This window comes from Leuciscus leuciscus (assembly GCF_965113295.1).
Source record: "Leuciscus leuciscus genome assembly, chromosome: 20".
NCBI lineage: Eukaryota > Metazoa > Chordata > Actinopteri > Cypriniformes > Leuciscidae > Leuciscus > Leuciscus leuciscus.
The window spans coordinates 16,652,052-16,796,230 of NC_138744.1; the positions used below are offsets into that span (position 1 = coordinate 16,652,052).

At 37.0% G+C, this 144,179-nt stretch overlaps 7 protein-coding genes across 7 annotated transcripts in view; 2 read left to right on the forward strand and 5 right to left on the reverse strand.

Moving 5' to 3' along the window:
• Nucleotides 1-1,761: 1,761 nt before the first annotated feature.
• On the reverse strand, nucleotides 1,762-3,389 carry s100a10b (S100 calcium binding protein A10b). Its single transcript, XM_082151007.1, has 3 exons — nucleotides 3,231-3,389; nucleotides 2,537-2,686; nucleotides 1,762-2,186 (listed from the first exon to the last, which is right to left on the reverse strand). The coding sequence occupies exons 2-3, from the start codon at nucleotides 2,675-2,677 to the stop codon at nucleotides 2,019-2,021; spliced, it is 309 nt and encodes a 102-aa protein (XP_082007133.1). The 5' UTR covers nucleotides 2,678-2,686; nucleotides 3,231-3,389; the 3' UTR covers nucleotides 1,762-2,018.
• Nucleotides 3,390-8,883: 5,494 nt separating this feature from the next.
• On the reverse strand, nucleotides 8,884-13,929 carry krtcap2 (keratinocyte associated protein 2). Its single transcript, XM_082151006.1, has 5 exons — nucleotides 13,794-13,929; nucleotides 12,638-12,792; nucleotides 12,452-12,515; nucleotides 11,691-11,757; nucleotides 8,884-9,209 (listed from the first exon to the last, which is right to left on the reverse strand). The coding sequence occupies exons 1-5, from the start codon at nucleotides 13,795-13,797 to the stop codon at nucleotides 9,092-9,094; spliced, it is 408 nt and encodes a 135-aa protein (XP_082007132.1). The 5' UTR covers nucleotides 13,798-13,929; the 3' UTR covers nucleotides 8,884-9,091.
• A 132-nt stretch (nucleotides 13,930-14,061) lies between these two features.
• trim46a (tripartite motif containing 46a) lies at nucleotides 14,062-29,639 on the forward strand. Its single transcript, XM_082151005.1, has 12 exons — nucleotides 14,062-14,541; nucleotides 17,204-17,459; nucleotides 18,862-19,012; nucleotides 21,049-21,247; nucleotides 22,425-22,571; nucleotides 22,824-22,919; nucleotides 24,176-24,429; nucleotides 24,626-24,747; nucleotides 24,851-25,198; nucleotides 26,136-26,365; nucleotides 27,824-27,891; nucleotides 28,002-29,639. Exons 1-12 carry the CDS (start codon nucleotides 14,482-14,484, stop codon nucleotides 28,384-28,386), a joined length of 2,316 nt encoding a protein of 771 aa, XP_082007131.1. The 5' UTR covers nucleotides 14,062-14,481; the 3' UTR covers nucleotides 28,387-29,639.
• A 3,008-nt stretch (nucleotides 29,640-32,647) lies between these two features.
• Nucleotides 32,648-33,570, forward strand: LOC309483156 (uncharacterized protein). Its single transcript, XM_082148816.1, has 3 exons — nucleotides 32,648-32,768; nucleotides 32,940-33,070; nucleotides 33,186-33,570. Exons 1-3 carry the CDS (start codon nucleotides 32,699-32,701, stop codon nucleotides 33,318-33,320), a joined length of 336 nt encoding a protein of 111 aa, XP_082004942.1. The 5' UTR covers nucleotides 32,648-32,698; the 3' UTR covers nucleotides 33,321-33,570.
• Nucleotides 33,571-40,680: 7,110 nt separating this feature from the next.
• slc50a1 (solute carrier family 50 member 1) lies at nucleotides 40,681-46,482 on the reverse strand. The gene is made up of 6 exons (XM_082148815.1): nucleotides 46,278-46,482; nucleotides 45,568-45,645; nucleotides 45,310-45,433; nucleotides 44,849-45,010; nucleotides 42,942-43,061; nucleotides 40,681-42,861 (listed from the first exon to the last, which is right to left on the reverse strand). The coding sequence occupies exons 1-6, from the start codon at nucleotides 46,343-46,345 to the stop codon at nucleotides 42,754-42,756; spliced, it is 660 nt and encodes a 219-aa protein (XP_082004941.1). The 5' UTR covers nucleotides 46,346-46,482; the 3' UTR covers nucleotides 40,681-42,753.
• A 1,427-nt stretch (nucleotides 46,483-47,909) lies between these two features.
• On the reverse strand, nucleotides 47,910-58,819 carry efna1b (ephrin-A1b). The gene is made up of 5 exons (XM_082148992.1): nucleotides 58,542-58,819; nucleotides 49,929-50,224; nucleotides 49,392-49,457; nucleotides 49,190-49,279; nucleotides 47,910-49,035 (listed from the first exon to the last, which is right to left on the reverse strand). The coding sequence occupies exons 1-5, from the start codon at nucleotides 58,637-58,639 to the stop codon at nucleotides 48,914-48,916; spliced, it is 672 nt and encodes a 223-aa protein (XP_082005118.1). The 5' UTR covers nucleotides 58,640-58,819; the 3' UTR covers nucleotides 47,910-48,913.
• A 49,803-nt stretch (nucleotides 58,820-108,622) lies between these two features.
• Nucleotides 108,623-144,179, reverse strand: part of efna3b (ephrin-A3b) — a 55,354-nt gene continuing 19,797 nt past the window's right edge. The window contains exons 2-5 of the mRNA XM_082149596.1: nucleotides 118,334-118,620; nucleotides 117,697-117,762; nucleotides 114,644-114,721; nucleotides 108,623-111,478 (exon numbers count right to left, since the gene is read on the reverse strand). Of these exons, the coding sequence (XP_082005722.1) occupies nucleotides 111,357-111,478; nucleotides 114,644-114,721; nucleotides 117,697-117,762; nucleotides 118,334-118,620 (553 nt within the window). The 3' untranslated portion in view covers nucleotides 108,623-111,356. The remainder of the gene's footprint in view (nucleotides 111,479-114,643; nucleotides 114,722-117,696; nucleotides 117,763-118,333; nucleotides 118,621-144,179) is intronic.

The window sequence follows — 144,179 nt, forward strand, 5'->3', positions numbered from 1 at the left end:
CAGCTTAGCCCAGTTCATTCAATATGGGCCAAGCAGAGAAGCTACCAAACACCTCCACGTTTTCCCTATTTAAATACAGTTACTCGCGTAGTGTAACTCGACCTAGGACGGTGACACAAAACAAAACGTTGCGCTTTTCTAAGCGTGTAAAATGGATAACTATATTGTATGGCGGAATACCATAGCAAGTGCTTGTGAGCACTTCGACTTGGCGCAGTAATATCTTCACTCGTGAAAAATCCTCTCACCGGCCCCCGCTCCCTCTAGTGAAGATATTACTGCGCCAAGTCGAAGTGCTCACAAGCACTTGCTATGGTATTCCGCCATACAATATAGTTATCCATTTTACACGCTTAGAAAAGCGCAACGTTTTGTAATTTCCCTGAATTACCTGAATACTTACACAATACTTCCCTGAAGTAAGGTGACGTTTTGGGGTGAGACTGTGTTACAGCCAAGAAGCTACAATCACTACCTCAATCACACATGAGCACACAGGTCTTTAGCATCTATACACTCTCACCGTCCTTCTCATGTGTACGCTGGTCCGACACAGGATCATTAATACTAACTCAGAGTATTACAGCCTCACCCCGAGGGCGGCTCTGTAGTCTTCCAACACTATCACTGTCTCTGCGGTGGTCTTTTGACCGTAGAATCTTTAGTACTTCTATTATTTCCTCAATCACACATAGATTTTCTATTGTTGTCTTTTGAGCGTAGAATCTGTTTCTCAGCTGCACAGCTTATACCTGACACGACTCCCAAGATGCTCTTTGTAGAAATTAAGTTATATTCTCGTCCGGGAGATCACTGGCCACAACAACCAAGTGAGTCTCCTGAATAGAAAGATACATGTATATTTAAATCATACAGTTGAGTAAAAATCAATGTCACTCAAGTCTTCTTCACTGTGATTTGTTCTGGTGATTGGTTTGTAATGATCTAAGCTAATCATATGACTGTGTTAAGCACTTTTTGGTATATATGGCCTTTGACATGAGCATCCTTAGTCTGCATTTCTCTGTACATTTAATGTTGAAAATAACCATTACATAACATATTTCTATCACATGTTGTTGTTGTTGCTGTTGCTGTTATCATGCCATTTGTGTGTCTATTAGAGTTTCAGTCATTTCTGGGAAAGGCAAAGGTTGTTTTGTAGCTCTTCCATGTTAAGCCATCAGAAAACAGAATGCAAAACAGAAACGTACGTAAAACTATAACATTTAAAAATGCTTTCAGGTAGCCTATATAATGTGTTAATAAATTGCATTAGCATCTCAAGTTGAATAAATATGCTGTATGTTGGGACATAATGCCTACAGAAAGTATAACAGAGCTGATGAGTAATTTAATATTACAAGCCTTGTGCTTGTAAAGAGAATTTAATTCTGATATATCTAATCAAATGTTTAAAATCATGGGAAAATGTGCATATGAAGGACAAAATGGAACCCGTTTTGTAGAATTATCCTTATTATATAAATATTCATTCAAGCAAAAGTTCTCAGAGGCTTATGTCTGGAACATATTCTGTTAAGATTGTATTTGATACTCTCAAACTCAATCTAAGATGTTTTTAAGTTCCAATGTGTCTGCACCCTTAAGACAATCATAAAGAGCAGTTTGCATTTTCTTTTGAAATTGTCTCCAAAAGTCTCATCAGAATAACGTCTGATATGATATTTTAATAATTTTGCAGAGTATTTTGGAGTCAAGCCCTGAACAGTATGGAGGCAAAAAACAAACAAACAAAAAAACTGGAAAATCATTGAGTGTTTATTTCCATGGTGGAACTTACAGGACTTTTGAGAATACATTTTGTGCCCAGTGCTGACACTTATAAAAACCTAAAGTAAATTTGAACATCACTGGACAAAAATGACAAAACATCATCTTTTGCAAAACATACACTGTAACTGTAGTAACAACTTCATGTGGCTGAAAGTGAAAAACATTAACAAAATGACGAAAAAGAAAAACAGACATTCTTTTTTGCCCTCATGTTTGGCTATTTAATTCTTTTTGACACCAGGTGCCAGCTTTTGCATCTGGTAGATCTGTTCGCAGGCAATGGAGAGGCCCACCACAAGAGACACAAACTCTTCAAAAGTCACCTCTCCGTCTCCATTAGAGTCCAGATCCGTCATAATCTTGTCAATGGCAGCAGGGTCCTTCTGAGTCTGGGAGAAACAAAAGACACATGTTTGCAATATAACAGAATTGGAAGTAGGTTTCCACAGATTATGGAAAAAGAGTTAAATATGAAGAAGATCTGAATGATTCGGTATGGATATCAGAGGCCCCTTGCTCAGGGCCCTCCTTAGGGCGGTGCAACCACACCAAACCCCGCACTTGAGGGCAACGGTCCAACGGACCAGAGGGGCGCTTCCACTACCTTGCACTGGGTCCCGCCCCATGCTTGGTACGGCCCTGCCCGTGCTTTACCATTAGAGGGCCCTGATCATTACAGGGCCCAAGCCTATGTTTTAAGTTGTCCCGCCTTGGGTGTATGATAGATGGAAATTTGTACCTTCAGAAAGCTAGACAGCTCTTTCTCCATCAGCAGTTTGAGCTCTTTGCGACTCAGGGATGCTTTGCTACCCTCTGTGTCAGCATAACGGTGAAACACCATGATCAGAGTCTCCATTGCTCTCTCCAGATCCGACGGCATTTTGACTGTCTACAGTGAGAGAAAATGTATTAGTTTTTGTGTCTCATCCCTTAATCAAACTGCATATTATGCAAACAGCCATTGTTCTCCTCCCATTGGGCAGACTGGAAAACAGAAGTGGATTTTTCCATTTGGAAATAAACCAAAGTGTGAGTAATGCCCACCAAATGTCATGCCAAATAGATGCATAAAAAAAGAGGCATTTATTATTAGAAGGCCTATATCCTGATGCAATTGTTTAAAGTATTTCAGAATTAATAAGTTATTTTTTACTTTTAATCTACTTATAAAAACGTTTAGATTACGTAGCCTTAAGTGACACCGACGGCCATAAAATCTGTGCATACACGCATACACACCATTTAAAATGTGCAGTTCGTATTTCAAAGTTATGAATTACTATCACTTAACAAGTAGAGAAATCTTACAACACTAAGGTAAAAACTTTTAAAAACCGCTATCAGTCGGTAACTAAGTAAAACAATGTTGTAGGCTACTATGCCTTTATTTAAATGTCAACTTGTTCCAGAATAGTAAAAGTTTGCGTACTTACGGTGATAAAAGGCAGAGCGTCACCTGAAGATAAAAGAATGTACTGAATGTCCTGTGCAAGAGTTGGTCAAGCAGAGCAGGAATTTATACCGGGGCTCCGCCCGAATGATGAGTGTGAGGTTGGGTGGGAACTATAGCATAAATGTTAACTGTTTAGGGCTTAACGTTACAGAAAACGCTGACGGGTTTACAGTACAAACGCGAATGAATCTAAGCATGTGTATGTAAATGAATTTAACAGTGGTCCTGTTACAGATTTATGAACGAGGAATTCCACTCCAATCAACTCTGCTGGAACAAAACTATGGAAGCAGATTAGTCTCAAATATAATTCACGCAAAAAACATAATTCACAAATGCGTAGACAATTTCACATGCATGAAACCTAATTCACGTGCACACAAAAAAAAATCCACGTGCGTGAAAAAAATATATATTCACAAAAAGCAATTCACATGCGCAAAATAAAATTATATACTCATAAAATACATTTCACAAATGCAAAACACAATTCGTAGATATACAACTGTGCACAAAAACCTTTGAATGTTTAAAATGTACGAGTGTATCCTTGCATTTGAATGTGCAAATCGTCATTCACGTACGAATCGCCTTAGATATGTGTGTGTGTGTTTTTGAGACTTTGCTGGCAGCATAACACTCGTAACACAGAGCAGTCGTACTCTTTAGCCAATCAGATTTAAGCTTATCAATCGACCAATCAGTATCACGTGAGGGCGGGCCTACCTACATGTTACGTCATCAGCTTTCGACCAGTTCATGGCTGAGCAGAGGTAAGTGCAGTTAATCGTTCATTTCTGTGTTTAGAAGTTAGAGATCATTTGAAGCAATAGTTTATTAACTGCTGTTTAGTCCACATGTGAATATAAACATTTATTTTTAGTATTGATGGATTTTCATGTCCTGTCCACCACACATTCAGTCTATGATAATGTATGTAATGACGTGCATATATAGGAGACATGTTTTGATCTGCATATATTATGTAGTTTTATTGTTTCAGATTTCCAAGACAGATGATGTATGAAGTTGCAGACAACCAGTACTGTGATCTTACCATTTCTACTGTAATTCTTTGAAAACAGTCATGTTGCAAGCCATCCATTTTGACAGTTGTTTCAACAAGTGGTTGAAAGTGATGCATTGTTACTGTATTAATTTGTCTCCTGCGGACTATATGTACACGCTTAAGGAATAAAGCCTTGCTATGCATGCATTATTAAATGTTCTTGTAAGAATTAAAAGATTCAGACATAGTTCAATTTGAAGTTTCTGAATCCTTTGGGAATAAAATATATAAAATGACTTGATCATGATTAATGTTCCTGTTACATATGAAGATCATGAACTGACAGTCTAAACTGTGAAGCACAATATTCAGTACAGAGAAATATACGTCTCTTCAGGAGTTGTGAGATCCAGTCAGAGTGTACTTTGCTTTTAGAGTATATAAATATAAGTGCAATACATCAAGTGAAAAGTTAAAAAATGAATTGTGTTCAGTCCGGTCATCAGTAGACCTCTCTGTTAGGACATATAAGATTTTGTCCTGATATTTAAAGTACTAAAACCCTATAGTACAAGAGGTGCAGACAGAGGACGTGGGGAATTAAGTGATGGTATTTGAATAGAGTTTACTGAGTAATCTTAGTCGCATAATCTTAATTGCCTCTCTATGATAAGTACCTTTGTCTCATCAGCATAAAATCAGATTTGCCTATTTTACTAGGCAAAGTAAAATTAATGCTTCACAATATTGTCCTGAGACCTTAAGATGACAATAAAAAACCTTATTTAAAAACCTTGCAATGACAATACAGCACAAAACATAAGGAAATGCATGTTGAATATATTGCTAACACTCTACAATAAGGTACAATTTAACATTAGTTCATGTATTAACCATGAGCAATACATTTGTTGCTGTGTTTGTTAATCTTTATTAACATTAGTTAAAAATACAGCTGTTCATTGTTAGTTTACAGTGCATTTACTAATGTTAACAAGATTTTAATGAAGTATTAGTAAATGTTAACATTAACAAAAAATAATAAAGGCTGTTCACGTGCAGTTCATTATTAGTTCATGTTAACTAATGAAACGTTTTAATAAAGTGTTACCAATTAAGACATAAATACAAAATAAATAAAAAAGTATAAAAGAGAATTAAGAAACAACATGAATTAAGATGTTCGTGACTGCTATCCAGATGTCACACCAAAGGTGAGTAATCCTGATAAAATGCAGGGAAACAAGTGTTAATAATAATTTAACATCATACACAAATGGCAAAAAACACTGGGTGCTCATTAAAATAGGTCTATTCACTATTTAAAGAACAATCTCGATGGGTATTGACCACAGATGATTGTTTTGCAATCATTAGCGTGATTGTAGCTGTGAGAGCTGTCTGTACCTTCAGCTAAAATACAACAGAACAAGCATCATTCTTCTTCATTTTTGACACGATATGGGACATCTGATTACAACAACACTTGCTTACATCAGTTAATAGTTCATAAACTATTGCTTCAACTGATCTCAAACTTCTTTAACTTCAGTTAACACAGAAATAAACGATTAACTGCACTTACCTCTGCTCAGCCATGAACTGGTCGAAAGCTGATGACGTAACATGTAGGTAGGCCCGCCCTCACGTGATACTGATTGGTCGATTGATAAGCTTAAATCTGATTGGCTAAAGAGTACGACTGCTCTGTGTTACGAGTGTTATGCTGCCAGCAAAGTCTCAAAAACTCACACACACATATCTAAGGCGATTCGTAAGTGAATGACGATTTGCACATTCAAATGCAAGAATACACTCGTACATTTTAAACATTCAAAGGTTTTTGTGCACAGTTGTATATCTACGAATTGTGTTTTGCATTTGTGAAATGTATTTTATGAGTATATAATTTTATTTTGCGCATGTGAATTGCTTTTTGTGAATATATTTTTTTTTTTCACGCACATGGATTTTTTTTTTGTGCACGTGAATTAGGTTTCATGCATGTGAAATTGTCTACGCATTTGTGAATCATGTTTTTTGCGTGAATTATATTTGAGACTAATCTGCTTCCATACAAAACACACCTTAAATCTGTCACGCGTGAAACCAGTTAGACCATCGTAAACCAGCTAAAACAAGTGTGCTTACTTGTAGTGTAGCCTACTTCAAATCTTATATTTTAAAATGTACCTGCAGATAATATTATATTATTAAAATAAAAGGCCACTTAAATGTACTTAAAGAGAGCATACTTTCATGACTGTGTACACTGCACTTTGAAATAATTGAAAATCAAACGTTTATTTTTATTTAAGGTAGCCTACATTTTAATTTATTGTTGCAACAAAAAAAATGTGTTGATCTTTTGTAGTGCTTTAAAGAAGTATTCTTAGTTTGATGTGCTGACTAACATATTACAGCATATGTAAACTTGATTATGATTTTAACTGTAGTGTGTTTTCTTTTTAATTGTTTCATCATTACAAATGTGTGATTAAAAATGCATGTCAATTCCACAATGCTATGTGTACATCATATTTAAATGACAATAGAATTATGATGTTACATATAGAGATGTATGCAAGTCCTAAGTGCCTCAAAAAAGCACTCTTAAGTGAAACTAATTTAATTTAATATAAATGTAATAATACATTTTCACTTAATTTCACATAACAAGCAATTAAGTGTTCAAAAACATTACATTCAGTTTACACTTCAGTATATTCCTTTATTTCCATACTCTTTTTAAAAGTATGCTAAGGTGTACTCCTTTTTCATGTGTGTGTGTGTATATGTGTATATATGTGCTACTTTATGGTCAGTGCATTCCTATGCATGTTGAATGAATGTTCAGTATGGGTCAGTATGTTTTCACAAGGAGGACCAGCCCTTAAATTCCTATCCACCATTTCCTAAGTGTGTGACTCAAACTTTCACAATACTTCTCATCTGACACAACACAACATGTCTGACTCTCCACTTTGAACAAATGTTAGAAGAGGATACTTGGCAGGGCATTATTTTTAAGGGAAGGGCCAGCGCTTTTGGCAAAGATATGGACTGTTTCAATCTGCACAGTAGGCATGAAGGGATGTCTCTACCCAGCACACAGGAAGTGCCTTTAAAGGTGTAGTTCTTTAGTAGAAATGTTGGTCATCATGTACTCACCCTTAAGTTGTTCCAAGCCTGTATGAATTTATTTCTTCTGCTGAACACAAAAGATATTTTGAAGAATGTCTGCAACCAAGCAGTTGATGAGCCCCATTGACTTCCATAATATTCTGTGTTCGGAGTCCATCAACTGTGTGGTTACCCATATTCTTCTAAATATCTTCTTTTGTGTTCAGCAGAAGAAAGAAATTCATACAGGTTTGGAACAACTTGAGGGTGAGTAAATGATGACAGAATTGTCATCTTTGGGTGAACTATCAGAAACTAAATTGAATCTTTATTAGTATAGGACACGAGAAAAGGGGAAGAGAGAGAACGGTCATGGGTGGATGACACATGGTGTTTTGAGTAAGCACGATTGTTTTTGTCATAGTAACCATGTTGAATCCTTTGCACATCTCTGGAGGTTTTTTGCCACTACAATTTTCTCGTTACATTTCTTTCAAGCTAGGACATGATGTTTTTTTAAGTGGTCTAACTGGCAGTTTTTTCCACAAAGGGCTAAAACAGATAAACATCTATGCATAGGCTATAAAGAAGCAACATGAGGGGGAAAAACATTAACTTTCACAACTACAGCATTGGTCCATCCAGAAAAGACATGAATCGATATGGAAAATAACTAAACTAGTTACTGAACAAATGGGCTTCTAGTTTTTTGTCCTTCTGAATATTCAGTGCTTATGTTCATATAGCCTGGGAGAACCATTTCGGCAGAGCACAGCAGTATCACAACTATCTGGTTTTAATTTGAAACGCATTACAAATATTTGGATGAGCTTCAACTGTGGTAGAGTCACATACTTTCAATTCCATGCTAATTTGAAGCTTATCTGCGGTTTGAGCTTTAAGGACTGAGTAGGTTTAATAAAGTCGAAAGATGACAATGACTGAGTTTTTTGTGCGGGGTCAGTAGCAGGACTGACTGAGTCAGCTGAGAGTCCCAGGATGCAATGTGAGGCCTTAGGCAGGAAACCAGCACTGTTTAGCATACATAAAGGGTGGAGGACACTGAAATCACTTGGCAGGTTAGTCATCTGGAGTCTAACAACTCACTGCAATAATAATTATTCCTAAATCAATTGCAGGTTTCATATTGTCTGTTTCCGAAAATTCACATTAAAAATTTTCTTTCAAATTGTGATGTACAGTGAAATTTATGCTGGGGACTTGGTTTGATCCATCAGTTGTTGATTGAATGAACTGAATGTGAGCTTGACAACAAATTTAAGAAAACGGCGGGTTTAAGTGGACTAGATGACTGGAAAAGTCCAGCATACGTTATTAGGGCGAAGTCTGCCGTTTCACCGGAAAAAAATACAAGGTACATATGCATTAATGAATTGTTCAAAATAAGATCAATAAGATGCATTTAAAAATAATTTGCAACATTTTTCATTTTGTGCCGACTATAACAGGAAAACAAGAGTAGCTCTCTGAAGGGCCATGATTCTTTCATCAACTTTTAATTACAAACCCCTTAAACAAAAACAATTTTGTAAACAGAACCAAAAACCACACATCTATGACTGGTATGACAATGTGTTTAGGTATTTTTCAGTGTGGATGGAATGGATAAAAAAAGTCTGCTGTTGGCAAACGCATCAGATTTTGTAGCTTTAGCATACAACGGTGTGGTGGCTGAAGTCATAAGTGCTTCAGTTCTTCCTTTTGCCCTTGCTGGTGAGTTTGGCAGGAGCTGGAGCAGGTGCTGCCTGGTAAAGAGCTGCTGACACTTTGTTGATATAGTACAGTGCGATGACAGAGAAGATCAGGCTATATTGGAGAGAACAGAGAAAGAAAGAACAAATTAACAGTGTTGAATGAGGTATATTTGACCAATTTGACAGGTAGCCTATAAAAGTCAAGTGGGTTGTCAACAATTTTTTTTTTTACTGTGGGATGAGTCAAGTTTTTTATGTGGTAATCGATTACCACAACAAGAGGAGCTCGCACACATAATAGTCGAAGATTTCTTACAAAAAATACTTTAGAGGCAAAATGCAAAGTCCAAACGTTTTAGATCACAACATCATTAGTGCCGTAATGGACAATAGTGCATCTGATTTTATATATATATATAAAATGTTTGTTTGTGTGTCTTGTGAAAGTATTCAATCCCCTTCATTTTTTATATTTTGTTATGTTGCTGACTTGTTAAACTACTTTAAATGATTTTTTTTTTCACACATGAATCTACACTCCATACACCATAATGAAAAGGCAAAAAACTGATTTGTGACAATTTAAACCTTAACTGCAAATTTAGTAAACTGAAATAATTACATTGCTTAAGTATTCATACCCTTTTCTGGGACACTTGAAATTTAGCTGAGGAGCATTCCAATTGCGCTTGCAGATGTTAACCTATGGCAAATTCAATTGAATGGGTATGATTTGTACCCTGGTAATCCAGAGTTCTCACGAGAGCACAAGTTGAATTTGCTCAGCGAGTTACTCTGGTGTCGAGTAATGATGCTCATTAAATATGCCCCTCGATCTGAGGTGCACCAATCACATCGGGTTATCTGATATAGGCGGACCAGAGGCGAGCTAAACAGATGATGACAGCGCTGTGACGTCGAAGTCATTAGTAAACATTGCAAGATGGCTATGGATGAACACCAGTTGTTTGAAACGGCTTTGGCCGCTACAATGAACGAGTTAGACTTGGCTTTTTATCTAAAACAGGAACAAAAGACGCCGCTCGAATCGTTCCTTTGCAAGAAGGACGTTTTTGCTGTTTTGCCGACCGGATACGTTAAGAGTCTACTCTACCAGTTAGCTCCACTGGTAGCTAAGTGTATGGGGTTTATTGTTGTGATTGGTTGTAGTGTTATCCTATTGCATGCAGTGAGATTTTCAAATGCATGCTTGGTGCCGCCCCTGAAGCTTGGCGATTTTCATTAGTCGACGCCAGACCATTAATCTTTTAGATTTAGGTCTGGATTTCCAGGCTATATGATTTGGAAAGGCACACACCTTTCAATAAAAGGTCTAACAGCTGAAAATGCATATCGGAGCAAAAACCAAGCCATGAGGTCAAAAGAACTGCCTGTAGAGCTCAGAGACAGGATTGTGTCAAGACATAGATCTGGGGGAAAAATCTGCTCCATTGAAGGTTCACAAAAGCATGTAACCTCCATAATCCTTAATAGAAGAAGTTTGAAACAACCAGGAGTCAGGAGTTCTAGAGCTGGCCTCTTTGCCAAACTGAGCAATTAATGAAGAAGGGCCTTTGTAAGAGTGGTGACCATAGCTTCATGATCATATATGGAGATGGGAGAAATTTACAGAAGGACAAACATCACTGCAACACTCCACCGATCTGGGCTTTATGGCAGATATGAGTGGCCTGACTCAATCCTCTCCTCAGTGAAGACGCACGAGAAAACACTTTTTTCTCAGACTGTGAGAAACAATATTCTCTGGTCTAATGAACCTCAGTTCCAAGCCTCATGTATGGAGGAAAACAGGCACCGCTCATCACCTGCACAATACCAACCCAACCATAAAGTGTGGTGGTAGCAGCATCATGATGTGGGGGTGTTTTCTTCAGTGGCAAGGACTGAGGGACTCGTCAGGTTAGAAGGAAAGATCAACACCGCAAAATATAGAGTTAGCCTCAATGAAAACCTGGTCCAGAGCATTCAGAACTTCGGACTGGGCAGAAGGTTCACGTTCCAAAAGAACAATAACCCAAAGCACACAGCAAAGACAATGCAAGAGTGGCTTATGGACAACTCTGTGAATGTCCTTGAGTGGCCCAGCCAGAGCTTGGGCTTGAACCTAATCGAACATCTCTAGAGAAACCTGAAAATGTCTGTCCCCCGACAGCCCCCATCCTACCTGACAGAGCTTGAGAGGATCTGAGGAGAAGAATGGCAGAAAATTGCCAAATGCAAAGCTTGTCACATCTTACCCCAAAAGACTTGAGGCTGTAAAGGTGCTTTAACTAAATACTGAGTTAAGGGTTTAAATACTTGTGCAATGTACTTATTATATACAAAGACAATTATGTAATTACATCAATATATAATAAATAAATATATAAACAAAGAAATGATTCAATTAATTTCATATTTTATAATTACACAAAATAATAATACAAGTTTTCATGATCATCAAGAATATAGTGCAACATTATCCAAAACAACATATCAAACATCATAATATGATTATCATATTTATGAGGAATAAACCCATCAAAAAAGAAAAAGAAAACCGAAACTTTTTAAAGTTTTAAAAGTAACTCACCACGTTGTCACGCACACACGATGGACCAAACCAGACGCAAACAGAGAGAGGCACAGGCACACTAGAACTGAGACAAAGATTTTTCAGGTAAGTACATATATTAATTCTTCATTAAAATCATTCAGATTTTAATTCAATCTGATTACATTTGTCTATCAAAATGTGTATTTGTACATTGTTAAAATGTCATTATTAAAATCTTCTGGTTAAATATACACTGCTGTAAGTTTGTGATTTAGACTTTTTTTCTTTCATTTATTTGATTGTAAAAGCAGTAATATTGTGAAACATTATTACAGTTTCAAAATAACTGTTTTGTTAATTTATTATATATATATATATATATATATATATATATATATATATATATATATATATATATATATATATAATTTATTCCTGTGATTGCAAAGCAGGAATCATTACACCAGTCTTCATTGTCACATGATCCGACAAATCATTATAATATGCTGATTTGCAGCTCAATACACATTTCTTATTATTATCAATGTAGATAACAGTTGTGCTTTTGTGGTAACCGTGACATTTCATGAATAGAAAGTTCAAAAGGACAGTATTTGAAATAAATTTCATTACGGTCTTTACTGTAAAGAAGTCTTTACTGTCACTTTTAAATAATTTAATGCATCCTTGCTGAAAAAAAGCTTTTTTACTTTTTAATGGTAGTGTAAGTGTTTCTTCATTCATTTGAACTTTATGCAAGTGAGGAGGAGGATACACCAGACAATAGCAGCACTTACTCTCTGGGAAGATTTTGGCTTGGAAGCCTTTCCCGAAGACAAGGTTCTCCAGGTTATTGAAAGCCTGTAATTGCAGGTTAAGAACTAACACCGAAAACAGATAAGCCAACTGAGCAAAAACGTAACATTAAGCCTTAAGGTTAGACAAACTACTACTGTATGCATGACAAAGCAGCAGAAGGATACTGTAAGAGAGCAGACAAACAGCACAGACCCCAGGAAGCCCCCCAGGATTGTCAGCCACTCTGAAGAGCCCAGCTGCCGACTGAACATCTGCATCCCTGCAAACACCAGCACGGACAGCAGACTGGACAACACCAGGGATGTACTTGTGTTCACCGCTATAACAACAGAGAAAGATAGAGAGAGAGAGAGACCAAAGGCAAGCAAAAGACAAAGTGTGAGTGTGTGGAAATATCAGTATAAAAATCAAAGAATAATATGCCCAGTAATAGCACTAATACTATTACTTTATTATTTATTAGTCAGTATTCTGTATTATACTGATAAATAATATTTAAATAATATTATTTAAAACTTGTCAAATTCACGCAAGCGAAAAAAGAAAAGAAAAATTCTCTGAAATGAATTTTAATTGAATATATTAAGAACATGTAAGCGTACAGTTCTTGAAAAGATTAGTCTATTTGGTTCCGCGACGGGCTAGTGTTCATTACGGAAGAATTAATTTGGGAACGAGGGACGACTCAGATTAATAAACATTTTGTCATCTATTGATTTACAGACGTGAAACGTTAAATTACGAAGAGAAAGGCAAAAAATCATAAACGTAAAGGGAAAAGCGTACTATGGATCTATTGTGAAGCAGGTAGATGTGCAAGAATTTGGACACGTCAGTGTACGCTCTTTAAAACGTTCCGTGTGGAAACAATCAGAGAGGCTACAATTTTCATTTACTGTTTTGCTTTTCTTTTCTTTCTTTTTTTAATAGTAAAGCGCACACTGAATTAAGTTATTGTTATTATTATTCTTTCGTCTTTTCTAAGAATACTATATGCCGATGACAATTGAAAACGTATGAAATGTTAGCAATGGTTAGCGGTGAGCTAAACACCATTCATACTGTACATTTTTGCTTTTGCTTTTTTCGAAACACAAAAAACCCAATTCAACATAGCTACTGTTAATGTTCACAAAGCGATTTAAATGAGGAGCTGCAGTAGGCTCCTCTTTTGCGTTTCAATGCAACAAACTTTTAACGAGACCACCCGTGTACTAACGTTAACTTATATGTCCCTTTTTATGATCACGCGTGCAAAATAACAGACAGAACAGCTCAAATTTGAACGTTTGAAATAATTAATGTAAAAGCTAAGCTCACCCATATTGGACACCAATAAGGTAAAGACAGGTTTAACTCCTCTCTGTTCAGTCTCGGGGCCAGCAGAGCAAAGATGACGCGCTGCTACCGTCTAAAAACTGTGCCAAGTGCAAATTCCCCTGCACTAACCCTACAGCCCCATCTAGCGGACAGAAGCGTGCAGCACATTCATCGACACATTATATTATATTATATTATATTATATTATATTATATTATATTATATTATATTATATTATATTATATTACATTACATTACATTACATTACATTACATTATATCCATCTTTTCTATTTATACCGTAGACTGTAAGCGGCTCTCATGCATGCTCAGCTCAGCATCCATGCGCATGCTCTTTACTGATCTCCCCCTGAACACCTCATAACATCCATCGGATGGCTCAACATCCGTCAGAATAGACCTCAGCAAGCACTGTTGGAACCCCCCTAAATCAACATGGATTGCGTTAAATTGGACCTCTCTTAGACACAAATAATATTATTAGGCCTATAACGTAAAGGTTTAACAGCCGTCAATTTCAGTTGCATGTTCAACCATTTTGTTTTATTTCGCGGAGTTCTGATCTTATAAACCGTTAGTTGTTTAAATGATTCTATATGTAGAAAAAAACGCTCGATAATAGCGTTTATTTCATTTGCTATTAATTTAACAATCGGCCTAGTTCAGCAATGGCAGATGCGGAGTTGCAAACCTTTACATCCATTATGGACGCCCTCGTGCGTATAAGCGTAAGTATATTTGCATGATTAAAACCACATATTTACACGTTATCTGTCATTTGCACGCGGCTGTTATTTAACACACGAATGCAGTGTTTACGGTCAGCTTTAGGCTAAATGGGACATTTGAATGTTTTCCTTGCCCAAATCTAACATTAAAAAGAAAATAATAATAATAAAAAAACAGTTCAATTAGATAAACCACATTATTTACTGAGAGCATATTTGCTCGATATGAATAACACCTGTAAGCAGAAACCTAGTATATTTTTCATCTTTTTCTGCTAAAGCGCGTGTAGGCCACGGCTGCTTTTCCTCTGTTATGAATGATTTATTTGCTCTTAAGCGTGTAGGCCTAATATAATATCAGAATATTTCCCCCCCGTTAATACAAGATTGAACAGACTGACGCATTTAGTCTAACTTTGATGCAGATCAGACGCTGATGCAACATATTAATTGATTACATTCTTAGAGAAGATGTAAAGGAAAAATAAAGGAGCCTTTAAAAATCTATAAGAAGCGTAAAAGGCCTTATTATCAGTGAGCTGCTCTCGCGCGACAGGATGTGTGTTGCCATAGAGACGGGGATGCAAGAGGGCTGAGGTCGCGAGCTGTGGGAAACGTCTGGAAAAAAAACTAAAGTCAGTGTAAAAAAGAGGAACAGAAGACAGCTTGGAGAATTTAATTATTTCAATGGCTTATTGACTGAATGAAATGTAAATGCTGTCAGCTCTGGGGAAAATAATTGCCAGATACTGAACATAAAACAGCTTTAAATAGCTTGAATTGATTTTGTCAGGCTTCTAGATCATCCTGCTAACCAGCCAAACCAGCTGAGCACATGCCTGACTGGGACAGCTGTACATGTCAGCATTTTCTTTTTCAGTAGGGAAACCCCCTTTTTTATTAAATGATGGAGACTAATGAAGTGCAAAAATGAAATTTTTTAGCAGCCTGGTTCTAGAAATATATTTCCCCATTTATTTTTACCATTGAGATTTTTTAAAAGTTTTTGTTTAAGAGTTATAAGCCATGGATCATACTGATCACAACTGAATAACAACCTTACAAAGTTTAATGTAAAGCAAATCTTTTTGAAAATCGGACAGAAAGCCGGCGTTAAAGATGAATTTCTGTCCAGGAAATCTGAACAGATAATAAAGTAAAAAAAACTAACACAACAAACAAGATGTTGATTATGTATAGAAACAATATAGTTTAAGTTAGTTTGAGAGTGTAAGACTGAAGTCATTCGCAGTGCTTCATGGGAGTGGGGAGTAGCTAGCTGAAGTGTTCATTTGGCCTGATTTAGTTGCAATAGTGTAGATTTTTCTGCGGAATCAAGAGTAATGTAGTTTTCCAGCAGGAATTCCACTGTTAAACATGATTATTTAAAGAATAAGTTGAAATAATATTGACTAACCGGTTTGTCAAAAGCATATACCATCGATTAACAACCTCAGAGCTCACAGCAGGTCTGTCTTTAAAGATTTATAAGTTGTCCTTTAAAATCAATTTCCCTGTGGAGAAAATGAATGGGATTTTTTACTTCCGGAAACCAACTTAAATTTAGATTCCAGTGGTGTAGAATGAATGGTTGTTTATGAGTATGATCAAATACAAAAAAATTTATTAAAATGTTAACTTCCTTATGCCAGATATGAAACTTGGGTGGTAGGAATGTAAATAAACAAGATGTGTGTGAACTTAGTCTGTTTTACAGAAGCCAACATCAAGGTTTTCGAGTTTGAGGAATGATTTTATTGTACTTCCAGCCAAGTTAAACGTTCGAGTTGCACTCCTTTTGGGAAGACCAAAGATGACTAACACATTTGAACAGATTTGTAACACAGAAACAAGTTCAACTCGTAAATCTCAATTGTCAATAAAATGTAGCTACTACCAATATCATACATAGCAGAATTCATGATTTGAATGTTGCATAAAAGTTGGCTATTTCCATTACTGGGGACATTTGTAAGCGGAACTAGAAAGAAGGAAGTATTGACTACACTTTTAATAAACAACAAGACTTGTTTATTGTTTAATATGTGTGTTGTTTTTGGCATTTACATAATGTTCCTGATATGCAAATATTCAGACTTTTATGACACGTTCATACTGACCAACCTATGCTCATAATGTTTACCTTAGAAAAAACTCAGTCCATAGAACAATCCATAATCAATTTCAGTCATTGAAATGAAAAAATGAAAAACACTCCAAATACACTGTGTAAAAATTTCAGGTAAATTTCACAAATACTTACAAAGACACTGCAAGTAACACATTGAAATAAATGTAAAATTATAAAGTAGAAAAACTGAAATTGTATTTTCCTGTGAAATGCACTCTAATAATCTTTGTGTGTTTTTTGCAATAAAAAAAAAATAAAAAAATATATATATATTTTTTACAGTGTATAGGCTAAAATAAAAATAAAGCCTACAGTGTTGCTTCAAAAACATGAAACTGCACATGTAACATCAGGAATGATGTATATTATATTATATTATATTATATTATATTATATATTAAAGCCTTTACCTCTGAAACAGGATATATGGTTATGCTCTGTCTATAAATATCAACAACGTCTGTGCTTGCATGTTTGATTGCGTGTTTTCCTCTGGTAAATTATGTTAAAACTGTTCCTTTCTCTGTCTAGTCTAATATGAAGAGTATAGAGAGAGAGCTGCACTGTCCCGTGTGTGAGGAGATGGTGAAGCAGCCGATAGTGTTGCCATGTATGCACAGCGTATGTGTGCTGTGTGCGGCAGAAGTCTTGGTTCAGAGAGGATACCCGCCCCCCGAGCTCCCCCCAGAGCCCAACACACCCACCTCAAGCCCCAACACACGCTCTCCCCGACAGACACGTCGACCTCCACCCAAAACAGACCGCCTAGACCGGGTGATCAGAACAGGTTTGTGTGTTCCTTAATAGACACTGAGATCAAAATCAGGTGTGCTGTCATCTTATGACACGGCTCTCTGAGATGCTCAGTTCTGATTTGTCAATCATTCGGTCAGTTCTGCAGTCAAGTATTTTTTTTTTACACTGACCACTAAACTGTACGCTACCATTTAAAAGTTTGGGGATGGTATTATTATTTATTGTATTGCTCACCAAGGTTGCATTTATTTGATTCAAAATACAGTAAAAACTGCAATATTGTGAAATAGTATAGCAATTTTAAATAACTGTTTTCTATTTTAATATATTTAAAATGTAATTTGTTCCTGTGATGGTAAAGCTGAATTTTCAGCATCATTACTCCGGTCTTCAGGGTCACATGATCTGTCAGAAATTATTATAATATTCTGAGTGATTTGTTGTTCAAGAAAAATGTCTTATTATTATCAATGTTGAAAACAGTTGTTGTGCTTAAGATATTTATGAAAACAGATACATTGTTTCAGGATTCTTTGATGAACACAACTATTTATTTCTTTTAAAAAATCTAACTAACCCAAACTTTAACCCAAACTCCCATAATCACGTAATTTCAGCTCAATTCAATTAATCATGTCCATTTGATTATTTATTTGATCATCATTTAATAATTATAATTAATTAATTATTTTAGGCATTAAAATGAATCATATCAATTATTTATTTTAAATAATTTGATTATTTAATTATATTTAATAATGCTTAAAATAAGGCATGCCAGTTTAATAATTTATTTGGTTGTATTTTCATAATATTTATTTCAAAATAATGTATATATTTATTTAATTAAATGACTTATTAAAAAATTATCCCCAGTTTCACAGACGAGGCTTAAGTCTAGTCCCAGACTAAAATGCATGTTTGAGCTGTTTTAACTGAAAGCAACTTTAGCACTGACATATCTGAAAATATGTTTGGTTTTGTCTCAAGATACACATCAGTAATGTTTTTTTTAAAGGCACATTTATAAAAGCTACTTAAATGTCTTACTTGAACTAAAGACTAATACTGGCTTAATATAAGCCCTGTCTGTGAAACCAGGCCCAGATTAAATAACATTTAAAAACTATGACATCGTGATGTAACTTTAGCATAGTTTGACTAGCTTTTCTCTGTGCAAAAGTTTATAGATGCTACTGTATCATTCAGATGTATTGCGTCTTTGCAGCACTTTGCAGGTGCGTGTGTGTTTAAATGTAGCAGCCGTCGTGATGGGCTGATTCTGAATGTGTCAGCACACACGGGGCCTCTGGATTCGGTTCTCTTTCGGCATTGATTAGCTTTTCCTTTCTTCTTCCTGCCTTAGATTTATAGTGGCTTAAAGAAGCTTTAATGTGCTTTTTCTATCTGCATCTCTCCTTCTTTTTGTGCAGTGTGTGGAACACATCCAGGACGGAGGCGTAAAGACACCCCTCCCGTGATCATGCTGTTCCCCTGTCCCACCTGCGGAAAAGATGTGGAGCTGGGAGAGAGAGGGCTTGCAGATTGTCTGAGAAACCTCACGCTGGAGCGCATAGTGGAGAGGTCTCACACACACACACACACACACACACACACACACACACACACACACACACACACACACACACACACACACACACACACACACACACACACACACACACACACACACACACTTCCTCAGAGAATTCCTGCTTTTATTAACTTGAGCTACATTGAAATGTAATTCCAGTAAGTGTACTGTAATGTTGTTCTACTGGTTTTGAACAATACATCAGATGTTCTGAACTTGCGTCTATTCATAGACACATCACCATAGGGGTTGATAGTTGTTTGAATATTCTCACGCAGTCTCACTACGTGGACCAATCAAATCACCTTACTGGCATAGCAAAATGAGGTCAAGAGAAGGCGGAGAAAATATTTAGTTTCTTCCTTCCAGTAAACAGCTTGCATGGCTCCATTCCATATAGTAAAAATGTGCACAAGCAAATCTGGCCCTAAAACACCATAAGACTCAATTATAACTTAAGAGAAGAAAGAGAATAAATATTTGACTCAAAATTAAAAAATGTTATTCAAAACCTAAATTAATTTCTCACAAAAGGAGAAGAATGTTCTAGCCACTCTTATCCATATAATGAAAGTGATTTAAGGATGTTGAGCATGCACATTACTAGGATATTTGCTGTTTATTAGTACTTATAAAGCACATATTAATGCATTACTCTGCATGACCTTATTCTACATCCCTTATCATACCCAATACCTAAACTTAAAGGAGAACTTGGTAACTTTTTTCACTTAATAAAACTGTCTAGAAATCATTTGGATGGTTAAACAACCTGTTCTGGTGATATTGGTGACTTTCCCCGCTCCCCCCAGCGTTCCCAGGCGGAAAACCAACCTTGCAACTTGCAACACTACCGTCCCGGCAAGTTAGAAATTGGAAGTCTCGTGATAACGAGAACTAGAACGAGAACGAGCGCGAAACACGAATTGCTTTACGGCAATTCGACATAAACACACACGCATGTATGATGTATTACCAGATTACCCACCTCGGTAGACATAGCTCCACACGATACAGTTGGCTTGCTCCGATCAAAACAAACGCACATGAGCAGCGGTAGCGAGGGGGAGGAGGCCGCCGCAAGTGAGTTTTTTACGACTGTGTTGTGAAATATACGCCCCCCCACAGCTGTAGGGGGAGCTCGTGGGGAAAACACGCGACAACAAAAGGGAAAATCAGCGAAGAAGTGACTAGAGTTCGCTAGAGTTACCGAGTTCTCCTTTAACTACCTTACTAACTATTAATAAGCAGAAATTAGAAGTTTATTGAGGCAAAAGTCATAGTTAAAACATTAAAAAGACATTTAATATATATATAGATATAGATATATAGATATATATACAGTATAACATTAAGATAAAAAATTAAATATCAACATATTAAATTAGTACAATATTTAAATTAATAGAGACATGATGTTCCTTTTAACATCTATAATAAATCAAATAAATTAATTAATTCTAAAGTTTGGTAATACAACATTCTCTCCTCTTAGATGTGTAGTAAAAAACACAGTGAGGGTGAACATTTGTTGGTTGAACTTCTCCTTTAAAAGATAAGTTGTGAGAGGGAGCTGAATGTAAGTGAAGTGCTGATGCTTTGTTTTTATGCTGTCTTTGGACAGCTGAGCTACATTTACACCACACAAACAAACACACACTATAATTGATGTACATGTGGCGAGCAGGACGAGGCAGAGGGCCGTGGGAGAACGGCGCGAGGCCGGTGACGTGATTGATAATGAGCAACACCTGTGCGACGCACCGGTCTCGTATCTCTCACGGAGGAGCGGAGGCATAAAAGGAGGAGCGACGACAGTGGAGATCGAGAGAGGACCAGGCCTGGACTGTTTTATTTGATGTTATTTGATGATCACGTCTCGTCCTGCTGGCCACAGTACACATACAAATATATAATGCAATTAAACAGTCATGCGTACATGTAACCCAAGCCATACGTGTTTACTTTTCAAATTAGCCTCAATGCACAATAGATGACCGATGTCTCTCTTTCTCCATGTGTGTAGGTACAGGCGGACAGTAAGTCTTGGCAGCATGGCAGTCATGTGCCAGTTCTGTAAACCTCCTCAGGCTTTGGACGCCACCAAAGGCTGCGCTGACTGCAGGTCCAACTTCTGTAATGAGTGCTTCAAACTGTACCACCCCTGGGGCACACCACGAGCCCAACACGAACACATCATGCCCACACACAGCTTCAGACCCAAGGTAAGAGCACACGGGACCCTTCAGAGAGAGGATCACCACAAACACAAAGAAAGGATAGTCATTGAGTCAAACATTTAACCCCAGGTCGGATCGTGTTTACATCCAGGGTCCAATATATATATATATATATATATTTCAGTGTTTTGAAGAAATGTACCAGCCATATATCTCAGAATCAACTCTGAGTCAACAAGCACCACTGCCAAATTTTCGATATATTGTAATCATTATGTCTACAACTTGTAATAATTACTCTTAAGGAGTTTATAGTTTCTGCCTAAAATTAATACATGATGTTAGCTAACTGCGTGATTTGTATTATCTTAGAACTGTACATTTCTGAAATATGGACATTAATTGGACACAAGTCACCTCTGATAACAGATGTAATGTAATGCAGATGCATGTTTTTTTCTGTAAAGCTGCTTTGAAACGATACATATTGTGAAAAGCGTTATACAACTAAATGTGAATTGAATTGAACAGAATATATACCATTCAAAATCAATATATACCATTTTGCTGTTGTAAGACATTAATACTTTAATTTAGCAAGGATGCTTTAAATTGATCAAAAGTGACAGTAAAGATATTTTTAATGTTACAAAAGATTAATATTTCAAATAAATGCTGTTCTTATGAACTTTCTATTCATCAAAGAATCCTGGAAAATTAAAATATTAAGCATGATTATTAGAATGATTTCTGAAGGATCATGTGACTCTGTAGACTGGAGTAATGATGCTAAAAATTTCAGCTTTGCCATCACATGAATAAATTACATTTTAAAATATATTAAAATAAAACAATATTACAATAAATAAAACACTATTTTGCATTATGAATATTTATGTAGAACATTTTTGTCCATTATATAGGCCTAGTCTGTCACAAAAACATGAAGACATACAAGTTTGTTTTGACATTACAGCACAAAACACTGACTAAAGTATTGAGTATATTATAGTGAGTACTGACTAAAGTATTAATTACATTTTGTAGAAAAGCGATCAACCACATGCAAATAATATTCAAATATTGTCCTTTTCCACAGCAGTCGATACAGAGGATTTTTGATAAACATATTAGTCTCAAAAGTTCTCCCTAATCTCATTTCCCCCCTCTCGGGCTTTTCCCCTGTCCATTTATCTTCTCTCTCTCTCTCACTCACTTGCAGGTATTAGTTTGTGTGGAACATGAGCAGGAGAGGTTACAGTTTTACTGCAGGTCATGTCAGCATCTGTTGTGTCCGCTTTGTAAACTCCGTCGGGCCCACAGTGGACACAAGATCATTCCTATTGCGTTGGCTTACCAAACTCTAAAGGTATTCGTTCCTTGTATGCTCTATAGAGCTGAATCTTTAGACTATAAACAACGTAATAATGCCCAACATGCCCTTCTTTCCTGTATAAAATGGTTATTTGGGCTAATCTTTCTAAGCTCTAGCCCTGCACATCTCTAAGTGATCAAGGGTAGAAGGGAAAGGATTTCCTCAATGACTAGGCAGCTAGCAGAAGCTCTACAGTGTTGTCGGTGTTTAACGTAACTCATCTTTCTCCATGTTGTGAAATCACAGGAGAAGATCACCAAGGAAATGAACTACATCTTGGGCAATCAGGATTCTATACAGGCACAGATCACCCAAGTAGAAAGCGGCATTGCTCAGACTGAGGTACACAGCATTGGTGTTTTAATTATACTTTGAGTGTTTATGAGACAAACACTTCACCCTAGAGTATACGAATGGTGTGAAAATAGAGCGAGAATGAAGTTGCAGGATTTCAACCGGATCCAGCAGTTGTTTTGTAAATGTCCTGTGTTTTGTTTTTTTTGGTGTTATAGACTTTTAACAGTCAGAATGAAAAAAGATGGAAATTGCAAAATATTGAATATCATAATAACTGAAATATGTATTTGTGAAATATATTTATGGCCAAATGTGATGGGGGGGTTGACCAAGATTCATTCCGGAAAGTAATTATTATCAAATTATTAGTACTATTTATAGTAATACTTTATTTTATTTTTTATTATTATTTCTTTTGATTTAATATACATTTTATGTAAATATTTTATATATAAATTAAAATAAATTAAATATTTAGATATTAAATTATTAAAATATTTATTACATTTGAAAAGACATAGGCTGCATCCGAAATCGCATACTCTCTTGAGTAGGTACTTATTTTGAATAAGTGATTACTTCACAGCCGCTAAAAAGGTGTGTTCTATATAGTATGAATGTGTATAGTATGAATGTAATCTGGATATACTACATTCGCTATGTTGTCATTATCATGTGACCTACCAGCGTCAGGTATGTCGCTTCACTGCGATGTAATCCTTTCCCGTGGCCTCATGGGATAGTAAAGTGCCCACCGTATGCACACTTAAGAATCCCGCCGGAAGTAGTTGGTCATCCGGGTGCTTTTTGCCGACTCTTTTATGAGTACTGTGAATTCAGACATACTTATTTTGTCACATACAGTTTTTCGTCTACTATATAGTAGGGAAGTATGCGATTTCTGGTGCAGCCATGTTTCTTTTATATATGGAAATGAAATCTAAAGATGGATAATAGTTCACTATCTCTCCAGGAGTATCCTGTGTTTTTTCAGTGGTGTTATAGTGTAAATTTATTTGTGAAAAATAATGATGACCAAATGTGATGGTGGGGGACGATCAAGATTCACTGTGAAAAATAAGAAAAGGTTTAAAATATTTCAATTAAATTGATAATAATTTATTTTAAAATATGATTTAATGTAATATTTATATTATTTTATGTAAACATTTTAATATATAATATATTAATTATAAAATAAATATATATTTTTTATATATATTTATGATGTTTAAAAAGATATGTCAAGCTTCGCTCTTCCCTTTTTCTGTCCTGCTCAATCTCTTTCCCTCTGTGCTCAGGTGAACAGCGTAGTGGCTAAGGAGCAGTTGAATCAGTGTGTGAGTGAGTTGCGTGGTGTGCTGGCGGAGCGTCAGGGGGCTTTGGCCATGTTGATGGAGGGGGCTCGTGCGCAGCGGGCAGGGGCTCTGAATGCACAACTCTCAGAAAAACAGAGTCTTTTGGAAAATGCAGGGCTGCTCACATACACTCAGGAGCTTCTTAAGGAAACCGACCAGCCGTGCTTTGTGCAGGCCGCCAGAGTCACGCACAACAGGTTAGACTGTGTTTGAGGGCGTTTGTTGCTGGGATTGCGCGAATCGGTTCATTTATGAAATACGAAACCCACAAAAGCCTATTGTGTGTTTCCATTGAAGGCACACAAACGTTGGAAGATTATGTTACACATAGTCAATTGGTTTACAGAGAGCTTCTTTACTTGATTTAATTTACTTAATCTTTCTTCTTCTCAGACTGGTAAAATCAATAGAACATCTTCAGCATTTCTCTCTATCTGCTGATCCCTCGTTTCGACACTTTCAAATAGACGTCTCCAGAGAACTCACAGCACTTAGCAGCATGGACTTTATACAAGGTTTTCATAAAAACTCCATTTTCAAAATCCGTAAATACCTTGAGTTGGTTTTCTAGGTTAATAAGGTAACAATTTGACTCGACCGATCTTTTTCCTTCTGCAGCCCCATTGGCTCCTGTGATTGACACTCAAAAGACCCTGGCCTATAACGAGCTCTATTTGTGCTGGCGCCTCCCACAGGACTCCGCCCCCGCCTGGCACTACTCAGTGGAGTATCAGAGGAAAGTGGGCGGAGCTGGAGCATTATGGGGCAGAGTCTGGTCTGACGGAAGCTCAGGAAGTAATGGCACACACTGTCCTTGGCAGCGTCTTGATGATGTGGGAGGGACCAGTGCAGTGATTGACAAGCTAGAGATGGACAGTGTGTATGTCCTGAGAGTTCGAGGCTGTAATAAGGCAGGGTTTGGCGAGTACAGCGAGGAGGTGTATCTACACACACCTCCTGCACCAGGTAAGACACATCCACTCACAAATATACAAACACACTTGCATTTGAACCACTTCAAAATATCAGTTATTCAGAGACATTTGTTTTTCCTCAAGCTCCCCAGTTTCTCACATATTGGATGCTTCGTTTTTGTTTAGCATCTTTTCCAGTCATTCTACTTTGTTGACTTGGAATTGACATCCTCTATTCCTCTATTTATCCATCCATTCATGAATTATTCAATAATTGACTGATTGATTCATTTATATAAATTCATCCATCCTCCATTTATCTATCCATCCATCCATTCATTCACTGATTCATTTGTTCATGTCTGTTTGTTCATGTTTATTCACTTGTCCATCCGTCTGTATCAATTATTAATCTATCTATCTATCATTAATTGATCCATTCATATCACAGTTCTATTACATCAAACTGAACCTGTTCTTGTTTTCTGGTATTTTATGCATATCATATTCTCTTTTTTGTTTTCTCTCATAGTTAATTCTGTTGCTTATCACTAGTATATTTCTCAGTGTTTATCCACAACTCTTTGACACATCTCTTTTTTTGCTCTTCTCTCTGTATTATTTCTCCTTGTACTTCCTGTTATTCTCCACCTGTCTTTGTTCCTATTATCTCCGCCGTTTCTTTGACTTGTATTCCTATTTAACTGGAATATCAGCTGCTCGATCTCCTCTGAATCCTAGAGTCCTGGAATATGTACAATGTTCCTGCTGTCCTCTTTGTTTTCCCTCTTTTCTCCAAATTTCCTATCCCATTTCTTCCCTTTTATGCTTATCCATACATATCCCCCCTCTCTGTTTCTTTCTATCTTCTATTTATATGTTGTTTCACTCCCTCATCCTCTTTTCGCTTTGTGTTCTGCCCTAACCCTATGACCTGACCTTTCCAACCCTATCCTCCACTCCTCTCCTCCTGAATACCTCAATCTCAGTGTTGTCGTTCTGCCTGGATTCGCGCTGGGGCCTGCATGCGGAGCGGGTGGCGCTGGGGAAAGGGCAGACGTATGCCCGGAGTGTCCCTGGGATGACCCTGTTGCAGGCAGCTGATCGGGTCCTTACCTCATGTCACCTCACCTCTGACCTCCTTGTGGCCGACGTTTCTATCACACAGGGACGACACTACTGGGCATGCTCAGTGGAGCCTGGATCCTACCTGGTTAAGGTGAACATACACTACCATTCAGCAGTTTGCAGTCAGTAAGATTTTAATTTTTTACGAAATTAATACTTTTAATTCAGCAAGGATGCATTAAAATGATCAAAAGTGACATTAAATACATTTATAATGTTACAAAAACATTCTATTTCAAATAAATTCTTTCTATTTATCAAAGAATCCCAAAATGTATCACATCACAAAAATATTAAGCAGCACAAGTGTTTTCAACATTGATAATAAGAACCATTTTTCTTGAGAGGCAAATCAGCATATTAGAATGATCTCTGAAGCATCATGTGACACTGAAGACTGGAGTAATGATGCCAAAAAAAATTAAGCTTTGCCATCACAGGAATGAATTACTGTTTATAACAGTAATTAACTGTCTATGACTGTTTTTACTGTATTTATTTTTAGCAAATAAATGCAGCTTTGGTATTTGTTATATTAAATAATACGATTGACTCACTTTTTTTTCAAGAATTAAACTTTTTCACCTTTAATCCTTTAAATATATTTATATATCCTTTATTTATATATCCTTTAATCATTTATATATATATATATATATATATATGAATATATTTTAATAAAATAAAATATCGTCACTGTTGGGTGGAAACCTCGAATCTCCATATTTTGTCTTTTTTTTATTATAATTTTTTTATAAATCATTACTGTTGGTCACCCTTTACACCTCTCTGTGGTTTCTGCAAATATTTAACCAATGAAAAGAATTTAAAAAATAACTCGTGACCAAACCTCGTATGTCCAGAGGTGTAAAGTCCAGGGGTAAGAAAGTAAAAGTCCTGCCATATGTTTATTCCACCCATGAACTCAGCCAGCTGATTTCACTAATTAGTTCTATCTCCTGGCTGAAAACCTGTGCTAATTAGCAAATCCAGGTGATTGGGACAAAACACTGAGGAGGACTTTTACATTCTGAACCTGGACTTTACACCTCTGCGTTTGTCTGACCATACATGAGTCCACAGTATCAATTTTCAATCAAAAAGACTTGGAGATACAAGGTATCCGCCTGACAGCGACAATATATATATTGTCGCTGTCAGGCGGATACCTTGTATCTCCAAAAACTTTTCAGGAAATGGAAAAAAAACCCATATATATACTGTATATATATATAAAAAATAATATTCATACAAAAAACAAAACAAAAAAACTTTAAAATGTCTATGCCTTAAAGGGTTATTTCACCCAAAAATGAAAATTATCCCATAATTTACTCACCTTCAAGCCATCCTAGGTGTATATGAAAAATATCCATATTTATAACTTTATAAACTATAATCACTGGCTTCCGTTAATGGCCGTACACGAGTCAAAATCTGGCGGAAGAGTGAAGAAAGTAATGTACACCTAGGATGGCTTTAGGGTGAGGAAATTGTGGGACAATTTTTATTTTTGGGTGAACTTAACCCTCTAAAGCATTGTGTGTAGGTGGGAGTGGGTGTTGAAGCAAAACTGCAGGAGTGGTTCCATCTTCCACAAGACATGGCAAGTCCACGGTGAGGAGAAACAGCGAATTTTTAAACGCTTTAGAGCTGACTGAGGAAGGCAATGTTATTGATGATTTTTATTTCAACCCCCCACCCCACCCCACCCCATTTCACTTTAGGTACGATCCAGACAGTGGTCATGACAGCGGCGCAGAGGACGCCCAGGACTCCCCTCCTCCATTCTGTTTCCTCACAATGGGCATGGGCAAGATTTTACTACCCAAGTCATCTAACACTTCGACTGGCCCTCTCACTGCCCCCCTGCCACCTCGCCTCGGACTGTGTCTGGACTTTGAGAAGGGGCGGCTCACTTTTTACGACGCACACTCTCTGCGAGTGCTGTGGGAGGGGACTGTCGATTGCTCCGCCCCTGTTTGCCCAGCCTTCTGTTTCATTGGCGGAGGGGCTCTGCAGCTACAGGAGCTAATAGCCATTCGCAGTACAGAGCAGAACCCGCCAAGAAGAGTGACCATCCAAACACGTGCCACCGATGCCAGTCACTGAAACATCTGATCGCTTTAAAACTAGTCAAATTAGCACCTTTAGGCAAATATTCTTTTATCGTTTTCTATCGACTTTGTTTACGAGCTTATTTCATAGCTAATGATGCATTGACTGATGATATTTTATATTAAGATTACATTTAATTTCAAAGTATACACATAAAAAAAAGGTTATGGATGCTAACAACATGTAGCATGCTAACAACATGTGGGTCAGCATTAAATAATGAGGAATTGTTCATTTTCATGGCTACAAAATCAAAAACAATGGAAATATAGTCCATGTATGATTCAGGTTCACTCATGACAGACATATAACGTTCTTATAAAAAACAAATGATTCCTCGCTATTTACAAACTCCTTTTCCAGCATTGTTAGCATGCAAACCGCCCAAAATGGGTGTGCTAATAGTTAGTAATACACCTTGATTTATTCATTAACTATGTATGTGCTCTTTACAGGAATGTTAAAATGTCTTGACATGTGATCCTGTTGCAGTTCTTATCCATTTGAGACCGTGTCATGTTTCTAAGTAGTTCCCGATGTCTTTGAATTGTGTTGCTACTTTGAGACTCAACCAAGATGTCAAACCTTGGTTGGACATGTTGTATTGGTATCAGTCCATGTTCTGTGCATAGAGACCTTGTCTGTTTGGTTTGTTTGGGCCAAAACAGGGTTGACAGTTGAAGTGAAAAGAACCTGCTTTTGTGAGATCCCTACAGGTGCCTGCTCAAATGTTATACAACCGACTCCCATTTGAATGTCCTAAATAATAATCTTCAAAACACAACAGTCTTGACACATCTCATACTTTTTTAGGCTTTTTTCATAATCAATTTATTTATTTTTTGCAGAATGGGTATGGCAACAACGATTTAGCGGGTAAAGTTACTTTTCAGAAATGTATGCTGCTTATGACAGTGCAACTGTCAGTTGTGAGTCGGTGTGTGTCGATGTGAGAGGGCATTTTTGAATTATATGCTGAGCGTCAAATGTATTTATTGTGCGCGTGTGTGTGAGTGCGTGATATGTTATTGCAATAAAGAAAGACAGTTGCTGAAAGCTCTGGTTTTGGCCATGTTTTCCGCTACTTGAGTGCAGTGTTGCAGATTCAGGTCTCGTTGTGTGAATTTATATTGATGTTGATGATATTATGTAGCATTTCTTAAAATGGCCCTTTGAAAACAGGCAAAATGTTTGTAAAATACACTAATGGCAGAAGTGAAATAAAGCATCAATGTTTCTCACTTGCATTATTTTCATGCCCCGTGATTTTTATTCTGAATAAGGGGCCGTTCACACAGAACACATTTCTGCATTCAACTGTGCTGCATTTCCATTGTCTTTCTATGGACGTGTTTGACTGTTGCGCTTGCATACGACACAGAGTTAAGCAATCAAACACGTCTTGAGATCTTGCCTTTTCCCCATTCCACTGCCCTGCATCTCATGTTTTTAACTGCAAAAACACATTCTGTGTGAATCTGTCCTAAGGAAGTTTACAGCATTATATATAGTTGAAAGTTAAAAATTGCTTATCCTTTTTTTTTTTTATGAGTTAAAGCAATGTCAAAACATATGTTGTCATATCTTATTGATAAACTAATCGTTTTTTCCTCACCTAAAACTGTGATCTTTACAACCTATTGCATACAAAACTGACAAAGATGTCAAATTATGCTCAGATATTCAGTCATATATCAGGTCAGGCCCAGTCAATTGTGTGCTACATATCTGGGCAATTGCAAATAAAACAAATTAAATAGTAAAATCACTTGTTGTGATATAACCACATTTCAGTAGTTTCTCATTTATTAGCAGGTTCTTTCGTATGATGTGAATGTTTGGCACTCAGAAAGTCCCACATAGATAGTGGCTGTAGTCAGTTATTAAAGTGAAAGTAAAAGAATGCTTCTTATATTAAAAAAGCTGCTTGTTAGTCCAGTTTTTTTGTTTAATCCACAGGTGATCTAAGGTTACATGTACAACTCACTCATTTCAATGTTTATTTTCATGCACTACAGTAGTGGAAACTTATATGTGAGAGTGTGTCTGCCAGTGTGAGAACATAAAACATACAGCATACAACAACAATATGTTTATTTATGTATGAATGTTGCAGTCCTCAAAAATTACCTTCACACTGGCATCAAAAGTGAATAAAAAACCATGGCATATATTATACTTGTTTATATATATATATATATATATATATATATATATATATATATATATATATATAGATAGATAGATAGATAGATAGATAGATAGATAGATAGATAGATAGATATAGATCATTATGTTCCATGACATTCATCAGGAACAAAGAAGAACCTATCAACAAACCAGTAAGTCACGCCACACCTACATAACTTGTTTTTTTTCTTCCCTCCCACTCAGGCTTTTTTTCCCTATGAAATGTGAAAATAGGTGGTCATATGTAAATCACACATGCCTAGTTTTTATAATTTCCTTGTTCAGAGAGCTGGCAGAATCTCTCCAGACTTGATACAGGTAAGAAGCACTCCTGCACTCGTCTACTTTTCTCAACACAAACTGTTGGTTTACTTTCTCTCTTTCCATTTTCACCGTTCGTTTCCTTCTGGTGTCTTTTCAAACTCCAGTGTTGTCTGCAAGCCATACATTTGAACATTCTCCTGAAAGAATTTAAATCAAAAATTTAATTAACCAAGTTTTTTTTATTTAAGCTTTTTATCTCATGCTTGTCGTTTCTGAAAATTATTTGTGACGTTATTGCTTATTAGATTTTTTTTTCTTTTTGATCCACTCTATAATATCTATAACAACATAATATTTCTCTAACATACTCTCTAACATTTGCATGCTGGTTTAAGATATTAATAACATATCACTGCATGATATCATGATTTTATTAACCTATTAGATCAGTTTGCAGATATAGAATCACAACATATCAAGTATTGTGTTAAACTGTAACACTTTAAGAATTTGTCATCGGTGTTGTTTTAAAAATAGAATTTGGCTACAGCATCATCACTGACTAGCTCAGGATTTCTGTTTTTTAATAAGTAAATTGATGAATATCTACATATTTATAGGTGATGAACTTTTAAAAAATATACATTCAATCCCAAAATGTTAGGCTATAATTTATTCGCCTTCATGAGGTTTCAGACATTCTTCTGTAGAACACAAAGGATGTTAGGAAGAATGACAGAATATTTTTCCATACAGAAAGAGAATGGTGACTGAGACTGTCATTCTGCCAAACTTCTCCTTTCATGTTCCACTGTAGAAAGAAATTAACATGGGTTAGAAACAATAAGTGATGACAGAATAAAGGTGAACTATCTTCCACTTCCACTTGTTCCACTTCCCCACTATTTACATACAAACACAAGCCCCGTCAATGCGGTCGGCATTTTTAGTTTAACTAAAGCTTGCACAACCGGATCGACATCTTGAATAACTCACTTCAGTGAGCGTTTAAAAGAAATCACATGTTTGCATTCTTTTCAAAATGATTGCATTACAATGATGGACAGATTATTGGAATGAGTCACTTATAACCAATGAGAAAGCAAGGATGTTTTCCTGATGTTTATCTTTTTAATTAAATTGTCAAATTAAATGCTGCCAATATCCAGGGCTATTTAACTTTCTTAACTTAAAATTTGGTTTTATTTACTAAAATATAAAGGCAACTGTAGCCTATATTTTCATGTTTATTAAGACCCATTTATACTATGTGAAATAAATATAAAGCCGAATACTTAAACTCTTAAGCACTAAACTGTCAAATTTTGACCATTAGGCTTAAAGTGTTACAATTGGTGAATTTCTGTAAAGCTGCTTTGAAACAAAGTGTATTGTGAAAAGCACTATGATAAAAAAATTGACAAGAATTAAAGACCCCAAATTAGTACAATATTGTCTGGAGAACATTTAATTTTATGTAGGCCTATCTTTTTTCTACACACTTTTAAAGTTGTATATAAACATGATGCAAAAAAAATCAGTTATATTTATTTATTTACAAATTATATATTTTTTTAGAAAGCGGAATTACACAGCATTATCAAATTAATAAATAAAACGAGTGTTTATTTAATTAAAACCGTAAGTTAACAGAGATTTGACAGCCATAAGCTACAATAAATGTTTAAAAACATTCTCTCAAATTTTTCATGGACCAATGTACTAGCAAAAGAAATGTACTAACATTTCCACATATAAATGAATATGCTCTCAATAATTCCTCATTTTCTTCTCTTCTCTTTTACAGCCTCTCTTCATCTGACAGACCTGTTCTTGTAAAACATCTGCAGCAATGGCAAATTATGTCCAGCTGGTGGCAGTGTTGAGCCTGTGTGTGCTGGCTGTTGCGGTCCACGCTCAGGGTGAGTCTCTAATCACAGTTTTCCTCTCATTGGAGATCATACTGAACAATTACTTTCTAGACTTAATCACAATTTATTTTATTTCAGTGCTTTGCCTTGTCATTTAGTCATGATCACTTTTTCCTATGGATCTAAAACATTTTAATTTGCTTTCTCTTTCTGATATAATAGACCCAACTCCTGCACCTCCTCCTAGCATTGGAAATGAGATCTGCACATTCTACACTCAGGGTGGGACCCTCCTTCTGGACGGGCCGAAGGTCTTTGAAATGATGCTGATCGAGTTTGGAAGGGCAATCCAGGTCTGTATACGTTTTCTCAAATCATAGATAAATCAGCAAACATGATTATATGATATTTATGTAAATAGGGAGTGCTATGGGGCTCATGGAAAATTCTCTCTCACTCTCTTGGTAGACCTTGACCCCAATGGTGACTCAGCAATGGATGGACGATGTAGATGAGGATCATGACAAACGTCTCAACATGGCAGAGTGTGCCAAACTCGTCCAGAGAGTCTCTGACTCCATTCAGAGGCCTCCTCCTCAGTAAACAAGGCCTAGCAGCTGATTGAAGTTGCTTATACATGTACGGAAGTATATGTAATAAAAAAAAATAAAAAAAGATCTCGCTTATTTAGTATGTAGGCCAATTGCTTCATCTCATGTAAGGCTAATCTTTAATAAACACTGTGACGTAACACTCAGCATTTAAATAAAGCAATTTATTGTTTGAGGAATAACTTTAAAACCAGGAATAAATGTATCTTTGGGAAATTAAGAAATAAAATCTGTCAGAAACACTGTTGTGATCTATGACGTTCAACTGGTGCAGACATTTTGTAGTACTTTTGTACACAGGTTTGGCAGTTGATGGCAATGAAAACAGGCAAAATAATAAATGATCTTCTCCTTACTACCACCCACACCATAGGGGTAAAGTACAGGGGTGAAGTCAGGGTGATTATCCACCAGCCCAATGAAAAAAGAAGCAACTTGGGCATCACTTCAGCACTTTTCTTGCTCGATTTTTTTGTCAGTCTTTCTGACTTCTACCTTCAGACCTATTCTGCTTCTTCAAATGTACAGGTACTCCGCTGCTAAAGCAATTCATGTAAATTTTTGCTCTTTGCATCTCCAATCAACACTACGCTACTAGTGTATCTACAGAGACGGGAGCCAATGAGTGCGAGGATTCTCTCTCGAATGCTTAGTGAAACATCATGGGCCAAATTCCACATACAACGACTCGCCACTTGGTGGCAGTGTATAGGAGGATGGATGCACTAGTGTGCCCATTGTAGTGGTTGATGTGCAACTATGTAAATAACACCCATGCATGCATACAAGAAAATGGCTTTTTGAATAACTGTACACTGTAGTGACCTCTATGCGTGAAAGGGTTAAAACACTAAAACAAACAAACAAACAAACAACATTATGACTAGGGCCTACTGTCTTCAGTGGGGAAATGTTCCTTCGCATGAGATTGCAGGGATTCATATTGAAATGACTGCATTTCAACTGCCGAATTTCATTGTAAAGAGGTGTAAAACCCTTAATGTGTCAAACTTTTTAAATTAGAACCAAACTACTGAATTCACAGTTAAAGACTCCAATGAAGGCCGAAGTGTGGAGTTTTGACTGTAACGTGACCTAAATCAGGCCCTGGATGTCGTAACTACACCATCTGGCTGCAAAATGCATCCATTCTCCATTCAAATGTAGGCCCATCTGTAAAGACAGAACTTTTTTTTTCTGCAAGCAACATATAAATCATATTATAGTAGATATGTTACTGGTGCCCAATTATTTTTGGAGAGCGCCTAACTCTTTCCCCACCAGCATTTTTCTAAAAAGTTGCCAGCCACCACCAGCGCCAGCATTTTTGATAATTTTCACAGTTTTCATGGCCCCAAAAATGTTTTGCTGTATGAATTTCCGTTCTTTAAAAAAAATTATTCTAGCTTAATGCATTTTTTTTTTTTTCAACACTTGAATATGGATAAGTTTCATTAAAAAAGCAACATTTTGAGCAAAAAGCTGAAATGGACTAGGCCTACATCCAAATCGGATTCAGTAATGAGGTGAGAAGTGCCACTCAATAAAATTCCGGTTGCAGTTCCACTCTTGTTCCATAAGAGGGCGCTCACATGACGAGTGCAGAATGAATGGAGGTCTATGGCGCTATACCCCTCAAAATCCACTTTTCTCAGGATAGAATTTTTTGTCTAGTAAGTTGAATGTTGTTTTCGAAAGGAGATGCAAAGAAATTACACATTGCTGGGTGTTAGATTTTTTAGAGTCACTTATTTGCTTTAAAAAGTCTTTCAAAATTTCAATGACGTCATACACATCGTACCACCAGAGATACTGCTTCACGGCAATCCTTCAGTCACTTTGGTGCTTTCGCGCTCTGCACTTTCTTTTCTCTCGAGGCATCGACAACACAGCTGACACAGGTAAATGCACATGCTAGACGAGTTTTTGTTTTGTTTGTTTCTGGTCCTGCTTCGGATGCCACGATGCCATCAAGCGGTATCTCTGGTCGTAATCAGTCCTTCACTGACCAATCAGCGTTCATTAGCAGAATGCTAGCGTGTTATGGGCAACAACAACTCAACCTGTAAGAAATCGAAAGGACATAAGTACTCGTTCATTCAACTTTCGATCTATAACCCATGTTGAACTTGCAAAACCTACAATCAAATTTGAGATTTCTCAACGGCAATCGGGTGAAAGAGACAAATTTAGCCGTCTAGCCCCATTGACTCCCATTCATTTTGCACTCATGGCGAGCGCCCCCAGTGGAACTCTGATTGGAACTACAACCAATAGGACTTAATAGCGCGTGAGGGTGAACAGGCTTTCCGTAGACGGGCTTTGGTACGGTGATCAAAACATACCGTATATGGAGTAGATCGAGTACATCAACACTCCCAAAGGTTGCACCGTCCTATAGCTCGTCCTGGGTCCACATTTCATTCGGTAACATTATCAGTTTTGATTTATATGCTGTTCAATGTTGATGCTTGCATTATGCATCTGCTTACTTAATGGGATCGCTCGTTTCTGCTTCTTCTTTGCCTGAGTTTTCATGATTTGATCTGGAGTTACTGTACTCTTTCAGAAGGTGTGTAATAGCGCCCCCTAACGTATAACGGTGTTGAGCAACTGCTGTTGAAATGAATGGGAACGCTATCAGATATTAAGTAGGCTATAGACATTCTTGGTCTCAGAAACCAAATGAAGTATTGGGAGAAACACCTCAAATGCTCTAAAGTGAGGTTGGATGAGAGAGTTGAGTCGGTTTGAGAGCGAAATTCAGGAGATGGAGTGCTAAAGCTTGAAATAGCAGCTTGAATGCCTTGAGTCTGCGTACTGTTGATCATAAATGCCAGCCTAAAGCAACTGCACATGAAACAGAGAGACAGAGAAGATGGTGAGACAGTTGGACAAGAGAAAAACAAGCACACCATTACAGTCTGTGACCTTTGACCTAACCTGTTTTACTAGCAGACTTTCAGTTTAAGCTGAAATCTGTGACAGAGGTCAGCAGGTGCCAGAGGAGTGTTGCCTGTCTGTGCCTGTCTTCTGCTCTCTGTTTCATGTTTATTAAGATTTGATGAATGGAGTCTATCTATTAAAAACATGTTGATACTACTTGTGGTGCTTTTGGCGTCTTTGTTAACTCATCTATAGTGCTGCCGTAAAGACAGAAGCAGACAAATGCAAACAAGTACGAGGAGACAGATAATTAAGGCTGTTAGGAAAAAAAGAGATGTGAATGAGATGAAAGTAAACAACAAACGCGATACAGGAGAAGGGCTGAAGGAAAAAGGGGTGAGCAGCACATTCCTCTTCCTCTGTCTCTGCTTCCCTTGTTCAGGCTCTTCAAAACAACAGCTGGAGCTCTCACAGGTGTGTTTTACTTGCTGAAAGCTGAAACATATGAGCTGACTTTGCACGCACAAACACACACACACACGGCAGCATGCTGATGCAGCAAACACACACTACTGTTTTTCAAGAGTTCAGCAAACAAAAGTTGAAAGTGCTCCTTCTGCACATTTATAACATTTATTTGTATCATCACTGAGATGACACACAGACGACAAGACGTATCTTAAGTCACACTTCAAAATGTATGTTTTACAAAATGTCGGACAAAATTCTGCAAACACATGATGCTGGAACTATCTTCACTTCTCTGAGGTTTCTTCTTCTTTTGCAGATTTCATATAATGCAATGTAATGTGTTGTGATATAATATAATTAAAAATAATGTCATAAAAATATCCCTCAATAAAATGTAATGAAATGCAACTCTTTCAAAAGGTTTCATCTGTTTTTGGTTTACACCATCATTTATTTTTGAAAACATTGGTTAATTTAAACAGGCAGTATCAAATAAAAAAAAATGTTTTTTAATAATAATTGTAATTATATTGTCTGTATTACTGCCATGATTCCTCAACTCCATCATCCAAATTGTAAAAAAAAAAAAAACTGTTTTGGGGATTTTAATATGACTAAACCTGACTAGTTTAAACCTACAAAAGTCCCTTTTAAGGTTAGATCAAGTAGAAACATGCTTAAGGTAACAACTGCTTTTCCAGTGTAGAAACACCAGAAACATAAAATAGTTAGCATCTTTTTTTTAGTTCTAGAGTCTCTGTTGTCTCCGTACTCAAGAATCAGACAGTCTCATTCATGAGCAGAATTTAGGATGCATTCTGACATGCATAAAAACAAAAACAAAACTAATCATTGATCATGTGTTCATCTGAATGACTGAAAAATCACTGAGAAAATACATAGTTAGCAACCTAGACAGGTTTAAGGTGGTGTGTATGTTTGTGTGTGTATCCCAGAGACAGTCTCTGCTGCAGGAAACAGGGGTATCCTGTTTTGCAGTAGACTCCCATTGTTGCGCTGATTAAACATACACTAATACACACTCCCACACGTACACACCACACCACAGCTACTGCGCTGTTAGTGATGAGAACGGAGCGAAGTGTCCGAGATCAATCAGATGTGATTCATAATAAACACATTTGCCTGGATGCCGTCACACAAGTGTCCCATCAAGAAACACTGGACACCATACAGCAACACACACACACACACACATCTGACCATTGTGAGTGTTGTCTAGTCTTTCTGTCTCCACATGGCCATCCATTACTCCTGACCGTCCATCCCCCGTCTGTTTATTTATCTGTCTATTGTGTAACAGAGACGGTTTACACTGTAATTACACTAAATCGTTTCAGCCTGAGGAGCTTGTCATGGTGTGGGCGTCATTTTTCATATTGGGAAATGACGATGGTCTCTGACCAAATCATTGTCAATTCAATATTTATTTTCTTACAAATTATGGACTTCTCCTTTATCTCCTTGATATAAGGAAATTGATTATTTCAACAGGTTCATGCATGAAAGTTGCTTTCTTTTTTCAACTCAAATATGATTGTATTTTTATTTTAAAGTTTGTTTCAATTATTGGTATAATTTAAAAAATATGCTGAAGGCATAATTATTAACAATTAATAATGGATTTGTATATAACACTCACTCACACTCACACACACACACACACACACACACACACACACACACACACACACACACACACACACACACACACACACACACACACACACACACACACACACACACACACACACACACACACACACACACGGTTTTGCTTCAGGACCCAGATATTTCATTAAGTGGTGTAAGAGTATCAAAAGCGTAGAGAAGAAAATAAAAAAGACCTTTAAATCAATAGTTTAATCTGTATAGGCCACATAATATGCAACAATTTTAACGTCATCGGTTGAATAGAAAAAATTATCATACCATTCAAAAGGTCAGTAAGATCTTTTTTTAAACAGATAGTTCACCCAAAAATGAAAATTAATTTCACCCTCAAGCTGTTCCAAACCTATATAAGTTTCTTTGTTCTGCGGAAATCAAAAGAAGAAGATATTATGAAGAATGTTTGTAACCTAACAGTTGTCAGTCCCCAATGAATTTTTTTTTTTTTTTTATACTATGAAAGTCAATACAGGTTTTGAAGAGGGTGTGTAAAAATGAAGACAGAATTATTCATTTTTGGGGTAACTATCCCTTTAATGTTTTTGAAAGAAGTCTATTATCATCACCCGTTTTTTTTTTTTTTTTACAAATAAATACAGTAAAAACAGTAATCATGTGAAATATTATTATATAAAACTCAGTTTTATTGAAGTTTTATTTTATTTAAAAAAAATGCAACTTCTCCATTCCTTAAATATATAGATTATATACTAAATTATTTACAGTAGCCTACCAGTCAAAAGTTGGGACACATTAAGGTTTTTTTAAAGTAGTCTCTTAATCTCACCAAGCCTGTTTATGTACAAAAATACAGTAAAAACAGTACTGTATTACCCCTAACTTTTAAATGGCAATGTATCATGATTTTTATTTATTTTTTTTATAAAAAAAATCAGTTAAAACGGTTTTCAACACTGATAAGAAGAAATTATCTTAAAATGATTTCTGGAGGATCATGTGACACTGAAGACTGGAGTAATGATGCTGAAAATACATGCTTTGATCACAGGAATAAATTGCATTTTGCATATATTACAACAAAAACCAGTTCAATTAAATTGTAATATTTCACAGTATTACTGTTCTTAATGTATTTTTGATCAAATAAATGCAGCCTTGGTGAAATTAAGAGACTGCTTTCAAAAACATGAAACACCTTTTGACCGGTACTGTAAAGTTTGACAAGCTTAGTCAAGTCAAGTCAAGTCATCTTCATTTATATAGCGCTTTTAACAATGTAGATTGTTTCAAAGCAGCTTTACAGAGATAAACGTATAATTTATGGTAACAGAGATTGTTTTGGCTTTATAGCGGTTCTTTAGTAAAGTTATTTTCCAGCTAAGGTTAGTTATGATTGATTCGCTTCCGTCGCAACAATCATTTGTTATTAAATTAGGGGCCGCTAAGACGACACCATTCTCTCTACACAGACTTTAAACGCGAACCTGTGAGAAACGCTGATGGCGTTCACATGCGCATTAAGAATTGGTTCTATAGTTATGTGCGTTTGAATATATGTACGCAGGTTTGTAATTCCCTACAAACCAAGCCTAAACAAAGTACTGGTGTTTCCTTATAATTTTTGATACCGAATTTTATTTTATTTGATCAATTCGGGGTAGATACGCTTATTTATATTTACAGTCAAAACTATACAGGATTAAATAGTTTGTTGCATTTTCCCTGCTGTCTGTGACCCTCTCACTATCACAGCAGAATGGACATGTGACCCATTTTGGTTTGAGAGCCACTAATCTTCTTACATGTTAACATTTACACAAACATGGCTGAAGACTAAAAAGTGCTTGTCTTCATGCGTGAGACTGCCTTAGTCATCATTGTTTCTCTCACAAAAGAGGTTTTGCCAATCACTAATTCTTTCAAAAACACACTCTCCTGATGAACAATCACCAATCCCTTTCCCCTTTCATGTCTTTCTCTGAGAGGCAGGCAGGAAAAGCATGTAAAGACTCCATAGGCACTGAGAAACAGCGAACACACGGTTCCCACTCGCTCATGTTAACCAAGGCAAACTACAAACAAGCAAACAACACACACACACTCAAAAACACAGAGAGCTCTGCAAAACCAAACACCTAATAGCGGGAGATAAAAGTGCTGTTATTTCCCACAGAAATTAAAATGTCTGTCAGTACGCGTTACACCTCGGCTTTTCTGCGTATTTTAGTTTTCATTGCTCACAATCAGTGCTGATCCTCTTTGAGACCAGAACAAAATCCTCTCACATTCCCCTGCTAAGCTCTCATAACTTCTTCTCTCAGTCTCAGCCAAACATTGAAGGCTATGTTATATAAAGATTTATTTGAGCAAATTTTTTTCCCAGAAACTCCAGAAAGAACATCCCCCTAAATCCCATCTGATATAATATACAATGTTGCATATAAAATAGTACAAAGAAACATAAAGACATTTAAGCTTAATGTAAAACACAAAACATAATCATACAACACAGAGGCCATAAACAATACAACAATAAAACAAAGTTTAAATGTTTTAAATCAACATATTGACCATTTTTATTCACAAAGCCAAGTCTTGGAGACTTGAAAAGACTTCTGTGAATAAAGTACCGAACGATGTACAGTAAGACCCAGAGAATATGCAAAACAACATTAACAGCCAACGACTGCTTAAGATTTTCATCTCACCAGCTTATGAGTTATGAATATGTAATTTAGTGAATTTGACAATTATTCTTCTCCATATCCTGCCTGTCACCGCAACTCACATGATTAAAACCATCATATTTTGTGTGACTTTGGTGTTCTCTGAGGGAGGGGAATGTGTTAAAGTTATTGTTTATTTAAATACTTATTTTCATCGGCTTATCGTAAAGTATATGGTGTTCTGACAGTGAGAATGATTAGAGAAAAAGAGCTTTCAACTACAAAACAAGAACTGTAAACAGATGTGTGCAAGATTTCTTATAATCTCAGAGACAGATACTCTTAATCCAACGTCATTCAGTCAAACTCATTTTCTGTTTCTACACATAAAGTTTCGTTTGGAATAGGACGCAATTAAATAGCTGCCAAACTGCCATTTGGACACAATTAAGAATGATATTATAATAAGTATCATAGTCTATGAGTAATGAGCGATTCTGTAAACACTACATGTATTACTTAAGTAACAGAATGCGACACTTTCCACTCGGAACTGTATGTTTCCTACCCCAAAAAAAACACACAAAAAAAACACCTGCTTAATATTAACACATCGTTTCAAAAGAAAGGGCTGAAACAGGAAATGTTTGAGCTCTTGGTTTGAGGTGTGTCATGTTTGCAGATTTCAACACTTATTAACTAAGAAATACCTGCCAAACTAACTTAGAGAATCCTCATCCCAATAAGGATCAACCAAGAGAAAAAAATGAAAATTGTCATTCACACAGAATTTAAAAACGTACCAGAAATTAATGTACTGTCTGTCATTATTTACTCATCCTCATGTTGTTCCAAACCTGTATGATTTTCAAACTCTGAGGACTCTTCCAGGTAGGACAAAGAAATTCTGAGGAAATTCTTTTCCATCCAACTACAAAGAATAGGTACAGGAACTTTCAAGCTATAAAAGTATCATAAAATAGATCTAAAATACATAAGGTAGTCTGATAATCTTCCACACCAGTGAGCTCAAGAACCGGATCCATCATATTTGAGAATGACTCATTCAGACAAATCATTAGATTCATTAAAAGATCACTCATTCTGTTCAAGAAGCAGGTCCCAAAAAGAGCTAAGATCAATATTTTTAGGTAACAATGTCTTAAAATGTAACACAAAACTTATGGCTTCAGAAAACCTGGAACATAGTGTGTGATATGATGAATAACATAGTATGATCCTTAGATGGTGCTTTTTAAAAACTAAAAGCTCCAGTCCCAATTCTTTGAAATTGCAGGGGAAAACACTGTCCTCTTTTGTGAGCAGAAATAAAGTCATACGGGATTGGAATAATACGTACATTCCGATTTTTGCTTTGGGGCGGGGAGTAACATTCCTTTAATTAAAGAGATATTTCCCTTTAATTTTTTTTTGAAAAAAAATTAAGTTCTCATCATTCAAGTCATCATTTACTTACCCTCATGTTGTTCCAAGCCTGTATTACTTTATTTTGTCTGTGGAACACAAAAGACTATATTCTGAAGAATGTTGGTAGCCAGACAGTTTTGGTTACCATCGACTGCCAGTGTCTATTTCTTCTTTTATGTTCCACTGATGAAAGAAAGATTTGGAACAACATGAGAGTAAATGGTAAAAGCAGTATCATTTTTGGCCAAACTATCCCTTTAACTAAAGACAAAGAATTCACTGAATTTACGGTGGCAGTTTCACTAGATGTTTGAGTTCCTCTCAGATTTGGATGAGTTTATAGGAGGGCTTGTTTGGAATGACAGCTCCGAACCACCAGAAAAGGAAGAAGCGGATGAGGCTAGTAAAGATGCCAGGGGTGTTGGGTACCTGAAAAACAAACAAAAAAATATGACACTTTTTCCTTTACCTCAAACCACTGTCTCAGGACAGTCTCTTCATCGTCTTACCATGATATAATAGTCTTGGAGCTGAAGGCCATACAGTGTCCATGATGTCGATGTGAAGAACGTAGCGACAGTCAGGGAAAAAGACAAGCGCTCCACAGACCTCGTTCGCACAATATGCAACTAGTGGAAATGAAGAACACAAATGGGGGTTTTTTTTGAGAGAGAGAGAGAGAGAGAGAGGAGAAAGATGCTTTTGCTACTTTTTACTGATAGAAAGCACAGAGAATTGAAACATGATGCAGGCAGGACTCAAACTGGTGTCTTCCACTTCAGCAGCAAGGATCAGTAAATCTGGAGCAAATGTGCTCACCACTGCGTCACAGCTCCAACCAGACCTCACGCATTGTCTCTCCTATAACAAGCTGCTATTGACACTCGCAGACAGGAGGGAATGATGGAGGGAAAAACAGGAAGCAACAAAAGGAGGTACGAGAATGACAGGAAATACACCACAGGGCACAGGACAGACAGACAGAGCTGGACTGATAAATATGGAAGAGGGAAAGATCCAAAACAGGAAGATGGAGACTGCGAGAGGGCACAGAAAAGAAGGATGGATGGAGTGATAAACAAAAGATGGAATGCTGGAATGTTACTACAAGACTTCACACCATTTTACTGGAAACAAAAAACAAACAAAAAACAAGATAAGGACAAATGTACAATTATTTTAGAGTTGATGTATGCTTTATGAACTATGTCATGGTGTCACAGATGACACAAATGTATGCAATAACGTTTACCTTTTAATATGTAATATTTGTTGATGCATGCAATTACATAAGTTTAAATGTTTTATTATTCGCCATAATCACAATGCTGGAGGGACTGTGGGATGGTGGGATGGTGTGGGACTATGTGCATATATTCTGGGAATATTCTGGGTGTATTGGAAGTGGATTAAAAAGGAAATTAGTAATGTTTTAGGAAGAGATATATCAATGCACCAAATATCTTTATTTTTGCTTGATGCTTTCCCCTTGGATCAGTTTAGTAAATCCCACTTATTTGTATTACATATTATTAATGGCATCCAGGAAGAAGATAATCACTGTGAACTGGATGAAGGTGCATGAACCCACTGTGACAGAATGGACACAAAGACTGAAACAGATACAGTATATATACACACACATACACACACATATATATATATATATATATATATATATATATATATACACATACACACATATATATATATATATATGTGTGTGTGTGTGTGTATATATATGTGTATATATATATACTGTATCTATATACACATATACATATATATATGTATATGTATATGTATATATATATATATATATATATAAAGGTTTTTTTTTTTTTTAGAAAATGACAGCAGATTTGCACTGTCTTCGACAGAAGAGGGCACTTATTGAAACATATTTGCTTGAAGTAAGATAATGTACTGGTATGTGGTGTATTTATTTACTGAAGTGCTGTCAGGGACTTTTGTCCCTGTTTGCATTGTTTTGCCCTGAATGTCTCTTTGGCTCTGACTTCTGTACCACTGCACTACGTACCATTTCATGTGTAAATCCAAGATCATGTCTAAAGTTTTATGTAAAGTATAAAGTATAGTCAGTACATACATTGTAAATACAGTAAATACATACATTGACAGACAGGTATGACATCCTATTATTGCATTCAGACGGAATGCAATGATTGGACGAACATGTTTTGGTCCTGAGACTTCCTCAGAAGATATATGTACATTTCCTAATATTTAGACCACTTCTATTATTGATTGCTATCAGGATGTGAAGAAGGTTTCAACCTGTTTAATAAAAAGTGTATATAAAAAACATTGCCTACCCTATCTTTTAAATACATGCTGACTGTGGTTTAAACATGATTAATGCTGGTTATAGGCACAGGTGTGTGTATGTACTCACAAGATCAGTGAGCGGAGAGAGGTACATGCTGATAGTGAACACACTGCAAGCGAGACCCAGCTGAGAGAGTTGAGCTTCTCCATGAGGAATCACCATAGTAAAATACACCCAGCCCACACACAGCACAATCACCATCACCAGCGTCTGTGGGAACACTCGCCTCTGAAACACACACAGGTACAGCATACCTTTGAAAAATATTCATCATATTTGTTGTATATACAGTTGATATCGTGCAATTGAAAATATTAAATAAAGTCAAACCGTTATTCTGCTAATGTAATAGACGATAAAAATATTGTATTTATTTTTTCATTTCACCTTTTTAATCAAACTGTTATGCTGGTCATTTAATTTGTAATTAAAATATTGTATTAAATTAGAAAAAAGTTAAAAAGAAGCTAGAGGTCTTAAATTCCGGACCCCACTGTGTAATCCATGACAATGACTAAATGACAAACCTTCTCTTTGGTATAATGACAGTAGGTGATGATGTATAAGGTCTGTAAAGATGCCCCAATGACGTTTACAAGGATCACCGTTCCATCTCCCTTCAGTAATCCATAGTAAAGCCAACCTAGATTACTAAACACACACACAAAATGATCATTCTGACTGAATGGACTTGCATATGGATTTCAATGCATGATGACCATTGCATACATGAAGTTGTATGCAATAAGTACAAGAACGGCTGATGTCAAATAGCAAATACATACTTTAAGCATGTGGTAAGGAAGGGCAGAAACTGAACGTTATCTGAAGACTGTGTGGCCTTCATTTTCTTCAAGTCTGTCCTGCAAACACAGAAACGGTGTGTGAGAAATATTTTCTTGGAAGACAGCATAACTTACTGGCATAGCAGATACAACGGGTTATGCAAATTCTATTTAAATGCTTCATATTTTGCACTGTCAATTTATCTAGAAAGTGAAATTCATTTGCCCCGCACAGCCTCAACATGTGTATATGCTCAACTTACAAACATACATAATAAAGATGTTAAAAATGCACTATAGATTCAGGCAAAATACTATATTTACTAGTTATTGTTAATATTGTAAAATCTTAATATTGTGAGCTCTTCTTGCTAACAGTGTTGGCTAATATCAAGTTACTAAAGGTTTACTGTTGTACCAAAAATTATAGTATGTTAGCAGAACGTTTATTGAATTTGAGTGAAGGCAGCCACTCTTTAGGCGCAACAACATTATAGTTGCAACCACTACAGTTGATAAATAAAAGTTTAATATAGACATTTGTTAAATCTAAGTTTTTACAGGAAACCCGAGGAAGGCATGAAATTCCACGAGAAGAGAACATTATTAAATCTGTATGCGTGCACATTTTTGCTCAGCTACATGGTAACTGTCAAATATGATTGATTTGTCATATCAAGTCCTGAAGTATAGAAATTAAAGTAACTTACAATCCCGTCGTGAACATCCCGACGGTGAATATGATGCACGCACATGATAGCAGCTGCAGAAAATCCATAGACTGAAAAATCGAAAACTGAGCTGTGCTTCTGTACCGCTGTGCAATCAAGCAAAAAAATTATATTTACAAAACCTATGAATCCAGCACTCATGCAACGCTGACGTCCACTTCTCTGTTTCCGTGTTTGTAATCAGTGTTGAACAGCTTCCTTCACTCTGATTGGTTATTCACAGAATGATGCTCCTGATCGTCATTTTGTAGTCAGGTTGTGTAGTTTATTTAATTTGTATTATTTATTTTTAATTTTTATTTTTATTAAACAGAATTCAAGTACAAACATTTATGGCATACTTCAACGATGATATATTTTTCGTGTTGATACAAAATTCTGAAGAAAAAACAAAACAGAACAACACACACAAACACAAGGTAAGGATGATGGTCCAGCACAAAGCAGAAAGTTTCATGGCATTTTTGTCTGTCATCCATTGAATTAATCTAATTTTGCAAATAGCTTCAAATCATTCTTCCAGAGTCCGGTTGTGTAGTGAAATAAGATACGTAGGTGATTCCACCTATATTGTTTATAATATATTGAGAAAACGCTGTAGTGTTTAAAAGTACACGCTCTGTCCAAAGCACAACCGCTTTCTGAAAAAATGTGTGTCCTGCGGTTGTTTTGTATTAAAAACGGATTTCAAAAGTTTCATCTTTGTTGTATGCTAAATGTATCAATACAGTCTTGGAAACCATGCACCCTTTCATCATTTATTTTTGCATTTAATGATCTTAATCTGTGATTCATTAGAAAATATTATAGGAACTATAGAATTATTGCATCTTTATGAAAACCCATACAAAGTGATCTAAACATAAACAAATTTAATATAAGTTTTCAATAATTAAATTTTGATTTATATCACAATTTCATCCCTTATGAAAATGTTTTGTCAGCAAAGAACATGCCTGAGATTAAATGAGACATACTGTATATAAAATCAAATAAATTAAATATCTATTTTTATATTTGTATGTATTATGTCATTTAGTCAAAATGTGCAAAAAGTGTGAAAACATTTATTGTATTTAGGATACATAAAATGCAAACTATGAAAAAGACCAAAGAGTAATACAAAACAAGACCAAGGAGATTGTTATTTTATTTCAAAGACAACATTCTCCTCTCAGAATTATAAAAAAATGTTTTCTAAAAGTCCAGGGGTGCAAAAATGGCCAAAGCTGAGAAAGACCTATACATAGCGAGTCCAATCAATGTATCTTGTGTTGAATGTTTTCAAATGTAAAAAAAAAAAAATACAAAAAATTGAGTGGCAAGAAAAATGTGCAAGTTACGTCCTGCCACCCAAGTGCCACTTTTCTTTCATTCATCTCAACCCCATCTGAATGTTTGGTTAAAAGCTGTGAAGTCCTGACCATGAAAAAGAGATGAAAAGGGAACGAAAGAGGACAGGAAGAAAGATTGATGGTGGTGTTTTGACAGTGTTAAACTTTACTCTGAGGCCTCAACAAATTGCACAGAGAATCTGTCTGTGCTGCTCCAAAACTTTGTTTTCTTTGAATCAATTGAACAATATTTATTAAAAATAAACATTCCACACAATTTCATAATTAACAAATGTCTTTATTTTATATAACTCTTAATATGTACATTTTTACACAACTATTTACAAGTTTATAAACCAATACAGTACAAAATAACTTTTTACAAAAAGAAATTGTTCTTTTAACTTATTTGAAAGAATTCATTGAACCGTTTTAAATTGTTTGTGCATGTCGTGCTCTCTGTCAGAAGGCCAGCTTCTCTCTCTCTCTCTCTCTCTCACACTCACTCACTCACAAACAGCACAACCGATCATTCCTGTTCAAAACCAAATGTTGTGTTATGAAAGAAAACAAATCTGATCTCATCTATAACATAATTCCAGTACATTTTGTAGGGTGTGTTCACATTACATCACAGAAACCAACTGAAACTACAGCAACACGAGATCCAAAACACAGGAAACTGTTCGATAGCTGTTCTAGATTTACAAACACTGTTATATGCACGAACATCAATTCTTTATAAGGTGCAAGGTCAGGGTCAGCTTTAAGAGAAATCCTGTGATCTTTGGCTAAAATCAGTACAGTAGAGAGCAAAGGTCTCTATCAAACACAATATCTAGCCTATTGTTCTCCCTTGTGATCACAATTCCAGTTCTACAGCTGATAGTTACAAAACAAGCTCTCCCGACTTTAAGGTTTGTTCTGAATCACATTGGTAAATAGATTTGTGAAGAATTTTCAGGAAAAATGAGCACATACGGTCTACAAAAGTAAAATAAAAAGAGCTGATGGGGGAACAGAATTATAGAACGGTAAATACTCTTAAAAAAAAAAAAGAGAGAAAGTTCTTCAAAACCACCTTTCTCTGGTCACATCACATCACTCTCACAAACACAAATGCAAACACGTCACTCAGCAACTTGCACACCAGCACCAAAACTTCAGTTTGTATAAAAATTCTTCATAGAAAATCCATTTTCAGAGCCGGTAACCAGCACCGGCATTAAAGTCTGTTGTGTCCTAACGGACCAGCGTCCATAAAGTCTTCTTATATCAGGCTCAGTGGAGGAGCAGAAAGATGAGTATAGAGATCAACGTGACGAAACTTGAGACGGGAGACACACGAACACCCGAACTGCCCACGCTCCTCTGAACAACTGGGATCATGGCAATAGGGTCATCTGAAAGTAGAGGAGAAGCATGATGAGTACATTTCGAGACCGTGTAACTTGCGCAAAGTCACTCTAACACCTCGGCTTGAAAAGTCCAAAAATTCCACATCTTTTTCTAAAGCAAATGGACACGCTGCCAAAAGCGGGGAAAAGAAGTTCTCACCTGCTGGAAGCCTGTTTGATGGGTTGTGTACTCCTCCAGCAGCCTTTATTTCCAGTTCATCATCCTTCTCAACTATCTTTTTCTTCGAGCCTAGAACATTAAATGATATAGTTGGACTGTAAGTAAGGCTTTGGTTGTCCTTGTAATTCAGTAAAGATTGCAGAAATGTCTAGTTGGCAATGCAAGAACTGATTTGACTTACCATGAGGTCCAACAACATCCACCTTCAGTCTCAAACACTCCTGTCCATGATGGTGAAGAGGTTTGGCTGTGGAAAACAGAGTGAAAATTTAGAATCGGAATCTGTAGTACTAAAATTGAAATAATAATAAATAATCTAATGTGTTATTAAATGCTAAAACAAGCATTTTGTATTTACGTTGGTTTTATAAGGTTTTGAAATTCAAGGAAAAGGAAAATGTAATGACATTATGGTATAAAAAGTAATAGCTTAGTGCACATATCATAAATATTGGAAAACATTTTTTAAATTGAATAAATATGTTTTTAAAAGGTTACAAATATTGTTTCACAAATATCCTGAATTATTAATGCATAAATATCTTTTAGTTTTTGGGGAGTCGCACCACATGACATGATGATGCACATTATGTTTTTTTTTTTCGACTTGTTCCGACTTGTTGGTCACAAAACATGCACTTTGTGTGTTTAATTTTAACACACAAACTTCACATTTTTAGTTTTGCGTACTCTCACAAATACAGACGTGGATACTTACAAATATAGTAGTAACTCTCTCCCTGGCGGAACTCCTTGCCCAGAGTGAAGGGAGTGAAGCGCTGGAATTTCTCCGAGAACTTCTCTGGAGCGTGAGGAGCGAAAGGTCTGGAACACTCCCAGCGCAGCTGGTCGAAGGACTGCGGCTTGCAGTTCTCATAGTCCTCCAGCTCCACCATATAGAGCACGTACCGCTCGGCCTCCTGGGATGGGATCTCGCCCCGTGCGTAGTGAGGGCAGATGATGTCTAGGTAGTCATTAATGCGGACATCCACGGTGTAATCATCCCATAGGAAGCTGGAAGAAATGAGAAAAAAAAAATCCATGAATGGCTGTCAACCTTCAAAACAGACACACCTCATGGCTCCAAAAAGAAACTTTATGTTCACAAACAAACAGAAACAGTGACACGAAACGGCCCCAGGCAAGCGTCAGCAGTGCAAAGCAAAAGCGAGAGCTACACCCTGATGCATGTGTGTGAGTGACGTGTGTCACCCTTCACCTGCTGCTTTTATTTGGGTGAAACACCCTGTACAATCCCTTTTTCCTTTCCTTTTCTTTCTACTCTGCATTTTTGTGTCACGTTGGGTGAAGGAGTGTTTAGGGAAATTGTTCAACTGTGTTTTTCTTAAAGTCCTCAATGAAAAGATTTCCATAAGCATTCTGCTTTGTTTTGAAAAATTCTATAAATTATTCTGCTCACGTATTTCACTTTACATTTTAGAATGAACTTGAATCTCCCTTTTTTATTTTGTCACACAAATATGATTAAGGGGAACCCCATATAGGGGGGTTATATATATATATTATGTTAACATGTTTACTTTGACAGTTTTGTTCAAACTTTTCTTCTGTGAAAATCTTGAAATCCCTTGACTTTGTGTGATCCATCACGACCTCTTCCTTGTTCTCTTGGTAACAGAGATGGAGCCGCTTAGACTGACTGGCTCTCTGAATTGGCTCTACATGTTTTCACAGCCTCCTCTCTGTCTGTCTTTCGTTTTATTGTCGTCTCATTTGCTTTTCTCATTTTCGTCTGATCTGAGCTTCCCTGCTGCTGTTACCAGATGTACAAATGACAAATCCACAGGCCTTTCAGTATGTTGTGCTTTCATGTTGTCATTGATTTATTATTGTGAATTTTGTCTCACATTTCTGAATAACACAACATATCTGAATAAATCACAAAGTTTTTTCCTCACCCCCGCTTTGACCATACAATGCCCCTGTTCAAACCATATAAAGTAACTGATTGGCTGATTAGCTTTGTGACTGTTATAAATTATACATTTCCATATACCCAATATCATCAAACCCAATCACTTTACCATAACATTTACTCACACGGCCCTCACGTGAACTGCCATCAAAACACAAGGCGGCCTCTTTCCCCCCATCTTGCCCTTTGCTCTATTACTTTCTCCCTTTTGGCACATGTATTTGTTGTTGTTGCCATCAGGAGCCGTGGTTAAATGACGGACAGACACACAGGCTCCTGACGGGCCCCCTGTTGTCCACTTCAACCCCCTTCATCTCTGTCTCTTTCCCACTGTGCCTCTGCAGTAAGCATTGGCCGACCTGTCTAAACAGCCTGGCGGTCTATTCAGACGGGGGGTAAACATACACATCACTGCGCTCATTAGCCCCGTTTAATGCAGAGATTAGAGTCAGTCTCGCACGGCTTCTAATCAGCAGTGTGTTCAAAAGACAGGGTGTACGCCTTGCTAAGCCAGCTGACTTTTCTGTGTGTGGGAAAGCGGTGTTTTTTTTATGTGTATTCAATATGCCATTCAACTCATCAGAACTGATGAGAGATGCTAAATGGTCAAAGTGATTCTAAAACAGAAATCAGTGTGAACGGTTTCGGCGGTTTTAGTTTCGCTCTGTTTTTCTTGGGAACTAGACTGTGGTTGATTGCTCTCACTTCCTCTGAAGTCCCTTTGAAGCAGCTGATCTTGAGCTGTTTGAAAGCTGGTGGCAAGATCAGGACAACACCACAAATTGGGTGTCATTAACTCATCCCACGTACATCAGCCTAAGGCACAGGTCTGATCTCTTTTTTAGGGGTCACCAAGGTGTTTGCTTTGAGATGCACAATATATTGGTACCGTATCGGTTACTGGCTAATATAAAACATATTCCTGATGAATGTCATGAAACATCATTATATTTATGTATGGGGAAAATAATTGTATTACAAAACATTAGGTCTATTATATTGTTACATTTTATTATGATAATTATAGAAAGGTTAAATGTAATATTTAACCAATTCAGCTAATTTTATATCATGTTGTGATGCCATATATTTTATTTAAATATAATAATAATCATCAATCAATCAAATAAAAATTTTTTATTCTGTACATTATAATGCTGTAATGCCAAAATACTCTTATAGCACTTAAAATTACTTTAGTTTGTAGTGTTTTATTTGTAATTTATTTTGACAAAATAGTATAGAACATTAATTGGCCATTTATCAGAATATAATTGGATTATCTGTGCATCTCCAAGTTTAATTTCATACTGAAAGGGTCTGGTGGGCCCTCACACTAACAGACTAATTAGGTTGGTCGAATGAGCCGGCCTCTTCTATGTGGAGCATTTTTAGGCTACTAATATGTTTGGAGTCTTCATCTTATGCAAGTGTCAGTGTTTAAAAAAAAAAAAAAAAACTGTAAAGACTTTTACACTATGACACAAAAAAATGTGTTTCAAATAAATTCTGTTCTTTTGACCTTCATATTAAAAGAATCCTGTGAAAATGCACGAGTTCCACAAAAATATTAAGCTGCACAACTGTTTCCAATATTGATAATAATAAGAACATGTTCTTGTTCACCAAATCCGCATATTAGAATGATTTCTGAAGGATCATGTGACACTGAAGACTGGAGTAATGATGCTGAAAATATATTAAAATAGAAAACAGTTATTTTAAATTGTAATAGCTCACAACATTGCTGTTTTACTGTATTTGTGGTCAAATAAATGCAGCCATGGTGAGCATAATAGACTTTCAAATTATGTTGAAAATTACTTTTGTCCCCTTTCCCTTCAATAGATTGTCTGCGCTCGCCCTCTTTCACTTTTGGCTGAATGTTTCAAGCTGTCAGGCGGGTCAGTAATGTCAAAGTTCAGGGTCATATTTTTCAGACACACCCTTACACAGTCAGCAAGGGACACACATACACACACACACACTGAGAGACGGTCAGAGCTGTGTGCTTCAGAGCAGATGTACTCACTGCCAACTGCACTATGCTCGCTGTCAGCAGTTGACACACACACACACACACACACACACACACACACACACACACACACACACACACACACACACACACACACACACACACACACACACACACACACACACACACACACACACACACACACACACACACACACAGAGAGTTGAGGGCTCGGTAACTGAAAACCTTTAAGACCTGCTGCTTGTCATGACAAGTATTATGATCCTATTTTAGTGGCTTGTTCTCACACTATCAAGTAATAAAACCTGTCTGTTCAAGCGCATGCACGAAGCTTTCACGCTATGTTTGTCTGTCTGGCTTTCTTTCTCCACTACAAGTATAATATACAGAGACGTCTCAGTCTTGCGCCTTCGTCCCGTTAAAGTCTGACAGGTTCAAGGTGCTAAGTCACCACTAAGTCCTTTTAACCTCACCGCTCTCTCACTTTCTTTCCGAGCAGTATGTTCTCGTATTGTCCTTCCCGTCGATTACATGCTGGTAATTACCCCAGACGTAGCGGAACGGGTCGGAATGCCAGCCAGCTAATCCGCTCTTCCAAACCAGGGATTATCACACTGAGCACACGGATCACACCGCTGCTATTCACCAGCACCGGACTTATCCAATACGGCCCGTTTGCAGGGGTTAAAGTGGGGGTGGGGGTTTACAGATACATGTTTCAAGTCAAGATGGAATGGGGGTAGGGCTGCACAATATATTTATTGAAATATCGCAGATGTGCAAATCATGATATGCATATGACAAAGTCTTGAGCTTACAATGATTTAATGCTTAGAGTTATGAAAAAGTTTGAGGTCAACAGAGAACAATGATGGTCTCACATACACTCTAGTCTTTAGGGTCCATTTTATTGTGTTAATATGAAGGAATTGTCCATACTATTTTATCACAGCTGTTTTACCTATATTTTGAATTATACTCTGCTTTATGTTGTGTTTTTGGGTTAAAGGAAATGTCTGTAAACTTAACAGATATCGTCAAAATGACCAGTAGGCCTACCTTTTCCATTTTGTACCCATATTGCATCGTTTTAACAAGTTATTGCATTTCACATTTTATCTTCAGTATCATGCAGAAGTGGAGGTTGTGTGATTACACGGATATTAGGCTATTTCAGTGAAATTTTGTGTGAGTTTAGAGCAGACAACCAAAATTTCACCCTATCCATCACTGTCCTTTTGCTCCACCCCTATCTATTTATATTTTATATATATCTTTCTATCTTCCACCCCCCCTTCCTCCATCTTCTCCACCCTCTTTCTTTTCCCATTCTGTTTAAAATCACATTATAAACCTGGGCCTCTTCATTCAGGCTAATTTTTTGGAGAAACATTCCTTTCTTTCTATCTGACCTCTAACCCGTCACCCATCCCCCGTCCTATCTTTCTCAGTCCGTTCCTTACAAATGCCTGATTTCCCCCTCCTCCCTTTGTCTTTCACTCTTAAATGGATGCTAATTGCCTGTTGATACACTAGCTTGTTGTTTGGTAGCATACTGTGAGTTTTATTCAAAGTCAGCACCTTTATCACAAAAAAGTACCTGTGAAATAATAAACTGAAAGCAATATAGTCACTGAGAGACATAAAAATGATCATTAAGTGATGTGAGCATTCTGTAGGTGGCGACAGTGAGCTGCTGAAGACGCTGAAGGCAAAAGCTTGACTTGAGGTAAATAAGTAACACCAGGAAACAAGTTTCTGGTTCTTTTGTTTACATTTGTGAGGTCACACACTTTACTACACCGACAATTACACAATCTAGCAGACTACAGACAGAAAAACAGGAAAACTCCAACTCAACAGGGCAGTGAGAATCAAAATAGTAATCAAGGACTGAACAAGATAGACAAAGGGGGCTGTGTGGGAAAAAAAAAGTGGACGGAAAGATGGAGCAGGGAGGGTATAAGGACATATAAAGAGAAATAGTAAGGAAGTCTGGGCTGGAGATAAGGAGAAGAGAGGAAGAGCTCAGAATAAGGGGATTTAAGGGTTAAAATGAGTGGAAAACACAGCAAGAAATGTAAAAACAGGCCCAGGGTCATTTATATACATAAAAACTTTAACTGGAACATCAGATTATTTCTGCCGATTTTTAATCATCATTACTTAACCAGTTGAAACCCTAAAATGGAACTCTAATCTGGGGCAAAACACACCAGATATGATCCGGAAAGAGCTACGGTTTTGTAATCAATCAACTATACGTATATGGTAAAACATTCTATAATGCTTTGTGGAATTATGGATTATATTTTCCATACACATCCATTTCTGTGTAAATCGGGATTATACAGCACTGGATTACACTGGAGTCTATAAATATATACAGGGATTTCTGTGTGAATGGGTCATTCAGCCAGATTACACACATCTGCGTATAATCTGAGGCTGAACCGTCCGTTTTACAGATTACAGCCCTGCCTACGTAGCCGGCTGTTTTTGCGTGCATCTATGAGCCAGAAACAAAGAACAGGGGTGTGTGTGTGTGTGTGTGTAAAGAAGATAGATTTATAGCCTGTCTGTGCAATCTGTCTGGATACAAATGCGGATCTGTCTGCTCCCCTCCTCCTCCTCAAGACAACACAGCCCTAAATGCTCAGATACATGTAAAAGATCAAACAAAGTGAATCTGGCAAGGAAGGGATGGACAAAGAGGAAATGGAGTGGACAATGAGTGGACAGCTGAAAGGTCAAGTATAGCAACATGTTTGTTGGAAGGAATCCCAGTCTACTAAATATACCCTAATCGCACATTCCCCCCTGCATGCGAGCCAGCAAAACTTTGACGAGGGAACACAAATGCATATGACAATATGCGAAAATAAACACATGATTCAGGTCGAGAGTAATGATTTGATGATGCTAACATGACGAGACTGTGCACTTCCCCTTCAGCGCGCTCAGCGTGCAAGCGTAGGCATGAGTCGAGCACAAAAACAGATCGGCGAAAACAACGTCCATATGTCAATCCGGACCTGAAAATCCAGTCTCCTCGGGGCGCAGACTCACGCACATACCCGTCAAACCAGAGCATCAGCTCGCCAAAGGCCACGTGCAGAAGATTAAATCATTACTGTTCACTCACACCCATTCAGGTACAAAAACAGTCTAGTGTGTGTTTGTGTTTGTTTGCGTGCAAACGCTTTTACGCAACAGGCAGAACTAGATGATCACGCCAATTAATATTTAACACCTATCTGGCATTGTTTAGTCGAGCCTGACTAGTGCACTTACACACTAACTGATTGAGTTTCACAGACTGATTGAACAATCATTGGCTTTGATGGAAGTCGTTAAAAGGAAAGAAAAGCCAGAAAACCTGATTAATGGCAATTGTTTCTTTTTTCTTAGAATGTAAGATTAATGAGAAAGATTTAACTTGGATAAATACATAGTGAAAACACAGTTCCCACCACACCTGCCAGATTATGACTTGCTCAAGAAGGGCTTATATTTACAATTCTAGTTTTGATGTGTGGGTGTTTGTTTCTAACCTTTTCAGTGCTAATAGAGCAACATTGCCATTGTCTCTGTGTATGTGTGCAAGAATGAGAGCTTTAAAAGTAGAGATCTGCACAGATTTTTAATGTAGAGATTTTCTGAGGGCTTAGCGTTTCGTTATTACAAATTTTCTTGTTGTGCTTACGCAACCCTTTCCGTGGATGTGGTCCATGTCGGGATTAGGGACCGGACAACGCACCAGACTGCTGCCACATAATCCCCTCCACCTCTTTTTCTCCATCTCCATAGAAGTCTCTAACTCAAATTACCAATCCTTCTTTTTCATACCCAGATCCAAGCATCTCCTATTACTCCATCCCTGTCTCCTCCACCTCATTCTTTTCACAGCAGGTCCTAAAAAGAGTTTGGTCTCTATTACATGATTTCTTGAAGCTATCCCTCCTTCTGTCTGTCTTCAGGAACAGCTGCTGCTTCTCTCTCGATCTCTCTCTGCTGGCTGATATTGAGCCAGGCTCTTCTGAGACCGTGTCTGGTTAAGGCTGGTACACTCATGTTGCGCAACTACGACATTGATAAATTACTCACTGAAAGCCGACTGAATCACAACAGACGGTGTGAATCACCTGTGACATCATGAAAACTTCCAATCGGGTCATGACCACGAGCACGGATTCAGTTCAGTTATCACCAGTTAACTTTTATGACAACAGGTTTATCATGGTGTACGTGAAAAATCCAGTCAAGTCAATAACAATGAGAAGCGGGGAGAAAGATGCCAGCACATGGCCAAAGGTTCTGTTTTACGGTCAACAAGCTTCTGATATCCACAAAAGCCCATTTTCTTGTTCTTGAGTTTCCTGCTTAAAGCCTAATAAATCACTCTGATTGCTGTCATTCATATTGATCTCTGGAAAGTGCCTGATGACCCGTCCTTCTTCACTACGAGGAGAGATTACAAATGCAATAATTTGATGAAACACACATCAAAGTGCTGTAACGGTGTAATCTGTATCAGAAACAACTTAATATCATACTAAGAGTAACAAGATACCTCCAATAAAAAGCGCAAGCTACTACTAGATATTTTAGTCCAGTGTGCTCATGTCTGTTTATTTATTGCTTTGTAAAAATGTGGCTAGATAAAAAAAAAAAAAAAAAAAAACTTTTCATGTACATAGGTTTGTGTTAAGGATAAAGTATGGTAAATATCATGTAGTAAGACACCCTGTCAATAAAATGCCCACACAAATAGTAAAACTAACATGTGTGCATGTATATTTAGGCTGATCTGTCTGTCCATCTGTCTGGTTTCTTCCCAGCTGCTGTCTCTTATACAGTGATTATCATGTCATTCACTAATACTGTACATATTAAAGGTTAGACGAGAGGCAGAGATAATAATCAAATCAATGAAGTGTGTGATAACTAACCTGAAAGCGTAAACCACTTGAACTAACATAACTTGCAAGCCAGGGTAATGATTTGCCAAGTTAAAAGTCAGAGTTATGCGTTTCATTAATCTAAACACAGAATGAAAACAGAAGGAGCAAATAACGAGAAACTGCAACTAAACATTGCATAGGCTACACCAGATCAAATAAGATATAGCCGCTAACGGCTTATTTTGAAACTATTTAGACTGTTAATGCAGTGCATATAACTACGTTATTCATTTAATAATACTGCGTACTTTATGGCTCTAGTTTACATAGGCTCCAAGCTTTTACAACTTGTGATAGCTATACAGAGATTTCAGATATCACAGAAGAATACTAACAAGAGCTACATCATATAAAGGGGAAATTATTTACATAAAGGTGGAAAACAGAGGAGAGGTTTCACACAAATAAAGGAGAATGCAGTAAAATACTTACTTTGCGTTCGAGCTGTTCCAGTAAACACTGTGTCGCTCCGCAGACGCGTACCAGGCGCTGACGCTCACTGCAACACACACCAGACACAGAAAATCCATTGAGTCCGGGATTTAATGCTCTTCAAAGGAATATATACGAGTGCAAAGGATTGTTTTGCACGTTGAAGATGAAAATATAAATGTGCACAACTGCAGTGCAAGAATCGTCGAAACACTATTGATTCGGTTTACTTGAATAACAGGTTTGTATACGAGTCTCTAGCAGAAACAGTCGCGGTAAAGTCTGAAGAAATGTGCGCTCAGTCCTCTTTATCAATAAGCTTCATAAGCCACGCCTTCAAGTGCAAGCAGCCAATGAAAACAAGGACGCTTTTTATGTCGACACACCTCTACGCACAGGATGTCAATTGAAGTGAACAGATTATGACAATTACTGTAAATCAGTGCTATTTTAGTATCATTTATACACTATAGTTTTTATTGAAAGCCTATTCTGATGTTATTTTTAGTCATTTTGTGCTTTGTCTTTTTCGTTATTTTTGTATTACCAGTTTTTTGTTCAGCTTTAGTTTATTTATTTCCAGTTAGTAATTTAGAGCTTTAACTGATTGCCAAGGCGACATATATATGTATATGCGTGTGTGTGCGTGCGTGTGTGTGTGTGTGTGTGTGTGTGTATTATTTCAGCTTTATTTCAGTTGACCAAAATATTTCTAATAATAATAATAACAATAAAAACCCTGAAATAAATCAGCATTTTTAAATATAAAAATGTAGTTGTCTGACTATAACTGACATCCTTTATATGCATATACCTAAACTTTTTATATTATAAGTAAATATACAAATATTTGTTTTTATTATAAAGTAACCCAATTTCTTATTTTGTTCATTGTTTAATTGGTCATTTTACTTTTATTTATTTTTAATAATAATATTTTTAATCTATATGCCTTTTTTCAGGTTTTCCTGAATGCAAGCCTGAAATGGCTATATTTCTAGTGTAGTCTACCTGTTTACTGGATATAACCCTGTTTCGCATTAATCATTATGACAGCAAGTTGAGTAATTTAGCGTGGGCAGTGTTTTTCAGTTATGAAATATTACATTTGGAAACATTACGATGCATTGTGTAGAATAACAAACAAAGCAGGCTTTTCCTGGGTATCAATAAAAAAAACTGTAATCCCCAAAATCCCCTTTTACACCTGATAACCTTATTATGACATCAGCACTACAGTCATCAGGGCTTTCCCCCCCTCATCCCACCTCCTCAGGAGGGTCCCTCTAATCCAGACCTTAAAAACTCATCTTAGGGTCACAGAGGAAAGCAATTATCCTCTCTTTTGCCCAGTTCTTTTTGACTTGAGGGTATAAGGTGAGCCGAGTGGAAAGCGTGTCTACCTGCGGACTATTTTGGGCTGGGCTAGGCAGGGCTGGGCAGGCTCATACATGCTCCATGTTGTTGAAGGCTTCAGTTTGGGACGATTAGTCAAAGCTGAGTGTATATGAGTGAGGGTGTATTTCCGTCTGCTTTGAGAGCAATGCGTCACCTTCGCCCAGGTGAACAGGGACATTATGGATATCCAGTTTTTATTCTGTCTGAGAGTTGCAGAATAAAGTATGCTTATGAGCTCCATCGGCGTAGGAGGTAGAGCTCGGAGCAAATGTTCAGGAACAGATCGACCCACAGCAGGCTTTCCTTTACAGTCGGGCTTGGCATCGAGCACTGAGCCCTATCACAGTCTAGGACAGAAGCTGAAATTCCTCTCAGTCTTATTCTCTCTTTTCTTTGCTCTAGTACACACTGTCTTTTTTGTTCTCTCACTTCCCTCCTACACAGTAGCCGATGTTGTCTATAAAGTGTGGATAGATCTGTGTAAGACTGTTTAGCATTTGTCGGGCCATACTGTCCACTTGTATGTATGTGTGTGTGTGTGTGTATGCGTATGAATGGCCAGTTATCCAGCGTTCAGAGCGCTGGCTGAACAAAGGCCGCATTTGAATAACGGACTGCAGCTTTACAAAGAGATCAAGGTGTAAACGACTTCCCCATTCAGCTTGGAAACCCTGCATCCAGTACAACACAAATTCTCTAATGTCCTGTTAATGTTATAGTATGTAAAAGTGCTCCTTCATTGTTATTGCAGCATTCAGCATTTCAATGGCCCTCGGGGTGATTTAGCGAGGGGAACTTTGAGGTAACTGCTTGCAGGACATCCCAGAAAAGCATTCATGATGAAAAATGAGAAGAAGGATAATTTAATAACAACACCTTATGAAGTGCTGTTTAGAGTTAATTTAGCGTTTAAGCCGTCAAGTCGCTAATGCGTATCCTCATGGGCTCAGGAGATCTCGTCTGTGCAACAAAGACATTTATTCCCAGCTTTGATTAGCTTCTAACTTCAAATTGGAATGATGAAATATCTCATGAAAAATTTATTTATTCCTCATTGTGAAACAAGCCCATAGCTGTTATCCTGAGCTGTATGAGTCTCCATGGAACACTTACTTTGTTTGTTAGTTGCCTGACATGCAAAATTACCTCCATAATTATGCAACAAAAGAACTGGCAACAGTAATAATATTGACAAACTTTGGTCAACCTTTACATGCTTCAAGCTGTGTCTGCCCTTTGGGCACCAGCAGAAACAATTGATATGTTTTGGTTTCTGCCTCACCTGATTCAATAATTACTAAGATATAATTACTTTTTTGTTAATAGCATGTAACACCTGCTCCTAAAATGGAGAAATGGTTGGAGTGGGTGGGTTAATAATGATCAGATATGGAAAATATGGTTATGTGGTTAATGATAAAAGGTGAAGATGGGTGTAAACGCCGTTGGGGGTTTGGTTGGAAATGGGAGTGTATCTCTGTTTCGTTGCGTTAAGATACACCCAGAGGCATACAGAGAACCTGCTATTGCGAAACACTGAGAGGGAGAGATGAAAAGTTGGAAAGAGAAAAACGGAGAGAAATGGAGAGCAAAATAGATTTACTTTGGAAGTTGCATAATATAAATGAACAAAAGTGATGGATGACCTGGAGAACGGAGTAGGTGTTCATGTAGGAGAAAATCAACAGAGAACTAAATAATCAGTGCAAAAATAGAGAAAGGAAAAAGCCTGGCACTCCCCATATAGGGTCATCAAGCAGTTCTATTATATATTACTAACAGTACTATATTAAATATTATTACAATTGAAAATATTTTCATTTATTGTAAAGTGTGACTTATTCCTGTAATTGCAAAGTTGAATTTTCAGCATCATTACTCCAGTCTTCAGTGTCACAAGATCCTTCAGAAATCATTCTAATATGATGATTTGGTGCTCAACAAAGTTTCCTTATCATTATTAATCATTGTTGAAAACAGTTGTGCTGCTAAATATTTTTGGATAATTTTCTATGGATTTTTTATGAATATAAAGTTCATTAGAACAGAATTTATTTAAAATATTTTGTAACAATATCAATTTATTTTCTGTCACTTTTGATCAATTTAATGCAGCCCTACTGAATCTTTAAGGAAACTTTTGAATATATTCCTTTTGTGAATAAAAAACATTGTGAACACAACATTTGCAAATATATTCTCTCTGTTTCTGTCTATTTAAATTTTGCATTTTTATTAATTCTGCAATTAAATATTTTTGCACTTTATTTTCTAGAATACAAATCATGTTAATAACATGACAGTAGGTGTAAAATCCTTAATAAAAAAAAAAAAATTGAATGAAAGAGATTTAAAAAAAAAAAATCCAACAAATTCCAGTTTTACAGATTTTCAACGTTATCTCAGACTTTTGGTCTTCACTGAACGTATGAGAATATTTCTTCATTGTTCCATGCATGTGGACACATGTACTGAGAAGCTATTTTAAAATAAATCTGGCAAGCTGTATTGAAATCAAAGCCTGTTTTCTTTGACCTCCATCTGAGGTCATCAATTAGAAACGCAGCAGTCTGACCTCATGGCACACATACACACTTCTGTCGCCCTATTTAACTCCCTGCTTGGTCTCATTGCGGCACACTCCAACAAGCTGTTCTCTTTTTGCGGAGACAATGGGATGATCCCTCATTAGCATACAGGTGGTCTGCATTGTGGACCCGGCTCTGGTTGAAGGCACACTCCTACACAATGGAGCTCCTGTTACTCCACAGGGGGCAAATGAAGGTCCACGAATGCGTTCAAAAGCTGATGTTCACACATACTCGCACACTTCTGTTTCAACTCTTAAACACAGGCCAATTGTTAACTGAACTATTCTCTGCACAGACGTTCAGTCATTTTCTCTGCCTCTTCCTAATCATTTATCTCCGTCTTTACTCCATGTGTCCTTTCTTTGGTTCTTGAAGCACTCTTAATGTTTTCCACCTCATTCCTTTCATTACTGTCCTCAAGCTTGTTTAAGACATTGCTCATTTTACATGTTCTTTTCAACCATATATCATTTACTCTCTTATGCTCGAACTTTTCTTCTCTTCTAATGAAAAGAAAGATTCGTTTTTTTAATCTAATTTTACCCTTCTCATTTTACTGTATATACTTATTTATTTATATAAAGTTGCACAATTATTGTAGGTAAAAGTGTTTTGCATTCACAAACTAACTCACATCCTTTATGTCATTTGCAACTCATGTGAAGAAATGCATGGAGATTACACAAATTATCTAGTCATCACATTTTACATTTATATCATGAACTTAAGTTTTCTTTTCTTGTCATATTTGATCTTATTTAGAAAAAAAGTGTCATGTGTCATTTTTTAAGGGGGCAACAATGGCAGTCCAGCCTCACATTAAAAAAGGCACGACACATTTAGCTTATTAATTCAAAGTCTGCTATGGTGTTTTAACACCTGATCTCTATTTTTCTGGCACATTCTTGTCTAGTTAAGCATGTTTCTCTTGCTCACTCTCAGTTTGCACAAAGCCTCTCTACATTTAGAGGTGGTCAGAAGGCTTAATGTTATGATTATGAATTTTTCTTGTTTTGGTTATGCAAGCTCAAGCTTTATCATGAATGTGGACCATGTCAGGATTAAAAGCAGCAGATAAAAGACTGGTCTATATATGCAAGTCGGCTGCCACAGTTTCTCTTTATTTCTCTCTCTTTCTTCTTCAGCACCTCCTCCAACACACACATACACACATGCGTGCACGTACACACACACACACACCACCAATTATCATCCATATCTAATCTCTGTTGTTTTTTTCCCCCTTGCTTCATCAGGTGTCGTCTGTCTTTCCTCATTCTGTTCTTACTGAGCAGTTATTTTGCTTCTGTTTCCTGTATTTCTTCAATTACACTCACACTTAGACTTCAGGGGAAGGTTCTTAAACCATTTTATATATATATAAAAAAAAGCTGACCAGTTGATTTGTAAATGTTAGACTGTAAAATTGTAAAAAAACAAAAACAAAAAAACACCCCAACTGTTTAAACAAGAATATTCCATGTCCAGTCTTTAACATTTCTTCCCAGCAAAAGTCTGAACAATCACAACTTACACAGTTTTAGGGGCCAATATGATAAGAATAAAAAAGAAATGTTCAAAAAAGGAATATTCATTGTAAATTTTCTATAACACTTTATAAGGAATAACAACTCCTAAAAAGACAAAATACTCCTTGACTGCTGCTTTGTTCAGTATAGCAGCACATAATAAAAATCTTTCACATTAACAATTCTCTGACTGACTGATTTGTGAAACTGGGTGACTAGAGAAACACAGATCACTGGCTGTTGTCATGACATTCTTGTTTCTGTCGGCTGCGCATGAGAATAAACAAGCGGCAGATACGCTGAGTATTGTTCATGTGGTTGTGATTCCTGTCTAAACAGATGGTATATATATATATATATATATATATATATATATATATATATATATATATATATATATATATATATATATATATATATATATATATATATATATATATATATATATATATATATATATGAAGAGTTCAGATGCAAAAGCCTCTAAGTGCCATCTGGAAATTTCTTCTAGAATGGTCATTTTTATCAAGCTCGTATATTTAAGTTCAGTAATTTCATTTAAATGACAATTAATAGGTAATTTTCATTGCCATTTAAGTGAAATTACTGAACTTAAATATACGAGCTTGATAAAAATGATCATTCTAGAAGAAAATTTCAGATGGCACTTAGAGGCTTTTGCATCTGAACTCTTCATATATATATGAGATGCTGAATGTGAAGAAAACCTGTATGTTTATAATTTATAATAACATGTCTCATTTACACTACAGTTCAAAAGTTTGGCGTTGTAAGATTTTTTAAAGTCCATGTGACTACAGTGGTTCAACCTTAATGTTATGAAGCGACGAGAATACTTTTTGTGCGAAAAGAAACAAACATTATTTAACAATTTCTCTTCTGTATCAGTCTCTGGCGCTGTTCACGTCAGCTTCTGTCCTCAGGTCTCTTTGTCTCAGCAACTCAACAGGTGTTTGCACTCGATTCATCAGCAGTGAAAGACACATATTCAAGGATCCCAGATGGGCTGATTTTATTGTGGAGGCGAGACACGACGGGTGACAATTTACACACACTCATGATCACACATCACTGTATGTGTATATTTGGCTTTCTAAGATGTTCAAACATGAGAACAGAGGATATAACAGGAACAAAAAGGCAGACAGAGGGATGCTGGATCATCCTCTGAGCTGAACTGTAGTCATTGTTTAGAGAATCATCACCATGACACAACTGTATACACACTGACACACTTTTTTTTAAAAACCATAAATGCTTTTTATTGTGTATCTGCATTAAAATAGAAGTAGCACTGTCATACGGTCAGCATTACTGGAAAGCAAGTGAATCAGAAATGATCATGTACTAGGTTTGTTTTTCATGGCACAACAGATGCTTCATAGCTTTGTGTATTCAGGCATCACAAATCTTCCTTAAAACTTGAATTAATAATAATTAAATAATAATTATTAACATTACATTTATGCATTTAGCAGACGCCTTTAAGCGACATTAAGGATACATTGGTATTTGAATGGAGCTAGCGTCACCAATGCCAAAAGTTTGATTCTCACAACACAATTACTATTAAATACACTAAGCATCTGCCAAATGCAAACATCTCGATGTACTTCCTGCTTTAAGTGCAGTTGCAGATGCTGAGCTGAACTGTAAGTGAGGTGTTAAATGACGAAGGCTGATTTAAATTCATGAGGTCGTGACCTGGTGGAGCTTTACACTTCAAACATGCTGTAGTGGCTTACATGTCTGTGTGACTGGTGTGTTCATGAACATGTGGATCATAAAAATACACACATTCCATAACAGTTGTAACATGAGAGTATATTCTGTAAATACATGCTCCAGAATGTTTGTGCATATGCTGCACAAATCATTCCACTTTAATCCGTTGAATTTAAAAGACCTATAGGCCTATTTAGGACTGACAAAATGTTTAATCATGATTAATCATTTTAAAAGGATAACATTCAGTTCCTTTTAAATGAAAGAAAACAAAACAATGGGCCTTTGTGTAATTATTAGGTTCGGGAATTTGTGTGGGTGACAAATAGCGTAAATTTATGCAGTGCTGTTTTTACTCATCTCACAACATTCTCTGCATTTGTCAAAGCCCAATTGAAATGCAAACAAATTCTTTTATAGTTCCAGTTCAATAATAAAACGACTTCCAACAAAATGTATGCACTTAAACGTGCATGTGTTGAGAAGTATATGCTAATGGCCTTCAGCTGATGTTCAAACTTTATTAATGATATTTAGGTGATAATTTACAAGTAGAACTATGATTATTAATTTTCATTATTCAAGAATGCAGACTTTTTGAATGGTGCCATTCACATGGAGCACAGTGAAGTGGAATAAAAAAAATAAAAAAAAACAGCAAAATCAAGAAACACGTTTTTTTCAAAGCAGAACTTATTTCTAAAATAAGTGCAGCATGACCGAAAAAGACGCTGTTCAAACACCGACTAGGGCTCTCGAGATCCAATTTCCTGAGAGCTTAGTTCCAACCCTGATCAAACTCACCTGCCTGAAGCTTTCTAGTAATCCTGAAGACCTTGATTAGCTTGTTCAGGTGTGTTTGATTAGAGTTGGAGCTAAACTTTGCAAGAAAATGGATCTCAAGGGTTGCCCACCCCTTGGGCAAAAGCAGTGCAGTGTGTTCTATGTGAACAGCCAAAGGTTTTGATCAATTCTGAATAGGCCTATCACACAGGACAGAATAAAAGTTATGTGATTAAGCAGTTAACCCTCTGGTACTTTTTGCATGTCGGTCAAAAATTCAATGAAATTATTGTACTATATTTTAGTTCGATAATAATTTTTATTTACTGTTTTGTATTTTTAGGGGATTTTATGGTACTAAATTATATTTATGCAGTAGTTATAATCCATGTATTCACTTTTTGAGCATGATCCTTTAAATTAAATTTGCAACTTAAACTGTCATAGATCTTGAATGCTTTGGAGCACAGACTTAAGTTTGTTCTCCTTTTGGCAGATTAATGCTGAAGTGAAAAAAAGTTTAAAAAAGTGAACTTGAAAAAAGTTATAGAATTGTACATTTATTGTTATAACAAATAAACAAAAATACCATTTTAAACTTTTATATGAAATATATATTTTCCAAAACACGTTTTACTCTAAAACTGTAAGCCAAAAATCTAAACAAGCTGCATTCCAAATTCGAGGTTGAAATAAGAATTTGTTTGTGTGCGGTACCAAACGTTTACCAATAGATGAAATTCCTCTCCCATTCATTTCCAATGCGAACAGTACAAGTGTGACTATTTCTTTCAGGACCATTAGACCCTTCGAATCATGACCTTTAATTTTTTTGTGTTCACACAGCAACTGCCAAAACCTTTACCAACCATTCCGATAATGTAAAACATTCTTTAAAAAAAAAATTGGTTTTACATTTATGCAATAATTCAATAAACAAGAAGTTAATATTGAGTAACTTACAGTTTAGGAACATTATTTCCAGTTGCTTTCATGATTCAAAGACTAATTTATTAAAGATAGCCATTTGTTTTGTACCTGAATGAATCAGTTAACTCACTCATAAAGTTATCACTTGCCACCAACTAGACCAACTGGCAAAACGATTTAAACTCCATAAAGAGTCACAAATTCCCACTCCAAAGCACAGACTGAGAGTCTGTCTAGAAAGCACAAAAACCTGAAAAGAATGATACAAACAGTCTCAGTGCAAAAGAACTTGGCAAATTTCTAATACCATTTTTTTTGCACTGTTAGGAATTGGATGTCATATGTCGTTCCAAACACAAGAGATATTAATCCCTTCAGCTCATGCAACAAAGTGACTATTTGCCGGTAAAACACGGTGAGTAATGTCTTGTCCTGTTATTATCATGCGTCACGTCTGAATGCGTTGTTGTTTTTGGAGCTCTATCGATTTGATTTATAATTCTTGATTTTTCTCTTTAAACTCGCTTACAACGAACATTTTCTACTCTTCCTCACTGAGAAGCACTACTGCTCAAACCTCATAGTTACAACGCGGACTGTTGAGCAGACGCGTCTCAAGCCTATTAGTGATCCAACGCTGCATACTCTTAAAGGTTACGTCCGTGGATCACGGCTGAACGCATCTTCTCCACACTCACTTACAAACAAAAAAAATTTTTTTTCGCCTATCGTGCGTCCCTACCACTAAAAAACCTCATAGTTACAACGCGGACTGTTGAGCAGACGCGTCTCAAGCCTATTAGTGATCCAACGCTGCATACTCTTAAAGGTTACGTCCGTGGATCACGGCTGAACACGTCTTCTCCACACTCACTTACAAAAAATTTTTTTCGCCTATCGTGCGCCTACTCTACACCCCTACCAAAAAAAAAAAAAAAAAACGGATTATATCCAAGACTTCAGTCATAAATTAGTATTAATATTGATAGCATCACTGGTAGCTTCGTTGCTAACTCACTGTCCATCTGTTAAAATGGCGAATATATCAGATGTAAGTAGTCTACCTTTTGGTGCAGGTGAGGACACATTTGAGCTGCACGCACTGCAGTCTGAGCTGGAAGCTGTTGAGAAACAGATCCACGACCTTTTATTGAGACAGGCCGAGCTGAGAGACCGGTGTTTGGCTCTTGAAACATCACGCGCCGATGCACACAAATCAGTGTTTAACGTTACTAACCCGCTGACTCCGACCGCGTCTACTCCGTGCGTTCCTCAGCATCGGTCGCAATCTGCCATGGTCTCGTTCACTCCGGCTCCAACACGCCACCACGAAGCCTGGGTGGTTCCGCAGCGGAAGACGCGAGTCAGGTTTAGACCAAGACTTTCTCCGACCCTCCCGGTTTTCGAGTTATCCACACAAAACCGCTTCTCCCCTCTACGTGAAACAGAACGCGATGCTGTGATCATCGGCGATTCCATCGTTCGGCACGTACACACTACGTTAGGTAAAAGTAAGGTGCACAGTCACTGCTTTCCTGGTGCTCGTGTTTCTGAAATCGCTGCTCGCGTTCTCGAGATCCTGAACGGTGACGAGCGCGTCGGAACTCTGGTCCTGCACGCGGGAGTGAACGACATCAGGCTGCGCCAGACGGAGATTCTGAAGAAAGACTTCAGGAATCTGATCGATACGGTACGCAGCACATCTTCTGAAACAATGATCATTGTGTCAGGACCGCTTCCCACGTACCGATTAGGGCATGAAAAGTTCAGCAGACTATTTGCGCTAAATGAATGGTTAATGTCATGGTGCAATGAGCAGAAACTGCTCTTTGTAAATAATTGGAATCTGTTTTGGGAGCGTCCTAGGCTTTTCCGTGCTGATGGCTTACACCCAAGCAGATTCGGAGCGGATCTTCTGTCAGATAACATCTCCAAAATGTTAAATACCCTTTGACTAGGAACCAAAAGTCCAAATCATAGTCTCTGCTGCACCAATTTAACTGATATAAATACTAGTGTAGAACATTGCATAGAAACCGTGTCTATTCCTCGTTTAGTGAGATCAAATAATAAATCTAATGCAGGATCTAGGAAAAATCTAATTGTTATTAAAACAGAAAATGTTGCTATTAGTAAACAAAAACTATTTCTAAAGCTAGGTCTTCTAAACATTAGATCACTCACACCTAAGGCAGTTATTGTAAATGAAATAGTCACAGATAATAGCTTCGATGTACTTTGCCTTACTGAAACCTGGCTTAAACCAAATGATTATTTCGGTATTAATGAGTCTACTCCTCCTGAGTCCTGGATACTGTTATAAGCATGAGCCCCGTCTGATTGGTCGTGGCGGAGGTGTTGCAACCATTTATAGAGATATTCTAAATGTTACTCAGAAAACGGGTTATAAGTTTATTTCATTTGAAGTACTTGTACTAAATGTTACGCTCTTAGATGTTAAAAAAACATCCCTATTATCTCTAGCCTTGGCTACCGTATATAGACCGCCAGGGCCTTACGCTGATTTCCTAAAAGAGTTTGCAGATTTTCTCTCAGACCTATTAGTCAATGTCGATAAAGCATTAATTGTTGGAGATTTTAACATACACGTAGATAATCCAAATGATGCGTTAGGAGCTGCGTTTACAGATTTATTAAATGACCATTTGGGGTCAAGCAAAATGTCACCGGACCAACACATCGTCTTAATCATACACTCGATTTAATTATATCACATGGAACCGATCCAACCGATATAGATATCATTCCACAAAGTGATGAAGTCACTGATCACTACATGGTAACTTGCATATTACGTACTGCTGTAATATGTCATGCGGCGTCGCGTTATCAACCAGGCAGAACAATCCTCCCATCCACCATAGATAATTTCTCAAATTGCTTATCTAATTTGTCTCAGCTGCCGCCTGAACCCAAACAAACAGATTAACTAGAAGAACTAACTAGCACTATGAGCACCATTCTCTCTAGAACATTGGATGTGGTTGCACCTATTAAATTAAAAAAGGTCAGAGAGAAAAATAGGTATAACAATGGTATAACAATACTACGCATGTTTTAAAGAGAGAAACCCGTATTTTAGAGCGTAAATGGAAACAAACTAATTTAGAGGTCTTTAGAATCGCGTGGAAAGACAGTATGTCACGTTATAAAAAGGCCCTAAAAGCGGCCAGGCTGAGCACCTCCGCAAACTAATAGAAAACAACCAAAACAATTCAAGGTTTTTATTTAACACCGTGGCTAGACTAACAAATAAACAGACGTCACCCGAACAAAATATCCCGTTACAGTTCAGTAGTAATGATTTCATTAACTTCTTCACTGAGAAAATAGAAAGCATCAGAACCACAATTGTAAACGTTCAATCTTCAATCGCGCCTTATTTACATTTACATTTAGTCATTTAGCAGACGCCCTTATCCAAAGCGACTTACAAATTAGGACTAAGTTCAGCGAGTCATCATAAAGAGGCAAAAGCAACAACAACGCAGGAAGTGCTCAAAATACGAAGTTCTGGTATTATTCAGAGTAGCATAAGCCTGATAAGTGATGTTTCAAAGGGAAAGGATTTTTTTTTATTTTATTTTTTTTTTTTTATAAGGTTAAGTGCTCACGGAAGAGATTGGTTTTCAGCTGTTTTTTGAATGTTGTCAGGGATTCTGCATTCCGGATGAGGGTGGGGAGAGCGTTCCACCAGCATGGAACTGTAAATGAGAATGTTCTGGAAAGTGATTTTGTGGCTTTCTGTGATGGAACCACGAGACGTCGCTCGTTGACCGATCGTAGGTGTCTGGTAGGGATGTAGACTCGTAGGAGTGAGTGAAAGTAGGAGGGAGCTGAGCCTGTGATAGTTCTGTAAGCAAGCGTCAGTGCCTTGAACTTGATGCGAGCAGCTAGAGGTAGCCAGTGCAGAGAGATGAACAGAGGAGTGACGTGGGCCCTCTTGGGCTCGTTGAAGACAAGACGAGCTGCAGCATTCTGGATCATCTGTAGGGGTTTGGTCGCACATGCTGGGAGTCCAGCCAGAAGGGCATTGCAGTAGTCAAGCCTAGAGATGACCAGGGCCTGGACGATAAGTTGTGTTGCATGCTCAGTTAGGAAAGGCCTGATCTTCCTGATGTTGTGCAGTGCAAACCTGCATGATCGAGCTGTCTTTGAAATGTGATCTGTGAAGGTCAGCTGGTCATCAAACGTTACTCCAAGATTTCTGACCGATCTTGATGGGGTGATTAATGATGACTCTAGCTGGATGGTGAAGTCGTGCTGTAGAGACGGATTGGCAGGGAGGACGAGAAGCTCAGTCTTTGCCAGGTTGAGCTGCAGGTGGTGTTCCTTCATCCATGTGGAGATGTCCGCCAGACAGCTTGAGACCCGTGCAGCTACTGTGGGATCATCTGGTTGAAAGGAGAGGAAGAGCTGTGTGTCATCAGCATAGCAGTGGTAGGAAAAACCGTGTGCCTGTATGATGTGTCCCAGTGATGTGGTGTAGATGGAGAAGAGGAGGGGACCAAGAACTGAACCCTGGGGAACCCCTGTGGTCAGCTGATGTGCTCTGGATACCTCGCCTCTCCATGCGACCTTGAAGGACCTACCTGTGAGATAGGACTCAAACCAGTGGAGTGAAGTTCCTGTGATGCCCAGTGATGAGAGGGTGGACAGAAGGATCTGATGATTCACCGTGTCGAAGGCAGCAGACAGATCCAGGAGAATGAGGACTGAAGATTTGGAAGCAGCTTTTGCGATCCGTAGGGCTTCTGTGACTGACAGTAATGCAGTCTCAGTTGAATGTCCTTTCTTGAAGCCAGATTGGTTGACATCCAGCTGGTTGTTTAGAGACAAGAAGGATGTTAGTTGGTTGAAGACAGCTCTTTCAAGTGTCTTCGCAATGAATGGTAGGAGAGAGATAGGTCTGTAATTCTCTACCAATGATGTGTTTAGCGTTGGTTTTTTGAGCAGTGGAGTAACCCGAGCCTGCTTGAATGCTGTAGGGAAGGTGCCAGTGTGGAGGGATGAGTTGATGATGTGTGTGAGTGATGGTAGAAGTGTGGGAGAGATGGCTTGTAGAAGGTGTGAGGGGATGGGGTCAAGCGTGCAGGTGGTAGGGTGACTGGAGAGGAGAAGTGTAGATACTTCACTTCTTTAACACACTTCACTGCCTTATAATTCAGCTTCAATTATCACCCCGCAAGAACAATTACAGTGCTTTACAACTATAGAAAAAAAAGAGTTAAATAAACTTATCACTTCATCTAAAACAACAACATGTTTATTAGATCCTATACCAACTAAACTACTGAAAGAAGTGTTACCTGTAGTGGAAGAGCCCCTCCTCAATATTATTAACTCGTCTTTATCTTTAGGTCATGTTCCAAGAACATTTAAACTGGGAGTTATAAAACCTCTCATTAAGAAATCACAATTAGATCATAATAATCTAGCAAATTATAGACCCATTTCAAACCTTCCATTTATGTCTAAAATATTAGAAAAAGTGGTGTCCGCTCAACTGGGCTCTTTCTTGCAACAAAATGATATCTATGAAAAGTTTCAGTCTGGATTCAGACCGCATCATAGCACTGAAACTGCGCTCGTTAAAATCACAAATGATTTACTTTTAGCTTCTGACCAAGGCTGTATCTCAATACTAGTTTTACTTGATCTTAGTGCTGCATTCGATACTATAGATCATACATTACTCTTAGATCGACTACAAAATTATACTGGTGTTCAAGGACAAGCACTAAGCTGGTTCAAATCAAACCTATCTGACCGCTACCATTTTGTCTATTTAAATGGAGAAACTCCAGTAAACTCCAGTAAACTATGGAGTGCCGCAGGGATCTGTATTAGGCCCTCTGTTATTTTCAATATATATGATGCCACTTGGAAATATTATAAGGAAACATGGAATTAGTTTCCATTGTTATGCTGATGACACTCAAATATATATTTCATCACGGCCGGATGAAAACGCTAAATTTTCCAAATTGACAGAGTGTGTTAAAGATATAAAAGATTGGATGACGCGTAATTTTCTTTTATTAAATCCAGACAAGACGGAGGTAATACTTATCGGTTCAAAAAACCGCCCACAAAACCTCGCACAATACAACTTTAACATCATAGGATGTCCTGTTACTTTATCCTCTACAGTAAAAGACCTGGGCGTTATACTCGATTGCAACCTGTCTTTTGAAAATCATATTTCATATGTTACAAAAACAGCCTTTTTCCACCTTAGAAACATTGCTAAGCTACGTAATATGCTATCAGTTTCTGATGCAGAAAAGTTAGTTCATGCATTCATGACCTCGAGACTGGATTACTGTAATGCTTTATTAGCTGGTTGTCCTGCATCCTCAATAAACAAGCTACAGTTAGTCCAAAATGCCGCCGCTAGAGTTCTTACGAGATCAAGAAAATATGATCATATAACACCGATTTTATCATCACTGCATTGGTTACCTATAAAGCTCCGTATTAATTACAAGGTATTGCTACTAACTTATAAAGCCCTAAACGGCTTAGCTCCAGTCTATTTAACGGATCTTCTATCGCCCTATAATCCATCGCGCTCTTTAAGATCACTAAATTCAAGGCTTTTGGTCATACCTAGGATATCCAGAACCACCAAAGGAGGGAGAGCATTTTCACATTTGGCTCCAAAACTCTGGAATAGTCTTCCTGATACTGTTCGTTACTCAGACTCGCTCTCCCAGTTTAAAACTAGATTAAAGTCGCATCTCTTCAGCCAGGCATTCATATAATCCTACAGTTCAAACTACAATCCGGCCTCTAGCTCATAAATGCCAGATGATAACTGGCCCCCGACTGAGCCTGGGTTCTCCCAAGGTTTTTTTTCTCCATTAGGTCACCTGATGGAGTTTTAGGACACCATTAGGTGACTTGATGGAGTTTTTTTTTTTTCGGTTCCTTGCCACTGTTGCCTTTGGCTTGCTCAGTTGGGGATATTTTGGGGATATTTAATTTAATTTTATCAATCAATAAATTCCTCTTGAAACAAACTTTGTTGTATTATTTTAATTTAATACTGTGAAGCTGCTTTGATACAATCTGTATTGTGAAAAGCGCTATACAAATAAACTTGACTTGACTTGACTATTTGCTGCATAGGCCTATATGAGTATGGGAGAGTTGAATGCAGAATGAATCAGATTTTTTAAAATATATATATATATATATTACATATATACACACACTTTTTCATTTTTATGTATGAAAATATGTAGGCTATACATTTAGGGCGAATTCCAAACGGCGGTTTTGCACGTCGGGAAGGGGACACCATTTGTAGGGGCGTTCCAAACGAAAGGGCCTAGTCACTTAATGCGTTTTCTCTGATCCAATAGCTATCCAATCGTGAAAAGACCAGGTGTAAATGCCCTCTGAAACGGATTCAAAACTGATCAATCAATCCACTTAAAGAGGTGGTCTGAGACGTATTACAGGCGAAACTGGACAAGTTTAAATGCATGTGGTTGTTGAAGCCACATATGTAAATTTTATTCCTCCCAAAATGGTAAACAAATAAACACGTGAGAGCATTATATAGGCTTCCGGTAGTCAAATATGACAGTGCTACTGCAACACACATCGCCACAAATGAGTAGCTGAGCATCTCTTCAGCAAACTGCTGCAAATGAAGCTGAAAGTTCGGCGTCGCATCCTGAAGCTCAGCGATATTATAATTTTATAATATCAAATTGAATAAATTCATTAAAATCTTAAAAAATGACATCTGTAAACATATGACTGTAATTGTCAATGTATACGGTTAAATAAATATTTCCTTTACATGCACTTTCACACTCACTTTGTCCTTCATGTTCAAAAAAGTACACAAAATATATATTTTAATCCATGGTGTTCAAGTAACTGTCAGAGTAAGTGATCCACTCTGTGTGTGTGTAATGTATGTGTAGAAGAGAGGTAAAGAATAAGTGTGTATTGCACACCAGGCTCTGACCACACTAGCCTCTGTGGTCTAGTCATGGTTTCTCATGTCCTCGTCTCCCTCCTTCTCTTTCACCTTTTCACCCGTGTCTCTCTCTCCTCTGGCCTTTTCTTCATTTCAGAGTATTTCAGTGTCTCATTGTGTACAGTAATTGTTAGATACCGTTGTTGCAACACAGCATTTTCGCTTTTTTTGTTCTTTGGTGTGATTTATCTTGCAGTTGCCTTGAATGTGAATCAGTCCGTGATTCTACATTGAAAAAAAGCAGTAGCACTTTACAATAAGATTGAATCTGGAACATTAGTTAATGCATTAAAGGCGGCATGAAACGGAAGTTGCGATAGTGTTTTCTTGCCAATTGTGACATATATCTGAGTGAAACGGCTTCTCGAACAAAATATGAAATTTGAAATTCCAAACGGTGGTTTTGCACTTTGGGAAGAGGACGTTAGAGGAGTTCCAAACGAAAGAGCCTGTTTACACCTGGTCACTTAATGCTTTTTCTCTGATCCGATAGCTTTCCAATTGTGAAACGAAAAGACCAGGTGTAAAATGTGAAAATGTAGGGCGGGACTTGATTTTGTCCATCAGGAATTGATTGGATTGTTGGATCGTTGTCATTTGCTCTTACTGTAATCTCAGTTAACACATCATCAGTGAAGAGATGTCGCTGCAAGAGTAAGGGGAGGGGAAGTTACTTTGATTAAAGATTACGAGGGCACATTAATTAAAATAATAATATGCACAGATAAATCATTTATAATAAACACCACATAATACCATTCAAAAAACACATTGTCAATTTTGATTTCAAGGTGACTTTAACTATCATGATGAACTAAGATTTTTGATGTATGGTTGAGTAGTTATTGTTCTAGGATCTGCTATGTGATTGTGTCGTGCTGTTTGTTTGGCGGGGTGTTTGGAACAGCCTGTGTTATTGGCAGCAGGAAGTGTGTGAAACTTGTTGCATAAGTGACACATAATTAACAAGAACTCAGCGTCTAACACTTACTCTGCCCGTGAAGGGCTCTCCCTCTGGCCATACACACACACACACACATGCACCTGGTGCTGGATATTTGGGACGGTCTGTTCTGTATTATGGATCTTCCCATAGGACATAAACCAGAAACACAGACGATTGATATTATGAGCTCATGCAAGTGTGCGTGTTGCTGCAAATATGAGTACAAATAGATGTGTGGTTTTGTGAGAGCAAATAGTTGCAAGGGTGTAATTAAACTAAGAGCAGGCTTGTTCACTTGTCAATATTTTGTCATCTCAAGGGTATTTTTTTCTGATCATAATATTTTTTTTTATTATGGCTATTAAATAATGTGTAGGGCTATTAAATAACCCAAAAGGAGGACTATTCTGAACTGCCTGAAATGAGTCACCAGTCATTTCAGTCTTACTTCCTGCACAAACGTATACGTTGTAAAAAGGTTGTATAATGCCAGTCTATGGTCTTCATTGGCTGCCCGCAAACAACATCTACTGTGACCTGCTCTCAAACACAGTAGTTGTAGCTGAGGCCTAGAAGAGATTGGTTCACGCTGTAAAAGCAAATCCACTTTGCATGCACTTCCAAAGAATAAGGACTTGATAATATAAAACCAACGCCATAGTTACCGTTCACATCACTGTGTATACAAGTGCTGAGGAAGCCTCCGGAGCCGAAATTCAGATATGGTAATGAGCGTTTCATTTCCGACACGCCCTGTAAGTGGGCGACCAATCACAACAGACTAGGCTGTCTGACCAATCAGAGCAGAGTAGGCTCAAGGAAAGGAGGGGTTTAGAGAGACTGAATCCTTTATCTAACCGTTTCAGACACTGTGAGAAATGAGGTGATGCTGCAGTGTACATTATGAGAAAATAAAGTGTTCTTTTACCTTACACTTACCAAAAGGGGGTAAAAGAACCATTTTTAATAAGTGTAAAGGGCATTTTTATAATCCAAGGAACCATTTTCCACTATAATAACCTTTTGTGGAATGGAAAGGTTCCACGGATGTTAAAGGTTCTTCATGGAACCATCGGTACCAACCATTATTTGTAAGTGTAGATGCATGTAAAACTATTGTAGGAGACTTCCAAAACAAAATTAGGAACCTTTCATTTAATTTAGTTTTTTAATTGATTTTCCAAACATTGAAGCATTTCAAGTCTGAAGTTCCACTTTGTTTTTATGGCAGCAGTTAACGCAGTGCACAACGCAATGGATCAGAATGCACATTTTCATTAAAGATGTGAATTTAACATTGGATCTGGAGTCTCATACACTATTCAAAGTGGAACGTTTTTGAAATTGATGAATTGGTGCAGTGATGATTGGTGCAACTTGATGCATGAACATATTGAATGAAATTGACATATTTAATGACCTTGATTATATCCCTAGGTAATGGCCACTAATTTAAAGGACAAACAACTGCAACCACATACAGTACACTCCACAGTTTGATTTTGGGCAGGACTATTTTAAGCAGTATGCCAGCATGTAGTGTTCAGAACACAAAGTGCATGTGAAGAATTGTGCTGTTTGAAGGGGATTATTGTTCTAATCTGATGCTTACTGATGATTATTTTGTTTTATACAAGGAGTCACAGAACACTATGTACCAGCAAACGTGTGTTACGTGGAAATAAACATGACAAAACATGAATCACAAAAACGGTAATAAAATCTCTTCCAAATCTGTTTTCCTTGTCTGATACTGTCAAATTAGGTGGGTGGTTCTTTTTTGAGGGTCAAAGTTCAAGCCAGCACTGCAAAAACTAACTTTATTAAAAAAAAATTATCTGGTGAAAATATATAAACATCCTTAAAAAGTTTTATTGCAATTTTTAACATCTTTCTTGATTCATGATGTCTTGTAGGCTACATCATTTTGAATTGTATTATTTTATTGATGCTATTTGCGAGATGCTATTTTATTTTGATTGTATGCTGTATTTATATAATAATTTGAAGGAGAATGAGTGTGTATGCTTACCGCAAATACAAATTTTATTTTGGGGACAATAATTTATATTTCATTTGAGAAATTTCAAATGAGAAATGTCCTTGCTAAATCAAGATTCATAAGTAATGAAATAAGCTAACAAAAGAATTTAAGATTTATTTTTAGAAAATATATCTCAAATTTAAATATTGTTCTTGCCCAAATAGCAATTTTTTTAAGCCAAATCTAAAAAAAATTGTGAGGTTTATGGTTAAAAACAATAAACTTCTGTCATCATTGAGAGAGATTTTGGAATCTCAAGGTGGAATTGTCATTGGAGAAAGTGATTCATCTTAAAATCATATACAATTTTGCCTATCAGTTAAAAGTCATTTTACTTATCAGTTATTTTTATCGGACATCAGCAAAAGTACTGATTTCGTATTTTCTAAGGCAATGGCTGAATTGGCCAGTGTTATGGAAGCATATGTGTGCGTGTGTTTGTGGGTCGATGTGATTGAGTAGATTAGGATCTCCATTACAGAACACACGGTGTGACGTTTGCCAGGGGGGATTGCTGTTTATTTAACCCAATTAAAGGATTAGCTTGTCTACGCACTAGCCATCGATAACACTCAGACCGGAAACCAGGGAGTAATTATGGGTTTAGAACAAAGAGCACGTCCAGTGACCACAGCAGAGCCTCTCTGACTGGCCACATCGCTGGCTACATATGTGTGAGCCAGTGTGATCTGGATTTAGATTTTCAAACTTGTTTATTTTTCACGATACATTTAGTTTAGTTTGTTTACAAATTTACTTTATTATCAAAATATGAAAGAATGTTTAGCTAACGTTCCCATTAAGTTATAAAAACGTTATTTATTAAAGGTCTCTGAATTTCAGAGATGTTTTTCCTTGGTTATGCAAAGGTTAAAGGCACAATATGTAAGATTTTTGGATCAAAATATCCAAAAACCACTAGAACAATGTTATGTATTTTGTTGATTTGTGTAATATCATTATCCCAAATGTTTCCAAGAATGTTTAAATCCAGAGAAATAAGCAATTTTAACCAGGACACGGACCGCGACCGTGCATCACCTATCAATGACACCACTGATACCCGCATTACCCTTGATTTCCGGTTATATTATGTGGAAATCATGGAAACACCAAAGACGCTTTAATATATTATGTGTTTTATTAGACAGGTGAGCAACTGTTTGGATACATTCATCGACAGAAAACGAATCATTGATATATAGCTCAACACAGTTAGTCGTATTGTTTAAATAAAATGTTCTTGATTTCCCGCGAGTACCATGTTTTACCATACATAATATCGATCTATCACTGTAGCCGCATAGTAGCGAACGCACAGAGTAGCATTATAACATAACTTTGGTTGACATAACTTTCAACACACTCAAATGTATCTAAGTACCCCACATATATGACCGGAAGAAGCGGAAGAGGTCGTCTGCGGCATAATAAAAGCTCCACTGCTCTCGAGCCGAAATCACGGAGTCAACAAGCTACGCCTTTGTTTTGAATAAGTAACCTCTAGAGGCGAAAAATCACATAGTGTGCCTTTAAGGTAACATTCTGTTTTACAATTTTGTAAATATAATGGGAATGTTACTTTTGCATGTTCTGTGAACATTCTGAAACGAGTAGTAACCTTTAAATGAATGTCCAGCTAAAATATTCTAGGAAAAAAACATTCCATGAATGATATATAAATAATGTTTTTGTGCTAACGTTGTGAGAACATTATTAAAGACCAGATCATTTTTTAGCCCATATTCTATTAACATTACTGGAAAATAGTTTGTTTCTTACTTTGAGAGAACCTTGCCAGAATGTTAGCTATTAGCTATAAGTGTTTCCTGTTAGCTGGGGATACATCTATGTAACCGGTCCTACTCGCTCCCGGTTCAGGTGGATTCAAACCAGCGCCACCGGCATGGGAGGCGGACACGCTAACAAGGACGCTAAAGACCGTAGCCTGTAACGCTGCGGTTTCTAGTGTACCTCTTGAGGCCAGGGGATTGAGGTTTACTTGCACAGCTCTTTACTAGATGGCTTCCGTTACACTCAGCACACTAAACCTCACTCTCATTGGGGTCACGGCACCAATGTAACTGGTCCTACTCACATTGGGCAAAGTGGGATTTGAACCAGCATCACTGGCATGGGAGGCGGGCCCGCTAACAAGGATGCTAAGACCACAACCTCAAGCATCAGTCAATAGTGTACCCCTTGAGGCCAGGGGATTGAGGTTTACTTGCACAGCTCTTTACTAGATGGCTTCTGTTACACTCAGCACACTAAACCTCACTCCCATTGGGGTCACGGCACCAATGTAACTGATCCTACTCACATCGGTCAAAGTGGGATTCGAACCAGACTCTAAAGACCACAAACCATAACGTCAGTAACTAGTACGCCTTTTCATGCCAGGGGAGTGAGGTTTACCTGCATAGCTCTTTACTAGCTGGCCTCCGTTACACATATGGAATGTTTTTAACTTTTCAGGTTTTCAGGTTTTTCTTTGCAGTGATGCTCTGCAGTCCTAAAGTAAGCCAGATTGCAGTTTTCTGCTGTATCCTCCACAACCGAGCACTCAGAACTGACTTACAAGATAGAATTGTGCTTATCTGATTTGCATAATTTTTTTCTGTAAAACAGATGCCAAATTAATGCAGACAGCATGTGCAAATAAACATGACTTTCAGTGGGCACAGTTTGTTCTTAGTGAATTCCCCCCTTAGTCTTTAAATTCGGAACATGTACTGAGCAAATGTAACAAACATCTGGATGCATTTACTTGACAAACAAAGTTTCACTCTTCATTTTTTGCTTGTGAGAGAACAACACGCAAAAGTAAACATAATTCGATATAATTTTCTGATACAAAACTGAAGTGTTGTCATAAACTAATGATCCAGTTTGCCTCCATTGTGTTCTTATGTCATCCGGATTTTACTTGGGTAGTTTTCTATTATTCTAATATTCAACATCAAGATTTGAAATAATCTATATATCGTTGGTCTTTTAAATGACCACCAATTATTTGCCTTCACTGTTTTTAAAATTGATTTGTGTTGATTTAAAAAAATATTTCATAAAGCAAAATGCTGTTTAAAATTACTTTAGATGGAGCACAGCGTGTTACATTGCAGGACATGTATTGTCAACTATCTCAAAAATGATTTTAACTACCCATTTGTATGAGGAATATGATTAGTATATGGCACACAATGCGAATACATTTTTCAAAAGTTTATTGCTTGTTTTCCAGGTTGTAGTTTCGTGTGCTGCTGGAGATGTACTGTGACATGTTTTTGCTTTCATTTGCCTCCCTTTTCTTCATTTCCAGTGTTTCCTCTATTCTGGGATGGTCCTAATTACAGTCCTCTTATGTGTGGCTGGACTTTGTGGCAGTACCAAGAGGCCTCTCACTCGCTCTCACTGACTCATACACTCCTTCAACCTTTCATTATGTCACTCCTTTGCATTTCTGATTTAAATCCATTCACATCCTATAACTCTTCCACTAACAAGGCTGATCTCTCTCCTTTCTCTCTTTCTATTGAGTTTGTTCAGCTTGACCACCCCTTCCACCCACATAAACCTGACATTAACAGACATTAACTGCTCCTGTATCTCCTGTTTATTCTGTATTACGGTGGTTAATCTGTTAATGAGAACCAGCGATCCCTGCATAACTGACCACCGGATCTGAAAAGAGTTTAAATTGAGCATTTTGTTACATTAATCGGTAACACTTTAGTTTAGGGTCCAATTCTCACTATTAACTAGTTGTTTATTAGCATGCATATTACTAGGATATTGGCTGTTTATTAGTACTTATAAAGCACATATTAATGCATTATTCTGCATGACCATATTCTACATCCCTTAATCATACCCAATACCTAAACTTAACAACTACCCTACAAACTATTAATAAGCAGTAATTCATAGTTTATTCATTCAATAAAAAAGTCATAGTTAATAGTTAGTTCATAGTGAGAATTGGATCCTAATCTAAAGTGTGACCCATTAATCATATAGCAATACATTAAAAACAACTCTGAACACCTTAACAATCACTTAGCTATGCCCTGGCAACCATCAAAAAAAACCTAGCAACTTATTATTATTTGTTAATTCTCTTTAACCTTTATTTAACTGACAAAAGTACAAAGAAAAGATTTCCAATGTTTTCACTGACTTAAGTGTATTATGTAAATATAAACAAATTTTGATAGTTGCAACACACTCCAAGAAAGTTGGGACAGAGGCATGTTGAACACTGCCACATCACCTTTCCTTTTAATTACACTTTTTAATCATTTGGGAATTGAGGATACTAATAGTTGCAGGCAGGCAGGCACATCCCTTCTACGGTGTAGAGTGTCTAAGAAACCACTCTGTTGTAGCACATGCAGAATGAGGCCTGGCATTGTCTTGCTTCCCATGAAAGATGTCATCTAAATGGCAGTTTATGTCTGTACAATCTCAATATACGCCTCCACATCAATGGTAACCTTCACCCATATGCAACTCCCCCATGCCATTTGCACTGATGCATCCCCATACCATGACAGATGTTTACTTTTGCACTTGAAAATCTTGATGGGACTGAAAACTGAAACACGCTGAAACATGAACTCGTCTGCAGCATCTCTGCATTGAACTGATGTATAGCTTTCTCCTAACGTAACAGAAATTCATATTGCATTTCTTGATGCAGTGGCAGACAGTGCTAAGTGACAATGGTTTTCCAAAGTACTCCCAAGCCAATGTGGCTATTTTTTAACACAGTAGCATGATGGTTTCTCATGCAATGCCATCTGAGGGCTCGAAGGTCACGCACGATAGAGGTTTCCTGCCATGCCCTACACAGACTGAGAATTATCTGGATTCCCTTATGTATAGTAGATGGTGAAAGACCTATACTTAATGTGAATTTTGAATTGTTTGACAATTCGTTTTCACTTTACTTTGATGGTCCCTTTAACTCATTCTGTTGACTATAAGTAACGTTGCAGCTACATGTCAACCAACTCTCATTAGAGTGTTAGTAGAGTATTAGTAGACTGGTAGGGTTAGGGTTAGAATAAGTTGATGACATGTAAAGTTACTTATAGTCAATAGAATGTCTGTTGGAGGACCATCACAATAAAGAGTTATTAAGCAGATATAAAGTTACTTAGTCAACCGAATGTTAAAAAGGAACATCAAAATAAAGTGTTACCGACAATTCTCTCATGAAATGTGGCATAAAGGGGTGAGCCATGACCCATCTTTGCTTGCAAAGACTGAACCTTAGCTGGATACTCCTTTTATACCCAAAGACGATACACTTACCTATTACCAAATCCAACTTCTAATTGTGGACTGTTTCAAAAGAGTTTAACTTGGATATTCTTTAATCTTTTCACTTTTATTTAGCCTCTGTCCCAACTGTTTTGGAGTGTGTTGCAGCCACCAAAATAAAAATGTGTTTATATTTACAAAATTCAATTAATTTGGCCAGTAATTTTTGTTTTCGTTCAAGAGAATGAACAAATAACAGATTCTTGATTATATTGCGTTATTGGGTTTTACAAAATGTCCAAACATTTCTGGAATTGGGGTTGTAGATGACGGCATCACATTCATTTGTGGGTTCAGTTCAGGTCTTTGGGCTCAGTCAGACATGCATACACATTGAAGCCAAACTAAAGATATGAGAGAATAATATGATAAGAACAGAATAAAATATGTTCCATGGACAGAGACCAGGGATGTTTACTCCGGTATATCTGCAGATTACAGTGTGTGAATGAGCACGGAATAAGTCATCAGAGATCACTGCTGAGTGTGACCTAGTTGAGTTGCTCCAGGCATGTTAAGCTGCAATGATTGAACCAACCACACAACTGTGAATAACACACACGGGTGACACTTCTGTAGAAACTTAATCAAGATCACATGACCCAACACACATATTGATTTCAGCTCATGGCAAATCTGTGACCACACACACAGACCCAAACATACCCTCTCCAGACAGCACAGACGGACTTTATCTGTGACCACACACACACCCAAACATACCCTCTCCTGACCTGCCTGACCCTGCAGCGAACACTTCTAGCCGTGCCACGTTTTATCCCAAACACGTGCCGCTTCTGACCCCAACATGAGATTATCATTCAGAAATGCTTCGATTCTCTGTGCGTAATACTCTATCTGGCCTGCCAAATGTCCAGCACACCCTTTTCTGGCCTGAATATACAAATCAGATCACCAACACTGGCCCTGATTTCATAGTCCTGCCCAGTAATGAATCAGTGTCTCCTCCTGCCAGTCCAACCCAGATCTCCACCCAATCCCTACAGAACTATAAGTTCAGTGATGTGAATTCTTCAACGGATGGAATGTCATACTAAGGCCCCGTCCACACTACTGCGTTTTAGTTTAGAAACGGAGAATTAAAACGAATACGATCTCCGTCCACACCAGCGTTTTAGCTGCGTATTAGAATTGATCTCCGTCCACATTAAAACGACTGAAAACGCGGATCACGTGACCATTCACCAACACTGGGCATGCGCGTGCCGGTGTAAACACAACTTCATTGATAAAAATGATCCCACCATGCGCTGGTTCTTCCCGGGTTAACCCAAAACCGACTCTCCATGTACGGTCGGTACCGCCGCTGCACACGGGAATTGTCACAGATCTCTCGAATAATAGCTTGCCTCCGGCGCATGTAGGCAGTTATAGCATTGTAAAATGCAGAATTTACTTGCACAACAGCTGCTAGCAAAGCTATACGCCATGACTGATGATACCCAATCATAGAGCCGAGCGTGAGCCTCTACTACGTCATCGTTTCTAAAGTCCTCCGTTTTGACCCGTCCACACCAAAACGCCCTCCGGAGATTCAAAACGAAAAACGGGTCAGCAGCGTTTCTAAACTTCTCCGTTTTGGGTCTCCGTTTTTGCCGTTTTAGTGTGGACGGGAGGTGCAAACGTAGCAAAAGGTCTCCGTTTTTAAACGAAAACGCAGTAGTGTGGACGGGGCCTAAGATACTCTTGACTATCCTGAAATACTAAATTCTAAATGAGAGGTCACACTACACTTTTTCCTTTCATTCATTTCCATGCATACGCATGTGAATGCTGGAGACCGAAACGCAAGCTTGTGCAAAGAAGTTTCGAATTTCGCTGAGTTCAAGTTTGGTGAACTCTGACCTGCGAATTTGCATCACGTGAAGACGTGTTACCAATAGAATACCGGTGTAACAATCAAAAGAACACAAATGTTCAAGCTGCAGGTTTGCAATGTAGCAGGAAAGTGGAGTAGTATTTTTACATATCGGATAATTATTCTTTCTATTATTCTATTCTTTCTGATGTCACATCACAACCGTTACAGTGTGCGAAGAAAATTTGTCCGCTCAGAGTCTAATGTGACCTTCCCTTAAAACTACAGCGCTAAGCACACAGTGCAACCAATGTGGTCTGATTACAAAACAAATGCTTCTTTAATGAGTCAGTTCTTTTTAGTGAATCAAACACAAAACACAACCAGTGTAGTCTGACTCCTAAACGAATGATTCTTTTGAGCCAGATGTTTTTAGTGAAATCAAACACATAGGCCTACAGTGCAGCTAATGTAGCTTACAACTAACTGGGAGATTTAAATCAGTGTTACTAACATTAATACATTATGCATTAGTCGGTATAGCATCAGTAGTATTTTTTTTTAAATACATGAATGAATGTGTTGTCAAAATTGTCTTTAGTCAGTAGGCTCTTGTTTAGTCGGTGACTCTGTGTTAACATCTTCTGAGAGAATTAGTTTAAAATTTTATATTAAAATGATCCCATTTTTCCAAATATTTATTCCTTAAAAGTACCTTTCCAGCTGTTTGAACATTTAATCCTTAAAACCTACTAGTCTCTATTTTCATGCTACTAGTACTTATCTATTCCATTAAGTACTAGTGCTTATTCTTTAGCTTCTAGTGCTTATTCTTTAGGTACTAGTGCCTATTCTTTTATTACTAGTATCTTTTTAAAAGATACTAGTAGTTATTCATTAGATACTAGTGCCTATTAAACTGGTACTAGTACTTATTCATTAGATTCCAGTGCCTATTAAATTTGTATTTATTATATACTAGTACTTATTCATTAGTTACTAGTAGCCTACTTATAATTAGATACTAGTACTTATTCATTAGATACTAGTACTTATTCATTAAATACTAGTACTTATTTCAATAGCGAGTAACTATTCTTTTGTTACTAGTAACACATTTTTTTTTATTTTTTTTTATTGACTTATGGGGATCTGTCATTCAGATATCAACTATTCAGTTCTGACTAGTATGTATTCCAATTGTGACTAGTACATATATATTATGATACTGGAATAAATTAGATACTATATATAGTACTACCTATTAAATAGATACTAGTACTTATTCATTAGCTATTAGTACTTATTCAATAGATACTAGTACTTATTCATTAGATACTAGTACATATTAATTAGATACTAGTACTTATTAATTAGCTACTAGTACTTATTCAATAAGATTCTTTATTTTACTAGTAAGATTTTTTTATTGAACTCTACAGTGGCCGTTCTGACTAGTCATAACATAAGACAAGTAAAAAAGCAGTTGTGACTAGTAAAATAAGAATAGTTACTAGTTACAATTACAAAATACTAGTGTCTAATAAATAAGTACTAGTATCTATTGAATAAGTATAGTAGCTAATTAATGAGTACTGGTATCTATTTAATAGTAACTATCTATTTAACAGGTAGTAGTAACTAATGAATAAGTACTAGTAACTAATGAATAAGTACAAGTATCTATTGAATAAGTACTAGTAGCTAATAAATAAGTACTAGTAACTAATGAATAAGTACTAGTATATTGAATAAGTACTAATAGCTAATGACTAAGTACTAGTATCTATTTAATAGGTACTAGTATCTAATGACTAAGTACTAGCATCTATTGAACAAGTACTAGTACCTAATGAATAACTACTAATATCTAATAAATATGTACTAGTCACAACTGGAATACATACTAGTCAGAACTGAATAGTTGATATCTGAATGGCAGATCCCCATAGAAGTCAATGGCAAAAATGTAAATGTGTTACTAGCAACAAAAGAATAGTTACTAGTCACTATCGAAATAAGTACTAGTATCAAATGAATAAGAACTAGTATCTATTTAATAGGTACTAGTATCTAATGAATAAGTACAAATATCTAATAATAAGGACTAGTAACTAATGAATAAGTACTAGTATCTAATAAATAAGTACTAGTACCAATTTAATAGGCACTAGAATCTAATTAATAAGTACTAGTGTCTATTTAATAGGTACTATATCTAATGAATGAGTACCAGTCTCTAAAAAATAAGAACTAGTATCTAATGAATAACTACTAATATCTTTTAAAAAGGTACTAGTATCTAAAGAATAGGCACTAGACCTAAAGAATAAGCACTAGTACTTAATGAAATAGTATCTAAAAATTAGGAACTAGTAGCATGAAAATAGATACTAGTAGTGTTTTAAGGATTAAATGTTAACACGGCTTGCCATATTCCTTCTTATTTTGTAATAATGTTTGTTTTGTTTTGTTTGTTTAATTATTTTAAAACTTTCAGTATTTCCCAGTTTAAATTATATTTCGAGTTTTTGATCCCCAAATTGACTTGTAGACTTTTGGCTTCCACTGTGTTTAGCAGCAGGATTTGCGAAGATGATTTGCAGCAGGGTTTCCAAAGATCATTTGTGCGCAGAGTTCCTCATTTAAAGATTCACATTAAAAGCTCTATCGTTCTCATTTTCGCATTCATTATTTCACTACATGTGGAGACTGCTCAGCAGGAGAGAGAATGAAAGAGGGAACGTTTAGGTCGAGGTTCAGGCCACGGGGGTGTTGGGTATTAATTAAGTCCAGCTCGTTACCGGCTCCTGGCAGTCTGGTTTGCTGCGACAAATCTAGAACAGCTGGGTCACATTATGGAAAACCAAACTCCCTTTTATTACAAGTCAACAGGAGCACAAATTCAAATATGTAAAGGTATTCATTCATGTGTATGTGTGCACCACTGCATGTCTACTGACCACTTTCTTATTCACCCAATCAAGAAAGAAAATTCAAAGGTCATGATCAATGTCCTGTGCAAATCCAAATGCCTACGTGCATCTAGGTGAACCTAATGTATGTGTTTGTGAGCACGCTCTCAACTGTGATAAGGGTGGTTGACTGAGAAGAAAATTCCAGTGTGATTCCTTATCTCAATCGAATGATGTATTCCATGTGTTTATGGCCTGAGGTGCACTTCAGTATTTACACAGGATGGACTTTTACCCCACTGTAAAACACTTGAGAGCACCTGCAGAGAGCCGAGAGGCAAAACGTAACCATAAACGGTCATGTTGCATCAGATTGAGCTGAACTCGAACTTGAATTGAGATCACGTATCAAACATAGTTTCTTACACATGTTGGATGATGTGGCCGTGAGGACAATGAGACAAAACTTCATGCTTCGGGTCCCCCTTTTAATCTGAAACCATAGTTTAGTCATGGCCCCTGTTCAAAGACCTGAGGCGACATTCCTGCCCTGTTGGTGCCCCTGATGTATTCAGTCTTTCATTTATTAATCCAGGGATCGGGAAAGAGAACTTCAGGCATTAATGTGAAGTCGTTTCAGAAATGTTTCAGCATGTTGCCCTTTAATGATTCAGTTATACAAGAGCACAGAGTGTTACACTTCGAAAACTATAAACTCCAGGATGGGTGTTACGATATCTCATAAATCCATGCTCATTCTTGCATAGTTCCTCTTTTCCTCAGCGGGCTACTGTTTATTGTTCTTTTTTTTTTTTGGTAAACAGTTTGCTAGCATAAATTTTACCACAGGATAAAAGTCATTAGCGTTTGTGTGACTGTTAATGTTCACAATGTTCTCATTTATCACACATAACTTTTGTTTAGCAGCAGCGTTTGGGTAAGATTGATGATTTCTAGAGAAATTATTTTTATTTGATTCAGCGTGACATTCGAAGACAAATTAGTTTCTGGAAATGTATGCAAATAGCTGCATGTGGGATTGTAAGTTACTTCACTGCGTGCAAGGAAATGACTTCTGTGAAAGATTTGCCAGCCGGTGGGACTTCAGAGGGTTATGAATATATTTTGATGGAGAATTAGAGAGAAAGTCTTAAATGATATACACGAGGAGGTCGGTGATGTGACAGTTGAACTGCTTCACAGCATCTCATTCATGGCAATTCATTATAGAAATTCAAAAAGGCATACACTCAAAGTTCGCTGTTCTCTACAACAAAGATTCTGTGCAAATGTATGTTTATAGTATAAATACAGTGTTTGGTTTCGCATGTCTCTGTTTGCGTGTGTGTTTACATGGCCGGTGATGTCACTGAATTTGTATTGTGGGTTTTGGTCGTGGTCTTGAGTGATATAAAACAATAGAACTCTCAAATTAAAACCAGACAAAAAAAATATTAACTTCAACATATGTCATTGAGGATCAGTTAAAAACAAGTGGAAAAACTGAGAGGACGTACAGAGAGATGACAAGGGCTAAAGAAACTTAGGAAAAGCAGTATTTTTTAATGCACATTCCTATATTCAAAAATGTATTTATTCAAGTGGGCTAACTAAAATTGAAATGTAATTTTTGAACATTTTCGTCACAATTTAATTTTATTGAGTGCCATTTAATTTGGTAAAATGGAACTTGATTCATTTGAATTGGGACAAATAATAGTTGACCTTATTCTGGACATTTAGCAGTCCATATCCTGATTTTTTTGTTCGTTTTTTGTTGTTTTGGTTTAAAAAACACACACGACATAATCTGTTTTGTACTGTTTTTATTTTATTTTATTTGTTATATGCAAAGAAAAAAAAATGCAATATTTGGTAAAAAGTTAAAACTTATTATTTATTTATTTTTTTACTTTATTTAATTTTCAAAAATGTTTGACATGTTTGCAAACAGAAATATAAGTGTGAAAAGAAAAATAAACCAAGATAATTTTGTCTACATAAATAATTTTAATTAAATAATAAAATATTGAAATGATGATACAATGATTAAATTAATCAAGACATAATGCAATGTTTATTTATTTTTTATGCATGGAAAATAATCAAAATCTTCCTGCCAAGACCTCAGTAATGCCTACATCTTATCAAGTTTGCACACTGTAAATAATCTCTCCAAGGTAATCTTAGGAAAACACTGATGTAAGAATATCAGCTAGAGTAATGACATCACCTGTAACATTCAACCATACAAGCAAGTCGCATATTTTCTATCCATAACTGCATAAAAGTTGTCACAACCTCTGTTTACCTAGTGACTAAACTCTCTGGAATACCCTCCATAAATAGACCATAGCAACTAAAATGCTGTCAAAGGGGAAAGCCCTGCATACAATGCAATGTTAGCAACGTGACAACATTTTGAGCGCGGGGAGCGTCATATCTCAGTCTCTGCTTAAGCAACAAGTGCACTGATTTCTACACGTCTTTTGTTTACGGGCTATTCATCAGTCACATGATGGACCTTTTAAAATCCTCTTCATCTATGTGTTTGAATTGTTTTATAGGGTTGCATCTCTCACATTTCCCATCAGGCTTTCACGCAAACGTATGAAAAGAGGTAAACACATACAGTAAGCCTTCATGGTTTGTAGGCTGTTTTGTCAAATTCCACTAGTGACTCATAACTGATGATGATTGCAAAGCTTCACAGATTTATATTAGGTAGACAATATTTTATTCTCAGACCTGAGTCAATGTTGCTTGATAATTTTATCTCCTTGCGAGAGGTCAAGTGTGTTTGCGCTTCTCAGAAATCTTGCAAAAAGTAAATAACTTTTATTCATGTTACACATCTCTCCGTCCACAGTAGTTCCTCTGTTTCCCAGAGTCTTTTAAAGGGTGGTGTGATGTTTGTGAACTCTTCGCGATCTGACATCACTGACATTGCAAAGGAGTGTGTGTGTGCGTGTGTGTGTGTGCGTGTGTGATTAACAATCAGACAATCAGCCCCTGTGACTGTGAGAACTCAAGGGCAAAAACACAGAGATGTATGGATGAATGAAAGGGGGCTGGCTGGGAGGAAAAACAACTGTCAGAGTGAACAAGTGTGTCTGTCCCTTTGAGGAAACGTGAATGATCTGAAACTGATTAAAAAGGAAATAACTCAGCCCTATTTTGAATATGCTGAATGAGGGGGGTCTGATGGTTGAGATTATGATTCATGTTTTTAAGCGGTTATCTGCTCTTCTTTATTTTGTATGTGATCCTGTTCTGTCATTTTAATATCTGTGCCATATATAAAACCGACTAAGAAATAAACAAACATACAAAATACTAAGAACCCTGTGATCCGAACCTTGACCTTAACTCCCTCCCCCGCTGTTTTTCTGTTCATCTGTCCATCTCTGTAACGCGCTCTCTCTCCTCACTGAATGGATTGAAAATGCTCTTTTAAAGCAAGGTTATATAAGTGCGGTGTTTGTTAGTCGGTTCGGCTGGTTGGGTCACGGTGAAGTGCAGAGGATTGAACTCTTCAAACTCTTTGACGCATGTAACTCTGATAAGTTCTAATTAAATTATGAAAGGTTTACAATTATATGGTGGTAAATCGCGGGCACATTTAAGGTCTTGGTTTGGAATATTTTTGTTTGTCATTGTGTGTGTGTGTGTTTGTGAGAGAGAGAGAGAGTGAGACTGCAACTGTGTGTGTGTGAGTTTTTGCTTTTCATTACCTCCAGTTTCGTCAGTCTTTAAAGGGCAGAGGGGTTTTATGAGACCCCATTATGAATCCTCTGATACATGTTTTTATCATAGTAAATCCCTAATTGGCAAATCTAATGTCTCCTTTCCCCTTATTCGTGGTGGAATGAGAACTGTTTCAGACTGAAGATAATTAGGTGTTTCTTCAACTATGGGAACTTCTGGCCTTGTGGACTAGAAAATAAACTAATAAAATGCACTTTTCACTCTCTAAATGGTCCACTATTATGTCTATATGCTATACATGAAACCACATCTCAAATGATGGAAATGACGATGATGGAAATACATTTTTTGGATAAAATGGCCAAATCCTTTGTCTTGCTTCTTAATTTCATTAGCATATTATGTATCCCAAATACACACAATTACATTTTCACACTTTTTGTATAATTTAGCATAATAAACTACAGCACGATTAAAAATTACACGCACAAAATATTCTTCTCACATGTAGCATTTATTCCAATTTTTACTTCCCTTCACACATCACATGCCTCATGTTCTCGACACTGCTGTCTAATAACTTTATTAGTGTCAAAATTGTTGTTTGTGATGGAAATGAGAACTGTCAGTCATAATTTGTGTAAAATGTATATAAATGATTTTGTGCCCACACAATAAAAAAAAAATGGTCCATGATGATTCAGCTTTTTGATCAGCATAATTTAAAAAAGTAATAATTTACAATAAAAAGTATTCCATATTTTGGGATTGAAAACTGGGACAAAGCTATAATTTGTAACTATAATTTTAATGTAATTTTTAATATATATATATATATATATATATATATATATATATATATATATTAAAAAAAATATATAATTCTAGCATTTTGAACGATGGAGTGTGTATTCCCCCCCTCCCCTCCAAAAAATAAATAAATAAAAAATTAAGCTGATTTGATTTCTTACTGTTAAAATCTAGTGTTATTAATAGAAGAAAGCACAAATAATCAACATCAATCTCTGCTTTTCTTGGCTTATTTCACAGAAGCCATGTTTGGTGATTTAATTGTTATTCTAATCTTGCGTTGGTAGGTGTGAGACAGCGTATTTGTTGTTCTTGTGCTGTCCTGCATGACTCAATGCTTCAGATGGAGAGTAAACAGACTCTTAATTCACACCCACTATAGGCTGGATTTGAGAACTGAAGGCTATGTTTACTAATGTGAAGGAACGGTTTCAATCAATCTTTAATTCCACATTCTGTCCACAAAATGCCCAAATCTTAAAATCTCTCCACCAAACCCTTCAGAGGGTCATTTCAGTTTGTGGCGGCTCATCCAGACCTTATTTAACCCCACATGCAAACCTGCATCTGCATCACTCATCATTGGTCATTCAGTGTTACATAAGGACAGACTGACCACTACAGTGAGCTGATTTACTGACCTTCAGGAGATTATGGGCAAATCAGATAGTACAAGAGTTTACTAAATGAATTAGCAGGGAACAGTGATGGACTGAACGTGTATAAATACACACACACACACTCTCACATTCATCTGCTAGAAAGAGACACAAGAGATGTGCCAGCTTTAAATCTGTACCAAGTTGTTTTTGGTTTGGGGCTTTAATGGTTGTGCAATGGAATGATCTTTTATTTTCAGCAAAGCTATAGGCCATCACATTCGCCCCGAACTGACCCAAATATATATTGTGACCGAAAATAAACTTTAGCCCTTGAAAACCTTAACAATCAAAATCATTCTTTACTGTTCCTTACAAAAGCTGGGCAGATCAAACAGTCATTAATTTTTTCACGCAATGGTCTTTAAAAAAACAAAAAAACTAAAGTGCAATTTTGAACATGTGCATCCTTCTGAAGAAAGGGAAAATCAGGAGAAGAGAGGGCGCAGTCGGATATGTATTGTGGTCTTTTGTTGGAATCCACTGCAATCTCACAGATCTGAATAATAGAGTGTGTAATTATTTCCAGATGGCCACAATGCGTCGCCTAAAGTGAAGAGAAACCTGTTGAAAAACTGTCAGGGAGGAGAAGAAATATGTTCACCATCTTGAACACTAATCAGAAGACATGTTTCACTGCTAAAAGAACCAGAAATCTGTTCCTGTAACTTGAAGCAATACAACTGATATTAAGTGTTTTTAGTCCTACTTGTTAAAAACTTTTGAAACGTGCCATAAATCCCATGTTGACAGTAGCACCAAGACTCTGAATCAGTGTTCAGATGGAGATGCAGGATTCCAAGACTCTGACGCACGCTATTGTTTTCTCGCTCGAAGAGTTACAATACATGTTGATTGGATTACTTTTAACAGAGAAGAAACACACCTAGAAAACTATTGTTTAAGATGCTTTTGTCAACACAAGAATGAGTGGCTATGAGGACTACAAATGATCTTTGGTAAATAACAAGAAAAGAGCTGCACTGTTTTTTTTTTTTTTTGTCCACATAAATGTAAGTCATGTTGATAATTGAGATTCAGTGACAACTGTATTACATTCCATTGAAAATGGTTATATTACAGAACATCTGAATGTGCTTTACTGGAATCTTAACACAAACTGACCAGCCATCAATTTAAACATATATAATTCTGAAAGACACACTACCGTAATGTTTTTGAAACCAGTCTAATGCTCACCAAGTTTCCATTACTTTGATCCAAAATACAGTAAAAACAGTAATATTGTGAAATATTATTACAATTAACCCGTTTAACAATTTACAAAATACATTTTCTATTTTAATATCTATTTTAAAATGGAATTTATTCCTGTGATGCATAGCAAAGCTAAATTGTCAGCATTCACTACTCTAGTCTTCAGTGTCAGACATTTTTTTGAATTTTTTTTTCCAGGAATTTCTGATGAACAAAAAATTCAAAAGAACAAGAATTATTTGGAATAGAAATCTTTTGTAACATTATGTGACCTTTGTCACTTGATATATATATATATATTATTGTTGGTCAATTTTATCCATAGCGTATTCAAGGGAATGCAAGAAGGCATTCTCATGGGCACCACGGCTCAACACATCAGAACAAGCATGCTAACCGCTAGCCAGGCCACAAATAAGATCATTTTCTTACTTTGTGTACTGTGATTCTGTTTATTCTGTTTGTCCTGAGGCAGTTTTTGCTTTCAAGAATTTTGACTTGTAGATCAGTATCACATAATTTGAGGTCACATTTGTCTCTGCCAAATTAAAATGACCTCATTGTAATGAAATAAGCCATGTCATTCATGCGCTTGAGATTTGGCTGTCTGGCGTATCAAACATGTGCTGCCAACCTGTAATGCCACTGTAATGCTATTATGATTCAAGAGGACATATTGATCAAAGCAGATATATATCTCTGGCTGTATTAGCTATAGTGGTTATAAGCTCTGTTCCTAAGCTGAAGTTTAGTCAGTCCTGATCTTGAGAGGATCCTACTATAAATCAAATATATCCAATTGGATAACATGACTGGAGAAAATTTAATGCACCTTGTAGGGATTTCAAAATGCAGTGCTCAATTGGAAAGACCATTAGAAAATCCACTGCTTATGCCAAGCTTAACATTTGAGGTTGTGCATGTGCTCACATGCTCCGTGTAAAGTAGCAATACTCCTGAAAGTAACATTTGACAAACATACTTGGTTTGCAGTCATGCATGTGTGACGCAAACAGGGGTTTGTATGAAAAATGTTTTTTTTCCGATCCGATCAGTTGAACTTTAAACTTGAACTTTGCAGTAAGTACCTTCTTTGATATGGACACATTGGGTCATCAGCCTTCTTCATGAAGTGTAAAGTAAAAACAAACATTTGATATCGCATGTATGTTCCAATTCTGTAAGATGATTTTAAATGCTCTTTATTAGATTCATATCAGTGAGGTCATATTTAGAACATACAAATTTAGTTTAGTTCAACTGGCTAACAATTTATCGTTAAATATGTGAACAGCTTAAAACGTTAGGAAAATGTACAGTATTGTTCAAACATTTGTGGTCAGTATGATTTTTTTTTAAAGAAACATTTTTTATTCAGCAAGGATGTAATAAATTGATCAAGCGTGACAGTAATGCCATTTATAATCTCACTAAAGATTTCTATTTCAAATAAATGCTATTCTTTTGATCTTTCTATTAAAAAGAATCATGAAAAAAAAATGCGTCACGGTTTCCACACAATAAACAGCACAACCGTTTTCAACTGTGATAATAAGAAATGTTTCTTGAGCCCCAAATCAGATTGATAAATCATGTGAGGATTATGTAACACTGAAGATGAAGTAATGGCTGCCGAAAATTCAGCTTTGCCATCAAAGAATTAAATTACATTTTAAAATAGAAAAGTGTTATTTTAAATTGCATTAATCTCAATATTACTGTTTACAGTATTTTTTATCAAATAAATTAAGCCTTGATGAGCATGAGCAAGATAAATCTTTTAAAAACGAAAAAATTGTACCGAGCCCAATCTTTTGAAAGGTAATAGTTTGGCAGTACATATGATTATATAGATACTAAAAACATAACATACAATAAAAGATAATAAAAAGGAAGAATGTATAATGTGCTTGCAAAATTTGATCATACTGCAACTGCATGGCATTTTTTTTCTCTATAGTAACAAAACAGACGTCATGACTGAGTAAAAGTCTAATTAAGTTTCGTAGTTGTTCTGTGGGAGGGGTGACGTTAATGGACGGGGTGCTGTTATCATCCAGTCAAAGGTGTAATGCAATTAGTTTTAAAAGTCTTAAGAGCTCAGGTAGACCTCAACTTTTATCCCGCCCCAGCTGCTCATCTACACATGCATGTAAACATAGCTAAATATGTGTACATTTGTGCACCTCAATTCCCACATACAATCACCTGACAGGAAAAAAATAGGATATCTAACTAAATCTGTAAAAACTATTTGTCATATATTTCGTACCTTTAATGGACTGAAGATTAAGTAATTGAGTTAATAGTTTAATAGTATGCATCCTTGTGTGTAGTGTGCCCTGGGTGGTGTAAGGACAAGGTCTGGCCTTAGTTACAAATAATCCATGTCCCTGGGTTCATTTAATTATTCAATTAGGTCAAGACAGCCAATATCTATAGCAACCAAAACCCAGTGACCCAAGCTGAAGGACTCAAATAAAACCAAAGCAACTTCCAAACGAAAACAGAACTTCATGAGAATTGTTAAAAATTACAGTGCTTTACAGCGCTAAGGATTTTTTTTTCAACTGGCCGGGTCAGTAATTAAAATTTTTACCTGCCCTGCCAAAGGGTTTACTGGGCCCACTAGAAAAAAGGCCCCACCAGTTTGACAATTGTGTGTGAATTTGTCCGTTCAAGCACAAGAAGACGGGAAAGAGACCTCAATTCAGTATCTTTAGCATTCAGGCGCAGCTTTCTGGCATGTGCGCACACACAAAACTTCTCACACAGTGCGCAAGTACCGAGTTTTCTTTCACTTCTTTTTTGGCTTAAATGTTTAAATGGCCAAATGTCAAAATGTATAAAGCTTAGGCTACAGTTGAGGATTTTGCTCAGATTCCCCCCTTTTTTTTTCACTGTCACTTTTTCCACTTTAATTTCCTTTTAGTAACTGGACTATAAGTAACAGGAAATGGAAAGTGATGAGTGTTGATCTTTTTTATGTATATCCCATATTAATCAATGTTTTCCTATGTTTTTTTATACTTAATACACACACACACACACACAGAGAGAGAGAGAACAGACTGAGATTTCCATTTCAAAATATGTTTATATATTATTGTATAATGCTTTTCAGTTATAACAGTAAAAGAACATGATTGGAAATTACATTAACGTATTTCTCAGAGGACTGATTTTGGACCATTAATGGTTTTGGTATTAGTCTGGGGAGCATATTTGTGCTTGCATAATGTGCTAATGCTTAAGCTTCATATACTGCACTGCTGTACTTTATTTCCTACATGACAAACAAATACAAACTGAGTGATGGGCAGAAATTCAGTGTCTATATATAACATTCATCTGTTGAGAGCTGTATGGATGCAGCCTTAAAAAGGATTATGCATAGAGAGAGAGGGGATGGTGAAGAGAGAGTGGGAGATGAGATGCCTAGAGGGTTAAAAGTGGAAAAGGATGCAAATCAGAGGGTGATGATAATTCTCAGCAGTTGGAGAGCGAAACATTTCAGTCATGTTTGCCTCGATACACACTAACTGACTAATGAAACACCCTTTGCCATATATAGACCGGCCATATGACTGACAGCTCACATGCTTGCCACATTTAGCCTGCAATAGAGGGGTAGAGAATGGTGATGATGTCGCTCAGAAATATGAAGTGGCCATTGGCGATACGATTGGACAGTTATTAATATCATTAGTGCTGGATTAGCTCTTTGGTTTTTCCCCACTTCAGTCCTTCCGCTGCCAGCGCTAAGCATTACACTGCTAATCTCATCTCCCTCCAGTAATGACACTTTCACTGTCTAGTGTTTACGGTCATTTTGGAAAATTACAGAGAAAAACAAAATCATCTGGAGCAGGGTGCGAAGGCAAGGTTAATTCTCTGTGTGAAAAATGGCACGATTTGGGCTTCCAAGGAAGCGCTTACACAGAGTAATGAGGCTGCTGAAGGCGCTAATGAGTATTTGGGAATCATTCTGCGTTGAGGAGAATCAAGTAATCGTTTTTCGGAGAAGTATTTTAAGTCGCGCGCAGCATGTCGCCTACATGACTAATCATTATGGGTATGCTAATGGATGCTAATTTATGCTAACATAGTTACACTGGAAAATTATTTCTGATTGGGCCATATGGGGTGAGTGGGTGGGCCTTATTCACACATTAAATTCTCATAACAGATTCCCCTCATTTCACTGAGTCAAGACGGAAACCAAGGCAAACCTGGTACCACGGAAACCAACAGTTATAGCACTGAGCAATAGGAAGTGGGTGGAAAGGCTTCCTCTGAAAGTTCAGCAAAGATCAGGAAGTATCTTGTGGAATAAAAAAAGACAGACGTGCATCAGATTATGTCTAGATTTAGACAGACACAAACCTCTTAAACTGGAGATATACAGAAAAAAAACCCTGTAAAAACACAAAAAGGGATAGTTTGACTATAAATATAAATATTCTGTCATCATTTACTCACACTGTCCAAAATCTAAGTCATTATTCACTGATCATTTTCTCCTTAGCGAGCCGTTAAAGGATTAGTTCACTTCAGAATCTAAATTTCCTCATTTTTTGTCTAATTTACTCACCCCCACGTCATCCAAGATATTCATGTCTTTCTTTCTTCAGTCGAAAAGAAATGAAGGTTTTTGAGGAAAACATTCCAGGATTTGTTTCCATATACTTCAATGGGAACCAATGGGTTGAAGGTCCAAAATGCAGTTTTAGAGAAGCTTCAAAGGGCTCTCCATGATCCCAGCCGAGGTATAAGGGTCTTATCTAGTGAAATGATCTGTCATTTTCGGATTTTCTTTTAACATTTATATACTTTTTAACAACAAATGCTCGTCTTGCACTAACTGTGATGCACCACACATTCCGTAATCATGCTGAAAGGTCACGCGTGACGTAGGCGGAAGTACAAACCTAGTGTTTACAAAGCGAACGTGCAAAGACTAAGTAAAACACCCTTTACAAAAAAATTAAATAAATGAAAGGTAAAACAACGATGTCAGAGGATTTTGAAGTTGGATTTTGAAGAAGTTTTTCGCCCTACCCTACATTTTCCGCCTACGTCAGGTTACCGCCTTACCTTTCCCACGTGATTACGTAATGCGTGAAGTCCTGGATGTGCAAGATGAGCATTTGTGGTTAAAAATTATATAAATGTTAATTTCTTTCCAGAAAATAACCAATTGTTTCGCTAGATAAGACCCTTATTCCTCGGCTGGGATCGTGTAGAGCCCTTTGAAGCTGAATTGAAACGGCAATTTGGACTTTCATCCTGTTAGTTCCCGTTGAAGTTCACTATATGGAGAAAAATCCTGGAATGCTTTCCTCAAAAACCTTAATTTCTTTTTACAACATTTACATCTTGGATGACATGGGGGTGAGTAAATTATCAGGATTTTTTCAATTCTGAAGTGAACAACTCCTTGAACCACCGTGACTGGATCGTTGAATCATTAAATTGATTTGAACTAGATCAGTTGAATCATTCAGAATGAATCTTTTTGTGTTCCATGGAACAAATAGATCCAAAGTCTTACATATAAAACTATTTGATGAATTTATCCAGAGGTACAGCATCTGTGTTTGCAAATGCAGTTTGAGTAGGCTATGTAAGAGTGAATGTATATGTGTTTTGAAATATGGAATCTTTACAATACATTCATAATAATTAATTGATTCATTCTGCAAACAATCTGTATACAGAACAACTGTAAATGTCAACTGTCAATGGAAATATAAAAATATTTATGCACCTGGCTCATATTGTCAATATCTCTGTTAAAATGTGTCTGTGCAATCACTGTGCTTGTTTCACATGGATATTATATCATAACCTGCTAGACTCAATCCAGATGGTGTATCTCTTATACAACAGATACAGTGGGATTCATTTATGGATAAGGAAAAACTATCTACAATATAATTTTTCTAAATGCACAACAGATGAAACAGAGACACCTGGTGGTGACCTTAAAGTTAAACTGCACCTGAATGAAGGTCTATGTCAACTTAGCGTTTTTGGGGCCTATGATTAAAAAAGATTGCCAAATATTAAGGACCAGAATTGATTAATTATAAAATAATTTTTTTTGTTGTATAGTGAGGTAGAACACACTGATCCCGCTGTTCTCACTCTTGTCCTGCTGATTAAATTATGTAACAGTATTAAACAACCAGAGCTCAGTACATGATCAGTGAAGACCGTTCTAATCCAATCCAATCTTTGAGATCTTGATGAGGCAAATAAATGTTTCTGTAATACCTGTGGACTACTATATTTCAACGTGCTATATTTGCAGTGAGATGCTTGGTGTACAACCGCAATAAAAAATGTAAATTCTGTTATCATTTACTCGCACACGTAATTGCAAACCTGCATGAAGACTAGGGATGGGCATTCGATTACATTTTCTTAGTCGATCGTCGGGAGAATTAACGATCGACTATCGATTAATCATTAATATTTTTATATTGAAATTCATTATTTCTTTAACTTTTTATAAATTAAAAATGCAATGAAAATACAAAAATACAGTTTGTTTGTCCTCGATGAGATCTTTATTACAAGAAGATCAACTTGTGGCAGTGAAACTGGACGTTCGGTAGACTTGAAGATTCCTGCGGTGCTCTAAACCAGCGGAACCTGCAGCTGCGAGCCGGCGTTCTTAAACAGAGACCCATGGCCACTTCATCCGTTTTCTGTGATCGGATAGCTACCCGGTCGTGAAAAGACCAAATCTAAATGCCCTCCGAAACGCATTCGAGACGGATTTAAATCCGATCGCTCAAACCACTTTATACTTTATATCTGAGATGCATTCCAGACGAAACTGGACAAGAGTAAATGCATCTGGTTGTTGAAACCACATATGTAAATTTGACTTATCCCAAAAATGATAAGAAATAAACGTGTGAGAGCGTGCTATATGTCATGTTATGTCCAGATATGACGACGCTACTTCAACACGCATCACCACAGATGAGCATCTATTCATCAAGCCAACGTGCAAACTATCGCAAATCAAAGTGAAAGTCATTCATCAACACACAATCATCTTCATTAAAAGTAAAGAACCGAAATGATCTTACCAGGGCTGTTGCCGCAATATCTTGTTGCGGTCTTTGATTTAGAAATTTTCGCTGATGATCAATAAAATGCAGCTCATATCAGTTGCTTTCGATGACGTGCAACAATTTAAATATGCATATAGCGCGGGAATTCAAGATCGGATTTATATCCGTTTTGCAAAAACACATTTATGTGACCAGGTGTAAATGGAATCGTTTTGATAAATCAGATAGCTATCCGATCTGAGAAAACGCATGAAGTTCCCATAGAACTTCTGCACCAGTCTACTGATTTCTGTTGAGAAAGATAAGCATGTTGACATGATCTGGGATCAGACGCGACCGCAACCTGGTGACAGCCAGTCCAGCCGCCGAAAACACCCGCTCTGAGGGGACTGACGTTGCCGGGATGCGCAGGTACCTCCGCGCTAAAATTAATTCCATTGCTTCAAGACTCACACTACGCAACGCAACCTGCATTAGTTTAATCGATAACAAATAAACGTGATCGACGAAATTCTTAACGATCAATTATCGATCGTCGATTAATCATGCCCATCCCTAATGAAGACATTGGATCCCTTTCAGTTTTAGTGTATGGACACTTCAAAATAGTTTTGTTTATGTTCACAGAAGAAATTCATACAAGTATAGGATGACATGAGCATGAGTAAGCTATATGATGCTAGATTTTTCATTTTTGGGTGAACTATTATTTTAAAAGCCAAAAAGAAGAAACCAGAAACTACTGTGGCTCAGCTAATTATTAGTGCCAATACGATGTTGTCAAGCCATGCTAGAATGCATTTTGCTTATCCTCTGTTGCTCTAAACCACAGAGACCCCAATAGATCGTGAGACTTCCGAGGACTGTCACAGCCTTTTAAAGGGCAATCCTTGTTTCCTCAAATTTGAGGTGTCAATTACAGACTTTTTCGCAACTCTGCTGGCCAGCGACAAAGATTCTGGAAGTAACGGCATTGCTGATTACACACTAATGACCAGCCTGATGGTGCAGACCTTTTCAGTTTGCAAGTGGTACAAGACTCGGATGACAAATTGCCGCAGCTCATTGTATTGTGCAATCTGGATAGAGAGCAGCAAGATTCATACGACCTGAACATAAAAGTGGTTGATGGTGGCCCTCCACCCCGCTAGAGTTATGCCCTGCTCAGGATCACCATTACAGATGCCAATGAACCTAAATTTGAGGAGTCACACTATGATGGTGAACTGCCAAAAAACAGCCCAGTGGGTCGTTCTGTTCTACAAAGTAAGGCCAGTGACTCTGACATGGGACCCAACGGAGAACAAGCATTACCAGTAGTCCAAGTCCTTTTAAGCATTAACCACAACACAGGCACCATTTTTGTCAAAGGCTCTGTTGATCATGTAGAAATCAGCATTCTCAAGTTCTACGTCCAAGCTAAAGACAACGGTCCCCAATTGGAAAGCTCCAAAGTCCTTGTATCAGAGTGAAAAATCAGAATGACAACACACCCTTTATCAGGATCCAGGGCATCAACCTTGTGAAGCATGAAGATGGCGTCACTAAAATATCGGAGAACATGCCTGTGGGCACAGCTGTGGCTCTGGTGGATGTATCAGATTGGTGATGAGAGTGAAAATGCAGTTGTGACCTGTGTAGTCACTGGGGACATCCCATTCCAGCTGCGTTTAGCTTGTGAAAACAGTAATGACCGCAAGATGAAGATCAAAGACTACACGATTGGAAAAGTGGCAGTGGATTCTGGAAACCCTGTACTGTCAAGCAAAAACTCCCTGAAGGTGCAAGTGACATACATGAATGACAACTCCCCGGTCTTCTCATCCACTTTGTATGTGATAGACTTTGCTGAGGAGAATCAGCCAGCGTAACAACAGCAGCTCCAGTGCTTTTGTTTACGTCATCTAACTTGAGCACGTTTACAAGACAGCAAACTCGGCTGAAAAAAAAAGGATCCAAACTCTAGTTTGATTTGGGTAGTGCTAGAGTCTATATACTTGCAACTTCCGAAGACTGGCATACCACAGAAACGTGGTGTGGACTTGGGGGCTGGAAGTGGAACTGAATAAATGTCAAACCAAAACTGCACTAATCACAAAGCAATCATGAACATCGTGACATGCATGCTTTATTTGTCAGCATTTTTTTATTTGATTTTTGTGCAGTTCTACAATATGATTTATGCACTGAAGGAACCATACAACTTATTATAATCATATCTCATGCAAATGAAGACAATATTACACTGTCTTATTTGACATTTTATCTCAAAATATAGAGCTACTTTTAATATACCCTTTGAAATACATTTGTGGAGTACTAACCTTCAGGTCAGAGAGATTTGTTTTAGTTGAATGGCAAACCGAAGCTGCACTGATCACGAAGCAAGCACATCAATCGATTAAAAGAAGTTTGTTTTATTTGCCTTTTTTCCCCTCTCATTTTTACAGTATCATGTATGCATGCTCTGAAGAAACCATGACTTATTTTAATTATATCTCATGTAAATGGAGACAATGTTACCGTTACATTGTCTTATTTAACATTTTATTTTCATTAGAGGGAATTTTTCAGTTGTACATTGTTTATTGCTGCCCCTTAAAATACTTCCAATATACCCTTTGGAACACATTTGTGGAGTACTAACCTTCAGGCCGGAGAGAGGTACCTTGTTTTTATGAGTTTTGCTTTGAAATAATCTTTTCTAAAGTTTTGCTGTTTTTGTTGTTGTTGTTTTTTGTATGGAAGAAAAAAGGTGTGTTGAATAGGTTAAAACACACAGGAAGGACATTTAAATTCTATGACGTGTTTTGTGTTCTTTTGTTATGTTATTTGTCATACAAAGGATTCATTGAAAGCCAACTTGCATTGTTTGTAAATAAAATTAGGATTTAACATTATTTTTTAATTTTTTGACATTTTAAATGTCATTTTACCAATATGTAAATGACAGCATTGAAATTAAAATAACATTTTACCAATAAACATTTGCTTTTTTTTTTAAATTAAAAAAAATTAATCCTGAAATGGATATATCACATTAGCCTACATTTCGAAGCTAAGATTGTCACCATAATTGTTTACTTAAGTTCCTTTGTGTTTTCAGTTAGCCTTTGATTAATGAGGAAACAGCATTCTGCTCTTTTCATTCGTAGAACACGATAGGTTTTTGATCAGGCATCGCGGAGGGGGGATATATATCTTGTCTGATACCAGAACTGTCTGCCTATGAGCAAAGATAGTTAGGCCTACCTCAAGGTTGTGGGCTACTTCTGCTAGGTCCTGCAGCAGCTGAGCGATTTAAATCGACATGAAACAAAAGCTGCGATAGTCTTTTCTTCCCTATTGTGATATATCCGCGTGAAACGGCCTCTCGAACAAGAAAAAAATGTGGCGAGGGACTTGATTTTCTCCATCGGGAATTGATTGGATCGTTGTTGTGGTTTGCTGCCTGTGATATCATGAGTGACACATGGTCCTGCTCTTGCGCCAATCAACAAGGGCACGTTAAACGTACAGTATGGGATTTTTTCTCCACTAGGGGTCGCTAACCTATTTACAATAACAAAGGCGTAGATTGATGACGCAACATTTGCTATGAATTATGGATTTTGTCGTCAACGTCAAGCCGACCGATCTAATAATGTATATGGATTACTGAATACATCGATGCTTTTATCATGACTGTGATATGAAGCAGTTCGGGATTGCTAAGAGACAGCTATCAGCTCCAAACGCGATGCGAGTCCCGCGGATATAAAAGGAATATGGACATTCCATTCTACCGAACTACACGCAGAATTACTACTCACAGGTCAGTTTATTAGACAAATTAAACTTGAGAGGTAATGCAGCGCTGTTTCACTTGGTCTAACATTACACTATCACTCTAAACTGCATTTGAATGTGTTGAAATGTATGTGTTAACGTTAGTTTGTCTGTATGAGACTAGCAGTAAGCTAGTCTAACATTTTATCATTGTTGAACTATATAACCTTGATTAGTTTTATGTAAATGTGCTCACCTGTTTAATAAAGTACATGTAGGAGTTATCGAAGTCTCGGACGTGGAGCTCTCGTTTATAGTGTCCATAGGAGCTCTCGACATCTCGAAAACACCGCGCTGATATTGATTCTAGGTTTAGTTCTCCTTTTTTATCCAAAGTCTTCTTGCCATGGTCCATAATGTTTGAACGAAACAACAACAGCGTGCAAATAGACATTGCGAACTACACAGTTGTCCGCGTCAGTTTGGTTACTATCAGAGGGCTCTGGTTCATAGCTCTGGTTGCCATGGCAGCACGAGCGGAAACCAGAGACAACACGGATATGACGGCATTGACGGCGACAAAACGGAAATAAAGACACGGTCCGGTCCGTGTCTTCGAATTAAAATATTAATTTCTCTGGATTTAGAAGTTAATTGGAACTGTCGGGACAATGTAAATACACAACTTTAAAAAAATATATAACATAGATATAGTGATTTTTTTTATATATATATAAAAAAAATACATATTGTGCCTTTAATTAAAAAAAAATATAGTAAATGCTGATGTGCATGGATAAATCATTTATAATAAGTAGGCTATAAGCTACTGCAATATTTCATAATAATTTTTTTTTATAAAAAATCGTCAATTTTGAATTCATGGTGAATTTAACCACCAGGGAGATGCAGACTCCCTTTACTAAACTTTGCCGTTATTTATTTGTTTTTAACTTATTTGTTACTGAGTTTTTCCTACATGCACTAATAATCACTTCACAGTGGCCTACAGATGTTCAGTTGTTGGGTCTGTCCACACCATTGTACTGGTCTAGTAACAAGGGGAATTTTACTCATTTGCTCCATCATTTGATTTAACGAGGCGTCTTTGTCCTGTTCCCACAGCAGATGAAGTCAGCGTCTGCTCGGTGTGGCCGGTAGCAGAAAGCAGCGGCCGGGTGTCTGGTGGATCAATCGCCGTTATTGTTACAGCGTGTTCAGACGGTTTACTCACGCGCCAAGCCACAGAGAGTCATTAACGGAACGTCAGTCATCATAGGCTATACAAGTTTGTGTCTCAACACATCACGCTGAATCAAGCGCCACTCTATTAAGATGAGAGAAATCTAATTATTGTAATTCAATTCAGCAACATGTATTCTGTAGCCTTACTATTATTAGAGTTAAGGCCCGTCCACACCAAGATCGATAACTATGTTATAAAGTTGATTGGTGAGACATTACACTGCAGTTATTATTTTATATTGTAGTATTTTATAAAATGTATTTTTTAGCGCAGTCTAAATTAATGTTAGAAATAAAGCAAATTACTATAATTCAACTAGAGTCAAAATAGCAGAAATGCTAATGTTTGCGATTTTAGGCATTGCAAAAATTAAATGTAGTCAACCTGACAAAACTTTAACTAGCAGGAATGACTAAATGAATTTAAGTTCATACAACAAGATTACAATAAATAATTTCAAACAAATTAGATTTTGTTGGAAAAATGTAATTCAATTTTGTGGAAAAGGTTTCCATAATCAAGTTTGTTCAACAGCTTATTTGTTTTAGTGTAAATAACTAGAAAAAAATTTAAATAAATACAAAAACACTTATTGAATTGATTGATACTGTTTAAATTTTCATTCTGCTTTATGAGATTAATTGGAATTATTTTATTTTTATTGTATTGTTTTAAAAAAGAAAAACCAAATTTGCACATCACTTTGTATAAATAAATAAACTGGTATAGTAGGCTAATCTTGCACACAGACAATTATGTAGTTATCTGTGTAAGTTGGCCCAAGAAAGATTGCACAGGATTTAAAAATTGCTTGGATGGGTCTGGATATTTTTTTAAAGTGACATGCCAAGCCCCGCAATGTGGATTGATATGTAGAAACATCTTCATAAAGAAGTGATTAGATAAGAGGGTCCCAGCATCAGGTCAGCCTCTGATAGTAATCCCTTCATCTTCGGGCTGCTTGCTTCTCACACACTGCGCAGAGATAACCAACACTATGATAATAGATTCAAAAGAGACGATAGAGTGAACAAAATACAAGAGATTACAAGATTGGAAAAGTATGGCTTGTTTTTGATGACAGCAGTGGGAAACCTGAAACTACATTTTATTTTGCAGCTGCGGAATCAGAGTGAGGGGGAGATAATGTTTGTGTAGGCTACTCTTATTATATTTAGTCCTTTGGTTTCATCAGACAGTGATCGAATTCAGAAGGACATTTCAATACCCAAAAAGACGAGTTCATAAACTGTGTTGTTGTGTAACAAATCAAAAGGCTTGGTGTTTTGTTTTTTTAGCATGATTATTATTATTATAAGCTTTGTTATGGTTTGTTCAGTTTACAGTTTCTTTTTTCAAGTTCTTTAAATTCATTCCAGTTGAAGGTAAACATGATTGTAATTGGTTGTTTCCAACACTAATAAATGCTTTTGTTGTTTCCTCCAAAACAATACAGTTTCTTTGACTCACACCCACTCACACAGAAAATGCCTATAATAAACAATGGAAAACAACTTGCATAAACACACGCATTCACACTGTCCTCTAGCTTTATTACCTTTTGATCTCTCATTCTTTTGCGCGTGCACACACACACACACACACACACACTGAAAGGCCATTTAGGCTAGTTTTAAAACAAACATCAAGTTCTAACAATTGCAGTCTAACACACACACACACACACACACAATTCTCGTGTCCAAGTTTTTGTAAGTGCAACATTTGAAGAGTGATACTTTGCCTGATCCACTCTTCTGAAATATTACATTTTTCCATCTAAAAAAACAAAACAAAACAAAAAACGAATCCCCGAAACCCAAATGCAGAAAAAACTACTTATCCTCAACCCAACGACTTTGAAAGACAACATGAAACAAATTAAATGTAGATTCAAGTCTGTAAATTATCATTCCGAGCATTCAAATTAGTGTTCAGTTTGTTCTGAAGTTGCTCTAAATCGGTGAAATCACAGCAGCCATAGTAATGGAATATAAAGTAGACGTAATGTTCCACATAAACTGAAATTATTATTATAGCAGAATGATACAATAAACGGCTTTATCAATTGTTTAAAGACAGCCTGTAGGTGTGAGAGAAGGTGTCCATTATGAATCTAAGTTAGAAAACCTCTACCACACATCATTTCTCCTAAACCACATGCCATTGCTAGTTTAAGCAGTATTTGCATGTCTCTAGAGCGAGAAGCAGCGCTGGTTGCTATTATCATGAGCCATGATATGATGTCGTTACCATCTTGATAAGGTCCTAGTCAATGTAAAAAGAGTTAGAACCTTAATTCTGAACCTTGTTGTAAAATGATTGATGCATACACTGCCGTTTATCCCTTGAAAAGCACGTAAGAATGCAATAACTACCCACCCAGTAGCATTTGTGTGCTTGTATTACTCTTGGCAAAAGTGTCACCAGAAATGTTGCCAGTAATTGCTGTTATTTCTTTTCATGTGTGTTGTTCTGGTTTCCTGCTGGACTCTAGTGCCTTTAGGTGTGTGTATAGCTGAATAACTGTTGCCGTAGAAACGGATTATAACCACCAGACCCCTCAATTTTCATTTGGTCTTGCTGATCACCACCGAAAGAAGTCAAGTAGCAAGCAGTGACAACCGGTTCGAACTGGAACAATCCCGCTGAAGATGGTTTGGAGTTCTTCCGAATCCAACGGGTATCAGCGTGGTAAGCGGAGATCGTCCACAACGTCCACACATAAATAAATGCATGTGTTTTATGTACAGTGTTTGTGTAGGTGTCCATCTCCGGTTCAAGTCCATAAAGTCTAGAGGAGATTATTCCAGCATCACTGAGCTAATGCACTCACATACATACGCTCTATCTCTCTCACTCACTCACACACTCACTCACTCGCTCTCTCACACACTCTCACTCACACTCACTCACTCACTCACTCACTCACTCACTCACTCACTCACTCACTCACTCACTCACTCACTCACTCACTCACTCACTCACTCACTCACTCACTCACTCACTCACTCACTCACTCACTCACTCACTCACTCACTCACTCACACACACACTCACTCACACACACACACACTCACTCACTCACACACACTCACTCACTCACTCACTCACTCACTCACTCACTCACTCACTCACTCACTCACTCACTCACTCATTCACTCATTCACTCATTCACTCTGTCAGTCACACTCACTCACACACTCATTCAGTCACACTCACTCACTCACTCCCACACACACACACTCAGTCACACACACACACACACACACACACACACACACACACACACACACACACACACACACTCACTCACTCACTCACTCAGTCTCACTCATACACTTAAAGCACCTTTTATCAAAAGAAAGAAGGAAAGAAAACAACAACAAAAAGCTATTTGGCTTCTGTTTGTCTCATTGTGTTTAATGCGTTTGTGCAGGCGCTCGTGCAAAATCACTTCTTTCTCAATTTTCTGCATCACAGAACAACCATATCGGCCTCTGCTTTCATGTGTGACCATGTTACGTTCAAATAAGAATCAGATGTAATTGGATTTTTTTTAACGCTTTATAAATTGTCGCCTCGTCAATAAAAAAGTAAAAAATGAACTGATTTCGAGTCCGAGATTTCTATTATAGACTTGTTTAAACTCATCAAATGAATATTGCTGTTCATCCCTGACGGCAATTACATGATCATCCAGCGGTTTGTACGTCTCTCTGGCAACAGAAACACACAGAGAGAAACAAACACTTTTGGAATTGGATTAAACGGTGGTTCAGATATTTTGCCGGGTTCGAGTGAAGAGAAACCTGAGCTCCTCGACGGTTTCATTTTCAGATCACATCCAACAGAATCTGAGACGCTTTTAAACTCTTAACCTGCCAATTCACAGATAATGGAGCCATCAAACCTTCAGAGTGAAGGAAAGATCCACTCCGCCCCCAAGCACCGAAGGCGCCACACAAACACATAAACACACACACATACAATCTGCACTATTGAAACCGAAATGGCATAGTTCTCATTATGGTGTTCAAATCTGTATTAGTATCGTCTGCACGACATGAAAAGTATGTCGCTTTTTTAAGACATGAAAACAACTTTTGAATTGTGGGCTGGTGCTTGACACTTCGTAAGCTGCTGCAGCATCAAGTGTTCCATTTATTTCCTTTCCCAGTTTTTATCGGCAAAATTATCGGCCCTGGATCCTTCCTTTCTCCCCCCCAAGGCCTCGTTGGTGTGGTGACGGATAAAAGGTGGATGCTAGGAGACAGAGAGGGCGATGAAGAAAAGTGATGCCACAGTTAGGAGAAGGCGATCTCTGGATGGACTGCTACCGCTGATGCTCTTCTCCAATTTAGGGACCTCGGGATTATCATAGTCATCTAGAGAGAGACAGACAGATCAAAATTACCAGCTGGTCTAGACACCATTGTTGCGTGACTCACTAAGGTATAGAAAACCAGCTGAGGCCTAAGGGAAGGAGTTGACTCAGCCAGGTATGCTCTGAAGATGTCTGTGTTAGTGTGGAGTAGACAAGCTTCATTGTGAACACAACAGAGACTAAAATGTAACTATTATTATCAGCTACAAGAGGAATGTCCGATGTGCCCAAATAATCTATGGAATTTTGCAACATCATCACCGGAGACGAACATCTAACATAACCGGTTTGTTGGTGTCTGCGACTGCGAGCGGGTGTCTTCCAGCTCAGGGACTCGGTGATAGACAGACAAGTTTATAAACACACGTCTTCACTTACAGGTGAAAAGGAACAGTGTGTGACGCAAATTGGCTGCCAAAAGAAAAACATCTCCAGACACGCACACATGAGTGTGTTTTTGACGGAATAATATGATGTTACACCACTCAGACAAAAGATGTGACAGTTTTTCCACAGACATCGGGGGTGCTAATTTTCTTTTTATCACCTTTTTACGCAGATAGCATTAAATTAACATTTGAATCACAACAGTATTTAATTATGAGACTTAATATTGTTATCATTCTTGTTTAAATCTTTTTCTATAGTCTGTATTTTTTGCCTTTTATATTCCTTTTGTTAAATAATACCTGTCAGATTAAAAGTGTACAAGTCACTGTGCAAATAAAGTGCATTATAACCACTATGGCAGGGCAATGTTTGATTGACAGGAGTCCTTGGATGCCAGGCAGGAGAGAAGATCTGTGTGGGATGTTCTGGAACATGTTTACCTGCTGGAATTCAACACTCTGTGCCAACATCCACAACTCGGGCCAGATACAATCACATGACCAATTTGTACTTTGTTGTGTCATCTGACTTTGTGAAGTTGTTTTTCGTTTGGAGAATGGATTACAGAGATATTTGATGAGCTTGTCCTATCAGTGACCTGAACGGGAAGTCCAATCTCACATTACTTTGCGTCAGATATAATATTGTAGTAACACTGTACAATAAGGTTCAAATGGTTAACATAAGTTTCAGTTTGCATTCAGGTATAAGAAAACCCAAAACAATTAACAGCAATTTTACAGCATTCGTTAATCTGGGTCAATGTCAATAAATAAACTGTTGTTCATTGTTAATTCACGTTTGTTTATAATACATTAGCTAATGTTGATTTCTATAACAAAATGTTAAAAATATAGACACATTCAGCAAAGACCGAAAAGACACATTAAACTGATCAAAAGATACAGTACAGATTTTTATATTGTTACCCAAAAATTATATTTCACATAAATGTGGTCAAAGAATCCTGAAAAAAAAAGATCATGTTTCCACAAAAATATTAAGCAGAACAACTGTTTTCAACTGTAATAATTAATAAATAAACAAATAAAAACTGTGTCTTGAGCACCAAATCAGCATATTTATTAGCTTTGCATTACATGATTAAATTGCATTTTAAAATTAAAATGTTTTTTCAACAGCTATTTTAAATTGTAATAATTTCACAATATTACCGTTTTTATTGTATTTTTGATCAAATAAAAGCAGCCTTGGTGAGCATAAGAGACTTAAAAAACATTTAATAAAAATGTACATAGACACCAAACTTTTGAAAGGTGGTGTATATATACAAACTAATACTATTTTAGATTAATAAATGCTGTAAAAGTATTGTTCATTGTTAGTGTAGGATGTCTATTGCATTAACTGATGAATTAACCAATATTCCTGAGTACAAGCAGGAAATGGTTTGTGTTATTGTTAGAAAAAGCATATAAAGAGAACGGTATACGAGCACAATGCCACACACATCTTCTTCTTGTTCTGTATTATTCCCCAAAGGCCAAATAAAAGTTGCCTTTGTGTTTCATGCATCTGTATTTGTGATTGCCTGCGTGTTTGTGCGAGTCGCTCTGTACTAATATCATGAATTCCTTTCGTCCCGTAAAACACATTGCCATTATTGGGACTAACTGCTCCAGCAGATTTACAGAACTGACATTTAGAATCCTGCAAATGAGAATTTATGTTTCTAACGACTTCAGAATCCAATTTTATTTAAATTAGTAAGTGCTTATGTATTTTTTTTCTTTTCTTTTAAAAGCACTTGCAGCATTCTAGAGTTTAATGTGGCAGTTTTGTGAGTAACTTTTGATTTGTTTGTAGAAGTGCACTTTAGAAATTTACAATTTCCATTGTTTTTTTTTAAGTTGGTCAATACTAATAGGACATCAGTGACAGGGTTTCTTTTGTCTGTTGGACACAGATGTATGGAGCAGTACTGAAATGTGTGGCTTTCCGAGACCCGGCTGGCCTCTTGCGGTTGTTCTCTTCCCCTCTCTGGCCTGTTTGAAAACTGAACCCCTGATCGGAGCAAGCGGGAGAGAGCCGGTACTCAGATTCCAGTTATTGGAAATCGTTGGGTGGCTCTGACCCAGAGACGACCCAAAACACATCCATCTGTCTCAAAACACACGCTCGGAAAAAAACACGAACAGATCGATGCCTCTTTATTCCTTAAAAACACTTGAAGTCAAATCAATTTATTTTCTCTCATTTAAATGGTGCGGTCGTCGCTGTCCTTGAGTCAGGTTACCGCGGTGGTGAGGAAGTGCAGGATGTGACTGTACGGCTGGGAACTGGAGGGCTAGTTCTGCCACTGCTAATCAGCGCTAACACTAGCCTCGGCGCTAATCAAGCTAACTATAGCCAGGCAGCTCACGCTTCGTTTGCCTTTTAGCTTGTGGCTTCATTAGTGTCAGTCATTGCCCATAAGATGTGTGTTAGCAGATACAGGCTACTGTGTTTGTTTGGTATACGCCGTGTGCGCCGGAAAAGCAAATTAGAGTTGATCTCATATGCATTTTTATTACACATTCAAATGACATGAAGTGGATTTAGCTTCTTAACTTCACACCCAATTTGATTTATAACAATAAATCCGCTCTTACACGCACACGCATGATTTATGAGCTTGCTGTGTAATTACGCAAGAGGCGTGTGGATGCCACAGATCTGGGCGTAGAAACCTTGGGTGTAAATGTCAACTTAGTCAGTGATTTATATGCATATGTATAAGTGTCAGTGTGGTCCGTCTGGTGTGCGCGTAACTCACCGAGGTCATCGATTTTGATGTTAGGTCTTAGAGTGTAGTCTGGCTCTGTGGGCTGGGGCTCATCATCTGAATCAGATGCTGGGAAGACATGAAAGGAGAATCAGAACACACACACACACACTCTCCCCTCTCTCTGAAGGATCTTATACATGCTCTCAAAGGCCTTGAGAATTTATTTGTAAGCTCCTCCAGGTCATACAGCACTGGATGGAGGCTACTTACATCTAAGGGATGCTTTATAAATCACGAAACAGTGGTCTACTAGGTCGACAACTTGTCTAACAACTATCAACAGTCAAGGGAGTGAGCACTAGGGGACCCAAGGAAAATTTGATCGAATTTTTTAGGGCTATCAAAATGATGACAATGTCAATTTACACTTTTACAGAATATTATGATTATTTCATATTTTTATTCTTTTGACTGCCATTCATTTTAACAGTAAAATAACAATAATAATCTGCAAATACTTTTGTGAAAAAAAAGAAAACCCCAAAATATTTCTTTCAAGAATAGTTTGGGTTATTCTCTGTTAATCTGCTTCGAAACTATATTATTTTGATATTTATTTTAGGTATTTATTGTAAAATGCTTAGTGGGAAGACAACAATACATTCTGCTTAACAGAAAGCAAAAAATTGTCAGATAATATTTTAATTAATTGTTTTGCCTTCAGAACAAATGCACTGTGAAAAATCCAATTAATATTCTGAAATAATATTTTATTATTATTGTTTTAGCTTTGGTATTTAGCATTTCTTTAAATTTAGCACCAAAAAAACCCCACTTTTCCCCAACCCCACATGGTAAAGTGTACCATTACAAGCATTGTGTTTTTTAAGACGGCGCATCAAGTTTGAGTCCAACTTTTAAAAATGCATTGGAAAACTTACAGTTTTTCATTTCCGCCAATATGCATCAATGATTTTAATGACATCATTCTGCACTTCAGCTTCTCATAAAATGTTCTTATGAGTGATGATATATGCAAGTCGGTGCATACCAGAAAACATATCGGACTCATTTGAATTCTGCACAGAATGCTATATTTTAAAGCGGTGTGGAGGAGATTAGGAGGAGAAACGGTTAGAGATTAGGAGGAAAACTGCGGCTTTCGCTATCTCAACGGCTCTGAGCTGCGATATAAACGAAACGCTATTGGCTATTTGAAAAAAAGGAGGAGCTGTTCGATATGTCCCACCCTGTCTTCCTGTTTCAGTGAAAATTACGTCAACACATGCCATTGAATAATGCTGCGAGTTTCAAGGCACGTCGGTGGGCCTTTAAATGCCCCCCATCACTGCACATGTTATCTCTCTAATCTAACACACCTGACTCAACTCATCAGCTCATTAGTAGTTTTCCACATCTTGATAAATACATCAGCCCTGCTTCAGATATTTGATCTCAAGGCACTGGAGTTCAGACCTGACTGAGCAAGACTAACAGATTCATCTTGACACAAGAACTCAGAGACTCCAAGATAGAGGGCAGAGGTTAAGACAGCACACAGTATGCTCTCTCTTTCTCTCTCTCTCTCTCTCTCTCTCTCTCTCTCTCTCACATACATCCACTGAGCTGGAATATTATTAATGAACATGAGCACTGACAGAAAGAGAGGGTGAGGGGTTAAAATAACACTCAGTGCCAGCAAACTGACTTTGAGAGAACATGAATCCTGACAGGACCTGGAAACAAGAGAGAAGAGGAAGAGAGAGAGAGAGAGAGAGAGAGAGAGAGGGGGAAGAAATAACAGAGGTGGAGCAATAGAATGGTTTATAGCAGTGTTTCCCAATCTTTGTTTTTGTCTTATATACTCTTAGTTTTTAACTGCATTCAGCTTGATAGTTTCAATTGGCCAAGACATTTTAAATAAAAAGCAATTATAATTTACAGAGACCCACACATGACATGCAAGAGAAAAAAATTTATATGTATGTCGCAGCCACAGATGAAGAATTCGTTCCCTCGTTTTAGTTAAATCATGGCCACAATATAAATTAAAACGGGGGAATGAATTAGTACAATGTGGCCACGATTTACTAAAACAAGGGAATATATGAATACGTGTAAAAAAAAAAAAAAACTTAATTCATGGCCACGATTGAGCTAAAACAATTAAACAAAATCTTAATTTGTTATATTTTATTATATCATTTTCCCCCATGGCAAGGCTCCATAATATTTTTTTTTTAATAAGTGACAATTTCTGTTATTTACACTACTTCATAAATTTAGGGTTGATACATTCTGTTAATGTTTTCAAAAGAAGTCTCTTATGCTGACAAAGGCTGCATTCACTTGATCAAAAAATTTAGTAAAAACAGCAATATTGCAAAATATTATTACAACTTTTTTATTTTTTTAAATTTTTTTATTATAATTTATTCTTGTGAATGCAAAGCTGAATTTTTCAGCATCATTACTCCAGTCTTCAGTTTCATATGATCCTTCAGAAATCTGTTCAATATGCTCATTTGCTGCTCAAGAAACATTTCTTACTTTGATCTTGCTATTATCAATTGAAAACAGTTATGCTACTTAATATTTTTTTAGAAACAGTGATACATTTTTTTCATGATTCTTTGATGAAAAGATTGTTAAAAATAACAGCATTTATTTGAAATAGAATTATTTTGTAGCAGTATAAATTTCTTTACTGTCACTTTAATCGATTTCATGCATTTTTGCTCAATAAAAGTATTAATTTCTTTAAAAAATTAACTTACTGACTTTTGAATGGTAGAGTAAGTTTAACGAAGTAAAGTCAAAATCTTTTCAAGTACACCCTGAGGTACGCGTATCCCTGGTTGGGAATCACTGTAGTGCCAAAAAACAACATTAAGACATGAAACCTATTGGGGAAAGAGAGGGAGAGAGAGTGCCTTCTGTGTAAACAGATTGATTAAATCCTCAGAAAGACAGATAGTAGAGTTAAAGAAAACTGGACTGAGGTGGGTGGACAGGTGGATTAATTGACTGAAAAATAGAATGGTTGGATGGATGGATGAAATGATGAGTTGATGGATGGATGGACGGATAGAGGTCGATACCTGTTGAGCAGCAGACATACACTCTTAATCTCAGGCAGCTCCGCCCGTGGTGATGAGTGGGTGTGGCTAAAAAAACAAGAAAATGTCAATCATCTGTCAGTCATCAGAAATACTGTAATATTCTGTAAAATTGTCTGCAATATTAAACACAGAAAAGCTTTAAATAAGTAATACTATCTAGTATCTAAAAAGAAGCTTGTACTATTGGATGTAAATGGTAACTTGTATGACAATGCAAGCATAAGGTCCTACAGATACAGTGTATAGAGTTAGCATTGTTTATGTAAATGTGGATTATTATGCACTTACTGTATATTACATACAGTGATGTAAATAAACCGATTTATGAACTTTATAGTTATAAATATATAATACATTTAAATACAATGATTTATTTTATTATTCGAAATCAACATTAAAGGCAGGGCAACCAATTTAAATTAATATTCACATAATAATGACAATTTGGGAAGGGTGATGATGTACTTAATTGTTATTAAAATAATGTTGTAATTCCAAAACAATAACCTTTTTTTTTAAGCAGAATTATTTTTTTTCTTTCTTTTGATGAACATGTCAGACATTCATATACTATAATACAGTAATGTAAATAGCTGTTACAAAACACTATACTCACAGATATAATAATACTCGTGCCCAACGTGGAACTCATAGCCGAGCGAGAAGGCGCTGTAGCGCTGAAACTTTTCCGAGAACTTGATTGGTGCATGCGGGGCGTGGGGGCGGTTACACTCCCAGCGTTTGAAGCCCAGCTGCGGGTCACACGTACGGTAACCACGATAACTGACCATGTAGAGCACGTACTGCTCAGCGACACCTCTCTGGCTGCTGTTGTAGTGAGGACAGTAGATATCCAGATAGTCATTGACATTCACCTGCACAGTGTAGCCCTCCTTACGAAGTCTGATGACAGAGAAACACACATTATATAGTCAGTTATTGCTCAGAAAATGCTGGACATATTTGGCATCTTTATCCATTTACCCATACATTCACCAAGCTACGCAAAAGAACAAAACAGAATAGAGCATATTTACATAAAGTGTATATGTGTGGTGCTGTGACCAGTCACCAATCCTTTAACAGGGTTCCAACTCATTTTCAACTTCAAAATTCCTCTTTTCCAGACTCAAATTTCCAAACCTCTTTGTTAATTTGTCAGACCATAATTAAACGGTTCATACATCATTATTTTCAGCATTATATTTGGTATATATGTAAATATTTTCACATTCTGTTTTTTAAATTGGTTTTCTTGAAGTGATAACATGCACTAAAATGATGAAAATAAACCTTTATAACCTGCATTTTTGCGTAATGAAAATGTGCTCCTTGAAATCATTCAGTCGTGTTCGACAATCACTAAATGATCACTACACTTTTGCCATGAAAACGGTTGTATGATAAATAGCAAAGCTGAATGTGAGAACAACTAAATGCCCTCAAATATAGAATCAGTCAAGCACATCTGATTTAAAATAGCAAGAGGTCAGGTGCAGCTGATTTCACATTCTTCCAAAATGAAAAGCAAAAAAAAAAAAAAAGCCATTTCAGCCTCATGTGACCTCTACTATAGAGAAAATGATTCAGTGATCTGAGTTAAGTTCATTTACCTTTTTTTTATTTTTATAGATAATACATTATTTACATTTACAGTAGCCTAGTCTATATTACACATCAGAGCAACGCAGGTAGCTGTTTTGTAAATCATCACACACACACACGTCTTTCCTTTTCCTTCAAGGTTACAGGAGGACAAATAAGTTTTCACACGATGATGGATGCATTTTCTTCGGCTGAAGTTCAGGCAGAATCAGTGCAAGCTTGTATCAGACATTTGCATTTCGGGGGAAGCTCCCTCGGGCCTGAGAGATAGAGTGAAGGTGAGCATGAAGAAGGGAGAGACGAGAGTGATGGCTGTGTTGGGACCTGTAGTAATATATTGTTATACCGCTCCAGTGCGCAGCTGTATTGACAATGAGTCTTACCATTCCGAGACTGTGTCTGATGAAAGCGCGCGTAACGCAACGTAGGCCTACTACTGTATATAAACAACGAGTGAATGCAGCTCTCGCGGGGCCAGTCTTACTGCAGGTTGGAAAAGTTGCACTGCAAGTGTCAGGATTCAAAACACAAGCGCGGTACCTTCTTCACTGCACTCGTTTGTCAATGTCACACCAGTAGACGCCGAGAGGATGGAGTGAAACTCAGCTCTCTCAATGATGGGAGGTTGCCATAATAACATCTAACCAGCAGGTGTCAGTATTTAGATGCGCAAATGAATATCAATTTCTTTTCCTCGGTTCTAGGTCACTTCTCCTGGGAGATTATTATTCAATTATTGAATGAAGATCAAACATGCTGCATTAACGCCTCTCCCGCTTCACACTCGTCTCTGATCCTCACTCACTCCTCTCATTCTATTCCTCCGTCTCACTTCTGACTTTTAAATGCAAATGATGGTGTGTAAGCGCAATGTTTGCTTTTTGTCTGTAGTAGGCTATATCACGTCACACCCATCTACACACACATTCATTCATTCAACACCATGTGCAAAACGGAAAGGAAACCCCAGGAAAAAGTAAAGATTTTATTGCAACAATATGCTAGCCTTTTTTCCCCAATAAAATTTAGTCTAGGCTACTTAATTGTACTAGCAAAACTGTAACTTGGTATTATTAGCGAAGCGATTGATGTAATGTGACTCTGCTACACTGTTTGCACGAGTCCCCAGAGGGAAACCCGGAGGCCGTCAAACTTTTGGAACTTTTCACTTTTCACCGAAACTATGTCAATGGGGCCATCAAATGTTTGGTTACCAACATTCTTCAAAATATCTTCTTTTGTGTTCAGCAGAAGAAATAAATTCACACAGGTTTGGAACAACATGAGGATGAGTAAATACCATTTTTTGGGTGAACGATCCCTTTGATGGCCAAATAAAGGTAAGCTACACTTCATTGAATATTTGTTGACCAATAGTAGGGCATGTCAGATGCCATATTAAATTTAACACGGATGCAAAGGAGGCTGTTAAAGATAGACGTAGGCTACATTCTTTATGGCACTCAATAAAGGCCATGTCATTTTCACAACACACAACTTTTAAAACTGTTTTGTAAAGTTGTCGTCTTCTTTTTTCCCCGGAAAAGACATTTCATCAGCTGAACAATCGGCATGTTGTTAGAAGAAACCAGCACAATCCATTGAACGCACTGCATCCCTCACAGCCTCCTTTTCATTCATGTCAAATATTAAATAGCGCTACCTCCCTGGTATATTGAGTAGTTGTCACAACGAAACCTGCCATTAAAAAACGTATTATTGAGCAAAATTCAAACAGTAAAACAATTATTAAACAAAATAATTCACGAGATAGCAAAAATGTAAAAGGTAAATGTAAAATATATTATCATAACCATTATTTTTGCCAATAAATACTGTAATGAATTTAAAATCAGATTAAATGTTTAACATTTAAAAGACGTCAACTTGCCCAGTCCTGAATTTTTCCAAAAGGATTTAGACTATTGTTCAATTTAAATATACCCTTAGGCCTATACCCTCGACAATTGCATATATGTAATGCCAGTTTTACTTGTTTGTTTTTCATAACCAACTTATTTGCAGTGTGGGAATGATGACAGTAAGTCGGAGGAGGAAGACTGATGGAAGGGAATCTGCAGTTGTTATTATGTCCACGATGGGGCGATGAAGAGAAGAAACGTTCCCTCGCTGTGGGAGATTTCAAATCATTAAAAAATGATCCTAGAGTATTTAAAATAGGCTGGCACACATTTTCTTCTCAGCTCAGAGTGGAAACCCCTCTGTATTAAAGGGCAAATCATTGGAACTACTGAGCTAACATTTGAAAGAACACAAGGTTTACGTGATTGTATGTGTGTGTTCAGGCTGTGTGGGTCCATGATGCAAGATGCTGAGCTAGGCAGCAGGTCAGAGCAAGATCAAGACTCAGTGGATCAATGTCACTATGAGAGAGAGAAAGACAGAAGCCAATGCTTCTACAAGAGAACAAAAGCCACGAAAAGACATAATACCATCTGATAAACAACTGCCTATATAAGCGTTTTAGTTCGCTTCATTAATCAAATGTTGCAAGTACACCAAGACATCCCATTATTATGGTCCATTTCGTGTTTTTGGACACATATTAATTAAAATCCCCGTCCTGTCCATGTAGAACTTGAGTAAGATGCACATTCCTCATAGTTACATATGTGCAGAATGATTGTGCCTACAGAGCATATCTGTAATGAGAGAGAGAGAGAGAGAGAGAGAGAGAGAGAGAGAGAGAGAGAGAGAGAGAGAGAGAGATGGCAGAGCTGAATCAGCACCACAGGAGAAACAGCAGCTCTCTTCTCTTCCCTCGTTGTTCTTTTCTGTTCTTCTAATTAACCTCCCTCAATCCGTTTAATTAAAGGAGAGCATCTGTCCTGCGAACAGTTGACAAAACACATGTGAGGTGTGTTAATACACAAACACACAAACGCACATGCTGTGCTCTATAAAGGACACCTGCAGATCCACTGATGACTGTGGACTAAAAGTAAAAATGTGTTTAGTTAACATCCAGACCTCTGCATCGAGTCAGTTAAGCAATATAGGGCCTATCACATTAACAAGAGTGCTGGTGTTCCGAATATCATGCGATTCGACCGCAGGTAATCACAGCTGTGCTGATATTCAGACCAACAGCGTCATTTTATACAACAGTTAAATAAACAATATCTTCATATCAAGTCGCATTTTAGACGCATTGCCAGTTACCTTGTCTAGTTTTGCTAGGGAATGAAAAGTTTCAAACAAAGCCAAACCATTCACAGGTGTTCATTTACTTGGGTATATTATTCAATGACACTCTCTTTAGAATAAATAGTTTGAGTAAATGATTCAGTGACTCAATTGTTACAATCCTGAATAAAGTTTTTGAATGAATTGCTTAAGTAAATGATTAAATGACTCTTAAATATTTTGAACAAATCACTTGAGTAACTGATTCAGTGGCTGTGTCCGAAAGCTTAGGCGAGCTGACTTGTTGCCTCGTTGCCCTATCAGGCACTGACTTTGCAGGCAGTGTTTGAGAAGATACCTCATGAAACTGATTTCGGACAGGCAGCACAACGGTTTAATGGTCTACACAAAAATGTGAGCTTCTGAGTGAAGTTTTGATTACTACAATACAAATTTCTCACTAGAAATGACATCAAAAGAGGAAAAAATTTCGTGAGCTTAGAATTATAAGGTTCTATCTCCGTTTAGGGTAGTTCTGAGATATTGAGCATCAAAGTTTTTACATCCCAGCTGGCAATGGAGAGATGGAACCTTTTTATTTTATTAATAACTACTAACAAAATATTTTTTTTTTTTACAAAAAAAAACACCACACAGGCATTAATAAACACCTAATGGATCAGATTATGTCAAAAACTCAATTTCGACCAAAAGTGGAGATAGAACCTTATAATTCTAAGCTCACGATTTGTTAAAAACATACATTTACACAAACTGACCACCAAACACAACTTTCAGATGCCATTTTTATTTTTAAGCTCAACTGTCACAGAATGGAAAGAACAGGATTGTGGGATATCAAAGGCAACCAAGGATACATCTATGCTGCCTTCAAAAATCAATCTCAGGAGACAGGAAGTTAAGCTAACACTGGATTCGGACGTGCCTTGATGCCTTCCTACCTTGGATTTGAACAAATCTCTTGAGTAAATGATTCAATGACTCAATCCCTTGTTTCATTCCTGAATGAATCAGTGTTTCTGAATATTGATTAATTAGGTGTGTTTAAAGCGGCGCTGCTCAGACCAATCTGTGTATGAATACCGCGAGAGCGATTCGAAAGCATATGGAGCCGTCTGCTCTCTAATCGCTCCCACAGTACTTTGATGCCATACACTGATTGGTCTGCACAGCGCCGCCTCAAAACGAACACACCTAATGATACCGCGACTCCTGAATGAATCAGGGTTTTTGAACAAATCACTTGAGAAAATGATTCAATGACTCACTAATCAAGACTTCACCATGTGTCGCTAACTACTGGGGTAACAAAGTGACTTGCAGAAAGGTTCACTGAAAAATCTCCACCACTTCAGCACAGACAATCATGCATAGATTTTGAGTGCAATTTTACTGTATTAAAAAAAAAGGTTTTTAATTATTATTTAAAAATGCTTCATTGTTCTTTATTCCATTTCCTACAGAAAAAACACACACACACACACACACAACAACAACAACAACAAAAAAACAGGTGCATGTCTTCCCTGATAGTATTTAGTCCTCCATGTTTCTTTCACCCTGTTTCTTTCTATCTCCATTTTGTGTTTCCCATCTAATTATTTGGTCAATCCCTACTCATTTTGTTCCTCTCTCTCTTTTTCTTTTCACTTGTCCTTTTTTTCCTCCTCTACAGCGGTAAATTATTGAAAGGTTATTAAATTCAGAGGCATCATAGAGCCACTGCCGCCGGCTCACACGCACACACACACTAACACTTGCGGCTGAAAACGTGCCAAATGCCACCCCAATAAAATTAATACACGATTCCACTCTCTGCAGCCAAACAGATGTTTACTATTCACTGGGTTCAGAGCAGGTTTTTAATCAATCAAACTTTCTCGTAATCAGTGTTTCAGCCGGGAGAGAGGAAGAGTGTGTGTTTGGTTTTAAATCTGCTAAGGAATTGATATGTGTCTGTGGGGGAGAGTTCAGCCGCTGTTACCTGCTCTCAAGGCCAACCTCATCACCGCTCCCCTCACATCAAGTGAGTGTGTGTCTGTGTGTGTGTGAGCGTAAATCACACACACCTCCACTCACTTCCCCTCGTTTCAAAGCCCATTTGCCACAGGCAATTAGAAACCAACCAATCTCTCGTTCTCGCTCTCACTTTAACTCCTCTCTGCGGCTCATTCTCTACGTCTCACTCCTTTCTGACGTTCTCCCTTCCTCTTCTCTCACTCTTTATCGATGCAGTCGCTCACTGTCACAGCACTGATGGCGAGTTTTAGCCTTCTGAACTGTACTAATCCAACAGATAAATTCACTCTCACTCACACAAAGCGCCACTTTCCGACGTTGGTCGATAGTAGCCTACGTGAAGTTTTAAGTAAACCCAGGAGAGTCTGTTTATTAAACAGATGGTGCAGATATGATTTTCAATACACACAATATTTAATCTATTTCAATATATCAGTTCAGTCTAGCCATTTTCGATTTTCTTCACAGTCATCTCTACACAGACACCGGTGAACCGGCCTCTCTCTCTCTCTCACACACACACACACACACACACACACACACACTCGCTGGTCATCACTTTACTGTTTATTACCCCCTTTCTTCTGAACAACAATGAGGATATGGCTCTCTCATTCTCCTCTGCATCTTTCCTTCACCCCCTCGCTCTCTTTATTGCAAGTTCAAGTAAGTTTACAGAACACAGCTCCCCTCTGAGCAATGAAGAGGGAGAATGTATCCTTCTGTTGGGACTTGTTTCTTTGTGTGTGTGGGCACACCTCTGTTTATTCTTGTATGTTATTATAAGTGTTATTATATTAGCTGTGGGCAGTTGATCTCCCATCATGCACCTGGAAAGCAAAGCTTTTAATATATGATTGCTCAATTGTTTTGTATCATTTAACTTTGGGATTAGTTCTAATTCTTGGGATTGCATAGATATGTAGATGTCACATTAGACCGTTCAAGACAATTCGACGTGTCTGCCATCTTGGAACGGTTAACATGGCACTGTTCGTCACTTACACTAACGAATCAATGAACTGCTATGGAAATATAGATATTCATACATGTGAATAGGTTGTAGATACACAGTCAACTTGCTCTCGAGTGACCACGGACTGGATTTGACTGTTTCAATATGGCACACAGCTTACATATAGCAGCCCATAAAACAGACACTAATGAGGTATCTATGTATATCTATGGTGTCTATTTACCACCATATGTTGGTATTTTTCAAGCCGCTGTCTGTCCTGTTGTATAAGGCTGTCTTAAATGTGTTGATTTTGGTTAAGCTCTGTTAGGCATATCGAGTGCAACAGTAACCGCCCATTTTGTCATCAGCCTTGGTTCCAGAAGTGTTTTCCCATTGATTTTCTCCAAACAAAACTCTTCAATAAAGAGTTCAAGGCCATGAATAAAACCACTCCCAGCTCCAAGATTAATCACAAAATGACATCCTTTAATTCAAAGATAAAAAGTATATGAAAGTATAAAAAGCTAAAAATGATATGAAACACTAAATGTGTTTTTATAAGGGAATGAGTGAATGGGAAAAAACAGAAGGGAGGAAAAATTACTTGTCAGTGTTTTTGTGTTTTCTCTTAAAAAGAATGGAGTAATGAATGGACACTAAAGAATGGAGTAATTCAGCTCAGCTTTAAATGTGATTTAAAAAGAAAAAGGAAATTAAATTCATGCTGACTGATTGTTTCAACAGAAGCATACACCTGCATACAAAATAAGAACTCTGGAGCTCATTGTACATGTCAATGTTTTGAAAGGTTTTGAAAGATTTCTACGGAACCATTGAAAATCAATTTCTCTATGGCTAATGAATTGAAATTTAGTTACTGAATTTGAATGGTACACTCATTCCATTCCTTGCTTTCAATTACTATAGAACCACATTATTGTTATATATGTCTGGCCGGGGTGCAAGATAAAGAAAGATATTTGTCAAATATACTGATCAGAGTGCATACTAAACTTCATTAATATCAAATCCTACCACTTTGCATTTATCTTTGTATGTTCCATCGCCAAAGTAATAAATCAATTTTTTCTTCTAGACATCACCAGAGAGCAAATGAGAACGTTTTCTAAAGTCTCCAGCTGATCCTTCTCCAGAGAAAAAGACTTGTAATCTCAGACGTGTCTCTTCAAGCGTTTCAGAAGAGGTCTTAATGTTCCAAACTGTACTTAAATTTGGCAATATCCTCAATATCTGCAAGGAAAAAGTCAGAGATTTCAAATTCTCATCAAATTCTCCCAAGACCAAATCACGTGAGCTCTATCTACGCTCATTCTATAACTCTATATTCTGTCAATAGTTTTTTTGTGACTCTTTTGACATTCCAATAAAATTGTAGGAGAATCATCTGAGACTATTTTTATACTCAAAGAGATAGTTGACCTAAAAATGAAAATTATGTCAAGTAGTTTCAAACCACAAAATCTTTTTGGATCACAAAAAAAGAGAAACATTTTCATTGTATGAAAATTGTTTAGTTTTTTTTTTTATCATTTTGTGTTTCAAAGAAAAAGAACATCTTGGTTTGAAACGACATGAAGGTGAGTAAATGATGACAGAATTTTTATATTTAGGAGAACTATCCCTTCAAATGAAACATACAGTATTTATGTCTCCTAAGAGCAACCTTTGAACAAATACATTTTCGCTCCATTCCTTTGTTTGTTTGTTGTTTGCCTTACTCTGGAGCTTTAAATGGATCTCTAAAACAATCTGTTAGCCAGAAAGGAAAGAGGGACAGAGAGAGAAAGAGAGAGAAAGACTGAAGCAGTGGTCTAAGCTCTGGGTTCCATTCTAAAAGCATCATGAGTACAGGCCATGTGTCATGAATTAAAATTGAATTAGCATTGACTGTGTGTGTGCGCGCATGTCTCAAAGAGATGGATGATGAACGGCAGAGATGGATGGACACATTCGGGCGAGTGAAGGGGAGGAATGAAGGGATGAGGAAGAAGAGAAATGCAAATGAAGAAATGAACGACAGGAACAGAAGTGGGAAACTGGGACGGAGAGACTAAGAGAAGGTGAAACAGGACGTTGAACTAAAGAGGAGAAAGAGGACGTGTCCATCAGGCTCAAGTCCTGAACATACTCTAGGCCAGTGAGACTCAACTATAGTTTCACCTTTGAACTCATTTGTTCAATACATTTGTTTACTTTTGTGTGATTAAACAAAGTTATCATTATGAATGAACTGAATTTAATAAATCTCTTCAAATTAGAATGAATAAGTAAATAAATAATTAATCTTGTCAGCCAATAATTCACAGAACAAAACATTCTCATTGCAAGTGAACAAGTATTTTAGTGTGGATTGTATTTTATTTTCTCGCAAGGGCCAATATTTTTTAAAATATAAATATATTAACATATTTTGCAACCTTGTTTTTAATTTTAAATGAAATAACTGGATTTTAAATTGTTAATGTTCTACCACTTACTAACCACTTTTAGAGGAATGTTAAATGTATAAACCTGAAGAAAAAAACAAACACTTTCAATTAAATTTAAATGTATTATTAGTTAACTTTGACAGTCCTGTAAAAAACATATTTTTTCCTAATTTTTTTTACAATGGATTTTCTGCTTTTATTAAAATTTTAGTTAAAGGTGTAGTAATTCTATTAAGTGTTCTTGTCATTTTTATTATGTTTTTTTTGTTTTGTTTACGTCTATTGTACTTTTTTTTACACAAATTAAACTAAATGAAAATGAGAAAATGCTTTGGCAATTATCTGAAATAAAATAAGTTTCAGTTTTTTACATTTTATTTTAAGAAATGAATTTCTTTTTCTGTATGGATTTTGTTTTAATTAGCAATGACAACAATGGGTCCTGGACCACAGTTTGCATAGAAGACTGTGAATTGTAACGCCAGTTCTTTTTGCGTTTCATCTTGCTGATCAAGTTAGCTAAATTATTTAAGGGTAACTTTCCTAATAATAACAATAACAACCAGTTTAACAGTAAAGACATTTACTGACATTTACTCCCTGAGGTTTGTTACGGCCAGTAACTCTGGCCTTATTTGGGATATTTCTGGCCTTGGAGAGAAATTGTAATTTGAGATATTGAGACTTAAGTATTAAAGGGGTGGTTGATTATGATTTAACTTTTCTAACTTTAGTTAGTGTGTAATGTTGCTGTTTAAGCATAAACAACATCTGCAAAGTTACGACACTCAAAGTTCAAAGCAAAGGGATATATTTTCTTTTAAAGAAATAGCTTTTTAAGGACTACAACATTCCTCCAGGGTTAGTGACATCACTAACCCTAAAATGTACATAAACCCCACCCCCGGGAACACGATTTATAGATTATCATGACAGAATATGCTAATCAATGACTAGAAGATAACTACACATAAGCTACATAAATTCATCAACTAACCATTCAGAAATGTCCTGTTGCATTCTACATAGTCACTTATTGAGTCTCTCCATCTTTGTCTGACTCCGGTTTGAACATAAAAGGCTAAAAGTTGTTTTAATTTTCAGTGCATGTGTGTGAGGTAAAAGGACTCAAGCGGTTGAAGCTCCGCTCTCTGTGCTGGAGCAGCAGCTCATTTGCATTTAAAGGGACAGACACAAAAACTGTGCGTTTTTGCTCACCCTCAAAAAGTGACAATTTTAACATGCTATATGAAAATATCTGTGGGGTATTTTGAGCTAAAACTTCACATACACACTCTGGGGACATCAGAGACTTATTTTATCTTGTGAAAGGGGCATTATACCACCCATTTAAGTATAATTAGATGACTGTTATGGTGAGTATGAAAACAAAGGCAGAGTAAATAAAGACATTTCACAGTTCCAGCTAATCTCAAACGCTCTCAAGTCTGCTAAAAACGACAAACCTGCACACCTTTATCGAGCTGTAGTTTCAAGACATTAACCTCTGACCCTCAAATTGATCCAACCCGAACCCCACTACCTCATCACATGTGCGCACAGACGCACTCCCGCCGTGTGGCATGTTTACAGCCCTGGATATTGGTAGTTGGGAGGCTCTTATGGAGAATCAATACAGCGGTTAAGAAAAGAGCAGATTGGAGCAGTGTAATGGTCTCAAGTACTCTCTAAAAGCGCTTTCTCCGAACCCGAGCCCATGCACCCACTTACCCACACACACACAGATGCAGGGCTGTCATTAAACTACATTTACACTCGCACTAACACTGTTTACACAGTAGGGTCTCTGTCCATGAGCGGCTTTGAGCGGGGAGAAACGTGTGAGCTGCGTGTCCAGTTCAGTCTATTCCATGATCTCTTTCTGCCAGTGAGAGTCCCGAAGACACGTGAGCCGGAGTAAATGGCACACAGGACTCCGCTGTAAGTGTGTTTGTGTTTCCATTAACCTCGCTGGCCTCTCTCCTCTCCCACACGTCTAATGTTGCCATCTCCTCTTGTGAAAGTCGTGGAAGTGTGTGGCAAAACAAAATGAGGAGAGATCGACAGTGTGTGTCTGTTTGTGTATGTCTTACTGATAAATATTTTAACGTGTCTTTTGCCCACCAAACAAAAGCTAATTTTGTCAAACAAGACAGACTAACCACTCTCCTTTGTTTCTTTGACCTCTCTTTCCTTGTTTTTCATGCTTTCCGAGGCTGAAAAAAAAAAACAGCTGGTGATTTGCTGGTTATTTAAGGGTCTCTCAGGCTAAAACCAGTAAACCGACAAGCTTAAGAGCAATAAATTAGCTTAGGCTGTTTTAAGCTCTTTTTCATTAGGGTTTTCATTATCTTGCTTGCCTTTTCCCTTTTCAATAGTTTTCATTTACTCTGTCACTTTCTGCTCTCACTTCCGCATCTGTCTGTCTCTGTATCTCTATCCTCCATCTGTCTTGGTTTCTCTTTTTAATCTTGGGCACTCGTTTAGACATCTCTCTGCTGTCTGTCGTTCTCTTTCTCAAGACTCATTCTCCCTCCTTTACTCTCACTCACTTCTTTTTGCTTTTTCCTCTTAATCTTATGATTACTGTTGCCATATCATGTCAATACGCCACTTCGGATGCTGGTGACATCTGTCAATCATTCTCTGTATGCGTGTACTAGAACGATTTTAATGTGAGAAGTTTTTTCTTCTTCCAGAATGTAATTAAAAACATGGGGGAAAATCCTTTTAATCGCTTCCGAGTGAAATGCTATTTTTAAATGCTGGTAGCAGTTTATAATTGTATTATTTATCTTTGGATTAAAAAATATTAAAAATATTAAAAATTAAAATAAATAAATAAATAAATAAATAAATAAATAAATAAATAAATATATATATATATATATATATATATATATATATATATATATATATATATATATATATATATATATATATATATATATATTATAAACAACTACCAGTATTTATTGATAAAAATAATAATAATAATTCCAATTAAAGTTTATTTTATAATTTTTTTTAAATATATTTTAACATTATACAATAATTAATAATAAACTATTATTATTATTATTATTATTTCAGTTTAATTTATAACCTGTTACCAGCATTAAAAAACAACTAAAGACAAGATGTTGAATTTAAAATAATAATAATAACAGTAATAATAATAATAATAATAACAACAATTTTATTATTATTATTATCATCAATAAATACTTTATTTTTTATTTTTATTTAAACAATAACAACCAAAGCCAAGAGTTGAATTTAAAATATTAACAACAACAGCAACAATCATAATAAATTAAATATTATTATTTCAGCTTATTTTTTTAACCTGTTACCAGTTGTAAAAAATGTTTAAAAAAAAAAAAATTCAAAGACCAAGTCTTACATTTAAATGATATAAATGATAAAAATGATGTTTAGTGGAAGAGGTGACAGAGAGCCGAATGACAATTTTAGAAATGTCATTCATTTCGATTTTCAGATCATGAGAATAGATGTATTAAGTGTCATTTTAATTCAATTTCTTTTTATAAATAGGACAATCTGTTGTCTGTTCTGTTATCTAACTTGTTGTGTTAGCAAGTCCAATACTTGTACAATGTTTTCTCCGAAAAAAAAAAAAATCAAAAAAAAAATCATTACAATCACACACCATATCAAAAGTCCACTTCATCATACTAATATCCTCTTCATGGTTGATGAAGGTCATAATCTAATCCTTATTGGAGGCATACATAATGTTGAGGCAAAAGATTTTCTTTTATACATAAAGAAATTTATTAACAGAGGTTTATTACATCTGTAACTCATAATATGATTTACGACTTGTGCGGATAATGAGGTCTAAAATACAGAAAAAGAGCTTATTCATAAAAAAATACTGAAACCGTACACATACGCACACGCATACGCACAACCAGTTCCCTCTCTATTTATTTTCCCCACTTTCCATTGTCAGCGGGCAGCCTTTCTCTTTCTCTGCTACAGGGGATGAAAATTTAATATCACAGAACGAGAGAGAGAGAGAGAGAGAGAGAGAGAGAGAGAGAGAGAGAGAGAGAGAGAGAGAGAGACTTTTCACATTCCCTTTACAGTCCATTCCATTCAACAACACAAAAAAACCCATCCTCTCCATGTACAACTCAAACAAGTTCACATTCCTTATGGAAAACGTGCAAACAAAACCAACTGAGCGTATCTGTAGTAACACAGAGGAGAAAGAACGAGAGAGGGAAATAGATGTGCTAAGAAGCTATTCAGGAAAACTAACGAAGAGCTGATTTTGGCACAACGGAGAAAAATAAAGACAAAACAGAGAAAGCAAGGAATACTGAGAGATAATGGGGAACACTGAATAAAAATGAGAAGCTTTACCGTATTACAAGTAACAGAGATGTGATAAAGTGACTGCAAAAGAGTAAGAGAAACAGTCATTCACTCACGCTGTTCACAGACACTTACAGCAACACGAATAAACTTGTGCAATATTTAATTGTGCAAAGCTCATTTTCTCTATTTTTTTTACATTTTATGTCTAACCCTCACTTTAAAACACTAATGATTTAACTGCACAATGCTATTTTTTAACATATCAAAATTAATATACTTTTTTTCTACTGTACATACTTGTAGTATTCATTCGTAGAATTAAAAATGACTAATTTTAGTGGTTTTGCTATTTTTATTTATTCAGACATAAATGTATGATTTTTTTTGTACTAATATTTTATCTGTCAAACATTATGAAGACGATAAAATCTAGACAGTAATTGGGATTTTTCCATTCCCACCAAATAAAAGAAAATAATAACAATCATTTTAAAAGAGAACAAAACCCCTACGCTCCATGTACAGATACAGTAATAGCCTCTTTAATAATATTATGAAATTTGAATATCTGCCATTTATTAAAAAAATGTATCTGCTTATCTGACAAAAATGTTATATTTGTGCATCCCGTCTACTTTAATGTAATTACCATGGTGCATGAACATAGAGAACATTCAGTACAAAGTACCATAGTATTACCACACTGTGCAAAGTGAAACTGTTACCTTTAGGCACTTTATACAGTAGGCTACTTGATTTGGACCCTTAGCTGGTGTAGCCTAACATAGTCAGGTGGATTCAACCCTTTTAAATAATATTTTTGACTTCAATAAAACCAGTTCTTTTAGATGTTACCACATGAAGCACATTTTTTAGGTTACCTGATAACATTCTTTACAGTGCTCTTTGTAAGGGTCATGTAATTCTTTTTTCCTTTTTTATACAATCTGTCCCTTTCCTGTGTCCTTCCTCGCTCAACTCTTTCTTCTATATTTCACTATCTTTGCCGTTATTTTTTTTCATCCATTTTGTCCTTTCTTTCTCTCCCTCCCTCTGAGCTGTCACTGGGCCATATGTAAAATATCCGTATTTCTCTGTGCATTTCTCATTTAACTCCCTCCTTATCTCCTTGGACTGACCCCTTCATCTCTCCCAGCCTCCCTTTCTCATTTTCTCTCAATCTGTTTCTCTCAAGCTCCCTCCCTCTCTTGGATGCTTTCTATCTCTGTCTGTCTGTCTATGTCTGTCGCAAAGCCTGATTTGTAGGAAATCCAGCAAAACCGACGTGACCAATTTTCAGTCATTTATCGAATTTGAAAAACATGCTTTCCGTTATTTTGACAAATAAAAAAAATCTGGTATCTAGTCTACTGCGTTTCCCAAACATTCCCACAGTTAAAATAGGAATTAAAGGTGAAGAAGTGCGGTCACTGCAAAAATTGACCAGTAGAGAAACAAAAGATTGGAAATTGTGGAAACATTTCCCTAACATTTCTTCCTTTTCAGTAGGAAAGGAATTGTGAAAAGGAATAAAAGTGTTTTTTATCAGTGTTCAAGTTATTGGAGTTTTGCCAAAAATGTAGGTAGATGCCTGTTTTTCCAATGAGCCTATGTTTGATTGTCCAGTGAAACAGATCACATATTAAATCAGGTGACCAGATCACAAGACCACAGTGTCACAGGTCTTTTTTCACATATAAAGGAAATAAACAGAAAAAAAATCTAGAACACAGTGCTTGGAAAGAGCATAATAGCTCATGATATCATATGTCACATTAAACGTTTTACTGACGCATAAAAAATAAAGCACGACGGAAAATGTACAACCCAGTCAGTCAAAGTGACAGATAATGATTCTACCAATCCTGCACAACATCACAGGAACTCACACACAAACTCTCCCTAAATCCCCTTCAAACATTCTGTCTCCCAGTATCCAATTTCTATTTCCGTCTCTATTACAGCCGTGTGACAGAACGCTCACTTTACCACAGAGAGGAGCAAGTCTGCGGTAATTAACTCTAATTAGAATAGCTTCCCCATACAATACAGTTCCCTTTCAGAGAGAGAGCAAGTGTGTACATGGGCAGGAAAAGCGGGGCAGCTGTTGATGTGTGTCCGGAGGTCATTTCAAACTTCATCTCCTGAGGTGGAAAACTGGCCTTTGTGTTAAAGTGAGGATGAGTATGTGGGTGTTGGGAGGATGGATTCTCTCCAAATGTCCAGACTTCCTTTGTCGTAAATAATTCCAGACTGCAATCTATCATAAATAGATTTGGTGCAGCAGAGGACGACTCTCACTTATAGTGGGTAAAGGAAAGGAGACATTGAGCTTCAACAAGGTCAGGTTCTCTTCCCATTTCCTTTCTCAGCCATCTTTTATGGCCCATGGGTGAGTCACCTCATTGGCACAATTTGGTTTGGCCTTTAATGTTATCCAGTATCTCTTTTAAATAGTTAATTCACCCCAAAATTTAAATTCTGTCGTCATTTACTCACCCTCATGTCATTTCAAACCTGTATGACTCTTTTTTTCTGCAAACCACAAAAGAAGATATTTTGAAGAATGTTGGGAACCAAAAAGTTTTGGTTCTTATTGACTTCCATTGTATTTTTTTGCCCATATAAATGGAAGTCAATTGGAACCAAAACTGTTTATTTGCCAACAGTAAATTGTGAGTTTTGTGACACAATTTTTTTTTTTTTTTTTGGTGGACTACACCTTCACCCAAAAATGACAATTCAGGCATCATTTACACACTCTCATGTCATTCCAAATGACTTAATTTCTTCTAAGGAACACAAAAAAAAGACAAAAGACAGTCATCTCTTGTTTTTGGACCCCAATGACTTTAATTGAATGGGCAAAAACAGTTTTTCTAAATATCCACAGAAGTTTATGTTCCACAGAAGAAAGAAAGTCATGCAGGATGGATAGAGATGAGGCTGAGTAAATGACATATTTTTCATTTTTGGGTTGGCTTTAAAGATTGTTATATAGTAACCTAATACAACAAACAAGATTTTAACAGCATTACCATTTCTCAGATCGTTTACTTGTTCACTCTACCCTACAGTAGTGCTTCATTTATAAATGAATAACTGCAGGATCCAAAACAACAATTAAAAGGCGCTGTGACTGACACTGACAATGCAACGACAGTTTTCCCAGTGTGCCAAATTAGGACCCCCGCCAGATTATTACCCCCCTAAATCCCCAGGATGGGTTGGTTTAGGTTTGGGTGTGGGGGTGGGGGTGAGGTAAGGATTAGGCAATTAGGTAGCAATTTCAATGAGGGGGTAATGCAATAACATAACTAAATGGTGCTAGTTCAGCTAAGAGAACCATTCACAAGTTTCTGCACAGCCATATACAGCCTTGTGTATCATTCTGTCACATATAGCTACGTTGAGACCAAATATAATTCAGTTGATCAGTGATTTTCTCTCTCTCCAACAACGTCGCCTCTTCATTACATTGTTTTCTGATTGACCTAACTCTAGTTGCTCGTGTCTCACGTATTAGCTGAATTGTCCAGGGGTGCAGTTCCATTTTCTCGGGATCTCTTTTCATCAGAAACACCATCAGCTTTACTCGCGGATATAAAAAAAGAAAATATCCTTGACTGTCTTTTTGACATTTTGTCGATATGAACTTATTTTTAATAGAATAATTCGTCAGGTATTTACACTCTCTCCAAACTTTCCGCTGCTCACTGCACATAAAACAATAAGTGGTAAGCACCAACCAATAAGAAGGATTTTGAACTTAAGAAAGATGATTGATAAAAATATATATGTTTTTGAGGGCCAATAGCAAAACATAACCTCCAAATACATCTGCATAAACCCGGGCTCGCTCTGTCTCACATACGCGCATGCACTGTCACCATGACGCATTAATACGCATTAATGTCGGATTGTTTAAAAACAAATACCAGAAAGCAAAAATCCAAAATCTGTCATTTTATGGAACAGGATCCAGTAGGATCTGGTACAAATTATGCACTGCCCTACATTATAGTGAACACCACTTCATGCACTACAATTAGATATTTACTGTTCGATACTGTATACATATATTTATTTATATATTTATATATATTTTATTTGTTGACTTTTGTTCCCTCCTATTTTTAGATTTTAGGTAACTTAAAGGGGCAGCAATAATTTGTCTAATATATAATGTTTTAAGAGAATCATCTCTTGAAGATTACTGGCCATTTAAAAGTAACGTCCTACTGTGTCCATCCATGCATTCATTATTTGATTAAAGTTAGCTTTATAAAATATAGTTAAATACAACATATTTTAATATCTGCCATAAATTTTAAATAATTGCCAGTATCGGTATTTCTAGCTAATTTGAGAGCCCTTTGCTACCGTGTTTTAAAATGACATCACATATCAAAAGAATAGCAATGTGGCGAGATGGTGAATAATTAACCAGCGGACACATAAACACACGCAAGCACACGCACACACCATCTTCTCTTTTTTCTAATTTTCAGAGTACGTCTCTCCAATCCATCAGGCACAAAAGCTCAGACGAAACATTAGAAGGACCATAATGATGATCTGTGTTCATTGTAATGATTATGACTCCAGGTTTTCATCCATTCCTCAGGGCTCTCACAGTAATGTGCTGGATGAGATCTTCAGCAATGACGAAGCAAAGAATGTCATCGCTGCCTGGTCATCACTGAGAAATAAACAAGAAACAATGAAGCCTGAATCCTGGCACACTGGTTTTTACAGTTGGATTCAGACGAGGCCATTCTGGCTCCAGTGCACCACAGTCACCTTAATTCCCACTCGTAAGAGGGAAAGTAAGAGGTTCTCTAGGATCTAATCAAATATTCATAAGGATGACATTTAAATGAGAAATTTCTCCTGTGCGTCTATGCTAATTTTGATAGTACATCTTTCAGCAACGTAATACATGCTCATATATGCAATTCACAAGATGATGCTGGAAGACTGCTTTCTGCATGAAAATATCACACATTATGGGCATGTAACTAACTCAAAGGGAAAGATCAAACTAATACCCCAGTGATTATTGTACACCGATCCTAAAACTAAAAGAAACATTTTTGTAAATAAATCAAATAAAAAAGCTTGTTTTAGTAAAACAATTCCTCAACTGATTCCTTAAATATAATTACTACAACGAAAACTGAAATTAAAACTAAAACAAAATAGCATTTATAGAATTCAAACGTCTAAAATTAATAATAATAATAATAATACGTTTTGATAAAAAAACGAAATATTTTTATTGAAATATTTGTAAATATATATATATATATATATATATATATATATATATAGATATATATATAATAACCTTGATATAGATGAAGAATATGAACTTTATATTGGTGTGTGAGAGAATCTATAAAAAAAAAAGAGAGGAAGGAAGAGCCTGAGGTCAAAGGTTAGATTGAAAAAAATATGAAAAGCTAATTCCATAAATGAATACTCAGCACAGTAGAGCTAGATGGAGGAAAATAAACCAAAAGAAAACAAAAGCGAGACGGATGGAATAATATGGACCATAAGAGGTCAAATGCGTGAAGAAAACCCCCCCCCCCCCAGCATTTCACTATATTTATATATCAGAACTGCAACATTTTAAGAGCTTATTTTTCTTTATGTAATCTATCTATCTATCTATCTATCTATCTATCTATCTATCTATCTATCTGTCTGTCTGTCTGTCTGTCTGTCTGTCTGTCTGTCTGTCTGTCTGTCTGTCTGTCTGTCTGTCTGTCTGTCTATCTATCTATCTATCTATCTATCTATCTATCTATCTATCTATCTATCTATCGCAGTGCCAGAGATTGTGGGTAAATTCATGCCTGCATTAATTCAATTTCATTCTAATCATGAACAGCACTGATGGACAGAGAGGGAGGGAGAGAAATAGAGAAAAGGAGGGAGAGAGAGAATAATCACACTTTGAGCATGACATCCAATTTCTTTTTCCATCATTCTCTTTCCTTCCCTCTCTTTCTCTCTCTCTCTCTCTTTCCAGGTCTTGGCCTTCCTTTCTTGTTAGAGTTTGTCTGCTGAGAGCTTCAGTAAACAGGCTCAGTCTCATATTCTGTAATGCTTCAGTCCAGGGAGCTGAAAAGAGATTGTCAGTGAAAAAGGTTTCGATTTCACGTCAGACACATAGGTTGAGTTTACGTACATAAGCTCTGTAAATAGGTTTCGATTTCTAATTCTCAACAGATGGGCACAGTCGGACCCCACCGACCCACAAATCCAGCTTTAAACACTCCGACACGAATTCGTCCTATAATACACACACACACACACAAGGGAAATCATCGCTCTGCATAGTTGTACACCTGAACCATTTGCTCTTTATGAGTGTGTGTTTCACCAGTGAGACTCCACTAACTACTGATGGCCCTGATCCCATCCTGCTCTCCCAGGAGCTTATCCCTCCATCCCACTGTGTGCATGTGTGGCTCAGAGAGGGAGTCTCACTTAGTGGACCAGAAAAGCAAATTACTCTGAAGTTCACTTTGATGACTTGTTAATTTGATTGGTCAAGCATACGGTGTGAGCGTGCGCGAGCATGCGCGAGCGATTAGTACATAATATGATTATTCTCGTAAGACTAGCGGTGACGATGTAGAATAGAGTCACTCTCCCACTGCGACGAACCATGAAAAACCTGTTTAAAAAGCAATTCCTGTGTGGGTACACACACTTTAATTGTTTCATTGTTTTATTATGATGGCGAGCGCCGTCTTTAATGGTCAGAGCACTCCAAAATAGTTACCCGCCTGCGGCACTGATGTGAGCGATCGAACGGACACGGTTTGATGCCGTCGGGCCGAAAAGAGGAGTGATAGAGTCGTTCCTCTTACGCATTTTCTCTCTTATCTTGAGGGCTAAACTAAGCGAGGCCGTCGTAATCAGCTGTGTCGTATGGAGTGAGAATGGCACTTTATAACGCACACTGCACAGTTTACAGATAAACACATTAGAGTCATATTTCACCCTCCAGCACAATGACTGCCAATCAGCACTGCAGAGAGCCAGAGTGTGTGTGTGTGTGTGTGTGTGTGTGTGTGAACTAGAAGCAAGGATATGGCTCATTTATTGAACATTAAACCCACTAGACATGGTAAAAAATAAGGCCCAGAATGCGTTGCGCCGGAGCGTGGCACAAGTCGCGAGTGACCGCATTCGAACAAAGAGTGAAAAACAGCCCAAGGTGCTGAAAGTCAGATTTAAATATTTATATTTCTACAGTACATGCTGAAAAGTCTCAGCTATTCTGTGAGCACACAAACACCTTGGTTTCAGGCGCACAATAAGAGCGAGGATAAAGATTGCTATTGACTGTGGCCGGGTCTCATACGAGGCACACCTCAAGGTAATCTTTCTAAATATTTGATTGTCTAATACAATTTTTCTGGCCCCATTCTTTTTTCCATCGTGCATAGAAATAGTGGTCAAAATTGGTATTGGAAAGCATTGAAACAAAGCGTCACTCTCTCGCTCGCTCGTTCTAAAAGAGATGTATAATTTAAATGGAAAGATTAGCTGTGTGAACACGCCGTCCGCCCCAGCAGCAATGATTCCACTCTGCTGAATCAATACTCATCAGATCCATCACTATACGGCCAAATATAAACTAAAGAAGTGAATCCAAGTTTAATGGAATTTAGCGCCTTTATCTTAACCTCAAGTGCCTTTCTCACTCTCTCTCTCAGGCTTTATTCAGTCACAGCAATCACTGAGGAAATAGCTAATGTTAACAATGCTAGGTCAAATAAAGCTCTGATATTCCTTCGAAACAAGCTGGGGTGAAAGGAAAATTAACAATTTGAACAAAACGGAGTACAAAAGACGAAAAATTCTCACAGTAAATCGAATTCCTCCCTTGGAACAAAGATTCGGTCACAGTGGGCTCTATTTCCCCTCTGTGAAGCTCTCTGTGGGAGTGATTTGTGATTCATTTCAGACTAAATGTTACAATCCAAACCCAGGCAGAGGGAACCCGCCAAATTGACATGCTAATGGGCTAGCGTGCGCGCCTAAAGTAGCAATGCCAGACTCAAACGGACACATACATATGAAAAAAAGTCTGCGCTTCACAAAACAGCGTTTCAAACACACACATATCCATATGAATGCGTAGTCAGAGGGTCCTTTAAGCCCAGGGGCCGCGTCTGTTCTTTAGACCGATAGCAAAGTATCAAACCCACTGCTTTAGCAATTTAGCATTAAAATACAACAAAATCTCTGGAATAAATTGTTTGAGATTCCAGCATCAACCTTAAACCTTTCACCACACACACACTCCTGTCACACTATTCCTAAAGAAACTCATGAGTTGAGCTTTGAGTGCAGCTCAACCAAATTGCTGTCCATGCAGCTCAATGGACCGTGACTGCTCTTCTTATGGGGCATCAGAGGAGACACAGCATGGCCCCAGAGAGAAAGGGAGAGAAGGAGGAAAGAGCAAAACTGAGAGAGAAGGAGAGAAAGGGATGGATGAAAGCAGGAATGTGATGTCCCGAAGTCCCCCAGTGTGAGTGTAAGCTGTTCTATTTCACACTGCGGCTCCTCTGAGCCCAGGATTTACCCGAGCCCTCTACATGCTGTCAACTAGACTCTCAAAGATCCAACACTCATCTGTCCTCTGGCTTCCACTGCCTTCCCTCCTGTCTTCTTGGCTACAGATGATATGTATCTGTTCACCCCAATAATGTGGATTTATTTACATTGTGTATTTGGTGTGGGTGTTTGCTTCTGCTTATTCACAGGCTGAGATGCGAGTTGTAGAAGTCCTTAAATCAGCTCAGACACCACAACACAGACTCATCTCAATGTTACACTAAACGATCACTTGAAAACTCACATGCAGTGTTGGCAAAATATGAAACTGTACATGCTTCAGTCAGCGTAAGACAATATCAGAGTCCTTGCTCCAGTATACATACACAATCACTATTACATCAGAGCAGAGGGGGTTCCTTGCATGCATTCCTTTTCAATCGTAAACTTAATGCTTTACCAAAAAAAAAAAAAAAAAAAATGTTCCTATCAAGAATATTATAGATTAAAGTTCTACTATAGGCTCTTCAGATCAGCGCAATGATCTTTAGGTCACATAAAAAAATTGAGAATGAAAAGTTCTTTGTGGGATATAAAAAGATTTTTAAGTACAGTCTATGCAGTATAGTAATATTTAGAACTCTTGTGCTTGATTTTAGTGAATCTTTACTTTTGTACAAACAAATCATTTTGGTACCACAGAGTGTTGGGTCAATGTAAAATCCGCACCCTGAAGCAAAAGCAGTTGAGAAACACTGTGCTATGGAATATGAATATATATATATTTTACATTGACCCAACACTCTGTGGTACCAAAATTATTTGTTTGTACAAAAGTAATATATTTATTTATTTATTTTTTTTGACAGTGTTGGAGCTTCAAACTGGTTCCTACCTATGGCCATGGACAACGTCACGAATTCAGGGTCTGAAAAAGTCATGGAAATAAGTAAAAATATATTTAAAATAAAACTTGCCTGCAATCCAGAATGATTACCTAAGTCTGTCTGTTTAGGGTCTAAATAAAATCAATACAAAATCTTTTCCCAGTAATGATAAGCCTTTGGTCAGAAAGTGTGGGAACACTGATTAGAGAATCGGTTTGTTTGAATTCTCAAGAAACCTTTGGCACCTCCCAGATAAACTGGCTGGAGATCAATAGCACTTTTTCCTTTAGTCATCCACATTGAGAGCACAGATCAAAACCAACACACTACCAAGAGTTAACACCGTGACCGACATAACTAAACACCTCTGATATCCATAGCTCTATATAGCTAATCTGACAACTATCTGAAGAGCAAGATAATCCTGCAGGAGATAGCACAGCCTGCACAAAGTGTAACACACTGTAGGGTGACAAGAATGTAAGGGTTTGGCAGTGTGGTAAAGCCTGAATATCACAGTTCTGTGATTAACAGGTGAGGCATGCTACGCTGTACTGCAAATATCTGCTAGCTGAGGCTTCGCTAAGAAAAGCGGCGAGGAAGGCAGGTGGGCCAGTAGAGATAACCATTTGGCGGGAAACTGTGCCGTGTGAACAGTAGTTAATGGTTGATAAACCCTGCCCCCCACACAGCAAGTGAATCCCCCTTACACTAGCATGCTAGCAGGTGGTGAAATCTCATTTCAAATTCCAGCACTACAAGGTTAGAGTGTGAGAAATCCCATTTGAAAATCTCTCTTTGCACGGTTAGTTGGTGATTTCTGCTTCACAAATGAGGGATCTGTCGAACATAGCATTTCAATATTCTCTGAGGGCTTTAAGCCTAGTCTTCTACCCAAAGGGACGTGGCACTATGTTTGCCTCAGGCTAGCTCTTACTGGGCTCAGATACTGGATTTATTGCGGAGATATGTGTTGACAAGCCAATACCAATCAATCTTCACACAGCTATTACAAAAAAAAAGAAAGAAAAAAAAGAAGATGATATGGGACTTTTTTTGTTGTTGTTTTTTTTCTGAACAGAGAAATTAGTCATATTAAAATGCATTTGATGTATGATGCAAAACATTAAAACTTAGTTTACCCTAAATATATATTTTGTTGTCATTTTCTCTCATTGTTCTAAACCTGTATATGCCTTTTCCTTTTTCTTCAGTGGAAAAGTATCAGAAAAGAGAATATTTTGAATAACGTGCTTGTCGCTCTTTTCAATGCAATTGCAACGAAGCTTCAAAATATACCAGAAGAGATATTAAAATTAGCCACCACAATGTATAATATTTTTGTCAAACAAAAATAAATTAAAGTAAAAATTAAATAATTCACAAAAAATCCTGACAATTGCCCTAGCTCTTCGTGAAGCATTCATAAAATACGTTGTTGTTTTTTTTTATTGGATCACAGCAATAATGAATTGATCTGGTTCACAAAATCAAAAAATTATTCATTGACTGATTCAACACACTGACTTGCAATGGTTCTTAAACTAAGAGCTTACTATATATTTTGGGATATTTTGGGGATATTTAATTTAATTTAATTTCATCAATCAATAAATTCCTCTTGAAAAAAACTTTGTTGTATTATTTTAATTTAATACTGTGAAGCTGCTTTGATACAATCTGTATTGTGAAAAGCGCTATACAAATAAACTTGACTTGACTTGACTTACTGGAAGATTATGAGTAAATACATTTTTGGTCACATAGGGCCATTTAAAATAAAATAAATAAAATAAATAAAATAAATAAAATAAATAAAATAAATAAAATAAATAAAATAAATAAAATAAATAAAATAAATAAAATAAATAAAATAAATATTTTACTTCCTGTATGAAGCTTGAAAGCTTAAGCGTAACTTCCTACAAAAGAGCAAGCAACACTAATTCAAAATTTCTAATTTACATATATACCAAACATAAATGTAAAATTCATTTTTGAGTGAACTAATCTTTTAATTTAGCTGCATGAAAGCAGGTTTGCAAAATCAATCAATCTGGTAGAATGTTGAGTCTAAATGGATGCAACGAGGTTGATTTCATAGTAGTTAGATCCAATGTTCCTTTCAGCAGCCTGGCAGACAGTATGCACTGGGAAATGCTACGAGTCACAGCTTGCAGCTGGTATTCTTTGACCTTGGACTCGCTATAAATAGCAAACAGGTGAAAAATCCCGTATGAGACTCTTCTGTTATGTGGTTAGCCGATGACAGAAAGCACAAAAACCACTTAAGGATCTTCTCCCAGGCTAACAAGCCAGCCTCACATCAGCTAGAGACGTGTGGTCCAAGGTCCAAGTCCAAGGCCACTAGCTCTCATCTGTAGTTACTAGGTTATTTTGTGACACTGCGATGAAACAGGACCTTACTTCATTTGTTAG

What these genes read in the sequence shown, in the direction of transcription:
- slc50a1 (XM_082148815.1), bottom strand. Translation starts at nt 46,345, where the DNA reads ATGGATTTTCTGCAGCTGCTATCATGTGCGTGCATCATATTCACCGTC. An exon ending in TCTCTCCGCTCACTGATCTT is followed by an intron (nt 43,062 to 44,848) that starts GTGAGTACATAC and finishes CATTTCCACTAG; the next exon opens with TTGCATATTGTGCGAACGAG. An exon ending in TCCAAGACTATTATATCATG is followed by an intron (nt 42,862 to 42,941) that starts GTAAGACGATGA and finishes TTTGTTTTTCAG; the next exon opens with GTACCCAACACCCCTGGCAT.
- s100a10b (XM_082151007.1), bottom strand. Translation starts at nt 2,677, where the DNA reads ATGCCGTCGGATCTGGAGAGAGCAATGGAGACTCTGATCATGGTGTTT. An exon ending in AGCTGTCTAGCTTTCTGAAG is followed by an intron (nt 2,187 to 2,536) that starts GTACAAATTTCC and finishes TGTTTCTCCCAG; the next exon opens with ACTCAGAAGGACCCTGCTGC.
- LOC309483156 (XM_082148816.1), top strand. Translation starts at nt 32,699, where the DNA reads ATGGCAAATTATGTCCAGCTGGTGGCAGTGTTGAGCCTGTGTGTGCTG. An exon ending in TGTTGCGGTCCACGCTCAGG is followed by an intron (nt 32,769 to 32,939) that starts GTGAGTCTCTAA and finishes CTGATATAATAG; the next exon opens with ACCCAACTCCTGCACCTCCT. An exon ending in AGTTTGGAAGGGCAATCCAG is followed by an intron (nt 33,071 to 33,185) that starts GTCTGTATACGT and finishes CTCTCTTGGTAG; the next exon opens with ACCTTGACCCCAATGGTGAC.
- efna1b (XM_082148992.1), bottom strand. Translation starts at nt 58,639, where the DNA reads ATGGATTTTCTGTGTCTGGTGTGTGTTGCAGTGAGCGTCAGCGCCTGG. An exon ending in GGATGTTGTTGGACCTCATG is followed by an intron (nt 49,280 to 49,391) that starts GTAAGTCAAATC and finishes TTAATGTTCTAG; the next exon opens with GCTCGAAGAAAAAGATAGTT. An exon ending in ATCAAACAGGCTTCCAGCAG is followed by an intron (nt 49,036 to 49,189) that starts GTGAGAACTTCT and finishes CTCTACTTTCAG; the next exon opens with ATGACCCTATTGCCATGATC.
- trim46a (XM_082151005.1), top strand. Translation starts at nt 14,482, where the DNA reads ATGGCAGATGCGGAGTTGCAAACCTTTACATCCATTATGGACGCCCTC. An exon ending in ACGCCCTCGTGCGTATAAGC is followed by an intron (nt 14,542 to 17,203) that starts GTAAGTATATTT and finishes TTCTCTGTCTAG; the next exon opens with TCTAATATGAAGAGTATAGA. An exon ending in ACACACACCTCCTGCACCAG is followed by an intron (nt 25,199 to 26,135) that starts GTAAGACACATC and finishes CCTCAATCTCAG; the next exon opens with TGTTGTCGTTCTGCCTGGAT.
- krtcap2 (XM_082151006.1), bottom strand. An exon ending in AGCCAAAATCTTCCCAGAGA is followed by an intron (nt 11,758 to 12,451) that starts GTAAGTGCTGCT and finishes TCTTTGTCTCAG; the next exon opens with TTCTAGTGTGCCTGTGCCTC. An exon ending in CGTGTGTGCGTGACAACGTG is followed by an intron (nt 9,210 to 11,690) that starts GTGAGTTACTTT and finishes TCTCCAATATAG; the next exon opens with CCTGATCTTCTCTGTCATCG.